Source organism: Bos grunniens, chromosome 20 (genome assembly GCF_055505025.1).
Source record: "Bos grunniens cultivar Pamir isolate PY7600 chromosome 20, Bosgru_T2T1.0, whole genome shotgun sequence".
Classification (NCBI taxonomy): domain Eukaryota; kingdom Metazoa; phylum Chordata; class Mammalia; order Artiodactyla; family Bovidae; genus Bos; species Bos grunniens.
In genome coordinates this window covers 50,700,280-50,844,458 of record NC_141184.1, presented here as the reverse complement: position 1 = coordinate 50,844,458, position 144,179 = coordinate 50,700,280, and the positions used below count along the sequence as shown (strand labels likewise).

At 40.0% G+C, this 144,179-nt stretch overlaps 1 long non-coding RNA gene across 3 annotated transcripts; it reads right to left on the bottom strand.

Moving 5' to 3' along the window:
- Positions 1 to 46,404: 46,404 nt before the first annotated feature.
- Positions 46,405 to 142,865, bottom strand: LOC147350396 (uncharacterized). Of its 3 annotated transcripts, none has more exons than XR_015149260.1 (4): positions 142,606 to 142,861; positions 139,165 to 139,319; positions 49,001 to 49,077; positions 46,405 to 47,632 (listed from the first exon to the last, which is right to left on the bottom strand). It is a non-coding gene; the product is annotated as an uncharacterized LOC147350396 (long non-coding RNA). The 3 variants fall into 3 exon arrangements; XR_015149261.1 differs by lacking the exons at positions 46,405 to 47,632; positions 49,001 to 49,077 and adding exons at positions 110,716 to 111,296; positions 111,607 to 111,787 and having other exon boundaries at positions 142,606 to 142,865; XR_015149262.1 differs by lacking the exons at positions 46,405 to 47,632; positions 49,001 to 49,077 and adding an exon at positions 119,993 to 127,050 and having other exon boundaries at positions 142,606 to 142,860.
- Positions 142,866 to 144,179: the final 1,314 nt, after the last annotated feature.

The following is a 144,179-nucleotide window of genomic DNA, read 5'->3' as shown; positions in this document are numbered from 1 at the left end:
AAACTCCTTGAGGACAGGGACTATGCATGCCTGCTCATCACTGTGTCTCTAACTGCAGAACTGCTGATGCACAGAATGTGCTCAGTAAATTTTAACTGAATGATTGAAAAACTGCATTAGCTGAATCACTGAGCAGCTGTGTTATATGACTATTTAGTAGCAAAATTGGAAAGAACTTCAAAATTCTTTCCTTTCTAGTGCTTTCCTCATTCTAACAAGCTGCTTCTCAGTGTTCTCTCATTTTGTTCTTACACCTTTAATATTTTGCTTATAAAATTATTTTTTTTCCTTCAAATATAAAGAATAATCATGCATTTACAGAGTTAATTTTATGGAGCTTCACAGATTCCTTGTTTTTTTTCTAAACACTACCCTATCTTCACAAAATCTAATGATATCATGTTTTCCTGTTAATTCCACGCCTAGTTTCATCCTCTTTCCCTAAAGGGGAAAAAAATAGTTCTGTTACTGTAAACCAGTATTCTTATTTCTGGCTTCTCTTGTGGCTCAGTGGTAAAGAATCCACCTGCAATGCAGGAGCCACAGGAGATGCGAGTTCAATCCCTGGGTGGGAACGATCCCCTGGAGGAAGACATGGCAATCCACTCCAGTATTCTTGCCTGGAGAATCCCATGGACAGAGGAGAGTGGTGGGCCATAGTCCATGGTGTCACAAAGAGTTGGACATGACTGAAGCATTTGAGCGTGCGTGTACATCCTTAATTCTTTATCAAGTCCACTGATATATCTTTGGATGGAATAGTTAAGATATTGCAAACCAGGGCTGTTTATTATTTTAGTCTTACAATCCTCTTCTGAGTTCATTTAAGTTATTGGCATCATTCAGTTCCTTGTGTTACAGGACTGGGGTCTCTGTTTTCTTGCTAGCTACTGCCTAAGAACTGCTCTCAGCTCTCAGGGACCAGTCCTTTCTACAGGCAGTTTATAACTGGTGTGGAATTCTAAGCCACCAGAAGAACAGCCCCTTGGATTATTCCTCTGTAACCAGCTAGGAAAAAGCACTCTTTTTTAAAGAGTTCAGCTGATTAGGGCAGGCCCACCTTATATATTTTCCTTCTGCCCTACAGCATAACAATCACAGAAGTCATGCCTTATTATGTTCATAGGTTCTGACCACATTCAAAAGAATTATACATAACATGTGTCCCAGGGTGGGACCCTTAAGGGCCATTTTAGAATTATACCTAAGACTTTACAATTTTCAGTAAGAGTCAGAAGTGCTTAGAGTATACAGAGAAGTAAAAATCAACAGAATAAAAATCCAAGCACTGATTACAATAAAAAACCTTTTAAGACTGGGATGTTTCCCTTTCCCTCAGCATCTCTATTAAATGTGTCTCATGAGATGCTACTTAATGTTAACAAAAACATTCCATGAACCCATTAGTTTGGAAGAGTTGTCAACTGGTGTTGGTTCTTAATTGCATGGCCCTTTAGAGCCTTTCATAATCCTCCAGAATCTTTAACAAGAAGCATTTCCAAAACTTATGTAACCAAAGGATATGTTTTTATGCTAGAGTGTTGGTTGTTTGGTTGGCTCACTACGTGACTATCTAGCTATTTACTACCAGAATGCTGCTGCTGCTGCTAAGTCACTTCAGTTGTTTCCGACTCTGTTCGACCCCATAGACGGCAGCCCACCAGGCTCCCCCATCCATGGGATTCTCCAGGCAAGAACACTGGAGTGGGTTGCCATTTTTTTTCTCCAATGCGTGAAAGTGAAGTCACTCAGTCGTGTCCGACTCTTCGCGACCCCATGGACTGCTGCCTACCAGGCTCCTCTGTCTATGGGATTTTCCAGGCAAGTGTACTGGAGTGGGTTGCCATTGCCTTCTCTACTACCAGAATTCTCCCTGATTAATCAAGTTTTCTTTCTAATTAGGGAAGAGGGGTGCCTGTAGGGCACCTAAGTATTTTTAATACCACACCTGCTCCAGAACTGTAGTTCTCAACTCTGTCTTCAAATTAGAATCAATTAAACAGCCATGAAATTAAAAGACACTTACTCCTCGGAAGGAAAGTTATGTCCAAACTAGATAGCATATTCAAGAGCAGAGACATTACTTTGCCAACAAAGGTCCATCTAGTCAAGGCTATGGTTTTTCCTATGGTCATGTATGGATGTGAGAGTTGGACTGCGAAGAAGGCTGAGTGCCAAAAAATTGATGCTTTTGAACTGTGGTGTTGGAGAAGACTCTTGAGAGTCCCTTGGACTGCAAGGAGATCCAGCCAGTCCATTCTGAAGGAGATCAGCCTCAGGATTTCTTTGGAAGGAATGATGCTAAAGCTGAAACTCGAGTACTTTGGCCACCTCACGCGAAGAGTTGACTCATTAGAAAAGACTCTGATGCTGGGAGGGATTGGGGGCAGGAGGAGAAGGGGACGACAGAGGATGAGATGGCTGGATGGCATCACTGACTCAATGGACATGAGTCTGAGTGAACTCCGGGAGTTGGTGATGGACAGGGAGGCCTGGCGTGCTGTGATTCATGGGGTCGCGAAGAGTTGGACACGACTGAGCGACTGAACTGAACTGAACTGAAAGAGCTTGTAGAAATAACCATTAACTAGGTCCTAACTTCAGCTCTCTCATATGTATGAGCTGAGGCCAATATTCTAGGAATACGTTTTAACACTACAAATATTTGGGAGTAATAGCAATACCTATGCTTGTTGAGGATATTCTATATATTAGGCAATATGTTATATGATTTGAATCAATGGCATTTTATTTCATCTTCACTTCAAAATCCTATGAGGTCAAGATCACTACATTGATTTTACAGAAGAGAAAGTTGAAAATTTGAGAAGTTGCTTGTCCAAGGTCTCACAGGGTGAAGACAGGATTTGAAACTAGCTTGTTCTGTCTCTAAAATCCATGCATCTGTTGCATCATTCTGCTACATTTCTCAGTAAACTAGACTTTCGTGAAAAGAACATAATATAAAATTTGCAACAATTTCAAAAGAGCTCCTCTCTCAAGACCTGTGATTACATGATGACAGGAAAAGAAAAGCACCCTTCCAGAATCTGACATTGTCGCTCACTGAAGCAGGAAATCCCAGTCTTGCTGAATTGAGAGCATGGAGCTACCACAGGATAAAGAGAATAGATGGAACTCAGGCCAGGAACAGAGCTTGCCCAGTATACATTTCCAACTAGTTTAAGCCTGCTTCCTTCCACCACGATGTTGAGCTAGTACAGAGTCACTTTCTAGGCAAATGTTATGTATCTCTTGCCAGGAAGAACCATTCCATTTTCTGTAAAAGGAGTATCTTTTAATTTCTGTCCAATCTGACTATCTCAACAGAGCACTTGCTGTTGGAGATTTGGAATAAAGCTGTTGGGCCTCAAGACATAATAACGTAAAAGGCATCAAGGGTAAATTTATTTTATGTTTATAGAATTTTTCATGTTCCTTTTAAGAGACTTAGTAACACATCACTGGTGAAGACATCACCAGTTTCAGCAAGGCAAGGCTAAGATATCAGATTAATATTTACACTTTAAAAGCACTCTTCTTTCAGACAGTCTTTGGTATGTCATACATATCCTTTCTCTTATACTATTTCTAGAAGATGGAGAGTTCTGAGGCCTCCTAATAGGTAATGATAATAAAACCACAAAGAGAAAAGAAGCCCTGGACTCCATTCTCAATGTTTGCAATAATTCAGCAAGTTACCTTGAGCAAATATGTAGAATAGAGTTACAGCTGTCTTCTACTTTGTAAAAATGTGGTGAACAAAATGGATTGAAGGTGATCTATAAAACAGTAGGTGTTGGCGATCCAGTTAGAATCAATAGGACATTTGGTTGAACATCAAGGACACTGTGAGGCTAGTAAAATTAAATAAGAACCCATCTCCAGTCTTACAAAACTCAAAACCTAGGTAAGCAAGGTAAATAAGTAGAGTATCTGAGAGAATTTTATAAACTCTATTGTAAAAATGCAGATACCAAGTATGTTGTGGAGGTAGCATAGTTGACATCAGAGCTTTAAATCCTAAACATGATATTTACTTGGATGAGTACATATTAAATGACCTAATTCAAGTGAGCCTCTAGTATTATCAATTGAGGGGCCATGATTATATCAATCTTCAGGAATGCAGCGAGGATAAAGTAAAAAGTGAGCTAATGAAGGTGAAGAAAGTAGTCTGAAGAGTGTAAAGCTCTTTATAAATGCTGGTTGTTGCTATAATCATTTATATTTGAACCTAGAAGTGAGAGATTCAGGAAATCTTCAGAGAAGAAGTGATATTTAAAAAATAGATGTTTTCATAACCTACTGATGATTGGTTGCTGTTCACCCAAAACTCAAATGTAATTAAGTGTTCTGTGTTGTATCCGGTAGTCCTGCCTGGAACTGGGGGCCCGGCATTGGGCGAGTAACCCAGGCTGTGTGAATAGGCACAGTGCACTGGGGATTATTTTATTCTTCCCTCCCTACCCCTTCACACTCCACACCCCAGCATCAGGCCAGCCAGTTTCTTTTTGAACAGCCCATATTGCTGACTCATGCTGGCATTGCAATTACAGGGCCAATGAGTAGGCAAGACTGTCCTTTGTCACTGATTGAAGAACAGAGCTGCAAATGCCCTTGGAGAGCAGCTTGCGCAGCTCCCTCGGTCACATTCCAAAGGAATGAACAGAGCACAGTGTGAGAGCCCTCTGAACTTGGGAAAGTCCCTCTGAGGAAATCTGACACTTTAAACACAGGGAAAACTAGTTGTTACCTAATTTGGATTCAGTTCAGTTCAGTTCACTCGCTCAGTCGCATCTGACTCTTTGCAACCCCATGAATTGCAGCACACCAGGCCTCCCTGTCCATTACCAAATCCTGGAGTTCACTTAAACTCATGTCCATTGAGTCGGTGATGCCATCCAACCATCTCATCCTGTGTCGTCCCCTTCTCCTCCTGCCCTCAATCCCTCCCAGCATCAGAGTCTTTTCCAATGAGTCAACTCTTCACATGAGGTGGCCAAAGTACTGGAGTTTCAGCTTTAGCATCATTCCTTCCAAAGAACACCCAAGACTGGCCTCCTTTAGAAAGGACTGGTTGGATCTCCTTGCAGTCCAAGGGACCCTCAAGAGTCTTCTCCAACACCACAGTTCAAAAGCTTCGATTCTTCGGTGCTCAACTTTCTTCACAGCCCAATTCTCACATCCATACATGACCACAGGAAAAACCATAGCCTTGACTAGACAGATCCTTGTTGGCAAAGTAATGTCTCTGCTTTTGAATATGCTATCTAGGTTGGTCATAACTTTCCTTTCAAGGAGTAAGCATCTTTTAATTTCATGGCTGCAATCACCATCTGCAGGGATTTTGGAGCCCCCCAAAATAAAGTCTGACACTGTTTCCACTGTTTCCCCATCTATTTCCCATGAAGTAATTGGACTGGATGCCATGATCTTCGTTTTCTGAATGTAGAGCTTTAAGCCAACTTTTTCACTCTCCACTTTCACTTTCATCAAGTGGCTCTTTAGTTCCTCTTCACTTTCTGCCATAAGGTTAGTGTCATCTGCATATCTGACATTATTGATATTTCTCCTGGCAATCTTGATTCCAGCTTGTGCTTCTTCCAGCCCAGCATTTCTCATGATGTACTCTGCATATAAGTTCAATAAGCAGGGTGACAATATACAGGCTTGACGTATTCCTTTTCCTATTTGGAACCAGTCTGTTGTTCCATGTCCAGTTCTAACTGTTGTTTCTTGACGTGCATATAGGTTTCTCAAGAGACAGGTCAGGTGGTCTGGTATTCCCATCCCTTTCAGACTTTTCCACAGTTTATTGTGATCCACACAGTCAAAGGCTTTGGCATAGTCAATAAAGCAGAAATAGATGTTTTTCTGGAACTCTCTTGCTTTTTCCATGATCCAGCGGAAGTTGGCAATTTGATCCCTGGTTTCTCTGTCTTTTCTAAAACCAGCTTGAACATCTGGAAGTTCACGGTTCATGTACTGTTGAAGCCTGGCTTGGAGAATTTTGAGCATTACTTTACTAGTGTGTGAGATGAGTGAATTGTGCGGTAGTTTGAGCATTCTTTGGCATTGCCTTTCTTTGGGATTGGAATGAAAACTGACCTTGTCCAGTGCTGTGGCCACTGCTGAGTTTTCCAAATTTGCTGGCATATTGAGTGCAGCACTTTCATAGCATCATCTTTCAGGATTTGAAATAGCTCAACTGGAATTCCATCACCTCCACTAGCTTTGTTCGTAGAGATGCTTTCTAAGGCCCACTTGACTTCACATTCCAGGATGTCTGCCTCTAGGTGAGTGATTACACCATCATGATTATCTTGATTGTGAAGATCTTTTTTGTACAGTTCTTCTGTGTATTCTTGCCACCTCTTCTTAGTATCTTCTGCTTCTGTTAGGTCCATACCATTTCTGTCCTTTATCGAGCCTGTCTTTGCATGAAATGTTCCCTTGGTATCTCTAATTTTCTTGAGGAGATCTCTAGTCTTTCCCATTCTGTTGTTTTCCTCTGTTTCTTTGCATTGATTGCTGAGGAAGGCTTTCTTATCTCTCCTTGCTATTCTTTGGAACTCTGCATTCAGATGCTTACATCTTTCCTTTTCTCCTTTGCTTTTCACTTCTCTTCTTTTCACAGCTATTTGTAAGGCCTCCTCAGACAGCCATTTTGCTTTTTTGCATTTCTTTTCCATGGGGATGGTCTTGATCACTTTCTCCTGTACAATGTCATGAACCTCAGTCCATAGTTCATCAGGCACTTTATCTATCAGATCTAGTCCCTTAAATCTATTTCTCACTTCCACTGTATAATCATAAGGGATTTGATTTAGGTCATACCTGAATGGTCTAGTGGTTTTCCCTACTTTCTTCAATTCAAATCTGAATTTGGCAATAAGGAGTTCATGATCTGAGCCAAAGTCAGCTCCCAGTCTTGTTTTTGTTGACTGTATAGAGCTTCTCCATCTTTGGCTGCAAAAAATATAATCAATCTGATTTTGGTGTTGAGCATCTGGTGATGTCCATGTGTAGAGTCTTCTTTTGTGTTGTTAGAAGAGGGTGTTTGCTATGACCAGTGCGTTCTCTTGGCAAAACTCTATGAGCCTTTGCCCTGCTTCATTTTGTATTCCAAGGCCAAATTTGCCTGTTACTCCAGGTGTTTCTTGACTTCCTACTTTTGCATTCCAGTCCCCTATAATGAAAAAGGACATCTTTTCATTATAAATAATGAAAAGATAAATAATCCAGATTAATAATCTGGATTATTTATAGGCAAATTTTGTTACTCTCTGAAGTTTGTGATTTTTTTTTTTAATTTTTATTCTCTGAAAGTATCAGACATCTCGGAAAGTGAGTGTTTCTGTGCGTGTGATTATTGTTTTAGTTGTGTTTGATTTCATTCTCCAGATGAAAGAACAGTGTCAGTAACCTCTGGCTTGAGGGGGAAGGTGACCAGACGCAGTGAGGCCACCCCTCTTTATATTGGAGTGGAGGGTTCCCGTCCAGGCAGCCATCTGTGCAAGTGATCCCAGGGGGACCAGACTTTGGAGTGGCTTGTGTTTGGCCATTGAGTTTTTAACTCAATTGTTACAGAGCAATAAAAACAACCACAAAGTTTCTAAAGATGTTTTTATGTAGGCTGTATGTAAGTATGGGAAAACGACAATTGTCCCATGAAGAGCTTTAATACATTTTTTAATTTGAGGCAGTAGTAAGTGAGGTCCCGACGGAGCACAATGATGAAAGGCCCCTACCCTTCACCCAGCTAGCCCTGGATGCACCCCACCGAGAGGAAATAAAGAACTAAAAGTAACTAAGATATGCTCAGTAGCTCTCCCTAACAAACAGCAATCCAAACAGCTCAACTATTCCTTACAACACCACTTCTCCAAATATTTGCTGCAACTACCATTAGGAAAGTTGACAATAGAGGGACATTGGAAAAAACCATCTGACACTGCCACACACACACAAAATCACTTCTTTCAAAACGCTGGGAACTTTCAGGAGATATTGTGTGCTGAGGGAGTTTTATTTGTTGAGCCTTGTAACAATGTCCTCACAATTAAGTGCTTTCTGCCAGACATCTGCCATGGCTGGAAAAACATCTTAAAAATGATCAGGGTATGTGCGTGATCTTTCAAGAACAGGAGTCTGAGTGATTTATCCTCGTTGCAACCTTGACCATGAGAACAGTTAGAGAAAACAACTTAGCCTGGAAAATGGCTCACATAAAAACCCAATGAAGTTCAAATACATTGTTAATTGCACAAGCTTTTTGCAGTGTTAGTTTTAAAGTCTCTCAACCTTAGAATTTTAGGAGTAGAGCAGAGTAGTGATCAAAACACTGGAAATACAGATTTCACTAATATGCCGAGGACTATAGGCTTACAAGCAATTATAAACAGGGGTTTACACATTTTGAGTTGTAAAGTTAATTAATCCAATGTACTAGGATTGAACTACAGAAAAGCCTTATTTTCCAGGTTCCTTTTAGATTGTTTTTGTGCATATGTGGGTATACATGCATACACACACACACACACACACACACACACACACACACTCCTACCTCTTTTCTAAAAAACAAAGTACTTGCTAATCAACAAAGGAAACTTTGAAAATGGAAACATGTCTCCAGGGTTCTCCATCACTAGTCTGTTCTAACTTTGTTCCCTTAGTACTTCATTAAAAATAGGAACATTTAGGTCTAACAATAATATTGCAGCTTTATCACTGGAAAAAAGTAGGAATCATAGTCAGTCATACCAAAGAGGGTGGCCTCCCTACCTCAGTAAATATAGCACTAAACAGATTCTCAAGAGTTCTTTCTCTGGAGACCCTAGAAGATTGTTTTCTGATACCTGCTCTCAAGGGGTTCTTGAGTTTCTGACCTAAAGCTCTTTGCCTGGGAGTTGCTGTTGTTCAATTGCTCAGTTGTGTCTGACTATTTGCAACCCCATGGACTGCAGCATGCCAGGCTTCCCTGTCCTTCACTATCTCCTGGAGCTTGCTCAAACTCATGTCCACTGAGTTAGTGATGCCATCCAACCATCTCATCCTCTGTTGTCCCCTTGTCCTCCTGCCTTCAATCTTTCCCAGCATCAGGGTCTTTTCCCATGAGTCAGTTCTTCGCATCAGGTAGCCAAAGTATTATAGCTTCAACTTCAGCCTTCCAATGAGTATTCAGGATTGATTTCCTTTAGGATTGACTGGTTTGATCTCCTTGCAGTCCAACAGACTCTCAAGAGTCCTCTCCAACTCCACAGTTCAAAAGCATCAGTTCTTCGGTGCTCAGGCTTCTTTATGGTCCAACTCTCACATCTATAAATGACTACTGGAAAAACCATAGCTTTGACTAAATACCAAAATAATTATGACATGAGTCTGAGTGGAGAGTGGGGGCCAATGGACTCCTAAGCAATGGGCGGCATGGTCCATGATACATGGTCCATGACACATTTAGGGGCACAGCAAAATGTTTAATTAAAAAAAATCAAAGCTAAAAAATGAACAGCATCCTAATAATGGGTATACAATGATGAGTCCAGCTCAGATTACATTTTTCTTTATACTAAAGCAGTTATAAAGTATAATTTTTGATATTTTCATATGGAGAAAAGAGGCTCATGAGGCAAAAGTGGTGAGAGGCCAGAGAAGGCATCCAGCCAATCTGGGAAGGCACCTCAGATTAGGAACTGGTCAAGTCCTGTAGGGGCTCAGAGGAAGGAGGCAATCTACAGCTGGGGAGTAGCAGGAAAGTCAAGAAAGGAGGTGATGTGCAAACCAGGCTGCGAAGCGTGGATAGACCCTTCCTGTGATGATATGGAAAAGACATTCCTAGCAGAAGACAGATATAAACAGAGACTTGGAAACAAGCAGCATGGACAAATAGTTTCTTAGAAAACAAAGCATGCTTTTTAAGTATAGAACATAAAGGACATTATAAAATGGTGTGTGTGAGCTGGTCGATTTTCTTAGGATGATGTTCGAATTTTTTCCATCTGTTCCAGTTCTGCCCTTAAATGATACGTCACAGCCTTAATGCAAAAGTATTAAATCCGGTCTTTGAAACAAAAAATCCAAACATATCAAACATGCACCTCCTTTGAAACGGGTGACAGAAGATGCAAAACAAATCAACCTAGGGAAAAACCTACCCTTTTCCTTGCCCCACCCCATCTTTTGTCTGCGCCTTCTGTTGGCTTTCACAGAATTCAGCCTGTTGATATGATCTTACATTTTTTAATAGAACTGAAACACAATATAAGGATACTTTTAAAAATGCTGACTGACATGGAATGAAGTATGGGACTTTCCACCTTAAATCAGAAGTTGATGCTCTTTCAGAGTTTATTTAAACACTGTATTCGATTTTACAAAGTTCTTAGGCTGGGCCTTTAGCCAAAAATGTATTTCCCTTTATCTTTTGAATGAGGTACATCTTAGTGGAAATTTAATGTGGATGTTTTAGGCTTATTAAGTATTTTTCCTCAGCTATATCTAGTGTTTATATGAGATGCCAGGTAATTTTGACAAATAGGAAACCAAGTACCTTTTTTTTTCTTGATAACTGAGATACCTTGGTGCCTCAGAAACATCTTTAATAAACTGGATTCAGGGACATTATGTCTTTGTCCACGACCCACTCAAATTATACATTCAACTGGATACCTACGGGGTGACTGCATGGCAGAGATAGAAACCCAGTGGCCAGTGTTTCTCCTACAAACAGACTCAAATTAGTGTTCCAGTTTCTCACTTATTCTTGGGAAGAAACAAAGAGCTTAGAGGGAGAGGAGTAGAGATCAAATATCTAGAGGTCAAATATCAGAACCATAGCTTGATGTGAGCCTTCTCTGAGCCAAGTACTGCACCATGAGTGTTATATACACTCCATTTAAATGCCCACAACAAACCTGCCAGATAAATATTATTGTCTCCCTTTTTGTTGGAAGGATGAAAGTATTTGAATTATTGCCAAATAAATGGTACAGAAAACACAGACTACAGAAATTCAGAAGATAAGGAAAAAATTGCTGAAATAGGGTTTCCCAGGACAGTCTCATGGTAGAGCTTGAAATCTGTGTATCATCTGGAATAGAGAGGTCAAGGAAGGGGTATTTCAAAAGATGAGTTAGAGATCAAAAGGTGCTTCTGGGCTCCAGCGATCCGGGATTTGAGTTTCTATAGGGGAACAATGGAAGAGAGAGGGCTAGTCAGTTTGGGGACACATTAAGGGGATGATTTTGATCACGTTTCCGAAGCAAAGTCTGAAGCAGGGATTAGGATCTGTGATGATGGGTGTGCTGTCAGGAGGAAGGTTGCACCTTGAAGCAAATGGCAGGAGCCTTTGTCTCCCTCTACTCTGCTGATTGTGGGCTGCTTTTAGGAGTACAGACCTCACCTCTGGGGCTCGTATTGGCCTGAAAGCCATTCTGCAGAGAAGGGGTGCCTGCCAACAATCAGCAGACAGCAAGTACTCAGTAGCTGAAAACGGCACACAGTCTTATAAAGGGGATCTGGGGGAACTCCAACACTGTTCACTCTGGAAAGACTCCAATGCCATGCTGCGGAGTTTCACGTTTTCCTCACTGAGTACTAGGGGACTATTAAAAGAGGTGAGGAGGGGATTTCCAGATCACAGAACCATTCTGGGATGAGTAATACAGAGTCTTAAGACCAATGGATTAGAAGGATGAGTGAATAAAAGGACAAAGACTTTTTCACAGATAATAATGATAATTATATATGTCAATATTTACTGATAAATAAATATGTTTGATCAGTGCACTTCCCTGGTGGCTCAGATGATAAAGAATCTGCCTGCAACATGTGAGACCCAGGTTCGATCCCTGGGTCAGGAAGATTCTCCAGAGACATGAATGGCTACCCACTCCAGTATTCTTGCCCAGAGAATTCCATGGTCATAGGAGCCTGGCAGGTCACAAAGAGTCAAACAGTTCATGGGGTCACAAAGAATTGGACACAACTGAGTGACTAATGCTTTGACTTTCTTTCACTATGATCTATCAATATTTATTGATCATCTAGTGCTTTATATGTATTATCTCAGTTCCCAGAAGATGCTCTCAAATCTTACTTTATTATAGATAGAGAAAATGAGGATTTAAAATGTTAAGTCGCTTGCTCAATTCTTAAACTTGTTAAGTGGGAGAGCCAGAGTGATCTCTGCTCTGCAGACTTGCCAGTTAGTAGAGCTCAGTAACTGTGTATGACGAGGGAGGCCATTTGCACTGGCTTCCCGTGGTTACTATAACATGTTGCCACAAATTGGGTGTCCTAAAGCAATAGCAAGGTATTCTCCGATTTTCCAGAGATCAGTATAATTTTACTGATAATCAGTAAATTATAATCAGTATAATTATATTATTTGGCTGAAACCAAGATGTCACCAGGTGGTCATTTTTCCACCACATGGTAAGCTGAAAAATGTCAGATTTTTGAAGTCCTGTGGCCAGGAAAATAGAGGCAATAATGAAAAAAAAAAAAAAAAAAGATTGAAGACAAGCAAGTGATTGGATTAGGAACAGAATGGATGAGTTTGGTTTGGGGTATACTGAGTCTGGAGTGTTGGAAGAAAATCCAGGTGGATGCAATCCAGGAGGTAATTAGCAGTCCGTGACTGGTGCTAGGGGAGCAGAGATGTGGATTCAGCATTGTGAGCAGGAAAGTCTCAATGTCCTGGTGCTAGGGGAGCAGAGATGTGGATTCAGCACTGTGAGCAGGAAAGTCACAATTTCCTGTGAGGTGAGGCTGAGAAAGTCACCATTTCATGCAGAACACTGCCTGAAGCAGGAGGGCTGGCCTCGCCTCTGCGGGCTGTGCTCTGCCTGTCTGTGTTTCCTCTGATTTGGTTCAAGACAGCACCTACTCAGGGCTGCACTCCAAGTGTTCCTCTAACTCCTGCCAATCTCTCCTTCCCTTTGATTCACAACTTCTGCTATACACAGTATGGACCCACTGCCCCTCTTTCTTTCAGATCCCAACCTAATTCAGTCTTGTCCCCTTCTCCTTTCACCGAGCATCCACTTTCATCATGTCTAATCCTTTACCTGTCTTTTCTCTTCTTTGCAAAATGACTATCTAATTATGGGTTTTATTTTCCTTACCTGGTTGCCTTGATAGGAAACACTGTCTTATTGCATGCTGTAGAGTTCTTTCCTCATTTTCTGTATCAAAGCTAGAATAATGGGTTCATCCACTTCTCACACTTCCTGTTCCCTCAGACCATTGAAATACAAGTATTACCTCACAAAGTTCTTCTTTTGAGATCTAGAAGGACTATACCCTTATCGCTCTTCATTTCTAAAACTCTCTTCTGCTGTTTTTCCTGAATCTGCTTCCAGCTTCTGTTACCTCTCTAGTTTTCCATTCATGCAAGTATAGATTCCAGCTTTTCAAGTGCTGTATCATGACAACATCTGATTGCACTTGAATCTCTACTCAGCTCTAACATCATAATATGAATTACATTTCTTCAAGGTTTCATGTTCTGTACTCAGTACTATGGGATATGAGATGAATCTGACACAGGCCTTGTGGTTAGCAGGTTCACAGTCAAGTAGACAAGTACACAGCAACTACCAATATGCTTCAGTGAAAAGAAAAGGCTAATTGGTGAGAAATTTCGGAGTATAGAGAAATCACTGTAATGAAGGAGAGATCAGGGAAGGCTCAAATGAGAAGGTGGCCTTTGAGCTAGGTAGGATATAATCATAGAAAGAGAAGAAAAGGGTATTCTGAATTTAGGAAGTATCATAGGAAAGGGAAGGAATGTGCAGGACACAAATAGTTCAGTTTTGCTGGAATCCATGTGTTCAGGCTGCCACACTCTGGGTGTCTTACAACAGAAGTTTATGTTCCCACCATTTGGAAGGACGGGAAGTTCGAGGTCAAGGTGCCAGTGGATTCAGTTCCTTGGTGGGGCCCTCCTCCTGGCTTGCTGATGGCTGCCTTTTTGTTATGTCTTCACACGGCAGAGAGACAGGATCTTTCTCTTCTGGTTTTTATAAAATCACAAATTCCATCACAAGGGCCTCACCCACATGACCTCATCTAATCCTGATTACCTCCCAAAGACCTCATCACCAAATACCATCACATTGGTAGTAAGGGCTTCAATATACAGATTTTACAGGTGACACAATTCACTTCATAGTACCATAGTACAAAAAAGGAAGTAAGCTGGAGAACTAGGAAAGATAGATTGGGGTTACAGTGTAGAAAGTATTAAAGACTTTTATCTTGCTTGACAAGCAATGTGGAATCATTAAGGCTTTTTGAGCAGGACAGTGCCATTATTCAGTCCACAATTAATTCAGTAAGCACTTACGATGTGCTTGCTGTGTTTAAGGTACTGCCCCTAGTATGAGTGGCTGCAACTCTATGATATCATTTTAACTTTAATGAGCTCAATTTTAGTGGAAAGACAAGACAACATATATGCATAGTTAATATGTGAGTATATATTATGAATGGCAGAGTTATTAATGAAAAGTAGTTTAGCCTAAAAAGTCAACAGTGGTGAAAAAGGATCTCTTTCAGAGCTGCATTTGGGGCATTCACGGGCCAGTTGTTGTTAGGAATATTTGGAAGGGTCAAATAATGGAGGCAGAGAGTAAGTCTGGCTTTTACTAAGCAGTAGTCTAGGTGGGAAGTAATTAAGACTTTAAATCGAGGGTTGGCTCTTGTAAATGAACGTGGGAGACACTGAAGGGACATGTGGTTTGAAAACTACCTAAGTTGAAGGAAGGGGAGAAAAACAATGGAATTTATTATTTTAAAGTTTCTCCTCTGGCTGCCTAGTTAAAGAATAGTGTCACTAGTTGAAGTGAGAAGGTGGGAAGCTTGTTTTCAGGCATAAATTGAATTGGGATTTGAACTTGAGTGTATAGTGACACAGGATATCTAGACATGGGTGTTGGAATATAGCAATGGAGCTTAGGATAGTAACCAAGACTAGAGGTGCAGATTCAGTAGGTATCAGCTAGCAAGGATTGCTTCAGCCATGGGAGAGGAATGTGATGATGAAGCAAGAAGAGGAGTCAAGGGAAACACCTACATTTATTGACCTGGAAGAAAAACCAGAAAGAAATTAGGTAAAAGGCAGCCAGAGAGATTAGAATAGAACCTAGAGAGTACATCACAGAGAGAGGAGTTGTTATATGGAGGGGATCAAAGGAGAAAGACTCAGATCGAAGAGGTTGAGGACAAAGCATAGGTTGCTGCCTCTGCTTACTTTGTGCTTGGGGTTACCTTCGAAACAATGTCAGCATGTTGTGATAGATTGTACTCTGAGGAGTGTCTAAGTGCCAAAAAATGCAGGAATAAGACTATCTTCAGCATTTTGATAGCAGGAAAGAATGAGGGAGTAAAGGTCAAAGCTTGATTTATATGAGAATAATAATAAACAATTGGGTACTTAGAACATATCAGACTTTCTCATAAATGTGTTATATGAATTTACATATTTAAATATTTTCATGAGGTAAATAATTTTTGTTACCTCCATATGAGTTACCATACAGCTGAGAATCAGGGAGGTCAAGTAAGTTGCCTGAGACAACACAGCTAGTGATTGACAGAGTTGGGGCTCAAGTTCATGTATAGTGAAAGTGAAGTCGCGCAGTCGTGTCCGACTCTTAGCGACCCCATGGACTGCAGCCTACCAGGCTCCTCTGCCCATGGGATTTTCCAGGCAAGAATACTGGAGTGGGTTGTCATTTCCTTCTCCAATGCATGAAAGTGAAAAGTGAAAGTGAAGTCGCTCAGTGGTGTCCGACTCTTTGCGACCTCATGGACTGCAGCCTACCAGGCTCCTCTGCCCATGAGATTTTCCAGGCAAGAGTACTGGAGTAGGGTGCCATTGCCTTCTCCGAGTTCATGTATAACTGACTCCGAAATCCTGGGTCAGGAGAAAGAATTTTACTCCTGTGCAAACTGTCTAGTGTGTCTACAGATTTAGTGAAAGAAAGAGAAAAGGATTGAGAAAGACAAAGCAGAAAGGATGGTCCCAGAGATGGTCAGCCACTTCCTTGCTGTGTTTATACCAAAACAGACCCCAGGCTCCCCTGCCCCTCTGACCTCCTCCCTGTCTGCCATGCCAACTTCCAGTCTGATATCACTGCAACTTTCTTGCTTTTCAATTCCCACTTTCCTTTTTTTTAGAAATATGCAAAACAAGCAGATTCCATCCACTGCATTTTTAGTAACGAGCTATTTCCTAGGAATATTTCTTGTCATGTCATCTCTTGTGGGCTACCTCATTGGTTCCCCACAATAGCTATTGAAAAAGTTAATTTTCTGAAAAGCAACAAATTTATATACTCTATCTTACCTAATAAATGCCACATACTATAACCAGATGAACCCTACAGAATAATATCAGCTCCCTCTTTGGAAACATGAAACATTTCCCCATTGCTTATGAGATTTCTGTTCAAATTTCTCAGCATGTAATTCAAAGCCCTCTCAAGCTTAATCTAAGTTTTCTTATTCCTTATATTTATTATTCCCCTACATAAACCATCCAGAATACTCATTATTTCTGGAAGTCTGGCTGTGTTTTTCCCTCTTGGGGTCTTTTATCTTGCCATTCCCTTAGTCTTGGGTGCCTGTTATGTCATTTTCATTCATTGAAATGCTAACTACTCTTCCACTCCAAAGTCAAATGCAACCTCTTTGAGAAGTTTGATTACCTCAAGAAGGAAACTACCCTTTTCTCTTCTGAACTCAAAATCAAATAGGCAAAACACGGATCTTATTGCCACAGAACTTCCATACCATTGCCTTTTTCACTTACTGTGAATAATAAGCCTGCTTATTAAAGGGTCACAGAGCAAGTAACATGGGGTAAGTATTTAAATGCCCATACCATTTATATAGTCCAAAGTATTTTGAGAGTATGCTGTAAGCTTAACTTATTCTTCAATGCCCAATAGAACTGACCAGAGTGATTTGTCCTAAGCCAATTCAGTAATGATTTATTGAATTAAAGAATGAATGAGTGATGCTTTTAGCTGTAGAGGAATGATGATGAAAATAACATGATTATTGTTGTTGAAGGTAATTCTATATTAGAGTGTGGAGGAATCCTCCCCTCCCCCATTGTTGTTGTTCAGTCACTCAGTCCTGTCTGACTGTGACCCCATGGAGTGCAGCATGCCAGGCTTCCCTGCCCTTCACCATCTCCTGCAGGACATCTGCAGCAAGCTCATGTCCATTGAGTTGGTGATGGCATCCAACCTTTTCATCCTCTGTCATCACCTTCTCCTCCTGCCTTCAATCTTTCCCAGCATCAGGGTCTTTTCTAAAGAGTCAACTCTTTATATCAGGTGGCAAAATATTGGAGCTTCAGCTTCAGCATCAGTCCTTCCAATGAATATTCAGGACTGATTTCCTTGAGGATTGACTGGTTTGCTCTCCTTGCAGTCCAAAGAACTCACAAGAGTTTTTTCCAGAACCACAGTTCAAAAGCATTAATTCTTTGGCACTCAGCTTTCTTTATGGTCCAATTCCCACATCCATGTATGACTACTGGAAAAACCATAGCTTTGACTAGATGGACCTTTGTCAGCAAAGTAATGTCTCTGCTTTTTAATACACTGTCTAGGTTTGTCATAGCTTTTCTTCCAAGGAGCAAGCATCTTTTAATTTCATGGCTGCAGTCACCATCTGCAGTGATTTTGGAACCCAAGAAAATAAAGTCTCTCACTGTTTCCCTTATTTTCACATCTATTTGTCATGAAGTGATGGGACTGGATGCCATGATTTTCATTCTTTGAATGCTGAGTTTTAAGCCAAATTTTTCACTCTCCTCTTTTGCTTTCATCAAGAGGCTCTTTAGTTCCTCTTCGCTTTCTGCCATAAGGGTGCTGTCATCTGCATATCTGAGGTTATTGATATTTCTCCCTGCAATCTTGATTCCAGCTTGTACTTCATTCAGCCCAGCATTTCGCATGATGTAATCTGCATGTAAGTTAAACAGGGTGACAATATACAGTCTTGACATACTCCTTTCCCAATTTGGAACCAGTCCACTGTTCCATGATTGGTTGTGTTGTTTCCTGACCTGTATACAGGTTTCCCACGAGGCAAGTAAAGTGGTCTGGTATTCCCATCTCTTTCAGAATTTTCAACAGTTTATTGTGATCCACACAGTCAAAGGCTTTAGCATAGTCAATGAAGCAGAAGTAGATGCTTTTCTGGAATTTCCTTGCTTTTCTGATGATCCAGTGGATATTGGCAACTGGATCTCTGGTTCCTCTGCCTTTTCTAAATCAAGCTTGAACATCTGGGAGTTCTCGGTTCATGTATTGTTGAAGTCTCGCTTGGAGAATTTTGAGCATTACTTTGCTAGCATGTGAAATGAATGCAATTCTGTGGTAGTTTGAACATTCCTTGGCATTGCTCTTCTTTGAGATTGGAATGAAAACTGACCTTGTCCAGTCCTGTGGCCATTGCTGAGTTTTTCACATTTGCTGGCATATTTAGTGCAACACCTTAACAATGTCATCTTTTAGGATTTGAAATAGCTCAGCTGGAATTCCATCACCTCCACTAGCTTTGTTCATAGTGATGCTTCCTAAGGCCCACTGGACTTCACACTCCGAGATGTCTGGCTCTAGGTGAGTGATCACACCCATTGTGGTTATCTGCATCATTAAGATCTTTCTTGTATATTTCTTCTGTGTATTTTTGCCAGTCTTCTTAATGGCTTCTGCTTCCGTTAGGTCCATACTGTTTCTGTCCTTTATTGTGCCCATTGTTGCATGCAATGTTCCCTTGGTATCTCTGATTCTCTTGAAAAGATCTCTAGTCTTTCCCATTCTATTGTTTTGCTCTATTTCTTTACACTGTTCACTTAGGAAGGCTTTCTTTTCTTTCCTAGCTACTCTTTGGAACTCTGCATTCAGATGGGTATATCTTTCCTATTCTCCTTTGCCTTTAGCTCTCTTCTTTTCTCAGCTATTTGCAAGGCCTCCTCAGACAATTATTTTCCCTATTTACATTTCTTTTTCTTGGGTATCATTTTGATCACCACCTCCTGTACAATGTTATGAATCTTCATCCATAGTTCTTCAGGCACTGTCTATCAGATCTAATCCCTTGCATCTATTTGTCACTTTCACTGTATAACTGTAAGGGAATTGATTTAAGTCATACATGAATAGTCTAGTGGTTTTCCCTGCTTTCTTCAATTTAAGTCTGAATTTGGCAATAAGGAGTACATGATATGAGCCACAGTCAGCTCCCGGTCTTATTTTTGCTGACTGTGTACAGCTTCTCACCCAAACTGTTGAACACTATTTATTGTAAAACATGGTAGGATTTTCTATGAATTCTGCCAGTTGCTAATAGATAAGAAGCATCAAGTTATATCAGTATTTATATGATAAAGACATAAGTTACTCGACTTATAATTCTGATAGGGAGAAAAAAACTAGAGAAAATTTAAACCCCAAACTCATAAAAGGCAATAATGTCCTTTCATGTCAAAGTTCGTAAATTTTACAAATTCAGAAAGTCATATTTGACTCATAATTTTATGAAGTCTATTGAAAATGAATCTAAATAAAATTCCAATCAGATCAGATCAGATCATATCAGTCGCTCAATTCCAATAGATCTGTTTTAATCTTTATCTCCCAGGACCTTTTTTTTTACTCCTGACAGTAAATAATGTTGGTGCCTTGTACAAATTAAGTTGGACTTTGCTAATTTCATTCTACAGAAATGTGCCAAATGATTAAAATTTGAAACAAAATTATTGCATAATTACATTCAGTGTTCAAAGTACATATGAGTGGGTTATATGAATTCCATGATGGTTAATTTATTGCCATTAAATTATTTTTTCCATGGTCTCTTTAGAGGAAATGACTCCAAATTTTTAAACTAATTATAATCAAATATCAACTAACTGGAACCTAAAATTGGATAATATTTGCTGCAATCAGCTTTTATGAGAAAGATGCAAACACCAAGAAAATAGGTCAGGAATAATTTATCCTCCCTGGACATGCAAATTCCATAGTGTGTCTTGGGTCCCATACCAGTTTATTCTTTATTGCCATAGTTATTTCATCTTCAATTTTTTTTCAATATCATATATATTGAAGTTACTCTACACTATGTACTATAATCCCATGTTGAAAAATTAGTATTTGTAATAAACATTTTCAAATACTGCAAGGATCTCAAACAAACATTAAATATATTCAGTGTACTGCACTTACAAAGGTGAAAATATGGATTGTAGCAACTGTTTGGGAGAAGGCAATGGCAAACCACTCCAGTACTCTTGACTGGAAAATCCCATGGGCGGAGGAGTCTGGTAGGCTGCAGTCCATGGGGTCACCAAGAGTCAGACATGACTGAGGGACTTCACTTTCACTTTTCACTTTCATGCATTGGAGAAGGAAATGGCAACCCACTCCAGTGTTCTTGCCTGGAGAATCCCAGGGACAGCGGAGCCTGGTGGGATGCCCGCTATGGGGTCGCACACAGTCGGACACAACTGAAGCAATTTAGCAGCAGTAGCAACTGTTTAGAATGTACCATTCAGCTTGCCTGCTGCATGGAATGTAATTAACTAACAGCCCCAGCTGCCACTCCTTTACATCCAGCATACTTCCTACAAACTGTTCCTAGTTTATGACTGAGCATGGCTGGAATGCTAGTGCAAGAAAAATCCTGTGAACACAGGACTCTGATGGGCATATCTGGCTCAGTTTTCCCTATGGGGAACTGTAAAATAATGCTCCTCCAATGTACTCTTCCTTCCTACTCTCTTTCTTAACCAAGTCAGAGTTTCACTGCAGTTTGAGGACTCTTCTGCCCTCTCTGGTTCTTCCCTTCTCTCCCCAGAGTTTTCCATAAATCTCTTGCTCATCTCTACCAGCTTGGCAGCCATGTCACTAGAGACTTGAAATAACACATTGACTGACATGTGCTGAGACTCTCAAAGCCTTGCCTCTTAAAGTACAACAGAACTTTGACTTCCCCTGAGGCCTACTGAGTTAGAATCTGCATTTTAGCAAGGTATTAGGTACTTCCTATGCACAATTAAGTTTAAGCAGCAATGGTGTAAAGCATGGGCTAGTCCAAACAAGTTGACCATGTAAATGGATTTCCTTATCTTTAAAATACCATTTCATAGGGGTATATACAATCAGAATATGTACATAATCTGCCTTAATTGATATTTGTTATAGAGAACTTGAATAATGACAGAAAGACAACACTACATTTTCTTGTTGCAGAATCCAGCTCTCAGTTCTATAAGGCCAGATATGCAGCTTCGCTCAGTTAATTTGCTCTTGGTTTCATTTTAGACTCACCAGCTAGATAATGATCACTGCTAGATCATCCTTCAGCATGTTTCTTCTGCTCCCCAGTATAATACTTCTGAGATTTCTCTATTTTCCATATATTCAGATTAAAGTGTGGTAAGGACTTGGTTGCCTACATCATCACCTACTCGCCCTTCTCCTTAAGGACAAAACTCCAATTTTTGCTTCTAACATTGCCATCAATGAAAAAAGGAAATCCACAGATAAGAACACAAGCAAAAGGTATATTTTGCAACTGTCTTGACTGCTAGTGTGGGAGGTGAGTGAATGCGTTGTATGGGGTTTACAGGAAGAGATCGTAAAAGGGAGGGCCACACCCTACTCATCTTCCTTCTTCCTGCTATCTGCAATGCAGATATGATGGCCAAATTTTCAAAGCCATCTTGGGCTATGAGGCAATGCATCAAATAGCAGGAAGATAAGAGGAACCTGGATGCCTCATGAACTTGGAAATGGCTATATCAGTCTTAGATTGCCTCTTTTGGAGTTCTTTAGTCTGAGATGAAAAGAAATTTCTATTGTTCTTAAGTCACCATTATCTTGTCTTTTTCTGTAACATGCAGCTAATTCTAACATAAATCATGCGACTACTAGTAAGTATATGCAATGACATTTTACATTTTGCATTAGACAAACATATATGGAAATTTTGGTAAGGGAAGTTAGAAAAGCAAATAGCAGGCAGTGTTATAGAATTTAATAGTAGTTTTTAAAAAAATAATATTTGTCTTTAAGGATAATAAACAGCTCATAGTAAGAGAAAAACAATGATTTCTATTCACTCATTAATTTATTTGTTCATTATCACCAACCTAGATAGCATATTCAAAAGCAGAGACATTACTTTGCCAACAAAGGTCCGTCTAGTCAAGGCTATGGTTTTTCCAGTACTCGCGTATGGATGCGAGAGTTGGACTGTGAAGAAAGCTGAGCGCCGAAGAATTGATGCTTTTGAACTGTGGTGTTGGAGAAGACTCTTGAGAGTCTCTTGGACTGCAAGGAAATCCAACTAGTCCATTCTAAAGGAGATCAATCCTGGGTGTTCTTTGGAAGGACTGATGTTGAAGCTGAAACTCCAATACTTGGGCCACTTCATGCGAAGAGTTGACTCACTGGAAAAGACTCTGATGCTGGGAGGGATTGGGGGCAGGAGGAGAAGGGGACGACAGAGGATGAGATGGCTGGATGGCATCACTGACTCGATGGACATGAGTCTGGGTGAACTCCGGGAGTTGGTGATGGACAGGGAGGCCTGGCGTGCTTTGATTCATGGGGTTGCAAAGAGTCAGACACGACTGAGTGACTGAACTGAACTGAACTGAATGCATTCATTGAAACAAACATAAAGTGCCTATTTTGTATTAGATGCTATACAAAGCATTGCAAATTAAAAAAAGGACAAAGTTCTTTGTTTAGGACATAATAAATTGGACACATATATAGATTATTAATATTTTGTGGAAAATGTAGCAACTCTAATACAAAGACTGGCTATGTTGCCTTAGAAACGAGGTAAAGACATGTAGGAATTAGCCAAACAGACAGGCGGCACTAAGGGAGCAGTATCAACAAAGGACAGAAGTCCTGAAGTACAAATGGCTTTATGTAATAGATGAGGCTGAAGGAATCAGCAGGACTAAAAGTGCTTTATATGTCATTCTACAGTAGGTGGACTTTATAGCATTGGAATCAGGAGCCACTGCAAGACTTTATATCAAGAAGAACATCGTCAGGTTTGTGTTTAATTAAAAATGCCCTGTTATAATGTTGTGCCCATGGTTTGAGGAAAACAGCACCGGAAGCAAGCAGTAAGAGGTTTTTTCAGTCGTCTAATCAAAGTGTAATGATGGTGTGATCCATGCCGTGTCTAAACGGCTGTGGAAATAAGGAACACGGATTGAAGACCCGTGTAGCTACTGAAATCACCAGGAGTCAGTAATTTATGTGCTGTGGAAGGTGAGGGATGAAGAAGAATCTAGAATCAATCAATGGTTTCTGAGTTGTGTGATGGCTAGAGGATGGTGGCACTCATTGTTATTTATGAAAAATGAACTCCCAAATCTCATCATGCAACCCAGGACTTATGCTTGACCGTAGACTTCTCAGGTTAAAATCTTGAGTCTATTTCTGTTGGCTGTGCAAGGTATTGCACCTCTTTGCCTTGTTTTTTCACCTATAAAATGTTTGTTGTAAAATAAAGTGTGTATGAATATTGGGTTAATACACGTAAAAGAGAACAGTATCTGGTACAAAGTGCTCAATAAATAGTAACAAGTATTATTATTACTACAGTAACAATCTCATGCATCCACAGTGAACTGGTTACCTAGGAATCTAAATAAAGAGAAGTTGTTTCTGTATAAAAATCCTGGAAAAATCAGTATTTATGGAGTTTCAAGGAAGAAAAGCCCATGCAAGATTTAAAGAAGAAAATTATTGGCGAAATAGAAGAAAACAAAACAAAACAGAGGGGTTGAGCGTAAAGAACCCAAATAAGTAATCTCAAAAAGAAAGATATCTACAATGACCAGTATGGTAGACCAGTAAGACAGCAATACACACATACTGATTGCATTGAACAAGATGAAGATGAATTGATGGAGTCAGAGCAAGTTTAGTGGAATGGGAGGGCTGAGACCTGGTGGCAGAGGGTTGGGAATAAAAAAATAAAGAAATAGTAAATAGAGACTAGTCTTGAGAAGCTTAAGCAGGTGGGAAGTCAACTGAATAAGTGGGATTTGTGTCAAGGGAGGGCTGTTTTACACACTAAAGAGAAATAAAGACTCATGGGAGAGAGTGAATTATAGTGTCAGGAGGGTAGGGGAAATACAATGAAGCATACATGTAAAGGGAGCTCTGTGCAAGAGATACTTTCTGTTCTTACAGTGAAGGAACAAAAGTGGAGAAAGGGAAGCATTGTAGATGTTTCTAGGTGTGAGAGGAGGGAGGCAAGATTGAAGAATGTCATTCACAGTGGCCGCAAATCTTTACGTTTCGCATTTTGGTACTTCCATTGTTCTAGCGCTCTAGATACCCTAAGGAGACTCAGTGCGTGTTAGGCTCTCTTGGAAATACCAATTGTTGTAAGGTAAATTGTTGACCTGTGAGGAAAACTTCAATCTAGCTGGCACCGAGATCTGTACATATAAAAAGTGACCCACAATGAAAGGCAGAATATGACCGCTGCCAAATAAGTCCAGCAAGCAGTAAGTACTCCTGAGATTCCGTGGAGAGGAAAATTCATGTGAACTTCCTTTCTGAAGGAAGGCTTCTGTCGGCACTTTGAAAAATTGATAGGCTTCAGTTAAACAGAAAAGAAGTGAGCTGGGGACAGATGGCAGAAATCAGCGTAAGGAGAAGATGTGGCATTTTCCAAGCAGAAAGTTCTTAGAATAACCTAAAAACCATAGTGAAGGCGTGCACATTTGGCCTGAAGATTAAAACTTCAGAATGATTCAGAGGAGATGCATGCTGGGGTGGATAATTCTATGAAGTCAATCTGAGCAGAAAAAGACACTTAGAAATGGTGTTATCTGAAGGTTTTGATCTCCTGACACTGAGTCACTTTAAAGGAAGTGACAGGTCCCTGGAGAGTGACTGATGGAACAGGATATGGTCACTTTAGGTTTGGGATCCCTTTTAGTGTGTGAGGAAGTCCAGGAAAGGATAGCTGTGTACTACATTCTTGTTGCTGCTGCTGCTGCTGCTGCTGCTGCTGCGTCACTTCAGTCATGTCCGACTCTGTGCGACCCCATAGACGGCCTCCTACCAGGCTCCTCTGTCCCTGGGATTCTCCAGGCAAAAGTTCTCATCAAACCCAGCCATTATTGTCTGAGGAAATTCCAGAGTGGAGCTGGGTTCTGTAGCACTGAACAGTCTGCCTTCAGGTCCACGGAGCTATTTATATTCACACCTACTCCTCTTATGCTACCATCACCAGTACAGCTATGGATGCCCCCAACATAGATGGATTAGTATTGTATCAGCATTAGTGACATATCAGGGATCCTTTTATCTTGTGGTCAGGTTTTTGGCCTGTGGATTTGTGTTTTTTGTTGTTTCTCTATCCAAGGAATTCAAATGACTAATTCTCAGAGCCGGGATTACACATAGTAAGTAAGAGATGAACATCCATGTGAGCACACCGTAGCACACTCTTGATTCCCAAGTCAGGCCTTAAGCTGAACATAAAGTTGTCTTAAGATCCCAGGGTATCTGAACAAACTTTAGAGTCCTGGTGAATCAGCAGAGGGGTGAGGAGAATGCTGGCTGCAGAATGCTGGCTCCTGAGACAGGTGTTTGGAATGGGAGTGAATGAGTGAGTGAGAAAAGGACTTATACTCAGCAAGAATTATTAGTATTGTATTAATGAGACATCTGAGCAGAGGAGGTGGGAAATTCCCTTGTGTTCCATTATGATGTGGGCTTAAGAATTTACTGTGTGTAAAAGAAACGGGCTGCATTAGGGAAAAGCTGCTGGTACATGAGGTCTTTTAGAAGCTGTATTGAGACATGTATTGACGTTAGCTTTATTTGCAGAATGCCTGAATTATAATTCTAGTCATAGGCAAAGAGCTTACCATCAGGGCATATGCATCTTTGTGCACATGTGGAGAGTGAAGTTACTCTGGAAAGAGATGTGATTTCCCAGCCAAGATGGCTCATTTATTTTGATAGCTGTAAGCGCACAAAAGAGAATGGGCATAGCCTTTAGCTGCAGGTGTTCCCAGGGAGTGCAGATTGGCGGGGGCTGGTTGGTGGAAAACCTGTAGACTTCCTCTCCAAAGAGAAGCTGGGAAATCATCCAACACGTCCCACTTTCCTGACAGGAAGCAAGATGTGGGGACAGGAAGGCTGTGTCAATAAAGCAGCACGGCTAAGCCTTTTGTGATTGTTTTTGCATCACAACTATTCCACAGCCAAGCTTATGAAATTTTGCTCTGAACAATTGTAACGTGCTGATCCTCAACAAAATGGAAGAGGAACTGAGTTTGCGGTCCTTTCCCGTGAAATCTTCTGTAAAACAACACAGAAAGGAAACTTCAGAATGGGAGCCACCCTTGTCACACCAAGAGTGCTAATTAGGGCATCGAAGATCGCCTGCTGCGTCACAACTGCCCGAGAGAGGAGGATGTGCGCTTCTCAGGAGGGGTTTCCTGCTGGGGCTGGTAGCTTCAGCCCTGGGACCTTCCTGACTCTGGTCTAAGAAATAATCCACTCCATGTTTCTAGAGTTGCTCCCCAATCCCTCTACCGTGCTTCCCAAAGAGTCTAAAGTAGCTCACCTTTACCCTCACCAGCCCATTCCCCCAAACACACAATCTCTTATTTCTGACAGTCAGTTCTTTGGGGGTGATGACTCAGTTAATCAGTACAGTCTTTCCCAGTTCCATCAGCCTCTCCACTGCTTCCTCTGATTGTAATGGCCTCACACATCCCCCACTCATCGTCCCTCTTAACACAGCTGCTAATGGGAGCAAGAATTATTCTGCTTCCCACGGCTCCCATGGCTGTGCCCTAGTCTAGGAGGGGAGATGTGTTAGGATGGTTTAAAGAAGGCTCTTGGGCCGGGGACTCAAACCCAATGTGAAGATGCCTGAATCACTTTGATGAAACCCCTGAATCAAATTAACTTGGTCTCTGTAGCAGTTTAGTTCCCTATTTAACCAACTGAGGATTTAGCACCATGTTGCATGAGAAGGGATGTGTCTTGAGAGAGGTATGGAAAAACAGTATGGGCAAAGCTATTGAAGGAACATATTGGGTGAAAATATAAGAGAAAAACTGGTGAAAGGGTTTTTAGACTAGGACTTACAGAACTGCCTCATCTTTTTGCTCCTGTTCCTTCATCTAGCCAACAAATTTCTATTGTACACAAAGTTATGCCAGATATGGTTCTGAGTAATGGGAATATCAGACAAGGCAATATCAGACCAAAAAAAAAAAAAAAAAGCTAGTTAGAATAGAGCTTCTATTCTCATTCAACATGTTTTCAGAGAGCAGAGATGTCCCTATTTTGCAGGGATAGTCCTGGTTTCATCCTACTGTTTCATAGAACTATTGGTACTTCAGGCTTTCACTCCAAAATTTCTCTGTTCAGTCAGTAATTTACATGGGCATGCTCACTCATCTGCCAAGAGCTCTATGCAGGATGAGCTGGTCTTCGGGAAAATGTGTGGCAGGGTAAACAAGCAGACAAAACAATTACCATTCAAAAGTGCTCAAGTACAAAGTACAAGTCGCTGAGAGCACTTAGCTAGATCTTAAAAAAAAATACCAGCATTTGACTGAAAGATAAGTGGAAAAAGGTAAAGAGGCAGGATGAATACATTAGAATTACTATTTTGCTTTCTAACTGGAATAGTCAGAAAACACAGTTCAGTTCAGTTCAGTCGCTCAGTCGTGTCCGACTCTGCGACCCCATGCATCGCAGCACGCCAGGCCTCCCTGTCCATCACCATCTCCCGGAGTTCACCCAGACTCACGTCCATCGAGCCAGTGATGCCATCCAGCCATCTCATCCTCTGTCGTCCCCTTCTCCTCCTGCCCCCAATCCCTCCCAGCATCAGACTCTTTTCCAATGAGTCAATTCTTCGCATGAGGTGGCCAAAGTATGTGCCCCTAAACAAACAGCAATGGAGGAAAATGATGTGTTTGGGGATGTGTATCTATTTCAAGGCCCAAATGATTTGAATATCACAAGAAACCAGAATTTACTGAAAGGAGAGAATATAGCTGATATAAATATATTTTTAATATATGCTTTTAAATATCTTCTGTTCTTTTTCACACTCTGGACCCCATCTCTGCTTTATGTATATACATATACACACACACAGTCACATACAGCTGAAGAATGAAACATATGCATATGTGTATACATCTTTATGCATATGTTCCATATTTACATATATACTCTATTCTTCAGCCATGTGATGATCTAAGGTAAGGGATGCTCTATGTAAGAGACCCAGAGAGCACAGACTTCTCCTGAGTGCCTTCCAAACGTCACACTTTATTTTGATTTTGCCCTTCCCTTTTTCTTCTTGATTATTTTACTTTCCTTCTGCTAGGGAATTTTTGCTTTTTCTCTTTTTTAACTAGGAGTAAATTTTAATTTTTAAAATTTTCTTTTACTTAAAAAATTTTTTAGCTTTATTGAGAATTAATTGACAAATTGTAAGATATTTAAAGTAAACATCACGGTGATTTTTATACAGCTTTATACAGCTTTTAAAGATTACTTTCTATTTGCAGTTATTACAAAATATTGGCTATATTCTCTATGTTGCACAATACATCCTCGAGCCTATCTTACACCCAATAATTTGTACCTCACACTCCCCCATGCTTAGATTAGCGCCCCCCTCCACACACACACACTGGTAGCCATTAGTCTGTTCTCCAAATCTGTGAGTCTGGTAGCCATTAATTTGTTCTCCAAATCTGTGAGTTTGCTTCATTTTTGTTATGTTCCCTAGTTTTTTGTATACTTTAGATTCCACATACAAGTGATATCATACAGTATTTCTCACTTTTATTTTTTCTTTTTAGAAATAGCTAAATTACACTAACCAGTCCTGTTGGGGATGGAGAAGTCCTTTTTACTGCTTTCTAAACAATGAATAGGCCTTCCCAGGCGGCACAAGTGGTAAAGAACATGCCTGCCAATGCAGAAGATGTAAGTGATATGGGTTTGATCCCTGGGCCAGGAAGATGCCCTGGAGAATGAAATGGCAACCCACTCCAGTATTCTTGCCTGGAGAATCCCATGGACCGAGGAACCTGGTGGCCCACAGTCCATGGGGTTACCATGAGCCAGACATGACTGAAGCGACTTAGTGCATAGACAGTGAATGAGAGGGGATTGATGTGTGATATTTCCAGGTCTGTGCTCTAAAAATTTTCCCTTTATTGGCCATGAGCTGCCAACTGGACATGGACTTCTCCCACTTCTCCTTTCTTGACGTGAGGGGAAACAGCAATGTAACTATGCTAAGCCACTGAGACTTAGGCAGTGTTTCTTCTGGCAGCCAAGTTGATTGCTTTAAATAACATGCCTTCCCTTTCCGGGTGCAGTTCTGCAGCATCTTAAAAGCTGCATGTGGGTGGTTAGAGAAGAAGTCTTCTAGCCGTTCTCCCGTACGTTCTTTTCTTACTCTGGAGCTGACCTAGGCGGATGAAGGAGTCCTGAGTCTTTGGTTTGCTGTGTTTTTCAGTTTCACTTGTGGCTTACTAGAATATGTCCTCTCATCCTGGGCCTGGGTGACTCCTCAACTGATCAGATCATTTTATCACCCAACTCTTCCTCCAAAATTTACCAGAGAAACAAAACATCTAATGAGAAGACAGCAACTTCCACTTCTTCCATATTATTTAAATTTTATGAGCACAATTAATGGAAAGTGCAATGAACTGGAATTTGCTTCTTGGCCTCTCTCACTAATTAGGTACACTCTGGGCCCCACCCTGAACCTTTCTAGTTTGGTTCAAGTTGACTGCTCTCGCACACTGCACCCTCCCCCTTCACTCCACAACACTCTCCTGTTAAAGATGACTCTGCCTTGAGGCAGAAGCCAGAATTTATTCATTGATTAAACAAAATTTGAGCCTCAGGGACCAGAAAATTCTTGGGAATCCAGAGATAAATAAAACAAAAACCATTCCCTTAAGGAGTCTGAAATCTGGTGGCAGAGAAAAACATGTCAACCATGAATTATAATAAGCATTTTGATGGCAATATGAACAGCTAGTAAGAGAGAAGCCATGCCTAACCTTACCCAGGGTTCTCTGGAAAGGCTTCACAGAGGACTTGGCATCTCAGCTGGTTTCACAGGAGGAGAAGGCTCCATCAGGTGGAGCCGGAAGATGAAGGCAAGCTAGGAAGTGACATCATAAATGTGAAGGAAACAAAAGCAAGCGTACAGAGAACTCTGAGGACTGTGTTATTGTTGGTGCCTAATATTTGTACAGATTGAAGACATGGTTGGGTCTAGACTGAAAGGCTTAGGGAAGCAGCCTAAGGAACCTCAACCTTATTTGGTGGGGGAGGGGGCAGGTCTTTACCTAGAGAAGCTGTTGCTAGAAGTCCATGCTTTTGCTTATAGTCTTGTTATGCTTGACACCAGTTTGTCATCTAAGCTGTGTGGGTCAAGGGTTTCCCGAAGTCCCTTTGAAGCTTCCTTAGCTATGATTTCATGTTTGGTGAGTCAGAGGGAACCAGTAGGATCAGGAAGTACTGAACAATGGGACTGGGACTAACCATTCTCCCAGGTTGAAGGCAGCTGATAAGGTCAGAGGGTGGGGCTCCCCTCACCATCCTGCACTGGCCTGGCAGAGGCAGGGCTGGGGCAAATCCTGCTCTTCCTTGGAAGAGCAGCAATGTGGGAGGATCTCAGACCCGGGGACACCATCTACCCACTTAATACCATCATCCATCCCGTATACACTTAAATGCCATATACACAGTGTGGGCTCCACATATGTGTGCTATTGACGACTATGCTGATCTTTCTCAAAGTCCTTATAAAAGGAATAAGACAATGAGTAACCTTTGCAACTAGGACTCCCCCAACTAAAATATATTAGCATAATATGTGTGAGTAACTTTCAGAGGTATAATGAGTACTTTCTTGTCAAATAATGCGTTTTGGTCTATAAATTTTGGAAACGTATAATAATGAATCTATTATAGGAGCTGGAAGGAAGCCGAAAGTTCATTTAACTCCTTATTTTTTATAGATAATGAAATGAAGCATGGAGATATTTTGCCTGGTACTAAAAAACCTAATAGGATTTTAATATAAATGAAATTCATTCCGGTATATTTATGCACCCTCAATCACTCAGCTGTGTCCAACTCTGCGACCCATGGACTGCAGCCTGCCAGGCTCCTCTGTCCACGGAATCTTCTCGGTAAGAATACTGGAGTGGGTTGCCACTTCTGCCTCCAGGGGATCTTCCCAACCCAGGGATCAAACCTATGTCTCCCGTGTCTCCTGCATTGCAGGTGGATTCTTTACCGCTTAGTAACTAGGGAAGCCAGTATATGTATATCTGTTTCCAATAAAATCAAAGATTCCTATAACCACACAGAATTACCTTTAAAAATATTGTCAGTAAGGATATCAGGATTCTTCTTGGCTTATTATTATTATTATGTTAACTACAGCTAGATTGGTTTTCTACAAGACTGAATCTCTATGAAAGGAAGACATTTACTCTTCTGAATAGTATATAGCACATGTTATGTATCCAGAAATTATCATCAAGTAAGGTTTAGCTGTACCTTCTCCAATTCCTGCAAAATTCTAATACTTCTATTAGCTAAACATTAGAGATATTTTTGAAGCACATTATTGTATGAAGAAACAATTCATGGCTATAATATTGCTATCAAATACTACTTCACAATAACCTTTCACGCTATCCAGAAGTTTTAACCCAGTGGATTCATACAAGAGAAACTTCTGGTCTATCTATGTTGACTCTTGTGGATTTTTTCATGCTTTTGTGATGGCTGATGATCTCTTGCATTTATAGGAAACATTAGGATGACCAGAGAAGCTGATGGGTTTCTTTCCATCCTGAGTGTTCAGATCCTTTTATGCTGATCCTAGAATAGACAACACTTCCCTTAAATGAACTTGGCTCTCAGGTGTTCTATAGAACTTTGTAAACATTCCAAAATCTCTGAGCCAGTGCATTGCGAAAGTGGTGGCACCAGATGCTAAAGGAGGCACACTATTTGGGAGTCAGGACAAATAAGGTTGAGTATACATTGAAAAATGATATTAAATAAAATGCAAAACCTATTTAATCTACCTTTTTCTGCAACACATACTACAGAAATTCAAGCTGGAAAGAATTTCAGCTGGTTGGGAGAAGCAAAAGATAGTTATGAGGTGTAAAGATAGCAACAATATGTGAGTCCACTAAAGCCCAGGGTAGGAACTGGCTTCTAGGCAGAGCCCACAAAGAGGTCAAAACTGTCAGGCCTATGCTAAGTATTGTTCATACACCCAGCTCCTGCTGACTGCTATTTAGAACAGGTTCAGCTGGAGAATGTGATCCATCTTCAAGGATAAGATCAAGATGGCTCAGGAAATCGCTGTCACATTGTTGACTTTCTCATGACCTTCCCTCCGATGTCACGCAGCAGGTGCTTTCAGAAGAGTTAGCCCAGGGAAGGGGGGGTTGGGGAGGGTGGTGGAAAGTCCTTAAACAATAACAGTCATGTATGATTTTCTCAGTTGATAACCTTGGAACAGGACCCCATGAAAGGAATCAGAATAAACACCTTCACACCCAGGAAGTAAGGCGTGTAACATGCTGATCACAACCTCTTGCTCCATCTCTGTGTGAGGAAATTATAAAGCTAAACTCTTGCAAGTTTTCCCGATTCTCAAGGTTCACCTCCAATGACTTAAGTAAACTCAAAGCTTTAGGTCAGTTACATCTGTCACAATAACCTTTGTAACTGTACACGCTGCAGAAATAATTAGGAAGTCGGGTGTGGTTCAGCCCTCATAGGAGAACAGAAAAGAAAGCTAAGTCTTGCTTTGGAGCCAAAGTTGACTGTTTTTGGGAGGAGTGGTGGTGGTTAGAGCTGGGGAAAGAATGACTTTTTGTTTATAAAACTTATTTTTATAACTTTGCTGTTTGAGTAGAATAGATTGAAAGTGTTTCCATTCTATTAGCACTCCTGAAATCTTATTGAGTCATTTCTATTAATCACATCACTTCTTTTTCAGGAAATAAAGCAGTATCTTGATAAATGACAAAGCTGATTATAAACAAACATTTGCTAAACAGCACAATGGTATTAAGTTCCACCTGTAGTTTACAGAACGTTTTGAATCTTACTTAGGGGTAGGGCCAAACTTCCTCTCTGTTGGAAACTGTTATGTAATAATATCAGCTACTGTTTGTGAAGTTCACACTTTGCACTAGGCACTATATTAAGCACTTTACATTATCTCATTAAAGTCTCACAACAAACCTGTGAGGAAGGAAATATTACTATTTCCATTTGGTCAATAAGGAAATTAGCTGAGAGAAGTTCTATAAGTTGCTCAAGATCATGAAGATATTAAGTGGCTTGGGATGGCGGTATGCAGAGAAGGTGAGGGGGAGGTGAGATTCTAACCAAAATAGATTACACTGCACTTTCTACTTTTGATTTTCAACCTTCTAGAAGGCGGTAATCCCTGAGAGATGTAGATCTTTTTACTTGTCTGAGTAGCCATAAATTTTATAGTCTAAAATAAATTCTTGATTTTAGAGTCCTTAGCTAACAGGAACGAGGCATTGTGGTGAGGGCTAATTCAGTTAGTCCATGTAGGGGGAAATTTGTTCCCAGAATTATGGCATGATAATGTAGGCACATCACTGGTGGTGGAGTTTGATATGACTTTGGGTAGTACTTGGGCATAAAAAAAAGTAGTGATGTATTTTATTGCTATTTTTAGTTTACAACTGTGGTAAATGATCTATATGTCAAGTTTTCTTTCAAAGTAAATTTATTTTGGCTAAAATTCCAAGTCAATGTTAACTAAAAATATTAAATCAATTATAGTATATGTGGTTTGCAAACTACAGGCCTACAGCAAGCTGTGTGAAGGTGGTGGGGAGTGAGTTCATAAAAAGTGCTCAGCAAATCCTGCTGGATTAAATGGGGCTTCCAAGGATCTACGCAGAAACTTATTTTCTGTATCCTTCAAAATTATCTCTAATGAAGTAGTCTGAAGTAAACTAATATTCATTTTAAATGAGCCAGATGTATAGTATCAAACATATAGTTTGAAAATGAAACAGTACATTAGCTGTTGGCCTTATTTTTCTACATGTTTATTTTGCTTTTGCATATTACATAAGCACCAACTAAAAGAAGTCAAGTAAGCATGCCATCTATGTTAAAAGGAATTAAGGAATTTTAAATGCCTATATTCATTTAATTATCCATAGTTCCACCTCCAAGTGATTTGGAACAGTGGATTATCTCAGGGGATTATTAACTTTGTTTTGTTGGTGTAAGGTAGCTTGCTTCAGAGATGGATACTTTTTGACAGCTCAGAATAAAAAAAAATCCCAAACCACAGAAGCATAGCATCTCAGACCTGTTTAACAAGCCCCCTGTACAGCCACTTGAATTTACAGAAGAAGAAACTGAGAAACACACCCAAGGTGAAAGTGAAAGTGTTCATCCCTCAGTCGTGTCTGACTCTTTGTGACTCCATGGACTGTAGCCCACCAAACTCCTTTGTCCAAGGGATTCTCCAGGCAAGAATACTGAAGTGGGTTGCCATTTCCTTCTCCAGGGCATTTTCTCCATCCAGGGATCAAACCCAGGTCTCCTGTATTGCAGGCAGATTCTTTATCATCTGAGCCACCAGGGAAGCCCAGAGGTATTCAGTTAAAATGCAGCAGCTTATTAGCCATGCAAAGAATTTTGAAAAGTAGAACTGTTACATTGTTTATTAATCTTAAAAGAAAAATAGGCCGGTGAGGAAAGGTAGCCTTCAGAATCCATCAGACTCCTCTTTTTAGCATATATGGGGTTTTCTTTCTATACTTCAGTTTCCTATTTCCTGTAGGGATTTTTTTTTTTTTTTTTTAATCATAGACCTGAAGAAAGGATTGAATGAGTTGACATAAATATAGATCAGAGCACACTGTCTCTCAAGAAGTTAATTCTCCTTCCTCTCTAGATTTAGGGTGTACATAATAAAGAAAATATTATTTAAGGTTTCAGAAAAGGATTAAGGAGAATTTGGTAAGTGGCTCTCTTATTGGCAACTAAAACATTATAAGTGAAGGCAAATTTACAAGGAAAAATGATCAAATAAATTTTAGAACTCATTTCATGAGCATAAATATATTTTACACAATTATAATTAATATGCACATATTATTTAGTTTTTACTTTTCATACATCACTTTCTATATACTTCCATGTTAACTCCTCAGTTCAGTTGCTCAGTTGCTCAGTCTGACTCTTTGTGACTCCGTGGACTACAGCATTCCAGGCTTCTCCTCCTGCCTTTAATCTTTCCCAGCGTCAGAGTCTTTTCAAATGAGTCAGTTCTTCACATCAGGTGGCCAAAGTACTGTGGTTTCAGCTTCAGCATCAGTCCTTCCATTGAATATTCAGCACTGATTTCCTTTAGGACTGACTGATTTCATCTCCTTGTAGTCCAAGGGACTCTCAAGAGTCTTCTCCAACACCATAGTTCAAAAACATCAATTCTTTGGCACTCAGCCTTCTTTATAGTCCAACTCTCACATCCATACATGACCACTGGAAAAACCATAGCTTTGACTAGATGGACCTTTGCTGGCAAAGTAATGTTTTTGCTTTTTAATATGCTGTCTAGGTTGGTCATAGCTTTTCTTCCAAGGAGCAAGCATCTTTTAATTTCATGGCTGCAGTCACCATCTGCAGTGATTTTGGAGCCCCCCAAAATAAAGTCTCCTACTGTTTCCACTGTTTCCCCGTCTATGTGCCATGAAGTGATGTGACCGGATGTGATGATCTTTTTGAATGTTGAGTTTTAAGTCAACTTTTTCACTCTCCTCTTTCACTTTCATCAAGAGGCTCTTTAGTTCCTCTTCACTTTCTGCCATAAGGGTGCTGTCATCTGCATATCTGAAGTTATTGGTATTTCTCCCTGCAATCTTGATTCCAGCTTGTACTTCATCCAGTCCAGCATTTCACATGATGTACTCTGCATAGAAGTTAAATAAGCAGGGTGATAACATACAGCCTTGACGTACTCCTTTACTGATTTGGAAACAGTTTGTTGTTTCATGTCCGGTTCTAACTGTTGCTTCTTGACCTGCATACAGATTACTCGGGAGGCAGGTAACGGTCTGCCAAGGTCTGGTATTCTCTCTCCTAAAGAGTTTTCCACAGTTTATTGTGATCCACACAGTCAAAGGCTTTGGCATAGTCAATAAAGCAGAAATAGATGTTTTTCTGGAACTGTCTTGCTTTTTCTATGATCCAACGGATGTTGTCAATTTGATCTCTGGTTCCTTGGCCTTTTCTAAATTCAGCTTGAACATCTTGAAGTCCATGGTTCACGTACTATTGAGGTCTTGCTTGGAGAATTTGGAGCATTACTTTGCTGTGTGGGAGATGAGTGCAATTGTGTGGTAGTTCGAACATTCTGTGGCATTGCCTTTCTTTGGGATTGGCATAAAAACTTACCTTTTCCAGTCCTGTGGCCACTGCTGAGTTTTCCAAATTTGCTGGCATATTAAGTCCAAAACTTTAACAGCATCATCTTTTAGGACTTGAAATAGATCAGATGGAATTCCATCACCTCCACTAGCTTTGTTCGTAGTGATGCTTCCTAAGGCCCACTTGACTTCTCATTCCAGGATGTCTGGCTCTAGGTGAGTGATCACACCATGGTGGCTATCTGGGTCATGAAGATCTGTTTTGTATAGTTCTTCTGTGTATTCTTGCCACTCTTCTTAATATCTTCTGCTTCTGTTTGGTCCATACCATTTCTGTCCCTTATTGTGTCCATCTTTGTTCCCTTGGTATCTCTAATTTTCTTGAGGAGATATTGCCTCCTAGCCACATTTTTCTTGCTTTTGACTGCCCAAGAGGAAACCTGAGGAAACCTCTTTGATCTCCTGAGTACAATGTGCTTCCCTTGAGTCACTTTTGTCCTTAGGCACCGGCATGTTGAAGGTCTACTTTCAGAAGCTCTCAGGAGGGAGGGAGAACACTTGATTTGCTTCTCTACCTCTGATGATTAGCATACTGTTAAATTTTAGCACACTGTTAAGTACCTACCCAATAAGAATTCTTTGACTGAAAGAAAATTTCCAAGGGAGCATATCACAGTATCCTAACTTCTTTTAACTTCTATCATAGTTTACATATGAAGGTCAAATTGTCTCACTAACCTCTTTTAAAAATACATACCCTCCTCAGTATTGTGCTAATTCTTGGTTGTCAGTTGGTAAATTCTTCTAATATTATTGTTGTTTCTGTTATTGCTTAGTCACTAAGTCATGTCCAACTTTTTGCGACCCCATGGACTATAGCCCACCAGGCTTCTCTGTCCATGGAATTTCCTAGGCAAGAATTTTGGAGTACAATGCCATTTCCTTCTCCAGGGAATCTTCCTGACTCAGGAATTAAACTTGTGTCTCTTGATTCTCCTGCATTTCAGGTAGGTTTGTTACTACTAAGGCACCAGGAAATACACTCAGTCTATTTCTTCCACCTTCATTTCATCAGTAAAATTTGCTCTTGGAATGAATGGGGTGCAGTTTTGACTGCCATTGCATTTAAACACATTTTACACAGAAAGGTCAGTGGCATTCGGGAGATCCTATATTACACTGTTCCCTGAAATAAAAAAATGTTTTAAGAACTTAGAAAGTTTAGGTGGAACTAAGGTGCTGCTACTGCTGCTGCTGCTGTCGCTTCAGTCGTGTCCGACTCTGTGCGACCCCAGAGACGGCAGCCCACCAGGCTCCCCGCCCCGGGATTCTCCAGGCAAGAACACTGGAGTGGGTTGCCATTTCCTTCTCCAATGCAGGAAAGTGAACAGTGAAAGTGAAGTCGCTCAGTCATGTCCGACTCATGGCGACCCCATGGACTGCCGCCTTCCAGGCTCCTCCATCCATGGGATTCTCCAGGCAAGAACACTGGAGTGGGTTGCCATTTCCTTCTCCAATGCATGAAAATGAAAAGTGAAAGTGAAGTCTCTCAGTCGTGTCTGACCCTCAGCGACCCCATGGACTGCAGCCTTTCAGGCTCCTCTGTCCATGGGATTTTCCAGGCAAGAGTACTGGAGTGGGGTGCCATTGCCTTCTCCCATATATATATATATATATATACTTAAAACAGGGATGAGGACAAGTTGCCCTGAAAAGTAGTAAAATAGTGGTAGATTTCTGTTTTCATTATTTGTGAATTTTCAGATGTATAAAGTGAAGTCAAGTCTTCCCTGAAAGGGAGAAAATACCATGTGGTCATCAGAAGATAGGGTTGTTGTCCTGGAAACCATTCCTCTTTTAAATTGTGAAACTGACAAGCCTTACATGCCAGAGACTAGGTCCTAAATCTGAAGACTGACAGTTTGCAAAACCACATAGTATATATTTAGCCACAAGGTCATCTGTTTCCCAGATGACATCAGCAAGAGGTTTGCATGTTTCAGCTGAGACTAACAAAGAAGAGTTTATGTCACAATAGCTGGGACAAGTATGAGGAAGTCTGAGGAAATAGACACCTGCAAGCAGGGTGGTTGTGACGGGATTGCTGAGAAGTCCTGGGCTTAGCCCAAGAGAGGCAGGGACACATGCAGCCCAGTTGGAAAATAATACATTTATTCCTGGTAATATAGCTGCAGATATATAGGAAATCATTTTAAAATTAGCAATAAAAATATTTTTTATTTCCGTTTATGTGAATCGAAAGCTCTTTGCTTTTCACAACTCAGGTGTTCATATTCCTTTACTAAATATTTATTAACCATGAATGCCATGAGAACATTTAGGCTGGTTTTCATGATATTACACAGGCTTGATTCAGTTCAGTTCAGTCGCTCAGTTGTGTCCGACTCTTTGCAACCCCAAGAATCACAGCACGCCAGGCCTCCCTCTCAGTCATCAACTCCCAGGGTGTACCCAAACTCATGTCCATCGAGTCGATGATGCCATTTAACCATCTCATCTTCTGTCGTCCCTTTTTCCTCCTGCCTTCAATCTTTCCCAACATCAGGGTCTTTTCAAATGAGTCAGCTCTTCGCATCAGGTGGCCAAAGTACTGGAGTTTCAGCCTTAGCATCATTCCTTCCAAAGAAATCCCAGGGCTGATCTCCTTCAGAATGGACTGGTTGGATCTCCTTGCAGTCCAAGGGACTCTCAAGAGTCTTCTCCAACACCACAGTTCAAAAGCATCAATTCTTCGGCGCTCAGCCTTCTTCACAGTCCAACTCTCACATCCATACATGACCACAGGAAAAACCATAGCCTTGACTAGACGGACCTTTGTTGGCAAAGTAATGTCTCTGCTTTTGAATATGCTATCTAGGTTGGTCATAACTTTCCTTCCAAGGAGTAAGCGTCTTTTAATTTCATGGCTACAATCACCATCTGCAGTGATTTTGGAGCCCCCCAAAATAAAGTCAGCCACTGTTTCCACTGTTTCCACTGTTTAGAGAAATAGAATTATAATATAGAATATATACTTATGACACAGAATATACAGAGTAGAAGCAAGCTTGACCATCAAGAATGTCTATTGATGGATAGACTAGCAGTATAGCCCAACTTCCTATTTAGAACTGTAACTGATGGATTGTGTAAAGGCCTGGTCTCTTACCCTGTGATGTGTGAGTGTGTGTGTGGTGGGGGAAGGGTGAGTGCTGCCACTGCCTCTGCAAGGAGACACTGTGAGAAATTCACATTGAGTTTGCCTCAAGTCACACTTTCTTGTGCATGATTCTCTTTACTCTTGTTGGATGCCATTTTGAAATGTCAATTGTGGATATAAAGTCACATTCAAATATCTCTCTTATAATAGTAGGAGCTGTTCTGCCTTGTAGTTAATACAGTAATAATCTCAGCTATAGGACCAGGCATGTCCCTACTCTGTACCCCACCTCAAACATACTCACACTTGAGATTGAACTTATGAAAAAGATTGAATTCTTGGCAGGGTAGAGTGGTTTAAGAGACAGGATATGACTGCAGTATAAAGTACAGTATTGTAAGCCAAGGTAATTCTGGCTATGTTATGTTCCCTTCAAAGATCTTTTTAAGACAAACATTGACTTATTTTTCTACAAATTTATGATTTTGTAAGTTGTTCTAGTTGAATACTGGCATTTTCATATTTCAGCCTCACATACCAGTCATAGGGTTTGTGGTCAGGGTGGAGAATGACAAGTAAGCATTATTTAATCTTAAGCTATATAATGCTATAAAAATATTTACTATACTTATGAACATTAAGTTTCATATCTTTGAGGGCAAAAATAGCTGCCAAGTTAGTATTTTTAAAACAGACTTATTTTTCATGAGCTTTACTTTCAGAAAAATCCCAAAACCTGAGATAGATATTTCAAGGTTGAATTCAACCCTTATAAAATGATGCCTCTGCAAATGCCTTAAAAGTCCATACATTTCTTTTTTAGGAATATTACTAATATTAGGAATATTACTAATTTTCTGACTTAAAATTTTCCACAAGTGTTTCTGAAGCAATGTTAGAATACAATACATCAGGGAAAGTTAAATACCTAAAATTTTACACATTTTAGCCCAATGTTTGACTAAGTGGCTTTGAAATAAGCACTAACCTGTCTTGACGCATGCAGAAGACTTTTACACAAGAAAGTACTAGTCTGTTTTATTATCCCATATCTAACAGACACAGAGAAAGCATCATTACCAGTTCCCTTCCCTTTGGTGTTATATATGATTGACAGCTGAAGTTCCATGTGAGTGTGCTTGTACATTATATACAAGCATAGTGTGTGCATAGTGCACAGTAGGACACGCCTGGGGACCATGAAGTCTCATGTGAGGAAGCTTTTCCTTAAGGATCTCTCAGGAACCGATGGGATGAAAAAACACAGGTCTTGGAGGGCCTGATGGCTCCCTGGTGCCCAGCCTTCCTTGGAAGACCTCTGCAGTGACCTTCATTCACCCAAGAATCTCTCCACCCCTATACCACCCTAGATGCACTAACTACTTCTGGTTCTAAGCAACAGCTTTCAGAATATGAATTGAATCATCCAAGCCACTAAAGAAAGGGCCATTAATGAATCCAAATTTTCCCCAACTCCATATCCTATCACTGGGCCTTTTGGCTTGTGGCCTGACCATTCCCAAGGCTTTTGAGAGCCATCTTATTGCAGAAATAGTATAACCTGTTACTCTATTTGCATCTTAGCTGCTGAGAAGGGGACTATTCTCATTGTGAGTCAAAGGTCTGAAAATGAGAAAAAAACCAAGTAATTTTTCTTTGAAACAGAAAGAGCTACTATTTTCCTTATCACAGAACATAAACATTTTCATGACAAAAAAAAAAAAAACCAAATGCATAATCCCAATGATAAACATATTTTGCTATATATAACATTTTATTTTGCAATCACATTATGATTATATAACTAAAAATCTTTAATGGCAACAGACTCATTTCTATTTAATAGTCTTTTAAATCTGATGGTGTATTATGAGTATCCTTGTTCCTTAGTCACTAAGTTGTATCAGACTCTTTGTGACCCCATGGACTGTAGCCTGCCAAGCTCCTCTGTTCATGGGATTTCCAAGGCAAGAATGCTGGAGTAGGTTGCCATTTCCTTCTCAAGGGGATCTTCCCAATCCAAGGATTGAACCTGCATCTCCTACATTGGCAGGTGGGTTATTTACCGCTAATCACCAAGGAAGCCCTTGTGAGCATCTTTACATGTCAAGAAAAGTTCTCTGGCTACAGAATGTCCTTTATGGGATTACACCATCATTCATATAAGAAATTTCTTATTGTTGAGCATTTAGTTGACAGTTTGTATTTTATGCTACTATAAATAACATTGAAATGAAAGTCCTAAAAGATCCATCTTTTCAATCGTCTATTTCCTTACTATATATTCTTAGAAGAGGGACCCTCTGGTTAAAATATGATATATTAAGAGTTTTTGAGGTATGTTACAAAACTGCCCTCAAGAAAGGATATATGTGTTTATCCTCCCACCAAAAGAGAGTGTGGGAGGTTTCCTTTTTGAGTCAGCCTTTATCATGTCACGAATTTATTTCTGTGGGGTCATGACAGAATATAAATTCAATGGAGTTAGGGGGGATTTGAAAAAAAAATTCTCAAGAGAAGTTGGGACCATTCTGTGACCCACTATGAGTCACAAATGTGGTCCTTCCTTCCTGCCTATGCTCTTGTGGGGAGCAGGCAGTGTTAGGGCCTTGTGTGGCATGCTACTGCATTCTGGCATATGTTACATCTTCACTGGAGTTTGATGTGGATCCAGAAGGAAGTGAATGAGGCCCATAGTCTTTATCAGATACACCATGAGAAAGTAATCCCCATCCTGCAAAGTGGGCTCCAGTGGTCAAAGCTGTGTGAGAGGGTCAAGGGGATTGAGAATCCTTCCTCTAGCTCATGCTTTAAGGATATAATAAACATAAAATAAACACTCTGAGATAGTCTACAAAATAAGGAATAAATAAGCAGGAACTGGATTCTTAATCTAATACTCCTTGTCAAACCTCTAGGTAAAATATGAATTCAAAAGGCTAAATTAAAAAAAGAACGGAAAACGTATCACACCATTGGCAGGAATATATTTCTGTTAAAATGACAAAATCTGGGAGCTGTTAGAAGCATTTTGTTGATAAATTTTCATCCTTCTCTGAGACTCCTGATGAGTAAATATTATAAAAATAAAATTCCTCTAATAGTCTAATCATTTTGATATTTCAGTTTTGATCCATCATTTGCATTATCTTGTAACACCACAATTACCAAGTTGAAAATCAATTAGAAGGAGACTTGTTGAAGGTAATTGTTTCTACATTCTGTATTGCATCTTTTTAGAAACGCCTTGGTACAATAGGCTGTTTTTCATTTCTGACCATGACTAACTTGACAGGCTTGTTGTGTCTGGGTCTTACCCTCACTGTGATGAGAGGCTGTTGGAGCATTGCAGGCAAAGGAGTGATGTTAACGCTTACTTTCTCAGGTGCGTCTTTATTGTCCTTTTCTTCAGGGCTGGTGGAAAGAGTGAAACTCTCCCAACGTACATGAGACAACTGGACCCCTTAGAACTTCCATTGGAAGCTTGTTGTTTAGTTGCTAAGTCGTGTCCAACTCTTTTGCAACCCCATGGTCTGTAGCCCACCAGGCTCCTCTGCCCATGGGATTTCCCAGGCAAGAATACTAGAATGGGTTGCTATTTCCTTCTCTAGGGGATCTTCCCAACCCAGGGATCAAATCCTTACCTCCTTATTGGCAGGCAGATTCTTTACCACCAAGCCGCCAGGGAAGTTCCTTTGGTAGTTTAGGGAATGAAACTAAGCCAAAAATATAGTTGACTCAGGTTGATCAAATGGCTAATACTCATTCTGTTGTTTCTCTACCTATAGAAGTTAGGGGGTAGAATCCCACCACTAATATCCACCTAGTGGAACACCCAGTTCCATAGCCCATTCTGAAGCATCTTTCAATGGCCTTGCCAATTTTTCCTCCAGCTGCCACTGTCTGTCCTCCAGCCTTTTCCTATGCATTTCTGTGACGCTTGTTCCTTTTATCTCTTCCTGCCCCCATGGTTTACTATCACATCCTGTGGTTCAAATTCCTATCATTGCTTGGGTCGTTCTGTATTATTTCAGATGAGCTGCTTGGCTGCATATCTTTTTGTATCCAGTGAGAGCCCAGCTCTGTGTCATTGTGGTAGAAATGCACAACTGTAAAATTTCTCCCTCTGGGATAGAATGACAGATTTATTCTTGTTAATGACTTCACTCTTTGTACTCCTCTCTATTATTTTTGGTATGTTAAGCAAGGTGAGAACAGTTGTGTTTGACTCATTAAATAATGATAAGATGTAAGTATCAACCAAAAATTGGGGGAGAGGATTTCAATATCTAATATGAATGATACCTTTTCTATGATACAATGCTTTCTCTTTAGATATCAAACATCCTGCTTCACTCTAATATTCAGTAGTAATAATGGGCTGATAGAAATTGATAAAATCCAAAATGGAATCTTCTTGAGTTTATCCAAATGATAATTCTGCCCGGCTTGGAACAAGTTTTACTTACATGAACCTCTCGCAATGGTATATGTCATTCCCTCACAGAACAATATGACACTAATAGCACAGTATTCATCCTTCCCTAAGACCAGGCAATTTAGGATCTAACCTATGTCAGTAGCAGGAAGCTGGTAGACTGTCTCTTTTTAGATTCAGACACTGTACTCAAATAGTTAACCACAAACTATTAAAATGTTTGAGCCCTAGTAATGCACCTTCAGGAAAAGGAGGAATACAGGTAGGACTAAAAGAGAAAAAACTTGATCTTATATCTATACTGCCTTTGCAAGGGATTAGAGATATAAAACCAAGTGATTTCAATAGAGACTCTTTGTTGGTAAGGTTTTCCCAGTAGAATTTATAAGTAGTATAGTCTCATGACTGAGGGCACAGAGTCTATATAGCCAGACTGTCTCAATTTGGACACAAAGTCAGCCATATACTAGCTGAGTTATCTTGAGCAAATTGTTCAACATATCCATGCTTCAGTTTTCTTCATTATACAATGGAGATCATGAGACCTACTTCCTTGGGGCTTTACAAATATTCAATGAGGTAAATCATTTGAAGTGCTTAGAGTAATACCTAGCCTAGATTGAATAGTTGATAATGGTATCATCATGATATTTATCACCAGACTTTACCTAAAGATAGATAAGCCAATTTTAGCACGGGAAGGCCCAAAATACTGTAGAAAAAAAGTTTTTCATCAACGGTCAGAGTATTCTTCCTATGGGATTCCAGAGGAAGGGAGGGTAGTAAAATAATCTTTTAAAGTATTTATCATTATTTTTATAATAAATTCTATTTTTAATTATAATAGAGTAGAATAGGAGTTTTCTTTTGTTATATAGTTTTGTGAATGTTAATCCATGGATAGATTTGTGTAACCTTCTCTCTGCTGATTATGTTACCACAGAAAATTCCAACCCCCACCCCCACCATGCTTCTCCTTTACAACCAAACACTGCTCCATCCCTAACTCCTGACAACCACTGATCTGTTCCCTATCATAATAGTTTGATGTTTTGACAGCATCAGATAAGTGAAATCATATGTCGTCTTTTGAGATCAACTAATTTTCACTCTGTATAATGACTTTGAGATTCATCCATGGTGTTGTATGTAACAACTATTTTTTCCTTTTCATTAGTAAGTATTCCACATACCTCAACTTGTTCATCCGTTCACCTGTTCAAGGACATTTGTAGATAGAGCTGCTAGAAATATCTGTGTACAAGTTTGATTTTGTTTTTGTTTCTGTTCAATCCCATAATGCTGATCTCTTCTTTAGCTGGAGGAGAAACTTTAGAAATCAGAGAAATGACCTATGTCTATAAGTGGATTTCAATCATATCAGTGATACCCTAATTGATACTCTAATAATATAAGAAAGTGAAAGTGTTAGTTGCTCAGTTGTGTCTGACTCTTTGCAACTCCATGGACTGTAGCCCTCCAGGCTCCTATGTCTATGGAATTCTTCAGGCAAGAATACCGGAGTGGGTAGCCATTCCCTTCTCCAGGGGATCTTCCTGATCTAGGGATCGGACCTGTGTCTCCTGAAGTACAGGTAGATTCTTTACCATTTAAGCCACCAGGGTTGCCCAATAATAAGATTTGTTAAATGTGTGGACACTATAAATAGAAAATAAAAAATAAAATGAAAAAGTGTTTAGCTGATATTTTTCTTCCTTAATGTCATAAAGAGTGTATGTTCATTGTCCATTTTGAGTTCGTTTTTGTTTTGTTTGTCTTTTCAAAAGCAAGGTTTTTATCTAGAATTTCCAAAGGTAGAACAGTGTATTGAAATTCTGGTTCAGTAATGCAACTGTTTTCTAACTTTGATAATACCCTTTTCCTTTTCCAGTTCTGAAAGCAAGACTATTTTTAATGTTTTCACCAGGATTATCAAAACAACCTTTCACAAAAACAACTCTGGACTAAGGTTATTGCTTGTCTCTTTGCTGAGAGTTGAGAAATAAAGTAAAATTGTTCACGTGTTAGGAAACTAAAATTGAATACAACAAGAAGTCCAAATATTGGTGTTTTTTCCTGTTGGGCTAAATAAAGCTTCTGCTGATTCTTCAGTGTTTCCTATAACATGTTAGAACCCGAGTTAAACAGTTAAAAACTCTTTCCTCTGGTAGTGGGGCAGTTTAGTTTCCAACATCACTGACTCCGCTATAAAAGAAAATTCATCACAAATTGTTTTCATCTCTTGGAATATTTTTATTGGCAAATGAAGTTAACAGTTAATGGATTCTCATTCAAAACAGAACAACAGCAATATCAACCAGTGTGTATCTAAAAACAATAGGAAACCGTTTAGATTTTAAAAATAAAAACTAGCTAGGAGAAGGAAGGTGTGGGGAGTTCGGGGGATTGGTCTGCTTAAGAAAATCTTCAGTGTCCCCATGGATCTGAGCAGAGTTTATGAGACAATTTCTACCTGGGGAAGACTTGACAGAAGGTTCAGCTTCTGTTGTAACTACTATCCTATCATGGGAATTTTATTTTGTGTGGCTGAATCCCCTGGTGGGGGCCATGTCTTTGATTTTTTTTCATATAAATAATTCTTTATGGAAAATTATAAACAGAAAAAAATTAAAAAGATCAAGAGAAAAGAGGTTTTCTTCTAATCCTTTAGGATATCCTTTTCTAAAATAGCCCTATTTGTAGAAAACCTATTTGATGAGGGCAGGTTGTTTGTGAGCCATAACTTTCATAGCAAAAGATTTGATTGTCTTTTAGGATATTTTCATCAAGCTGTGATAAACCAAGATTCTCTTCTCCATGTTAGGAAACTGTCTCAATGGTTATTACGTGAAATTGCACAATTATATCACCTGAGGACTTTACTGTTTTTCTCTTCCATATTTTGAGTTCTGTAAACACTACATGCTTTTGATGCTTTTGAACTATGGTGTTGGAGGAGACTCTTGAGAGTTCCTTGTACTGCAAGGAGAGCCAACCAGTCCATCCTAAAGGAAGTCAGTCCTGAATATTTATTGGAAGGACTGATGCTGAAGCTGAAACTCCAATACTTCGGCCACCTGATGCGAAGAACTGACTCATTTGAAAAGACCCTGATGCTGGGAAAGATTGAGGGCAGAAGAAGGGGACGACAGAAGATGAGATGGTTGGATGGCATCACCGACTCAATGGACATAAGTTTGAGCAAGTCTCGGGAGTTGGTGATGGACAGGGAAGCCTGGCATGCTGCAGTCCATGGGGTCGCAAAGAGTCAGACACGACTGAGCGACTGAACTGAACTGAAACATTACATTGATAACTAGTTTCTCATCTGTGGAAACTCAAAACCTTCCATGTTGCCAAATTTAAATATACAGAAAGAAGTCTGCTGTGTAGTACAAATAATCCTTGAGGACTGAAAATCCTGGTTTCTTGACTGGGCTTTTCTGTCAGTTCTGGAAACTTGACCTGCAGTTTTCTATAAAGTGAATTCTAAAGTTAGTTAAATGTTGGTTTGAATCCTAGTATTGGCATCTAATAACCATGATTTTGGGGTAAGTTATTTAATTAATATAATCTTTATCTTTGAAACAGTGAAATTTCCCATTGTATACCTACCTAATACAATAGAGGCAACTCATGCAGGAGCACTTAGAGAACAACTCAAGTTCTGTATGATGAACGGTTTCATTAATAACTGGAGCTATGCTGAAAGGGAAGACTGACTTGGGCCATAGCCACACTTCAGGGCAGGAATCTGGTGGTGCTGTTGAAATGGGTGTTATTTCTAGACTGTTGTTGTTTGGATACTTCTGCAAATAAACCCTGCTTTTCTGAATGCTATGGTCAAGTTCTAGAATCTTTTTTTTTTTTTTTTTTTTTGCTGTCAAGTGATTAGAGACAGCTTGGGACATAAACTCAGCCTTTGGCAGATGGACTCACTTTTCCACTCACAAGTCAATCTTACACAAATATTTCTTACTGAAGTGAAGATTGTTCACAGAGAAGGATCTGGCCTAATATTTCTTACATGGAAAATACTTACATTCTCTCTGGCCTGACCAACTCAAGGATCAGCATCTATGACCCGTACAACTGAATGATGCCCTTGACATGGGAAGTTGGAGCCTTCTTTATCCTAGTAAGTTGATTGATTCTTTGTGATTTGGAGCATGATTCCTTTTTGTGTAAAGCCTTGAAATCCTCTCCAGACCATGGAAGAACTTCCTAAGCCGTTACATAATAAGGCAATGGTAGGCAGACACCAAGCGAGCCTGAAGAGAAGTGGCATGGTTTGCCCTATTTGGGATTTATCACAGAGACAGGGCTATAGGTCAGGAATCCAAAATCAGCAATTTGGAATTCAGACTGGAATTCAGGATGGGCTTTAAGCAGGGCCAGGCAGGACACAAGGAGTACTCTAAAGGAGTCCTGGCCTTTTTGTCTGGATAAGTTTAGACATGATCTCTTGGTCATTTTCCTGGGCACTGCTGCTGGTCTTAAATGATTAAGATCAGCTGAGGCAGACCAAAGTTTTATAAGGAGGATGGAATATTCTCATTCCCATAAGTTTCCTTGCTCTCTACCCAGGGGAGAGAGTGAGTTCTCTAGAAAGATTTTGAGCTTTGGATCTTAGGGTTGTAAACGCCCAGGGTGAAAGGTATGGGTGGTAGAAGAGACCTCACCTTGGCTGTGGTCTTCACCTCCAGGACCACACCTCAACTCCATGGCTCTGGCTAGAGTCAGGACCATGAGAACTCTAACGATTTCTACAGCAGGTATAACCATCCTGCTGATAAGGATGCAAGACTGACTCTGTCATCAGGGTCCTTCGCTTTATACTCACCTTTGCATCACTCACTTCTGCTCATATTTCAGGTTGTTCTGAAGAAAACAGCCAGCCTTCACCTCCATCGCTAAAACCTGAAATTAAAATACATAGTTCTCTTTCAAAATATGTTCTTCATTTTTTTCTGCCAAATTTGCACTTATGGCAGGCACTGACTTCTATATGATTAAATAATTGGAGTTGGAGGTGAGGTGAAAAGATTACTTCTAGAGAACTCTTCAAAATTCATCCCTCAATTATACACACTAATTTTTGCCTTTCTCTACCTCAGTCTAAAGTAGAAAGACTTTTAAAGGATTTCTTTTCCAGAGTGTAGATTATTCAAGTGACTTTCTTCACTCCTCTTTTTAGATTTATTTTCTCATTTCTTTTTTCTTGAACCCTCACTCAGTAAGAAAGTAAAGGTAATCAAGTAGCAGCAGAAAGAAGCCATCCATCTTTCTGTCAACAGCACTGGAGAAAGTTTTGATAAAGAACAACAAAACTAATAACTAAATTTAGATATTTGTGTTACTTGGGAATTTTCTTCTTTTTATTTATTAATGTGTGAAATCCACCTAGAGATTAGCAGAATGCAAAAAATAACAGTATAAAATTCACATATGTGGAACAAATATCTTGATGTTGCTAACTGGAATAAAGTGGAAAAAAGACAACACAATGGCTTGTGCCTGTGTATATATTTGAGAAAAACCAACATGATAAAGTGACAAGGTAATTATATTTGTGGCCAGAAAATTGGCATGAGTCCTATCTCTTCTAGTTACTAATGATTTTACCATGGACACATGAAAAAATTTAACTTCTCTAGACTTGAATTTACCCACAGCAAACTGGAGCCCCAACCTTTAGCTCTTTAACCAGGTTACTGTGAAAAAATGAAATAAAAGAAATGAAAGCATTATTAAAACTCAAAGGCATGAGTACATTCCTTTGAGTATTCTTGTGCCTCTCTAGAAAGTGATGTATCCTATTCAGAGGAGACATACAGGACTTATACATGAAAAACATTTCAGGTCTATTTTAAATGCTCATCAGCCCCTCTTCACAAAATTAGAAAGTAACTAACGGCCTTGGACTGCAAGGAGATCCAACCAGTCCATTCTGAAGGAGATCAGCCCTGGGATTTCTTTGGAAGGAATGATGCTAAAGCTGAAACTCCAGTACTTTGGCCACCTCATGCGAAGAGTTGACTCATTGGAAAAGACTCTGATGCTGGGAGGGACTGGGGGCAGGAGGAGAAGGGGACGACAGAAGATGAGATGGCTGGATGGCATCACTGACTCAATGGACGTGAGTCTGAGTGAACTCTGGGAGTTGGTGATGGACAGGGAGGCCTGACGTGCTGCGATTTATGGGGTTGCAAAGAGTTGGACATGACTGAGTGACTGAACTGAACTGAATGGCTTAAAGCTCAACATTCAGAAAACTAAGATCATGGCATCTGGTCCCATCATTTCATGGGAAATAGATGGGGAAACAGTGGAAACAGTGTCAGACTTTATTTTCTGGGGGCTCCAAAATCACTTCAGATGGTCACTGCAGCCATGAAATTAAAAGATGCTTACTCCTTGGAAGGAAAGTTATGACCAACCTAGATAGCATATTGAAAAGCAGAGACATTACTTTGCCAAAAAAGGTTCGTCTAGTCAAGGCTATGGTTTTTCCTGTGGTCTTGTATGGATGTGAGTGTTGGACTGTGAAGAAAGCTGAGCGCCAAAGAATTGATGCTTTTGAACTGTGGTGTTGGAGAAGACTCCTGAGAGTCCTTTGGACTGCAAGGAGATCCAACCAGTCCATTTTGAAGGAGATCAGCCCTGGGTGTTCTTTGCAAGATATGATGCTAAAGCTGAAACTCCAGTACTTTGGCCACCTCATGCGAAGAGGTGACTCATTGGAAAAGATTCTGATGCTGGGAGGGATTGTGGGCAGGAAGAAAAGGGGACGACAGAAGATGAGATGGCTGGATGGCATCACTGACTCAATTGACGTGAGTTTGAGTGAACTCCAGGAGTTGGTGATGGACAGGGAGGCCTGGCATGCTGCGATTCATGGGGTCACAAAGAGTCAGACACAACTGAGTGACTGAATTGAACTGAACTGAACCCCAAATCAATCAATACACTTGGATTTTACTTCTGACATTTCCACTAATTCATTTTGTAAACTTTGCCAAGTTATTTGACCCTCCCCTCACCCCCAGGATTGTTAGGACTGATTATCCAACATGCCCCAGGTTTCCTGAGTTCCAGTCTCACCTTTAGTCAGTCGATAGAGTGCTGTAAAGCACACACAGAGCCAGATCCTATCTTAGACTTTGGTCCCTGAGAAAACAGATGCTGAGACAAGGACTTGAGTCCAAGCAGTTTATTTGGAGGGTGCTTCCAAATAGGGGGATGGAGAAATAAGAGAGTGAAGAGTAAGAAGTCAATACAGAATGCATTAATGAGCAGGTTAACGCTGCAGACAGCAGAGGCTCAATTCTTCTGGGGACTTCTGGAATGTTGTGTAAAACATATGGGCAGAGTTGTCCCACTGAAGAAGAGAGGAAAGTGGATTACATTCTTCTCCAATTCTTTTTCTTCATCAGCTAAGGGTTGTTCTGGAGCCAGCCCCTCTTGACTGCTATGCACACTAGTCAAACATGTTGGAGAAATACTGCAGCGACTTCTCACAGGCATTTCCACAAGGAAGTCATCAGCGTGCATGGGGAAGGGAGGCCCAGGAGATGAGGATGGGGCCATGGCAGGGAGATGCAGATCCCCCTCAAGGCAGGACAGCTGCTTAGCGCAGGAATGGTTAGCTGACAGCTTCCCACTGTCAGTGCCTTCTGGGTCCTCCTCAGGTTTAGAGATGAGATTCTGCTCTGCTTGGGGTGACCCTCCAGCTAATGACTAAGCTCGCTGATGGTACAAGGGCTTGTCTATCCTGCCCTGAGTACGACTCTGCTATTGGGTGATCTTTGTTCCCCTGCGCCCACTCCCCACCCCCACCATGGTAGAGGCTTTCTTAGGTTCATTGCAGCCTGACAGCTGCATCTGCCCATCATGCTTCATCCCCTTTTCCTTTCTCAGATGTTACTACCTAGTAAACCTTTTGCTGTCTTATGTTTACTCCGTCTCAGTGTCTGCTTCCTGTGAACCCAACTCATGACAAATACCTATCTCAAAGGGAGGTTTGGAAAATGTCAACCTCTGCTCTGAAACCAAAGAAGAATCTACCTTACATGGGGACACAGGAAAGCTGGACTGAAAAGACTTTTTCTACAATAAGTTTAGACAAAGTTTCCTCCAAGCATATCAGAAATCAGGCAAAAATACAATCAATGAAAACAAGCAAAAAAAAAAAAAATGGACATGAAATAAATGGTAGGCAGACACTGGAGGGCTGTTGACTTTGAATAAATACTTGAAGGGGATGATGGAATTTTCCTGTCTAAGCATTTTTAAAAAGAATAGACTATGTATTCCATTGAGGTGATTGTCATTTCCAAATTCTTATAAATAATATTATTTTTTTATTTTTTTTGAAGTCTTACAGATGACTGTATCTCTTAAAGAAAACAGCAGAAATACTCAGAACAGAACTGCATTAGTCACTGGATTTATGCACATGACATTATAATAGTGAGAAAGCCTTGAGCAAGAATCTGTATTTAGATTTAACTGCTTGAAAGGAAGGGAAGGAAAGGAAAGTAACATGTTTGAGAGAGCCTATTATATACCAGAAACTCAAGTAGGTGTTTTCCTTATTGTTCACCAAATATTTTTTGAGTACTCTCTTTTTGCCAGGCACATTTCTAGGTATTGAGATACAACAGGAATGAAACTACAATTTCCTGCCACTGAGATTATATTCTGGAAGGAGAGAAATAGATGATAAATATTAAAGTGAAATAAATACATAATAAAGTATCTTGGCTTCCTTGGTGGCTCAGGTGGTAAAGAATCTGTCTGTTATGCAGGAAATCTGGGTTTGATCCCTGGGTCGGGAAGATCCCCTGGAGAAGGAAATGGCAACCCACTCCAGGATCCTTACCTGGGAAATCCCATGGACAGAGGAGCCTGGTGGGCTACAGTCCATGGGATATCAAAGAGTTGGACACGACTGAGTGACTAACACATACAAGTGTCTTAGATGGTGGTATACAATAAGTAAAAATTGAAAAAAAAAAAAACAGGGAAATCCAGAGTTCCCCATAGGATGTGAGTTGCATGTAAATAATGTGGACAGGGCAGGCCCTATTGAAAAGATTTGAGCAACGACTTGAATGAAATGAGGGAATAAGCCATGTGGATACTTGCAGAAAGAGAGTTCTATACTCAGGCAGGAGGCAGAGCAAACTCCTAAAGCTTGTCGGAGGAACAATAGAGAGGTCAGGCTTAACAAATCAAATTACTCTCCTTAATCTCCTAGCCAGCGATCTCAGATTCTAACTCAAATCTGTCTGCCTCCCGTAATCATCCTCCTATTGATCCTGGCTATGACATTCCATGAAGGGGAGGAAAACCACTCTACTTTCATCTCTCTGAAGACTAGTCCTTTCCCTTTTAACCCCCAACCAGATACACTTTGATGAGATGAGTGTTTGGCTGCAACATGTGCTCACAACTGACAGAGGTAAATATAGATTTTCTTTGCTAAACAAGAATATACATAAATACTATGAAGCTGATTGGAAAGCAGAGTTTTGACAGGAATCATCTGCAATCACATTGCATTTGTTGAATTATTTGTTTTCCTAGAACATTCATTAAATGGTAAATGGGTGTGTCTTAAGCAGGTTTCTAGAAAACCAAGCTTCATACTTGAGATTCTTTTTCACTGAACCAACTGGAAGGACTGACTGCTCATTTTGATATATGGAGACCAGCCTAACTCTCAGGACAATCCTCTTGGAGCATCCCAGCTCAGGCTGAATATTTGAAGTGACATATTTCATAATTGTTCCCAGTAGACAAGTGTTTACTCCTTCTGTGGAGACCAGTTACAGTGCCTTTTACTGAAACTAGCAATATCTCAGCTTACTTGCTGAGAATCATTCAAAAAGTATACACCTTATTCAGTTTAATTGGAAATACACTAGTTGATCATCTTTATCTGAGGGGAATTTTATACCAAACTTGACAGCTCCACATTCCCACGGAAAATCCACTATTTGACTATCTTAGACCTCTTTTAGGGCTTCCCTGTGGAGAAGGCAATGGCACCCCACTCCAGTACTCTTGCCTGGAAAATCCCATGGACGGAGGAGCCTGGTGGGCTGCAGTCCATGGGGTCGCTAAGAGTCGGACACGACTGAGCGACTTCACTTTCACTTTCATGCATTGGAGAAGGAAATGGCAACCCACTCCATTATTCTTGCCTGGAGAATCCCAGGGACGGTGGAGCCTGGTGGGCTGCCGTCTATGGGGTTGCACAGAGGTGGACACGACTGAAGCGACTTAGAAGCAGCAGCAGCAGGGCTTCCCTGATAGCTCAGTTGGTAAAGAATCCACCTGCAATGCAGGAGATACTGGTTCGAATCCTGGGTTGGGAAGATCTGCTGGAGAAGGGATAGGCTATGTACTCCAGTATTCTTGAGCTTCCCTTGTGCCTCAGCTGGTAAAGAATCTGCCTGCAATGCAGGAGACCTGGGTTCAATCCCTGGGTTGGGACTATCCCCTGGAGAAGGGAAAGGCAACCCACTCCAGTATTCTGGCCTAGAGAATTCCATCAACTTTATGGGTCATAGAGAGTTGGACACGGCTGAGTGTCTTTAACTTCAGACCTCTTTTAAGCCATCTCTTATCTTTTTCTTCCTCAAGAACTCTAGAATGCAGTATCTCCTAAAGAATATCAGTAGAATTAGAAACAAATTAGAGGGAGGATGTCAGCAGTTCCTTGCGATGAGAATGAAGCTGAAAAACTTCTAGTTATGATATGTGTCTTATATAATAGGTGCAATGGATTTTTTAAATGAGATTCTTTTTATGCACAAAGTACAATTTTTGGAGCTCCTTAGAAAATAGGTACTGCATACTTTGAAATTGCATTATGTAATCTATGGCACAAAGATAAAAACATCTAGTGTTTCTAAAGTGTCGCTTCCCAGGGATGTTCAAATGTGCTAAAGATATGAACTCATTGATCATCCTACTTTCCTTTTAGCAGTGAGAGTCAGGTATTACTGTCCTGATTTCATAGACAGGGACCCAGTGCCAACCTCTGGCTGTTCAGTGAGAGAGGTATCTAGGGATTTAAGCTTTATCACTGCACGTTTTGCTTTACTGAGGTTTAAGTAGCTGCTTGTCAATGTTATACGTCAGTACCGTAATTTCTTTCGTCTTTTGGAAAGTAAACAAATACTCACACATATACACATACAATTTTTTCCTGATTGTAAAACAAAATTTGATGTGGAGGTCACTCTTGTGCTGAAACTTAAAATAGTTTCATAAAAATGAATGAAGTTCATTTTTATCCTCAGCTTTGCAAAAAATCAAAACTTGATAGTATCCAGTGCTGACAGTGGTGTAGGGAAATGGACACTGATCCTTGGTTGATGTGAAAATGAATTGCCACAAAACTTCTGGAAGGTTAACTGGAAGTTTCTATTAAATGAATATATTAGTATACTTGTGCCTTGGGGAATCTATTCTATAGAAATAAATGCACCAAAATACATGCACAAACACGTTAATTTTAGCATTACTTATAGTGGCCAAAAGCAAAGAAAGAATCCAAAAAAGCATAGGAAAAATGCAGTTTCTCATCAATGGCTGAATGATTCAAAAATTTCTAACTCCAATGAATCTAATGATTTGTAATTTCTATTGCATTAGAAATTTAGTATAACCATTAAAAGAACTAGTTCTGTAAACATTCACCTGGAGAAATAACCATGGAAATAAATGAAAAAAATCAAATTGAAGATAACACAAATAACGGTCTACTTTTTAAGTAGAAAAAAATATTCATAAGGAAATATGTGTTTATCTATTTATACATACTTACATGCATGGAGAAAACTACAGAGGATAAACCCTAAATTGTTCATAGTGACAAACTTTGTGTATCCTTAGGCTGGTGGAGCTTAGAAGGAGAGGAAGAGTGAAGGAGGGGAGCCAGAGAGACTTGGGACTTTATTTGATCAACTCTCTATGTAAGCATGGATTACTTGTAAAGTTTAGAATAGCTCACAAAAAATTTTTAAGAAAGTCATGACACAGAATTACGAGGTAGAAGGATAGAGATTCAGTCAGATGGTGTTGCCCCTGTTTTGCTTCTTGTTGCTCTGTAACCTCCAGTATATCACTAACTCCTCTGATTCTGCATTTCCTCATATGAAATAGAGATATGGAATTTAGAAAGATGGTAACAATAACCCTGTGTACGAGACAGCAAAAGAGACACTGATGTATAGATCAGTCTTATGGACTCTGTGGGAGAGGGAGAGGGTGGGGAGATTTGGGAGAATGGCATTGAAACATGTATAATATCATGTATGAAACGAGTCACCAGTCCAGGTTTGATGCATGATACTGGATGCTTGGGGCTGGTGCACTGGGACGACCCAGAGGGAGGGTATGGGGAGGGAGGAGGGAGGAGGGTTCAGGATGGGGAGCACGGGTATACCTGTGGCAGATTCATTTCGATGTTTGGCAAACCTAATACAATATTGTAAAGTTTAAAAATAAAATTAAAAAAAAATAAAGTCAGGAATTTACAAAACAGGAAAAAAAAGAAATAGAGATAATATGTAAAGCATAAGGCTTTAATTGTGGGCAAGTAGGTGGCACAGAACAAATGCTACCTTTTACTATAGAGAAAGAAAGCTTTTTGGGTGGGAATAGAAAGAAGCAGGAGAGAGAGGTTGGGAAGGATGGAAAGTAGATTCTCCTGGGATTGCTAGGTCAGTTCATAGAATTAGGAATTTAGTTCTACTGTCTCAAGACAGAGCCCACTGGGGCAGACATTTAGGCTCATCATTTTTGAATGACTGTGATTTTCTCAGCAGCCTTAGAATCTCAGGCTGGAAGCTGAGAAGAACTGATGGATTCTACTTCTAAAGTGTCCACTTTTTATCAACCATGAGAATCAAATAGCAAACTGTTAGTCTCTCTTGAAAATCAAGACCCACAGTGAAAGATTTTGGCTCTAACTTGGAAAGGAAGGACAGTCGTGTTGCTTCTAAGATTATAACACAAGTCAGAAAACATGATAGGGGATGGGGGTGGGGGATGGGGGACAGAAATCTTGTGTGTTGGTCAACAGAAATGATTAAATTGGGCAAATATTCCTGTCAATCTGCTGTGAGTAAATCACTGCTAGAAAGAATTTATTCCAGCCCTGATAGCCCTGACTTAATACCTTATAGTTTTATTCTCAAAAGATACCAGTCTCAAGATAAAACCCAAGGCAGAGGTAAAACCAAAGTTTTGAATAAAGAAGATGCTGTGGCCTCACTGCAGAAGCAAAAGAAACCAGTCTCATAGAGTAAGCCAGTTGAGTCAAGGTAAGTAGAAGGCAGCGTGTCCAAGATTGCAGCAGAAGCTGAAAGCAATGGGGGAGTTTCCTTTTCTCAGACCTTCAGAGAGAGCATGGCCAGGCCAACACTTGGTTTTGGACACCTAACCTCCAGAAATGTGAGAGTGTAAATTTCCATCGTTATAAGCCATCCAGTCTGTGGTACTTTGTTAAGAAAGCACTAGAGGAGCCTGGTAGGCTACAGTCCACAGGTTCACACAGAGTCGGACACAGTGCAGCGACAGAGCTCACAGGAAACTCATATAGATTTTCTTGGACTCCAGGGATCCAAAGACCCTAGATATGGTGTCCTAATCCATTTGGACTGCTATAACAGAATACCATAAGGTAGGTGGCTTATGAACAATAAATTTATGTCTCATAGTTCTGGAAGCTGCAAGTCCCAAATGCCAGCATTCCCAGCAGTTTCAGTGTCTGGTTCATAGACAGCTGTCCCCTTGCTGTGTCCTCATGATGGGGGTGGGGGTCAGAAAGCTCTCTAGGGTCTCTTTTAGAAGGGCACAAATCCCAGCCATGAGGGCTGCTGCATCTTCATGACATCCAAAGATCCTCTCCTAGGCTCCACCTCTAATGTCATCACACTGGGCATTAAGATTTAGCATGTTAATTTTAGAGGAACAAAAATGTTCAATTTAGAGCATATGGCCTCCCCTTTTAGGGTTACATTTTAAAATTTGTGTTTGGAGAGGCTGGTTATTGATTTAAGGAAAACATCAAGATTCCACTGCTTATTCTAGACAGAACAGGCACATCATGATTCTAAACTCCCCCGCCCAGGGCAGGTAGGAGAGCAGACAATATCATAGCTTTGAATTCCTATTTTGTTGAGGCTAAGCTGTGAATCCCCAGCATGAAATCATTTTCAATGCATTAACTTATACATTTAAATATTGGAGATCACAAGATAAACTTTGAGAATCTGCTAATTCTCCCTGATTGAGCTTGGTGTCCTATCCAGTTCTGTTAATCTGGTTCTGGGTGAGTCCTGCAGGTTTCCTGTCTGATGTGGTTCTATGATGGAAGGTATCTGACTGATGTCAAGGCCTCTATTACTATTTGAAGATAGCATTTAGTCTTCAGCACACACTCAAAATACTTTTTATAGTTTTTATAGAGACTGTGCTTACCTTCAACATGTTCTGCATAATATGGCATCTTTCCCTACTTGCTTGAGAATGGCATTTTTATCTTTTCTTGAACTTCACAGTAGCATAAATACTGTGTTTTCTTTGCCTGCTGTGTTCTTTTTCACTAGTTACCTTCAGATTCTGTTCCTTGACAGAGTATATCATACAGCACCATGACACTTCCTGTGTGACGTCATTAAACACCTGAGAGCATCTTTGACTCAATTCACATCTACTGTAACTACAACAAAAGACAGTCTGGCTTTATTAACCCATCTTGCCATTCTACACTGTAACAAATAAACAAAATAATGCTTTGTTCTTATTAAATTGTCAGATATTTTAAATGACCCTATCCTACACATAGAGACTATTATTTATCACTGTATTATTTGTCCGTAAGATTAACACTTTGAAATCCTTTAATTTACCATGAACTAATGTTTCAGGTAAGCTGCAAACTCTTATTTACTCAAAGACAAATACCCAGTCATAAGCCTAACATGTGATCCACTGATAGGACAATAAAATATAACAAAAATCTTAGTGTCAACAGTGTTATCAGTCTCCCTACATCACAGAGAAAAAATATGCCTAAAGGTTTATATCCTGTACCTGGAAATATTTTTCAATAGCAAATTTCCATTTTCCCATTTACTATATAGAATCCTGTTAGAATATCTTTTTTTGCCAAGTAAAATAGAGTTATTATTACAAAGTATTTGTAGCAAAAATGATTTGATGTTTGCAAGAAACGACATTCATGCTTTTGATATTCTCTGGAGATGGACTGAAAGACGAAAGTGGCAAAAATGATTTTCTGGAACAGGAGTTATTACTACTCATTTTAACCTTTCTCTTGAAAATAGAGGGGAAGATATATATTTTTACTGAACATTTAATGGTATTACAGTTGTTTTATTTTGAGAATTTAAATAAGCTATCATTACATTTCCCATAATTTTCTCCCCTGATGGTTCTGGTTGTTTTTGAGTGTTTTCCTCACCAAAAAGAGAGAAACTTTAAATTTTTCCCTAGCTCTGGAAAACATGACTATAAAATAATGAAGAGTAGTACTGGATCACCATTTCTAGTTTTGGGGGCATTTTTTATATGCTTAATTCCAGTGACCTCCCTTACTGACAACAAAAGCACATTCACACAGGCAGCTGTGTCTTCTCCCCCTTCATTCTTCTATGCAGCCCATGTGAGCTAACACTGCCTTTGGAGGGATAAGTGGAAACGCAGCCAACCCAATGGAGAAGAGTAAGAGAATGAGACTGTGAAGCAAGGTAGGTTGCTTCCATAAACAACTAAACCTGAATATCACTTGCATTTTCAATTGTCTTGGTTTAATGAACTCTTTTTTTCTTGGGGGTGGTCTTGATTCCTATCTCCTGTACAATGTCACGAACCTCCATCCATAGTTCATCAGGCACTCTGTCTATCAGATCTAGTACCTTAAATCTATTTCTCACTTCCACTGTATAGTCATAAGGGATTTGATTTAGGTCACACACTAGTAAAGTAACACTCAAAATTCTCCAAGCCAGGCTTCAGCAATACATGAACTGTGAAATTCCAGATGTTCAAGCTGGTTTTAAAAAAGGCAGAGGAACCAGAGATCAAATTGCCAACATGTGCTGGATCATGGAAAAAGCAAGTGAGTTTCAGAAAAACATCTCTTTCTGCTTTATTGACTATGCCAAAGCCTTTGACTGTGTGGATCACAATAAACTGTGGAAAATTCTGAAGGAGATGGGAATACCAGACCACCTGACCTGCCTCTTGAGAAACCTATATGCAGGTCAGGAAGCAACAGTTAGAACTGGACATGGAACAACAGACTGGTTCCAAATAGGAAAAGGAGTACATCAAGGCTGTATATTGTCACCCTGCTTATTGAACTTATATGCAGAGTACATCATGAGAAATGCTGGGCTAGGGGAACCACAAGCTGGAATCAAGATTGCTGGGAGAAATATCAATAACCTCAGATATGCAGATGACACCACCCTTATGGCAGAAAGTGAAGAAGAACTAAAGAGCCACTTGATGAAAATGAAACAGGAGAGTGAAAAAGTTGGCTTAAAGCTCAACATTCAGAAAACTAAGATCATGGCATCCGGTCCCATCACTTCATGGCAAATAGATGGGGAAACAGTGGAAACAGTGGCTGACTTTATTTTTCTGGGCTCCAAAATCACTGCAGATGGTGATTGCAGCCATGAAATTAAAAGATGCTTACTCCTTGGAAGGAAAGTTATGACCAATCTAGACAGCATATTAAAAAGCAGAGATATTACATTGTCAACAAAGGACCTTCTAGTCAAGACTATGGTTTTTCCATAGACATGTATGGATGTAAGGCTTGGACTATAAAGAAAGCTGAGTGCTGAAGAATTGATGCTTTTGAACTGTGGTGTTGGAGAAGACTCTTGAGAGTCCCTTGGACTGCAAGGAAATCCAACCAGTCCATCCTAAAGGAGATCAGTCCTGGGTGTTCATTGGAAGGACTGATGTTGAAGCCGAAACATCAATATTTTGGCCACCTGATGCAAAGAGCTGACTCATTTGAAAAGATCCTGATGCTGGGAAAGATTGAGGGCAGGAGGAGAAAGGGACGATGGAGGATGAGATGGTTGGATGGCACCACAAACTCAATGGACATGGGTTTGGGTAGACTCCAGCAGTTGGTGATAGATAGGGAGGCCTGGCATGCTGCAGTTCATGGGGTCACAAAGAATCGGACACAACTGAGTGACTGAACTCAATTGAATGAACTCTTAAGTAGATAATATACTGGAGGAGCCCCAGAATTAGGTTGACCCTTTTCTTATTCTCTTCTTTTCTTTTTTACTATTTTCCATAGTTGAAAGAAATGGTGGCTATAACTCCAAAATTCAAAATTGTGATAATCATGAATCTTTAACACTGATTTTCATTTTTATGTCTTTATCTAATGAGCATGACAATATATCTAATCTTTTAAAGAAAAATCACTGAAATGACTCCTGTGTAGAAAAAGAATTTTGGAATAGGAAATCATGGTTCCTAGACTATGTCTGCCACGTTTTCATGTGGGTATGTCATTTAAATTCTTCGAGTTTCAATTTCTTCATCTATGCATGGCTGGCAATAATCCATACTGCATGGGGTTGATGTGGGTGATAACATGATGCCATATGTCATAGAAGAGACAGACATTACAAATTCAAAGTAGATGCTCATCCATCACAGCTGAATCTCCATCCCAGAGGTCACATGCAGTCACATTCTAGTACATGCAGTTGCAGTGGAAGGTACATGAATTTGAGTAAGAAGTGCCAAGTCATTGATATATTTCCCACATTTAAATAGAAACAGTAAGTGCTGCCTTTAGCAGAGATTTAACAGAAATTGTTTTGTGAATTTTGTTGAGGAATAAGGATCTGTTCCTATGACTTTATGATGAAGTCTCCACTTCTGCTTTCCCTAAACAAGTATTTGAGATATATTTGTTCTCCAAGGCCTCAAATGTACAAGTACACCCCAATCAAGTCATTGCTTAAAAACCTTGGCATTTTAACTAGCCAATTCTCTTTTTAGCCTCCTGTGATACCAAAGGCCCTGAAAGACTGGATGACTGGATGACTGGAAAGCACAGATCTTTCTCCAGAAATACAGCATGATGGCACCATCTGACAAGGACTGTCCACATGACAGTTTTCAGGTCCCTAAGTTCTCATCCCTCTGAAGTTCTCATGTAGCTCCACAGAAGGCCTAGTGTCCCCATTTAGGGACCCCTCTGGGAGTCCTCTTCATTACCTGCTGTCCTGACTGACTCTTCTGGCTTTTCATTCCACCCCTGTGTTCCTGTCCCCAGATACCAGTGCACTGGTCCATCAGACACCACAATGACTGCTGATGGAAGGGGTCCACATTTATCATCTGTGTGCTAGGAACCATGTCAGATATTCACATTTGTCATTTAATTGAAAGAGCTTAGATATTCACGGACTTCCTGGAAAAATGTCTTTATGGCTCTCTAACAGTGACTGTAAAATATAATTTTGGGCTCAGTGGGGCTGGTTGTGGTTAGGAGAACTTGTATGGCACTTGGAATCTCATCTTAGCGTGGAAAGATGCTGACCCTCCCTAGGGGTGGGCTGCTGCTGCTAAGTCGCTTCAGTCGTGTCCAACTCTGTGTGACCCCATAGACAGCAGCCCACCAGGCTCCCCCATCCCTGGGATTCTCCAGGCAAGAACACTGGAGTGGGTTGCCATTTCCTTCTCCAATGCATGAAAGTCAAAAGTGAAAGGGAAGTTGCTCAATTGTGTCCGACTCTTAGAGACCCCCATGGACTGCAGCCTACCAGGATCCTCCATCCATGGGATTTTCTAGGCAAGAGCACTGGAATGGGGTGCCATTGCCTTCTCCAATTATTTTATGCAGAAGGCATATTTCATACCTCCATTTTTTAAAACATCATATTAAGAACTTGACAAATGTTTTCTGTAAAGGGCCAAATAGTAAACACCTGAGCCTTTGTGGGTCATATAGTCTCTATAACAGATTGGCCATTGTAACACCAAAGCTGCTGCTGCTGCGAAGTCGCTTCAGTCATGTCCGACTCTGTGTGACCCCATAGACAGCAGCCCACCAGGCTCCCCCGTCCCTGGGATTCTCCAGGCAAGAACATTGGAGTGGGTTGCCATTTCCTTCTCCAATGCATGAAAGTGAAAACTGAAAGTGAAGTTGCTCAGTCGTGTCCGACTCCTAGTGACCCCATGGACTGCAGTCTACCAGGCTCCTCCATCCATGGGATTTTCTAGGCAAGAGTACTAGAGTGGGGTACCATTGCCTTCTCCAAGGGGTGGGCTAGTGCTGGCTAATGTGGTGCTCACTGCAAATGTGGGTGTATCCTCAAATGATTGAGCACTTCCTGCCTCTGAATCTACCCACAGCTCCCCATTGCTGCCCCTTAACATGAAAGGTGAAATGGAAGGAAGACTCCTGGTACAAGCAGGTTAGGGGAAGAGAATGTTAAACATGGCTTTAACATTGCCTTATAAGAACTACTCATAGTTTTTTTAATATCGTCTCTCAGAAAGAGATCCTCCCATTTCTGATTTCTACATACTGAACTGATCTCTCTAATCCTGTTGCTTGTTTTCTTGTCTAAACTTCAATACCATCTTAACATCAATGCTGAATGAATCCATCAGAACACGACCATGACAGTTTTTTTATATATGAGGACAAAATAATGCCATTTGCAGCAAGGTAAATGGACCTAAAGATTGTCAAACTGAGTGAAGTAAGTCAGATGCAGAAAGACAAATATCATATGATACGACTTATATGTGGAATCTTAAAAAAAAAAAAGGGTACAAAACAGAATCATGGATGTAGAAAATAAAATTATAGTTACTAGGGAGGATGATAAATTGGGAGATTGGGACTAACATACATACAGTACTATATATAGAATAGATAGCCAACAAGGACCTACTGTATAGCACAGGAAACTCTACTCAGTACTCTATAGTGGCCTACATGGGGAAAAAGTCTTAAAAAGGAGAGTGGCTCTATGTATTGAATCCATGTATAACTAATTCACTTTGTGGTACTCCTGAAACGCACAACATTGTAAGTCAACCATACTCCAATAAAAATTAAAGATAAAAAAACCATGACAGCTAATGAAGAAGGGCGCAGGAGAGGATGACAATGACACCAACACCAAGTCACTTCCAGTTGATACAGCCTCTTTCAAGGACTTCAGCACTGCATGCTGCTGCTGCTAAGTCGCTTCAGTTGTGTTCAACTCTGTGCGACCCCACAGACGGCAGCCCACCAGGCTCCCCCGTCCCTGGGATTCTCCAGGCAAGAACACTGGAGTGGGGTGCCATCGCCTTCTCCGTCAGCACTGCATAGATCACCTCATTTATCTTGACTGCATCCCTAGTGACAGAGGAGAACTGCAATTACACAATTCTACCTTAAAAGGAATGCAGTCGCAGTGCAGAGACTGTGACTTGTCCAAAGTCAATCAGTTTTGGGAGTAGAATCTACAGTTTCTGTTTATTGTTGGTGTGTATTAAAGGTATCTTCTGAATACACTTAATGAAGACTGCAAGCACTCATTTCAGGAGCAGGAAAACTGAACTAACTTTGATTCCACCCCAATTTGTGTCCTGCCTTGAGTCACTTACTTCTTATGTCCTTCCATAACAAAATACAACTGGACCCTAATGATAAAGAACCTAATTATGCCAGGCTGGAAAGTATCCGTGGCTATAATCACATTAGAATAACCCAGTTGGGTAAAGGAGGGAATAGCATGTAATAGAAGATACTATATCAAACAAACAAGTAACTGTTTTTAATATGGTGAACTGGGGTCAAAGATTTTCAAAGAACACTGAACATGAAATGCTCAATATAGTGATTTCATTGAGACAAAAAAAAATGTACAGAAAATTCTAAATGTTGTTTTATCTATGTATATCATTAGTGATACTGAACCCTTAGGCTCACCCAGCTTCTGAATTCAGGCATCCCTGTTGTCCCAAGGGTTAGATTAAAAATAAAATGTGTTATTAAAAGTATGTAAACATTCTAAATATCAGAATTTAACCTTTAAAACATCAAAATGATTGTTATTATTTTGGGTTGAAAACTTACCAAAACCTATAATACAGAGAGGACATACAGCAGAAGCTCGTGTTTTCTGGATGAAATTCTGTCATGGTTATAAACACATATCACCCCAGCAATGGCAGACAGTGATGCCTTGAGGGGATATTGAGGTGTGTACGGCAACCTTCTATTCTCTGAAATGTCCCATATGGAGTGTTTCTAAGTGTTTATTAGATGTGCTTTTAAAATTTCTCCGGCTTCCTTCTGTGCTGTCACATTATATTCACAACTATCTTGCTACTGTTATTCCCTGAATCTAGTAATCCCAATCCTTGCCTCATCCCCATGCTACCCACCACTACTCTTGAAAAGCACATGAGCTTTAAGGCATATGTAATGGATAGCACAGACACATGAGAGGAAACTTTATAAAGGCAGCATCCTAAGAACGTGGTTCTTAACATTTGCAAACCAAGGGAGCATTGGAAAATCTAAAAAAAAGATTGTGAATACTCTCCTCATATTTACATCTGCATGTAATTTGTCAGCAGGATTTGTTAAATACATCCATAGGAATTTAGATAAATGCATAAACTCAATCTGGAAACATGAGAATTTTCCTAAGTATCCTCTGGGGTTTTTTTCTACCAAAAGGTGCTTCTTTGGTGACCTGTACTTCTTTGAGCATCAAAATACTTCCTACCTCTAACAATCAGTTTAGAGGTTCTAATTCAGTTGCTGGTATTAGGAAGCAATCAACAAATATTTGTCAAATATTAATCTATAATTTTAAGATTAAAATTACTTGGTATTAAAAGTTAACATGAGATGCTATAAATGCAATAAAAGAACTGGGGAAGTCTGAGCCCACGCCAAGAATAGAATGAGAAAAATACACAGCTGACCCAATCATAAAAATCTACATAACTGACAGACATTATGTATAGTTCTGAATTTAATTTTAACTCTATTTGAGGCTGATGGCTATGGTGATTTGCTCTAGAGTCCTCTCTTCATTCCTCACTCAGATGTGGCTTCCTTCTTCTATCTGTGCCCTTCTAGTTTTGAAGTGACCCTTTCCTCCTACAGAGCTCTTACTGCTCCTCCCAGGGACTCATGGATTCAGATTTGTGAGGTCAGAGTTGAGTTCTTATCTTTGTGACCTGCATTTCTAAGATCTAGCAAATGGCACAGATTCCCCAGATGCTGAAATTTAAGTTTCGCCACATTATACTGTTGTTTTCCTTGTATTTACTCTGCAATTACTTTGAGAAGAGTATCATTTGACTTGTGTTACTCTGGGTTCTCTGTTTCTCTGAGCACTCTGAAAGCTTTTGAATTTTGATGGGAGAATAGTTTAAGCAAAGTCAAACTAGAAGACTTCTCTTTGATTTGAAGAGATTGCATTTCACATCTTCTCTTTGACTGTGACCATATTCTGGGTACTTTTGTGAATACTATTATATCAGTGTAAGATAGGTTATGTTGCAATGACGAACAACCCCCAAATCTCAGTGACTTAAGACAAAACTCTGTTTCTAGCTCATGCACAGAAACAGAAGTGCTACTTCCTGGTAGTTATTTGTGTCTCAAGACTCATGGAAGCTTTATCTTTACATGTGTTCACGCATGGTTCACAAATGATTCATACATGGAAATCACGCAATTCATTGCCTAAAGCAAATCACAAGAAGGTGCCCAAATTCAAAAAGGATGAGTAGAGCAGTCCTATCATATTCTAGGAAGTAAGAAAGCTGGATGACTTGTGAATGACCCAGAAGACCTCCACACAGCTTTATGCATGGATGTTCTAATTCCCATTGTTGTTACTCATAGACTTTTCATATTTTACACTATCTTTTAGATAGAAGAAAGGACTGAATAACTGATTTTTGAATAATTAGGTGTTTGTGTGCTTACTTGAAGGTATCCTAGAGATACCATCTTTATCATAAGGTGTGCTTTTGAAATCCTTCAGCTTGACACTAACTGTTTAGGGTCTGACTCTCTCAGTTGACAGTTTGTTAAGGCCTGTGAATAAATTTTCCTCTATAACTTTTCCACATGACAGAAGAGATCGGAAGTGGCTCCCTTTCTTTTTCCACTCTGCCTGAGAATGTGGTGTCAGAGAGTTTATTGACCACGTTAGGATGGATTTTTCATCCCGTAGTTACACTTTTCTTAAGGATCTTAGTGATTTGGGGAAATTACTGGAGCCTCAGGAGCCATTTCTAACTGGTGAGGTCCGTGGACACCTTACTCCTTGGTAAGGCTTGAGACATTTAACTTAGCTGACTTTGAGTCAAGATTATTCTTCAGTGTTGGTAGACCTCATCCAAACAGCTGAAGATCTTAAGTGAAGAGACTGAGGTCCAGAGAAAAGAATGGAATTTAGCCCCCAGACTGCCTTCGGACTCTGAACCGTAACAGCACTCCAGCCCCCCTCACTGTGCTCTGCTAATTTTGAACTTGCAAGCCCCTATAATTGTGTGAGTCAATTTCTTAAAATAAATACCTCTTTCTCTCTTGTTAAGTTCTATTTGTCTGGAGAACCCTAACTAATACCAGTGGGTTTGAATAGGCTGAAAGTAAGATGAGTGGTTCAAAGTCACTGCAATAATTCAGGAAATCATGAGGGCTGAATTACAACCATGGTAGTGAGGCTTTGAGAACAACAAATAAGTTGCAAAGATACATTGAGATGGAACTGATAACTCTTTGACATTTTGGATATGAGAGCTTGATGGAGATAAAATACTTGAATAATTCTAGTATTACTTGTTTGGGCACTGGTAGTATCTTTAAATGAAATATTGATAAATGGAGAAGGATAGCTTGGAAGGAAGGAAAAAAAACCTGAATGCATTTCAATTATTTCAAGTTTGAACTCTCTGTATAATGTCTAGGAAGATATCCTAGAGGAAGATGGGAAGTTTTAGGTTATTTTTAGAAGTGTCAGTGGCTGATGATGGTTGGGATTGTAGATGAGAATGAAATGACTCAAAAAACAGGCTAAGTGAGAATAGGATGGAGAATCCATTTTACTTGGCAGAAGCAGAGGAATAATTTCTTTACTTAAGTTTCTGGGCCATGCATTCTATTACATTGAGGTATTTCTCTCAGTATGTTGAGCTTCACCATCCTCGCTCTGTATTTCTACAAGGACCATAAAGCAAGTGAGCAAGTGTTGGAGAAGCCCCTACTTTAGTCTTCAGGAGGATGTCTGTCCCATGACCGTTGTTTGTGAACAGCTATAAACAAAAATCAACCTTTGTGCCTACCTTGAAAAACCACTGAGGAAACAAAATCATAAAGTAAATCTTATCTGTTTTTATTTATTTATTACTAAGAAAGCTTTAATTTACAGGCTCTATCAATGCACTGTGACTGCACTACAATTTTTGCTTGGCTCAATTCTAGTGAGATAGAATGGCCATCTTTGATGTTATGGTTGTTCATGGAAAGCATCTGCCACTAATAAAGTATTTTAATTGGAGGATACTGAGGTACATGGCTCCAAGGACACACACCGTGTGTGACTGAAGACAAATGAGGAGGGAAAAGTTCAAGTAGAGAATACAGTTGATAAAATTTGGCTTCTGGGTAGATAACGCTCATCCTATACTTATTCTTGTTGGCAAGCACAAGATGAAAGACTCTCAGAACAACTTTTATTTCACAGATGCTAGTCACATAAAATTTCAAACTGACCCAATGTGCTCACTTAACAAAGTCTTTTATTCCCTAAAATGTACTTGTATTGCCTGAAACATAATACATAAAGCCTAAACATGCCCTAGAAAAATCAGAGTAGTTTAGATCAGGACTAAGTAGCTCCAAGGTCTTCTTAATATACTCAATAAAAAGACTTCCACAACCAGCTGTATATGCAGAGAAAGAGACAGGAGAGGGAAAGTGACACAGAGGAGAGTTTTTTTTTTCACTTAAAAATTATTGTGAATACTTTTATGAAAACTATGAATTAAAAACATTGTAAAAACTTAAAGAACATTACAATATTTATATACCCATAACCAATATTAACTGTCATAAACACTTTGCTGTATGTGTTAGTAGCTCAGTTGTGTCCGATTCTTTGTGACCCCATGGATTGTAGCCTGCCAGGCTCCTCTGTCCATGGAATTCTCCAGGCAAGAATACCAGAGTGGGTTGCCATTCTCTTCTCCAAGGGATCCTCCCAACCCAAGGATCGAACCCCAGTCTTCTGCATTGTAGGCAAATTGCTGTATGTCATTTAATTTTTTAAGTATTTTAACACAAATTCTAGATAGCATAAGGCTTCCCTGGTGGCTCAGACTGTAAAGAATCCGCCTGCAATGCAGGAGACTTGGGTTCAACCCCTGGGTTGGGAAGATGCCCCTGGAGGAGGAAATGGCTACCCACTCCAGTATTTTTGCCTGGAGAATTCCATGGACAGAGGAGCCTAGTGGGCTACAGTCCATAGGGTCGCAAAGTGTTGGACATGACTAAGCAACTTTCACTTCATTTTCATATAGATAGAATAATATTTTAATTATAAATATGTCAGTTTGCATCCCCAAATGAGTATTTCCTAACATATCTATTATACCATTGTCACACCTAACAAAGTCATAATTTATTTCTACCATCTTAGTTCTATTTCATGCTTGATTTCAGATTTCTGAAATCTCCCATTTTCCCCCCATTTTTAAAAAATAGCTCTTTTCTTTAGACCAGAATCCAGTTAAATACCATAAGGTACATTTAGTGGTCATCTTTTAACCCTAACCTTTAAAAAATTTCCAATAATATTAAGAAGCTACTCCTAAATAATATCAAGAAATGGTCTCCAAAAAGGAAAGACTGAACTCCTACAAAAGTTTAAGTGACTTGATGGGAAGATTCTTTGTAATCATTAATGCATGGATGTACGCAATGGTTTCCATATGTGCTTTGTCATCACCAGCACCTGAAAAGTTTTGGAAAACTATAGATTCAGGGATCCAGCACAGATTAACTGAATCAGAAGCTCAAGAGCTAAGCAGGGGAAAATGTTCCTCTAACTCATTTGAAAGAATCGATTACAACATGGGCTCTTTTTATCTATGGTTGTAATTCCATTAACAATTATAGCCTCCTACTGTTTGGTGAACTTATATTTATGACATTTTCACTGCCACAAAATATTTGAGAAGGAAACAAAGATTTAAATTCAGAGTCTTGTCCAATTAGGACTACTAAGCTGTTAACTAGAGGAATTTCATATGTTTTATGGGGCATTTAAATTAGTATTGTCACTGTGAAATTTTATTACACTGAGTTTATTTCTAAAGGTCATAGTGATTAAGTGTTAGAAATTGGGAATCAATAAAATAATTCGTGGACTTCCCCGGTGGCTCAGTAGTAAAGAATCTGCCTTCAATTCAGGAGCCACAGAAGACTTGGGTTTGATCCCTGGGTGGGGAATATCCTCTCAAGACTCACTCCAGGTGTCTTGCCTGTGAAATCCCATGCACAGAGGAGTCTGGCAGGCTACAATTTATAGGGTTGCAAAGAGGTGGACATGACTGAAATGACTTAACACACACAACATAATTTGTGATGAAAACATTTGTATAATTCTTTAGAATAAATGTAGCTAAAATATAAGCTTTCCTGTTTCTCTGCAATACCAAGCAAAATTAATTCAGTCCTTTTGTTTTCTAAATTCTTGAAACGTTTAGTATGTTTTGATGAATATCTTAGGAATTGTGTCTCTTGTTATAGGAATAACTCTTGCTATTCTTTTTGGTTTATGCTGAGAGTTTTCTCAATAGCATCCTAGGGGATTCCCCTACAAAACCCGTGTTGCTGTTATTCAGTTGCTAAGTTGTGTCCTATTCTTTGTGACTCCATGGACTGCCACACACCAGGCTTCTCTGTCCTTCACAGTTCAAAAGCATCAATTCTTTGGCGTTCAGGCTTATAATCCAACTGTCACATCCGTACATGACTACTGGAACAACTAAAGCTTTGACTATATGGACTTTTGTTGGCAAAGTGATATCTCTACTTTTTAATATGCTGTCTATATTTGCCATAGGTTTTCTTCCAAGGAGCAAGCATTGTAGAGCTCCAAAATCAGACAAAACCAAAAGTTATACTCCCAAGCTAGAACAACATAGAACAACTGTTTTGGGCTACATGGCTTAAAAGTCAACTCCTACTTCCTTTTTCCTTTATCTGATAATTATGTTTGGTGCTACACCTAAACTGATGTTAGCTCTTGTCCTCTGAGGCAGCCAAGCCATGCCTAATTTTTTGGATATTGACACTCTAGGAAAGGAGAGGCACCATAGGGTGGCCACAGAGGTTGCAGAATTATTTTTTTGTAAAGTTAAGAATATTGGCTTGGGGGAAGGAATAGTCCTGTTGAGAGTGCAATAGAGGAGAATCACTGATGCCATGTTGGAGGCAGTTCTCTGAAATCCCTGTTGAAAGCCTTTGTGATAGTGAAAGTCATAGCAATAAAGTTTGCTGCTGCTGCTGCTAAGTTGCTTCAGTCGTGTCCGACTCTGTGACCCCATAGACGGCAGCCCACCAAGCTCTCCCATCCCTGGGATTCTCCAGGCAAGAACACTGGAGTGGGTTGACATTTCCTTCTCCAATGCATGAAAGTGAAAAGCAAAAGTGAAGTCCCTCAGTCGTGTCCGACTCTTAGCGACCCCATGGACTGCAGCCCACCAGGCTCCTCCATCCATGGGATTTTCCAGGCAAGAGTACTGGAGTGGGGTGCCATTGCCTTCTCCAAGCAATAAAGTTTACTAAGCCGCAAAAAAGAAAAAGAAAATGTGAGCATCACGTTTCCATATAATAATTCCATACAATTACTATCAGGTGACTTATTTTAACCTTAGATTAGGGAAAATAAAATTTGTTTGTAATTTTATTAAATAAATATTAAAAGCAACTTAAATGGTAAATGAAAATCCTTAAGGAATAACTATAGTGGCCATTTTAGTAAACTTAGAGTGCTATAAAAAAGTGCTGTAAACTGGATGCTTGTTAAGAGAATGTGAGATTCTGAGATCGTGGTATCAGCACGTTGGAGTTCTGATGAGAGCCCTCGTACAGGCTAAGGCTGCCAACAGACTTCTCACCATGTCCTCACACAGCAGAAAAGGAGCATGCCAGTTCTTATCCAGTTCTTAAAAGGGCTCTAACCCCATGAGTGAGGCTCTACCATTATGACCTGATCACCTTTCAAAGGCCCCACCTCCAAATACCATCTCATTGGCAATTAGATTTTAACATATGGATTTGGGGAGGGGACACAGTTATTCAGTCATTGACAGCAGAGAAGAAAGCTTTTTGTAAGAGTATGAGTATTTTAATGAATCTGTTAACATTTTTTCTTCACTTTCAGTTTTCAGCTTTTTAGAATGCACACTGACAGTGAGGATAAGCTTTGAGCATCAGATCAAGTGACATGATTAACTGCATTCCCCCTTCATTCCACAGATGCCAGGACTAGGGCAGATGTGAAACTCTTTTGATACACATTGCTGTCCTCTGATTAAACTTCACCTCTTGGTGCTTCTGTTTTCGCATTTGTAAAGTGGGGATAAATAGATCTGGTATGAGGCTTGGATAGAAAAATACCTGTAAAGCACTTGGTATGGAGGTTGGCCCTTGATGAGGGCCTGCTGAATAAATTGTTTACATCAACATTATTATGGCTTGGAATGAATGTATTATGGCTCAGGAAACTGTAGCAGTTACAGCATAAGAACATGCTTCTTTTCCCTCCAGTCGGATACTCCATCAACCACCACATGAAGTGATAAGATAAAGAAACTGGAATTGTACTGTAATAAAGGAATCCTAGACATGAAACTCCAGAAATCTGGGTCCACTTTTGACATGCACACATGGCACGTACTGTTCAAAGAACCTAACACACATTAACTCAACTTGTCATGAGGACCTGCTAAGGTAGATGCTATCTTTACCCCACTTCACTGATGGGTATACTGATACAAAAGAAGTTAAACAACTTGTCACAAATCACACACATTTGATGAGCTGTGGAGTCAGGATTTGAACCCCCAAAGACAACTCTAAGTCTGTGCTTCATGGCCTTTTAGGCCTCTTAGCTTCAGATTTCTTAGTGGTAAAACTAAGAGGAATAACCCTGAACTAGAACTGGTCATACAAGTGTAAAGGATGATAGCTACTGAGCTACTTAACCAAAGAGCATGCCTCTCTATATAATGAAACAGTATGAAGTAGTAAGAACGTCACTAAAGCTGTGTGAAGATTATTCCAGATGTCAAATGCCAACAAAAATATTTTTTTCAGTGAACCTCAATATTATGCCTTGAAAGAGACAATGAAAATATTTTACCATCTTTTGAAAGGATTATTTGAACATTTACAATCCTTTACCCTGTCAGTTAGGGGTAATATTTTTCCATGATGTACAAGGAAGTCCTTCTCAGAAGTTCAGAAAGGGCTATAGCAGCACATGTCTAAATGGGCATGTAAAAATGTGCTGTTATGAGTGGTAAACTTATGTATTAGGGTGAGTTTATTTTGCCTCATGGGTCAATGCCTATTAATTCTTAGGAAGGCCAAAAGAAAAAAAAAGTGACATTAATCACCTTTGCTCTTTAATTCTGAGGAGAATTATAGCTTAAATGGAAATATGATTTTATTTTTCAGTTGGCACCTTTTAGAGACAGAGCCAAGACTTTTCCTATAATTGGTACTCAGTAAATGTTCCTGTATTAAAAGCTTAACCCTGTGTAAGTAAGTTTGTGCTTCATTAGACAGATTCATATTGCATTCCTGATCAAGCATCTGATAGGTAATAGGCAAAACTTTATCTTTCAAAATTAAAAATCATGTTCTAAGACCAATGGGCATTTGCATGCTTCTGTGTTCAAAACTATATAAGGAATCTCAATGCTCTGAAGTACATACAGAAACTTATAGTCCATACGGTCACAGAGTCAGACACGATTGAAGTGACTTAGCATGCAAGCATATACAGAAACTAAAAAGCTGTATCTCTATATAGAGTTTGAAATTGCTTGAGCTAAATAATAAACATTAAGCTAAACAGTGGTCCTCTTGCCTTCTTAGACTTTAAAAAGGCAATGGACTTTGTTTTGAATAAGATCAGTTTTCTGAATGAGAAAGAGTGATAAGGAGAGGGGGAGAGAATGAGAGACTGGAGAAAGAAGGAAAGAAAAAGAAAACATCTGGGGATATTCGAAATAAAGCTTCCCCTGTGCACTACTGGTAAATGTCCTTGTATCAAGCAAAGACTTTGACAAAAGCACCGTTGACCTCAAAATTGTGTTATACCTGGGAATCATGCTTTTCAAGATAGTTTTGTAACATCCCGTGACAGCTTTATTAAAGATGTCAGTTGTGAAGGATTGAGTGATTGTTCATTTGAATCTCCACCTCTTTTCTATTATTTTATTTTGATTTGTACATACTTCTACAGAATTTCTGGAAAGCACCTTATTCACACCTTTAAAGGTTATATGAAAAAAAGCTAACATGATCTAAATATACCGTGTGCTCAAATCATTGAATAATGTAGTCATCATGAGTCCTATATGTATAGTATCTAAAATCAAAGTATAATTATAGAACTCTATCTACTCCAGAACTATAAACAAAATGTAAATTTCATTTTGGAATAGAACATTTGATGAAAAAGATTTTTTAAGATGTATATATCTCATTCAGAGTTTTCAAATATCTCCATGAAAACATTTTTATTCCTTTGTAAAACATTTGTTAACTATGATGCATTTATTAACTCATGAGATGTTTTTTACAGCTTCCTTGAGAACTTCTCATCAGATGAATCTCACAGTCCTACAGTGATCTCGGGCCTTGCTAGTCAAACATGTTCCACAAACCAATTCCTCTTGTCTATGACTCTGCACTGGACTGAAACAAGACAGTGAGAAGTTTGACCAAAATGTAAGGTAATGATACCAGTAGACTTTCTTTGTATAACTTTCCCAATAAAAGAAGGAGAATGTAAACTTACTTACATTCTCTGTTGTCCCTGTAGAGAGGGACCATTGCTTATGGCCCGGCTACATTGTGTGATCCAGGTCAAGTACATTTTTAAGTACAAGCCACTCTATTGTGATGCTTAAAATCTTGGATTCTGTAGGTAGGCAAATCTGAGTTTGAACCCTGGCCTGGCAACTCATTAGTCAAATGACCTTGAATGAACTTCCTAACATCTTCAATCCAATTTCCTTATCTATAAAATTGGGATAGATCTGTCTCAGAGATATTGAGGATAATTAAGATTAAACTAAATAATGTAAAATTATTAGCACAAAATCTAGCATATATTAAGAGCTCTGCTCAAAGTGTGCTATGTTATTAGTTGTTGGGTGGTGGTGGTGGTGGTTTAGTCACTATGCCATGTTTGACTCTTGAGACTCCATGGACTGCAACCCATCAGGCTCTTCTGGCCATGGGACTTCCCTGGCAAGGAGTGAGTTGCCATTTCCTTCTCCAGGCGATGGTCCTAACTCAGGGATTGAACCTGAGTCTCCTGCTTTGCAGGTGGATTCTTTGCCATGAGCTACCAGGGAAGCCCCTATTAGTAGTTATTCCGCATAATTGAGGGAATAACTGTGCTCTCTTTCATGTATGTGACTAACAATCAAAACCACTTGACATATTCAAACCAGTTAGGATGAAAATTCCCTTGAGTAATAATGCATAATATTGACTAAATGCCTGAAAGGTGACACCTGGGCATAGAACTATTCCCTTCTTTTGACAGAAGGAAATGGATGCCTGTCCCAGAGAAAGTAGGCATGGTAGCATGACCAGGACTGAGGAAAGGGTTGGTGTTTGACATCAGACTATCCAGGGATGAACGCTGATCCTAACTTTTGGAGGCTGCTTTAACTCAAGGTACAAGAAGCCTTAAGTGAGAAAAGATGTGTTTACTAATATAAACATACGTTGCACATTGCTTGAGGCAGAGAAGGTGCTCAGAGTATTTCGTTTATTCAGTCATCACAAACTGTAACACAGTAGACTGGACTACATGCAGAAATATATTTCTTATTCTGGAATCAAGTGATCTAAATGTTTAAGTCAATATTTGCATTTATATCTTCCTACTTTCCACCACTGATTTTACTAGCTTAACCAAACAGTTAATAAATAAGGGAATCCCCCAAACTCTTGCCACATCTAAAGTACCTTGAATTGTATCAATATTCTGTAAATCATTGACAAGTCCAGTTAATCCCAATGTAACTCATGATGTGTACGGATAGCCACTGCCATTTTTTTTTAGTACTTGTTTGGTTTAGTTTCAAGCAAACACAGTAAAAATCAAATCTGAATGGGAGAGCAAGCATTAGTTTGGGGTTTCGTCATCTCTGTTTATCTACTCAGCTCATAGACCATGTTCCAAGTAGACAAGTAGAAGGCCCTGAAGAAGACCTTCATTCATCTCTTTGTCCCAAATCCAGTTTTATGGAAATTTCCGAAAAAGTAGTTAATCAAATCCTGTGTGGAACTATACATCAACACCTGTGCTCAGGAGGATGTTTAAAAGATGCACAGAAATAAACAAATCATGTCTATTAGTATAGACACATCTCCTCAAGAAGGACACGGATGTAGTTCGTGTAAGCTCTTGTGTGTGCTCTGTGTGTGGCTGCTGTTCACATTCCACGACTACTCGCACCATTATGTGTGTGCTGATGCTACTCATTTATTCAGTTCTTTTTCACATTTCTTCCTCTAATCATAATTACTTCCCAACTATCTTGTCCCGCCTCCTAGGTAATCTCCCTCTAATTTATCCTCCCTAAGGCTGTTGGAAAAAAATTTCCAAACTGCCAATTTGATTATGTCACTTCCAATTAGAATCCTTCCATGGCTGCCCATCTACCCGCAGGATAAAATCCAAACTCCTTTTCATGATCTGCTGCCTATTTCTCTGCTCTCATATTATTCTCTTGCTTACTCTTAACGAAAGTACAATATTTGCAACTCCTGGTCCACATTCTCCTAGTGCCTCTGCCATGCTCCTCCCTCATCAGAATTACTCTCCTCTCTCTTCACATATTATCTGGTGAATTCTTCATCATTATCTCACACCAGAGATCTTCCATACTGGCCTCCTCAAACTCTCTAAGGGAGCCTAAAGTACCAGCTCTTACCTCTCAGGTCACTTGCAAATTCCATAATGAAATGATCACTGTTCAACTCTGAACCTCCCATTAAATTGTCAGATGTCCTAGTTAAGGTCGGGTTTTCTAATTCCAATATCTATTACAGACCTGGCACATAGCAAATGTTTAATAGATTATAAGTTAACAAAAAACATTCGAAGTGCTGAGCCAAAACTGCACTAACTGCATAGCTGAGAAGTACCCAAGCAAAATGTAAAATATTCTCTCTGGAATCCTTAATGTTCGAAGTCTAAAATAGCCGATACTTAATCATCTCCAGTTCCAGGTGGTTTCTATGGTAAGGGGGCAGGGTGGACACAGTACTTATCACCAGTTTATTTGCTAGATCCTTAATCTGCACCTTAAATAGTGTAGATCAACTTGGTTTCCCACCTGTATTGTTTTATACAAGGAAGTACACACACATCAAGTGTGGGCACAACCCATAAATAGTCTGTGTTACTAAACACCCTTTTACATGAAAGAAAAGATCACATTCTTTTCCAAAGGTCATAATTATAAAAATAGTGTTCTAGTTTTCAGGCACTTAACATTATCCACTGAGTTGCATTAGGGTTTGTTTTTTTTTTTGGCGACTCAAATTGGGAATCTTAATTTTAACTGTTTGCTTAACAGCGTCAGTGTTTGAAGGATCTCAGCCGGACTCGGAGGTTAATACCTGGCCTAAGTAGGTAAATGAGTAATGCGGTTTGCTGCCCCCACTTCCTGACTCCGGAGGCATCACTAGGGGCACAAAGGTTAGCATTTATGGAAGCTGCCTTCTGACTTGTCTTCACAGCTGCAGGCAGATCCAAAACAAATACACAGAAACGACAACTCGGCTGGAGTCTGCACACCAAAGGGGAAGAGGGCAAGGGCCAGTGCTTTGTGCTAGTGGCAGTCACGCGCCGGAACTTCTGAACAACACAGGGCTACGTGATGGCGGAAGTCAGTGGCTGAATAGACATGAGGGCTTCTTAGCCATTACGTGTGCTCCCTAGAGAAGGCTGGATCTGTGCTACTTCTTTAAGAGTCTGTGGCCTTAGAGACCAGATATTTAGATTAGAGACAATTTTATCCCTAAAGAGATACATGAACATTTTCTAGATGCAGAATGAAGCAAATGATGTGATTGGCTCCTTCTGACTTTGTTAATTACAGAGCATGCACATTTCCCCCCATCTTGGGCAAAGCAAGGATAATCTTGAGTTGTATTTCCTGTTCTGTGTCTCAAAAGATTAGGAAGCACATAGTGTGCATTAGATATCAAGCTAATTATTTTCTAGACAGTACTAAGAGAGATCTAAAGTTTTATATCCAAGAATATCCTGCAGGTCTCTGCTACTCAAAATAAATGCTTCTCCTCCTGGGGCAAATCCTGTTTCTAATTTACTTGTCTGTCCTTCTTTTCTAACCACCACAAGGAAAACCTTTCTCTTTGGTAGACACTAAATAAGAGCTGTAGCTCTCAAGGAAGTTTGCTTAGAGATGAAAGATAAAGAAATGCAAACAATCACATTTCTCCAAAATGGAGACTTAGGCCTCCCTGCAGAAAGGTTTCAGCATTTTGCAGGTGAGCTGCGTGCTGACTGCTCATTACCATTGAGTCAAAAACAACATCTGTCATAGTAAAGCCAGGAGGAAATCTCCCTGGCTGCTTATTAGTTTTCCTTTCTCTGCCTCATGTTTAATGATGAGTGATGTCTTTAGACAGTCCGTATTTGTGGGCTGGAAGATATTTGTCCTTTAGGAAGAAATTTAAGTGTTAAGGACTTTTTTGGTCAAGTTCTGGAAAAGCCTTGTACCCGTGGATTGGCCCCTCCTTAAAGGGGATGTTCCCTACCAGATGCTGTCATCCTGGCGCACTGGACACTGGCTTCTGGAGGAAGAACAGGGGGAAAATGACCCCTACACTACAGTTCAGAAAGGGTAGGAAGGGCCTCAAGGGTATCAGGTATAAAACTAAACATTGATATTAGCTCCAAATCCAGCTTATTCTTTCTCTGGACTCAGCAAAGTGGAAGAGGAAGGCCGGGCATTCACCGGTCAGTACTTGGAATATCGGAACTCCGACACTGAGAGCCTAAAGCAAATCCAGGGCAATATGTAAGAACGATTGCATTGCTTTTACTAGTTACTTATAACAATGCTGTCAAAGAGGTGTCCTTGGCTGCCTCCATCAGAACCACTCAACAAGGTTTGCAAAAATACCTGCTGCTGAATCAGTCTTTGGGGACAGGGCCAGGAAGCAGCATTTTCTGTAATTCTTATGAACAATCTTTTTTCTAAAACACCTTTTTATATAGCATACACTGTTACATTTTTAGTTATGTAAAATAAACGGCTATAATTTCTGTGTGAGGAAGACATTTTGCAGGATTAGGGTGTGAAATATTTGCAGGATTAGGGTGTGAGAGTACATTTACCTAATTCTTCTCAAAATATTAATTTGTAGTGTTTGAGGCATTTGGGCAGTTTTGTCTCGAGACATGTTTTGTTTTTGTTAGACTTCTTGGGAAAAAACAAACTACAAAAAGAAGCTATTTGATTGTTTGTCTAAGAAGTTGGTAGTACTAAATTGATCTAAAACTAAACTCTAGAAAGCTCAAACAATAAACTTACTAGGCTACCAATTAAATCCTTGAAATGATCCCCATGAATAGATGAAGCTATTGGTTATTAGACCACCTTGAATCAATAGGATTTATCCATTCTGATACTAAATAGACATACTTCAGATAGTAAACATTATAGTAGCTTCCCTGGTGGCTCAGAAGGCAAAGCATCCGCCTGCAACACAGGAGATGCAGGTTCAATCCCTCGATTGGGAGGATCTGCTGGAGAAGGAAATGGCAACTCACTCTAGTATTCTTGCCTGGAGAATCCCAGGGACAGAGAAACTTGGTGGGCTACAGTCCATAGGGCCACAAAAAATCAGACATGACTGAAATGACTTAGAATGCATGTATGCAAACATTTAAGCAAAAGAGAAAATTCAGATATATAATGATGAATTAGCACTTCACTTAAATATGGGCTTTCTGATATTTAAATTTACAGGAGTTTGCAGGAGAAGCTTAAGAATGTTAGGTAAGCAAAGAATTTCTAGTGAATTTTGAAAACTATCTTGTCCTCAATTCAATTTGAAAGTTATTATCCATAAAATCATATGTGGCTTGGAGACCACTAACTACATCTTTTATGAGTCAAGGAAATGAAATCATTTGGGAGACCCAATCTACAAAAATTTTATTGACTAATGTCATCACTGTACTTTGTATAACATCAGGGCACTTTCTGAGGCAGGCAGATTGCCCAATCCCTTTGCTTAGTATTCTGTAAAAATAAACTTCTTCACCAAATTTTTTTTTTAATAGGCAAACATCATAAACTAAAGACAGTTGAATAAAAACATATGACATAATCAGAGCCAGCTGACAAGAGCTATAGCCTCCAGCAACCTACTGCTTGTTCTATAAGCTACCAATGATAGGATTGATTACTTGTACTGATTTCTTTCCCAACCTATAGACACAACTGAAGTTTAACAGAACAGTGCCAATCAGATCTTAGGAAGAAGTAGGAAATTATAGGCGAGGTCACGTTTTGGATTTTAAGTTAATATAATATATAGATTGAAAAACTGTCCTGTGACTATTAATTATACCATATTTAAGGATACTATGTACAATAAATATATACCTTATGCATATTGTACTTAGAGAAATTCACTTAATAAATATGTATCACCTATACTGTAGTTTTATCAGCACAAATTGAAGTTGATATGATGTAGAAGAATATCCTCATAAGAGACTTACATAATTATCCAAATTCAATAACCAGAAGAATTGATAGTGAGATGAGGAAAAGGAACCCAGCTTAGCCCATTCTGAAGTCTTTCCAGAGTGGCCTGTTCTAGAACGCACTTATTTGTTTATTGTACATACAGTGGGCAGCTTTTAAAATTTAGGGAAAAGAATTGGCAAACCCATTTGACCACAGACCCATACCTTGTTCTTATTCAATAAACACTATTATTAGTATTGTAAAAATTATGTATGTATATTAAAAATAGTATATGTATGTATCTGTCTGACCCTGTCTCCTCTTATGTTGGTTCAGAATTTGGAAGAGAAAGATGGAGGTGTATTATTCCCCATCCCATCCTATTCTCCATCCTCATGCTAAAATCTGTTGTAATTGAGTTCTGGAAATTTTAGATGTCTGTTCAACTGCTCTAGTATAGACTTTCCCTGACTTAAACATCCTTGCCTCTGGATTCCTGAGATTCTGACAATCTCTACTTCTTCTCTTTGTTCATTTGCTCCTCAGAGCTCCTATAGCGAGATTACCCTTGGACTCTTCCTCTTTTAGACTCCTGAAACACCTGTCCATACAGGCTGCATCTATATTTCCTATTTGAATAACAAATGTCTGGCCTAATAAGCCAAATCTTTTTCACCTTTCTTTCCTAGGTCGGGGTTCCTTCTTGTCAACTTAGAATCATTTTGTCACTCTTTGGTGATAAAACTTTACCTCTCTGTGTTAACAAAAATCCTTTAACAAAATGTTAAAATTAGGTCCTTACAGTGAGCACTAATCCAATATGACCCATGTCCTTATTATAAAGGGAGACATTTAAAGGCAGACATGCACACAGGAGGGCACCATATGAATACTGAGACAGAGGCCATGGCAATGCTTCTGCAAGCCAAAGAACACTGAAGATTGCCAGGAAATCACCAGAGGCCAGGGGAGAGTCCTGAACAGTCTTCTCACAGCTCACAGAGCTTTTCTCACAGCACTGTCAGCATCTTGATCTCAGACTTTTAGCTTCTAAAACTGTGGGACAATATATTTTTTGATTAAGCCATCTAACTTGTGACCCTTTGTTATTAACCTTAGCAAACTTATACATGTGGACTTTAAGCCTCTTAATTGGATAATTGGTGAATAAAAGCTGTGGTCTCATGTCATTTAGTGAAAGAATTTTTTATATTACTTAATATTTGATGAATCATGGTATCCTAGAGTCAGAAAAGATGTGGAAGAATTTCTCTTTTACCCTATGTGTACCCACCAATTCACTCAAATCCATCCAGTGGAAAAAATGTTTATCTTTAATATTTTATAGAAAGGATAACAAAGCCACTGGTTATAACTCAATCGTGTGCTTGCTATGGTTATGAATGTCCAGTCATTTATTTAGCAAGTATGTATTGAGTGCTCAGTATATTCCAGGCACTGGGCACTGGGGATAGAGCAGGAAACAAGACAGACGCTATCTCTGGTTTCATGGAATATATAGTCAGTCTAGTGAAGGAATCAAACAATGAGTACACATATATAAAGATATTATCACAGCTGTGAAAAATGTTAAGAAAATATTTAGTGTGCTATATGGTTTTTCCACTGGTCATGTATGGATGTGAGAGTTGGACTGTGAAGAAGGCTGAGTGCCAAAGAACTGATTCTTTTGAACTGTGGTGTTGGAGAAGACTCTTGAGAGTCCCTTGGACTGCAAGGAGATCCAACCAGTCCATTCTAAAGGAGATCAGCCCAGGGTGTTCTTTGGAAGGAATGATGCTAAAGCTGAAACTCCAGTACTTTGGCCACCTCATGCGAAGAGCTGACTCATTGGAAAAGACTCTGATGCTGGGAGCGATTGGGGGCAGGAGGAGAAGGGGACGACAGAGGATGAGGTGGCTGGATGGCATCACCTACTTGATGGACATGAGTTGGAGTGAACTCCGGGAGACAGTGATGGTCAGGGAGGCCTGGCGTGCTGCGATTCATGGGGTCAAAAAGAGCTGGACACGACTGAGCAACTGAACTGAACTGATGCAATATAGCAAGAACCTAATTAGGACTTGGGTGTCAGGCAAGAGGTCCCCAAGTTTCTGGCATTAAACTTGAGAAAGTTCAGTAGGCGTAGCCAGGTGAAGAGAGTCATTCCAGAAAGTAGAAAGTCTTCACAATGTTGAAAGTAGTGAGAAGTATGATTTTATTTTTAATAGATATTCTGACTGTTAAATAAAAAAGGACCCTTTTTAAAAGGGTCAAGGATATAAGTAGGAATAGCAAAAGTTAGGATGCTGTCAAGGTGTCCAAACACAGATGATGTCCTGCACAAGGATGGTGGGAATGATAACAGAAATAGGATTCTATGAATATTTTGAGGTAGAATCAGCATGATTCAGTGTGAGAGTGAGCAAGAGATAGAAGGGATGCTATCAAAATTCTAGTAGAGGAAGGGTTGATGGAGGGCTCACCTACTGAAATGGGACAGGTTTTTAAGATGAAAGTTGTATTCCATGTTCTATTTTACTTTAATCTTCACAGAAGCTCTGAAATTTAGGAATTAGTGTCACCTGGTTTATTGATGAAATAGGAAGTTCATAATCTCCTTGAATAATATATCCCCAAATCTTATATTCTTCTAGCCTCATGATTTGTTAAAGACCAAATTCATTTCTCCAACATTGAGTGAGCATTTATCTTGTACCAGGTATTCTATAAGAACGTCTCAGCTGCAGCCCTCTAATCAGGGAGACAGTATATACAGAGACAGAAGTTATAACTCAATGTAGTGACTACAATATTAGAGATATTCAAGGAATATTTTGGAAACTCAGAGGAGAACACTTACATTAACCTAGAAGAAGAAGTAGGAATGAAAGAAAGTTTCCTTGATTATATCTGAGTTTGGCTTAGATTAGATGATATAGAGACAAGGGATTGAACAACTAGCAAAATTAATAAAATACACAAAGTTCTGTAGCTTGGCAAAAAAAGACAAGTGCTATCCCATGAAGATTTAAAGAATGCAAGAGATTGGAGTTTATTATTTAATGGATGACAAAGGCACATTCCTGGGTTCTCAGTAGAGAAAGAACATTGCCAAATATCCAATTTTAGACATACCATTCTGTTGTGTTGAAGATGGACTTGAAAATACTAAGACCGGAGAGACAAGGTAGACTACATGACTACAAGAGGTGGAAAGATAAGAGTCTCAGTTAGGTTGATAATTGTTCATATGTAGAGATGCAAATGTAATGGAGTCTAATTAAAAGGCAAAATTGGCAGGAAATGTTAATGCACAGATGTGTTAAATTTGAAGATCAAGGAAGAAGAACACAGATGTCCAGCTCAGATAGCTAGGTGGCAGTTAAAGAAGAGCCAAATAGGGAAGAAAACAGTTTTTAAGATCAGGCTTTTGAGACTAAGGTTCTAGATGAGATAGAACTAAAAACAGATCTGAAGACTTCTCAGATTACTGTCTTTTTCCTTAAAGAATAGCCTATAAAATAGCCACTTGTCCATTTTTAAGGCACAGTCAAGACTTGTAGTGAATAAGAAAGAATGTCTTTATCGCTCTCTCTTTTTTTTTTTTGTTTTCCTATGAGAACAGGCAGATCAATAAAATTCTGTAGGTGGTTAAAATTTTGACCCTTCTGTATAAGACTGAGGAATTTCATTGTACATGATTCATTAACAAAGTTACAAAGTTGATACGTAACAAGAACAGTCTTTATCAGTGAAAGAAAAGATTCTAGAGGAAAACAGATGTTTTCTTAGTTCTTTTCCCAACCAGAAAATTCTTTGGGTGTCCAACCACTTAATCCTGCCAGGAAACAAAGATCTTTTTTTCTTTACAATAACGGATCACATGCCGAGCTAATTCCTTGGTGCAGAAGAGCTCTGTTTTCATAAGATTCTTGAGAACAGACCACAACGCAAAGGCAGAGGGTCTGAAGAGAAGATACATTTGTAGAATTTTGTCAGAGAAGAAAGAGTTGCTATAAATCTTATGATGGGTAAACATAAGTGAAAAAATTTTAAATGGTGTATTCCAAGGATAATTCTTTCTGTGCAATTACTGTCCAATACAACCAAAATGTTAATAGAAAAATATAAAATACAACTTTAAAAAACAGCAAGTCTCTAGAAAGTATTGAAGGCAACTTAGAATACTTTGTGAGTTTTATATACAAGGCATATAAATGCTTTCATAAAGCAGAGTGCTTTGAAAAAACTCCACCCTATGTAAAATTGATTTACATAAAAATATTAAAATTGGAATATGATTCTAGAATCTAGAAAATAAAATATTTTCTAAATATATTAATAGCAAGAACCTACTGTTTTAAATCCCTGCAACATTAATTAAATAGGTTTAGGTAATATAAAAGATGCCCTGGGTTTGCCAAAAGGGAAGTGATTGAAATTTCTTTCTGTTCCACCAAGATCCAAGGATGTACACTGAGACTCACTCTAAGTCACTATTGACTGATGCTGTATGTGTTAGTCACTCGGTCGTCATCGACTATTTGTGACTATAGCCTGCCAGTCTCTTCTGTTCATGGAATTCTCCAAGCAAGAATACTGGAATGGGTTGGCATTCCCTTTTCCAGGGGATCTTCCCGAACCAGGAATCAAACCCTGGTCTCCAGCGTTGCAGGCAGATTCTTTACCATCTGAGCCACCAGGGAAGCCCAATTGACAAGTTCTAGTCATTATTTCCACATAAATGGAAAACTGCTTGTTAAGAAAAAAGTCCAGTGTCTAAATATTTCCCAAGAGTAATATTCCACTAACAGACATGAATAATGGCGCTGACCACTTGTATTTATAGCTTCGGTGATCAAGCCACAGTGTACAGCTACATTACTTCCCTTCAGTCCTTGAAAGGTCACTACCAAGAAGAAATTTACACTGCATCAAAGACATGCTATACAAAGGACCTAGCAACAAGGCCATGCGCTGTTGCTATACAGAAACGATTTGTTAGCTTCTAGTTGTATTTCTGGAAAGAACTAAATTCATTGTCACAGTTTTGTTGTTTGCTATTTTTTAATTTTTTTGTCATTGTTTTATTTTGCATATGTGTGCTTTTATTTTAAGAAAGGTTAGGACATCTTGAGAGTCCCTTGGACTGCAAGGAGATCCAACCAGTCCATTCTGAAGGAGATCAGCCCTGGGATTTCTTTGGAGGGAATGATGCTAAAGCTGAAACTCCAGTATTTTGGCCACCTCATGCGAAGAGTTGACTCACTGGAAAAGACTCTGATGCTGGAAGGGACTGGGGGCAGGAGGAAAAGGGGACGACAGAGGATGAGATGGCTGGATGGCATCACTGACTTGATGGATGTGAGTTTGAGTGAACTCCAGGAGTTGGTGATAGACAGGGAGGTCTGGCGTGCTGTGATTCATGGGGTTGCAAAGAGTCGGACACGACTGAGCAACTGAACTGAACTGAACTGAGGACATCTTCCCCTCAAAGGACAGATTATCTGCTCATATTGCCATTTCTTTTGCTACCCCAAATACAGTAACAGTCATCTTCCAATACCTAATGAATAGTGATTAAGCCTCTTGTTTTTACCTGCACATTAAGATCAGCTACTGAACTGGCAATTTTCCTAAGATCTATAATAGTAATGCTAGTTTATATGGGCAGCACCTTTCATCAGTTTATTTCAAATTGTATTAGGTTTGGTGAGCTTTGATATTAAAAAATTACTTAACTAAGTTTTAGCCCTAGAATTTCATTTTTCTCTATAGTTTTTAGTATCTTGTCAGAACTTTTGTATAAACAAAGATGTATCCTATGTTTTGGTCAGTCCAATAACAGTATAGGATTCCCTAGTAGCTCAGGTGGTAAAAGTTCCACTTGCAATGCAGAAGACCTGGGTTTGATCCCTAGGTTGGGAAGATCCCCTAGAGAAGGAAATGGCACCCCACTCCAGGATTCTTGCCTGGAGATTTCCACAGACAGAGGAGCCTGGTGGGCTACAGTCCATGGGGTCGCAGAGTCGGTTAACACACGATAACAGTATAGTAGTATGCTGTTAAATGCTATAAATTTCTCTTTTGTAAAGTACTGACTTACTGATAATATTTGGTGATGATAAAAATCAATTCACTGTGGATGTGTGGTATTTATTTGTTAAATCTAAATAAATTGAAAATTTTAAAAAGGGGAAAACTACAGGTTAGTTTATGAAATAGTTGACACTATTATGAAACTTTCCTTTTAAAACAAATTATGTTTATGACCAAAATCTAATCTTAATTATTTCTAATAAATAATAATATTTATATAGTATGAATGAAGGGGCCATATGAAAATTGATATATTGACAACATTGGCTTGAGGGGACCCTACTTTTGAGTTTTTACATGTCTTTTCTGAATTTTCCTTGATCTTTAGCTTAAAGTTTCTGTTACCTTCCTCTCCTATACAATTGTTTCTATTTCTAAAGTGTCTAATAAAGGCTAATAATAAGTCTTATGCTTTGAGCAAAAATTCAAACTATTTTACAAGCTCAAATAATTAATGTGAAACTGAGTTAAGAAAGGCAAATATATTTTGCATAAATCTGTAAGTTGATACTACTCTGAGAAACAAGCAGCGCCCCTTCACTCTTTAAGCCCCACTCACATGCGTGCATACACTACATCATTGCAACCCTGAGACCTTAGGGTTGAGAAAAACATCAACACCAGGGAACACTGGCAATATTGCAATTTGCAAAGTTTGTCTGTTGAACTTGTGCATTGAAGGTATGATTAGAAATTCATGGTGCTACCTAAAGGTACTGAGCAATTTGAGTCTAAGGAAAAAGGTGTGAAGGAAATCCCATCTTTCAGTTTGGGGTCTAGGAACAGTGGTCAAGAGGATGCCAAGAGTCCAGTTTGCTCAAGCCAAGAAAATCAGTGCTGCTGAGATGAAAACTGAATTACATTTAGAGTCATGTGTATTTTACACTTCACTTTCTATCTAAAAAGAGGGAAAGGAACAAAGGATATGTTTTCTTTTTTTTTTCCTGTCCAATCTCTCATCACTTATTTTTTATTTTATTATTATTATTTTTTTTTACTTTACAATATTGTATTGGTTTTGCCATACATCAACATGAATCTGCCATGGGTGTACACGTGTTCCTCATACTGAACCCCCCTCCCCCCTCCCTCCCCTTACCATCCCTCTGGGTCATCCCAGTGAGGATATGTTTTCTTTAAACTAAAAAACTTAAAAAAAAAAAAAAAAAAAAGCTTTGGTGTCTCCAGGAAAAGATCTTTTTTCCTTGGGATGACAGTGATCTGCAACAAGACGCCACTGCAACGAGAAGCACGGGCTCCCCAACGAAGAGAAAAGTCTGCTCCCTGAAACTAGAGAAAGCCTGTGCAGAAAGCAATGAAGACCCAGCACAGTCAAAAAAATAAATAAATATTCAAAAAAAAATCTTGTCATATGCTAATAAGTATCCCTCATATAGAGACCATAAAACTCCCTTTCCTCCGGCAAGTACAGAGGTTTACTTTGACGAGGAATACTGCACCTTACCAGACTCCAAAGGCATAGCAACTTATCTCAGAAAGACAAAGAGCTTGTTAGGAAAGGAATGCTTGAGATAGCCTAGGGTGGAATTCCAGTACCACCGTTTGTCTCAACAGATAAAAGGAAAGGAGTTTCAACTCCTCCTTGTAGAAACTTTGGGAAACTCCAGGTTTGCTTAGGGATTTCCAAAGTCCTCCCAACAAAACGTTGGGTTTCTGTATCTACCCCTTTTTATCTTGAGTGCAATCCCCTCCCTCTTAAGGTACAGTTTTTCCTTATAGCCTGTGAACTTAAATTTAATAAAAAAAAAAAAAAAGACCCTAGCAAGAGGGAAACAAAAACAATGGTTTGGGCCTTGAATTTTCTAGCCTATTCAACACAGGTTTTACCCAGCTTTGGAGCAGCAAGAAGTCACCTTTTGACAGAGTGTAGATGGACAGGGAAGCCTGGCGTGCTGCGATTCATGGGGTCACAAAGAGTCGGACACGACTGAGCGACTGAACTGAACTGAACTGAGATGTACTATTTGTCCCTAAAACAAGTCCACCTAATAAGTTCTTGGTGTGTCACTTGGTTTTCTGTGGTAAAAAGTGAGGTTAAAATTACTGTAATCAAGAGTTCAACCCATTTACTCAAATTCTTTCTGTCTGGGAAATGTTAGGGTGAAGAATAGTCTCATAGGAAGATTCTGATTCCAGAAATCTTTCTGCTGCTTTTGATAAAGAAGGACGAGGTTGCTCTTCTTTGATGTAATTTGTACTAGTGGCTCTTTTCTCTGCAGCTGGGGAGGATGAGGAAATAGAGGCTATATACATGCGAATAATGGAGAAAACAAATGAAAACCCTACATATCCTAGAGTTTGATTGTAATGCATTTCTGTCCTTTGATTTCAGTAGCTCTATAGTTTGCTGGGGCTGCTATACAAATTACTACAAGTTAGGTAGCTTGAACAACAGAAATGTACACAGTTCTGAAGGCTAGACATCTGAGCTCAAAGTGTGCTCACTGTTGGTTCCCCTTGAGGGCTCTGAGGGACAGTCTACTCCGTGTCTCTCTCTGGGCCTCTGGTGTTGCTTGGTTTCCAGGTGGTACTTTCCTGTGACTTCACATTCTCTTCTCCATGTCAGATCACATTCAGGTACTGGGGGTTAGGACTGCAACATCTTTTGCGGGGATACAAGTCAACCAGTAACAGGAGTACAGAGATTTTTATTTTACTTTATGCTAATACAAGTGTTAAAAATATAAACAAAATAAGATTCACAAAAGAGAAAATGAACCGAGAAAACACAGTGAAAGTGAAAGTCACGCAGTTCGGTTCAGTCGCTCAGTCGTGTCCAACTTTTTGCGACCCCATGAATCACAGCACGCCAGGCCTCCCTATACATCACCAACTCCCGGAGTTTACTCAAACTCATGTCCATTGAGTCAGTGATGCCATCCAGCCATCTCATCCTCTGTCGACTCAGTCATGTCCAGCTCTTTGCAACCCCATGGACCATCCAGTCCATGGAATTCTCTAGGCCAGAATACTGGAATGGGTGGCCATTCCCTTCTGCAGGGGACCTTCCCATCCCAGGGATCGAACCCAGGTCTCTTGCATTGCAGGCAGATTCTTTACCAGCTGAGCCACAGGGAAGCCCAAATGAACCGAGTCCACCATTGAAATGCCCCATACTGTGTTTTAACAGTCCTAGGTAGTTAAAGGGTATGGGCCTTTTTACAAGAAGTTCCAAGCGAGAACAAAAAAGCTAAACTAAGACTTCCTGGAAATCAAACTCATTCAAAGTAGGGATTGCTGCTTTCTGACTCAAAAGAGAATATAGCATCTATTTCCATCACAGAAGATTGTTCAACCTATTTGCTTTGGCCTTGAGGAAGAGAGCCAGATATTGAGAAAGAATAACATTAGGGAGGGAATTACTGTTATCTCTCTATCTTAAGGAAACTAAAGACAAACTAAAGTTGAATTGACTTCATGGCCTTCATGACTCAGACGCTTTTGACTTGGAGAGGCTGTGTAATTTGGAGGGCCCAATGTAATATGAAAGTTTTATTAAAAATCTGGGAAGAGTTTCAAGATGGTGACAGCATGAGCACTCTGTGATTGCGTATTGTCCACGCCCATGAAGCCCATCCTGTTTCCTGCTCTGGGGCATAGGTGTATCTGGTGGGTGTAACCTGGGATGGTCTTGTCTGGAATAGCAAAGTTTCCAAGACTGGGCCAACTCTATTGGTTCATGGTGGCTACCTGGAGCATTGAGTTTGAATGCCTAGAAAGCTGAAACACACCCCATAATTGACTAGCAATATCCGCCATGAGCATAGGATATGCTGTGTCATCCCTAGAAATGATATCTGATTTTTGGAAGGATATACTTTTAAATCTGCTTTATTGAGGTATAAATTACATACAATACATAATGCGTTTTAAAGGTATAAGTGAAAGTCGCTCAGTCATGTTTGACTCTGTGACCCCATGGACTATACCGTTCATGGAATTCTCCAGGCCAGAATACTGGAGTGGGTAGTCTATCCTTTCTCCAGGGGATCTTCTCGACCTAGGAATCAAACAGAGGTCTCCTGCATTGCAGGTGGATTCTTTACCAACTGAGCTATAGGGGAAGCCTCTAAAGGTATAGTTCTCTTATATTTCACAAGTGTACTTTTCTATAATTACCAACCCATTCAAAATAGAATATTTTTATCTTCCTAGAAAAGTTCCTCACCCCCTTTGTAATCAGTCTTTCTCTTCCTCCAAATGACCTCTCATCCACTCTCTAATGACCACTGCCCTGTTTTTCATCATTTTTCAATGATTTTGCCTGGTATAGAATATCATAAAAGTGATCATACAATCTGTACTGTTTAGTGTATAGTTCCTTTCACTGAGCATAGTAACTGTGAGATTTATCCATGTTGTGGCCTGAATTAGTAGTTCATTTTACTTTATTGCTTAATAGAATTTATTGTTAGAATATACCAGAATTTATCCATTCACGAGTTGTTATACATTTGGTTTATTTCTAGTTTGAGGTTATTATGGATACAGCTGGTATAAACATAAGTACACACATCTTTTTATTAATGTATATCTCCTGTTCTCATGGATTAATATCAAATAGGAGAACTGCTGGGTAAGTGCATGTTTTAACTTTATGAGAAATAGTGGTTGCACCATTTTATACTCCCGCCAGTAGTGTGTAAATGTTCTAGGTGCTTTGACAACAATGAATACTGATGGTATTTTCAATATTACCTGTTCTGTTGGGTGTGTAGTGTGGTATCTTATCGTAGTTTGAATTCCCTGGTGACTAATTATATGGAGAATTTTTTTTCATGTTCTCATTGAACATTTATTGTAAAATATCTGTCAGTTCAAGTCTTTTACCTAATTTTTTAATGTACTATTTTAGTTTTCAGTTCACCGCAAAACAGCATCAGTTCAGTTCAGTCACTCAGTCATGTCCAGCTCTTTCCAACCCCATGAACAGCAGCATGCCAGGCCTCCCTGTCCATCACCAACTCCCGGAGTCCACCCAAACTCAAGTCCATTGAGTCGGTGATGCCTTCCCACCATCTCATCCTCTGTCGTCCCCTTCTCCTCCTGCCTTCAATCTTTCCCAGAGTCTTTTCAAATGAGTCAGCTCTTCGCATCAGGTGGCCAAAGTATTGGAGTTTCAGCTTCAACATCAGTCCTTCCAATGAACACCCAGGACTGATCTCCTTTAGGATGTACTGGTTGGATCTTCTTGCAGTCCAAGGGAGCAAAACAGCATAATGTTGCCTTATACCATCTCCCACAATGCACACTGTCTCCCTTCCCATCAATATTCCACAACAGGGTGGTACATTTGTTACAATCAATGAACCAATGCTATCATTATCAACCAAAATCTATAGTTTAAATTTCACTTTTGATATTCTGTGGATTCTGCCTTGCTCTATGTTTGACAAATGTATAATGAGAAATCCACCATTAAAGTATCATAGATAATAGTTACACTGCCCTAAAAATCCCTAGTGCTCCATCTTTTCATCCTTTCCTCCTCCCTCCTCCAAACTCCTGGCAACCACTGTTCATTTTAATGTCTCCATAGTTCTGTCCATTTCCAGAATGTCATATAGTAGGAACCATACAGTAAGTAGCCATTTCAGATTGGCTTCTTTCACTTAGTAATATGCATTTGTTTCCTCCATGTCATTTCATGGCTTGACAGCTTATTTCTTCTTAGGACTGAATTATATTTCATTATATAGATGTACCATGCTTTGGTACAATTTGAAGGATACTTTGGCCACCTCATGTGAAGAGTTGAAAAGACTCTGATGGTGGGAGGGATTGGGGGCAGGAGGAGAAGGGGATGACAAAGGATGAGATGGCTGGATGGCATCACCGACTCGATGGACATGAGTTTGAGTGAACTCCGGGAGTTGGTGATGGACAGGGAGGCCTGGTGTGCTGTGATTCAAGGGGTCTCAAAGAGTGGGACATGACTGAGCGACTGAACTGAACTGAAGAATATCTTGAAGATGTTCTATAGAAGAACATCTTGGCTGCTTCCACCTTTTGGAAATTATGAATAATCCTGTTATAAACATCCATGTGCATAAGTTTTCAGTTCATTTGGTTTTTATTCACTTAAAAAATTGCATTGTTTTTTTTTCCTCAGTTTTACCTAGAAAGAAATGTTTAACTTGAAAGCTTTTCTTTCTTATTAACCTTGGTAAGGAAAATCAGATCAGATCAGATCAGTCGCTCAGTAAGGAAAATAGTGATTACTAAAAATAAAATTTAATGAATAATTTATGCTTTAAAAATTTCTCTAAAGTATCAAAAAATTCTAATTGGAACTAACAAAGTAATGATGGCAGCTAGGTATACAATATTCTACTAATAGGATCCTTTCAGACTCCTGGTGAAATGTGACAAATCTCCTTTCCATACTGTATAGCTTAAAGTACAATTTCTACTTACTAACCTTTGTAGACTCCATATAGAATTTTTAAAATGGAAAGCTCATGTACTCTGAGTAAAATTATTGCTGCACTATGGATGGAGGAGCTTGATAGGCTGCAGACCATGGGGTTGCTAAGAGTTGGACATGACTGAGCGACTTCCCTTTCACTTTTCACTTTCATGCATTGGAGAAGGAAATGGCAACCCACTCCAGTGTTCTTGCCTGGAGAATCCCAGGGACAGGGGAGCCTGGTGGGCTGCAGTCTATGGGGTCGCACAGAGTCAGACACAACTGAAGTGACTTAGCAGCAGTAGCAGCATGGGGATCAGTCAGTCAAAGCAGAGACTGGCCTTGGCATGAGAGCAGATTGCTGGAGGACTCCTACTTTTCTAGTTGTTACCCCTCTAGATCCTAGATTAGATTGGTGTATTATTTAATTATTTCTGTGTAGCTATTATGAATTATATAGACTCGTAAATGGAGAAGGAAATGGCAACCCACTCCAATATTCTTCCCTGAGAAATCCCATGGTCAGAGGAACCTGGTGGACAACAGTCCATGGGGTTGCAAAGAGTCAGACACAACTGAGCATGCACACACATACTCATAAGTGTGCAATAAGTCTTCCCGTGTAAGAAACTATCTCAAAATCAATTGGTTTAAAATAGTAACTGTCTATTTAGCTCACGAATCTTAGGGTCAGTTGTTTGGGTTAGGCTTAGCTGGAGGGTCTTCTGCACTTAGCTGGGCTGCCTCCTGTCTTTGGTCAACTGCCAATCAGCTTAATCTGAGATGCCCTGAACTGAGACAGTTCTTCTCTATTTCGGGCTTCCCAGGTGGCGCTAGTGGTAAAGAACATGCATGCCAATGCAGGTAGACTTAGGAGACATGAGTTCGATCCCTGGGTTGGGATGATTCCCTGGAGGAGGGCACAGGAACCCACTCCAGTATTCTTGCCTGGAGAATCCCATGGGCAGAGGAGCCTGGCAGGTTACGGTCCCTAGGATCACAAATAGTTGGACACAACTGAAGCGATGGCGCACACACGTCTCTTACACTTGGTTTCTCATCCTTCTCCAGCGTATGTTGGACCTATCCTTATGACTACAGAGCTTGTTTCTGGAAGACAGAGTAGATGTGCATAAGACTTGTTTAGGCCTAGGTTTATCATTTGTCTAGCATCATTTATATTGTATTCTATTGGTGAAATGAGGTGTTAAGGTCAGCCCAGATTCAGGAAGTGAAAAAAAAGAAAGAAATAGACTTTACCTCTTGTTGGGAAGAACCACGAGTCAGATTACAAAAGAATGTGGATGAACAGAAAAAAGTTAACATGACCATTTTTGCAAACAATCTACTATAATGTTGAATTCAGTGGGGAAAGGGCCCAAGAGAGGTTCTGTGTCACCTCAGCTTCTAGGAGGGTGAGGGGAGCTTGAAGCAGTAACTCTTTACCAACTTTTGTGCAAATATTTCAGTATTTTAACAAGCAGTGTAGCCACATGGTAAGCATAGGCCAGATAATAGCTTTAAAAAGAACATTACAAGTTGTGTTTTTAAAAATGAAAATACAGTCAGGGAACCATCTGCATTATGTCTACTTTCTGGACTACTTACATCTAGAGAAATCTTAACAATTGGAGTAGTGAAACCTAAATTATTTAACTTCAGTCATGGGTCCTAAGAGAAAACCACCAACCTTTTCAAGGTTAATATTGCTAAAGGAAAATGGTGAACATAGCTAATATTATGTTATTCCAGAAAATGAAATATTTCATCTAGTTTATATAATCTACCTGCCACTGGAAATATGGAGCATGAGTGGAAACCATACGATTTGATCAACATAGTTTACTTACTACTTTTTTTTAGGTTTAGAATAAGTTTTAACATTTTTTTTTTAATTGGAGGATAATTGCTTTATAATATTGTGTTGCTTTCTGCCATAAAACAATATGAATCAGCCATAAGTATATATATATATATATATCCTCTCCCTCTTATCCAACTCATAGTTCTGTTTCTTTTAGACAACACAAAACCATCTGCTCTCAAATAAAAAAAAAAAAAAACAACTTTAATCCTGTAACTATATTGGGGTTTTGACTCCAAAATATCATTCTTCCAGCAAGTAACATAGTAATAGAATTCTTCCAGACTCCTGCTGAAATGTGCCATCTTCTTTCCACGCTGTAGAGCCTCAAGCATAATTTCTACTTACTAGACTTATAGTTTCAATGTATAAGTCCTAATGAAAGTATCACTGAAGTCACTTCCTTCCTCCACAGCTCACCTGCACAGGACTCCCCAGCCATCACAATGCTAGACCTGTGTGTGGACTGAGGGAGACCTAGGACTGAGCAGACCAACAGTGTCATAACAATAGAGGCCAAAGGCTTCCCTGGTGGCTCAGCAGTAAAGAATCCACCTGCAAACACAGGAGACGCCGGTTCGACCTCTGGGTTGGGACGATTCCCTGGAGAGGGGAAAGGCAACCCACTCCGGTATTCTTGCCTGGGAAGTTCCCTGGCCAGAAAAGCCTGGCAGGCTACTTGGGGTCACAAAAGAATGGGACATGACTTAGCAACTAAACAACAATAACAGTAATAGAGGCCAGTAATTTTCTCCTCCAGTCACTAAAACATAATTTGTTCATAGGACTAGAACCCTGAAAGTAAAGAAATCGTAAGTCTAGCTTTTGGGTTTGAATTTCTGACGCACACTCATAGCTTTGCATAATGCTCTACATACAGCAGTGATTAAGCAAGTAGTGATTGAGCCAGACCAGGGCTTCTCAGGTGGTGCTAGTGGTAAAGAATCCGCCTGCCAGTGGAGGAAACATAAGACATGAGGGCTTGATCCCTGGGTGGGGAAGATCCCCTGGAGGAGGGCATGGCAACCCACTTCAGTATTCTTGCCTGGAGAATCCCATGGACAGAGGAGCCTGGTGGGCTACAGTCCATAGGGTCACAAAGAGTCAGACACGACTGAAGTGACTTAGCATGCACACACCTAAGCACATATCAGACTGGTCATATCTACAGTCATGTCCACAGCAGGAACCTGGCCCACCTGCATAATACGACACCACAATTAGATTCAGTGTCCCTTAACTCTTACGTTGGAAATCAGCAGATGAAGATAGTCTCATGGCACAAGCGGCTAAGTGCCAAAGGATGTCTTATATTTTGAATTAATTCAACAGATAAACCCTATTAGCTTACAGCCAGATAAGCAGGATTTAAACTATACTTTAAATAGTTTATAAGATATTAGGCTGCCAGCAGCATGCATACACACACACATTCTTGCTCATGTATACACAGCAAAGGCAAAGGAAATTATGAGCCACCACACGGACATTTCATGATGGTCTCACTAGTCAGTAATATTTCCTGTGGCCAGTCCAGAAAGATGAGTGAACAGATCTCAGGGAAACTGCAATGTTTGACCTCATCAAAATTGAGGAATAAGCCATGTACGCATGCCACTGCTCATCATTTTTCTCAGATGAAAGGCCCGTGCTCAAAGTTCCTATGAGAGGGAATCAAAGGGCACCCCCTCCTTGGCCCTGCTCCTGTGGGGACCTCACTTGCAGAGATGTGGCTGAGGTGAGGTGAATCCTCAGGAGTGTGAAGCCCTATGTTCCAGAGTCAGAGGTCTCACTGTGTCAAGGACTCAGTGAAATTTCTAGTCCCTCAGTATTTATTCCAAGTGAAAACAGGAACTGGGACATTCCACTCCCATCAAAATTCCTGAGCGTATTTTCTTGTATAAGAAAATTTTACATTAATACAAAATTTTACATTTAGGATTTTTACTTGAAGACAAAATACTGTCTCCAACCAGAGCTAACGTCTCAGCAAAAAAATAAATAAATAAATAAAATTATCATAAAGGAACTTGAAGTAGAGGGTGTGGATTTGGATATCATCATGTTTACAAAAATGCTAGTGAAATGAATTTACTCGTTACAGCTGGAAAACAATCTTATTGAGTTCCTGTTATGTACACAGGATTATGCTAGAGTCTTTACATGCATTATCTTGTTTAATATATTTACTAGCATCTAAGGAAATCGGTAAGGTCTTCCCTGTAGCTCAGACTTCCCTGGTGGCTCAGACAGTGTCTGCTTACAACATGGGAGACCTGGGTTTGATCCCTGGGTCAGGAAGATCCTCTGGAGAAGGAAATGGCAACTCAGTCCAATACTCTTGCCTGGAAAATCCTATAGACAGAGGACCCTGGTAGGCTACGGTCCATAAGATCTTAAAGATTCAGACATGACTGGGCAACTTCACTTTCACTTTTCACTGTAGCTCAAACGGTAAAGAATCTGCCTGCAACACAGGAGACCTTGGTTCGATCCCTGGGTCAGGAAGATCCTCTGGGAAAGGGAACTGGCAGTCCACTCCAGTATTCTTGCCTGGAGAATACCATGGATAGAGGAGCCTGGCAGGCTACAGTCCGTGGGAACACAAAGAGTCAGACATGACTGAGCGACTAACATTACTACTACTACGGAAATGGGTACTATTGTCCCAATTGTTAAATAAAAGGACAGAAACCTCAGGTTAAATATTGATAGACTGTTTTGACTATATAGCTAATAAGTAGCAGGCTGAAGCTATTACCCACATCTTCATGCTCCTGCATGCATTCACTCTCTGTTGTCCCTTGGTGTTCACTGCAGGGCAGTCCAAGGTAGAGATAAGTGATTCTGAATTCATTCCATTCCACAAAATGTCTCTTTACATTTTCCACCTACCAAAAGCCAGTCTCAAAAGATCATCTGAGCAACAAGAATTTTCATTTGTTCCTGATAGGAAGACAAATGATACAGTGACTTTGAAGACATTTTGACAGTTTCTGATGGAATGGAACACACTCATACCATGTGATCCAACATTTTTACTTCTTGACATTCACCCAAATAAATTGATACCTGAGGTCCACACAAAAACCTGTGTATGCATGCCTATACCAGCTTTATTCATAGTTGCCCAAATGTGGAAGCAATGAAGATGCCCATCATTAGGTGAATAGATAAACTGTGGTATGTCCAGGTCATGGAATGTTATTCAGTAATAAAAAAGAAATGAATTCTCAAGCAATGAAAAGACACAAAGGAAACTTAAATGTATATTGTTAAGTGAAAGACAGTCTGAAAAGGCTACATTCCAACTATGCATTCTTGGGAAAGTAAAACTATAGAGACAAGACAAAGTCCAATGGCTGTCTGGCTTTGGCATGTCGGGGGATGGGTGGAGGGATGAGGCAGGTGAAGCAATAGAGATTGTTAAGGCAATGAAGCTAGTCTGCATGACTCCAAAATGGTACATATGTGACATTATATACATATGATGTACATATGTTTCAAAACATACGAAATGCTCAAACAGAAGAGTGAATCAATGTGAACTATGGACCCTAATCACTAATAATTTAAGTATAAATATTGGCTCAATTACAACAAATGTACCATGCTGATATAAGATATCAACAGTAGGAGAAACTGAGGAGAGGGTGGGTTGTGACTGGGGGGATGATAAATGGGGACTCTATATGTTCCAGTTTTTTCTTACAAACCTGAAACTGCTCAAAAAATTTTTATTAATTCTGAAAATAAGCATTTTCAAACTACAGGTATTTTTTTTAAAGGCCTCTTATGTGTTAGAATCTGTTGTTCATGCCAGAGGCTCCTGATTATGTCACTGTTCCCAAGTACACAAAATATAATGGGGAAGATTATGTACACCCATCAGACTATCAAGTGATAAACCCAGGATTCACACAGTTAAGTGCAAAGGTGAATGGAATAGATGCAAAATGCCATGACCTTTCAGAAAAGAAAACATTCAGCATGTGGTTAAGAAGGTAAATTTAACTCTCTTCTTAATACTAACTCCAGAAGGAAAGGGAGGGGGACACCCTGTCTGGCTGTAGATAAAGATATAGGAGGTGAAGAAAGATCACTGTCAGTAGAAGGAGAAACCCCAGAAGTGGAGGTTCACAGAATCTGAAGCAGAGAAAGAAAATTCTGATTGTGGAGTTTCCAGTGGGAAGTGGTATATTTTGGGGGATGTGGGGATCTTCCTAATCACTACATTTCTGAACTCCTTTTTTCCCCCTGACTCTGAAGCTGCTCCTGTTATTCTAGTTTATTCCTGGGAAGAGTCACCAATTCACAAAAATGAAAACCAAGGCTTTCATAGGCATTGCTTCTGGGAACACCAGCCTTGCTCCCTGATACAGGCATTGCCTGCTGAAGCTGAGGGCAAGTGACGTGAAGGGAGCACTATATACTTGTATCTTGGTGTGTTTCTTTGGTCCTCAAAATCCACCTCACCCTCACCCTCCCAAGAAGCCATGGAGAGAGAGGGAAAGAGCAAGAGATGGAGTAAACACTTGAGTGAGACTCAAACAACAACAAAAAAATCACAAACAGGTTCTTTTTAATACTAGTCTAGACGAGGTTTTGCAATGTTGCAGGTTGCTAATTGCAGTAATAACTGCCTGAGAACAATTAGGTAGACACCAAACATTTCTATCAGGTGAATGCATTGTCCTATTAATAAACAGCCATGAAGGTAACCTGGTAAAACCTCTTTGACTGGTTCCATCCTACGGCCCAAGCCTGGTTTGTTCCCATACATTCTGGCTGTATGAAGCAACCGGAGCCAAAGTGGTCACTTGGGTCTCTGAAGGTCTGCAGAGGTGGGTTTTGCAGCTGCTTGCTGCAGTTACTGTGTCTGGTCACTGATTAAAGACAATAGCTGTGAATCAGCGTGTAAGGCATGGTACCCATTACTCATCAACAGATGACCTGAATTTGCCTTCTGGAAATCCTCTTTTCCCCCAGCTTTGTTACTTGCAAACTGACTCTCTAAATAGCTTTTCTCAGGGGAAGCAATTTCTTTTTAATCTTAAGATCAAAGCCCTGATTTGATTTCTTATTTTTAAAATAATCAATTTCATATCCTAAACCATCTCTTTATCTACAATAATCCACAATAGCTGTCCAGCTGCTCAGCATCTTTCCTTTTGACTCTTCCATGGTGGATACATTATTTCAGGAAGGCTTCCTTCAAGCTGGGTCTTCTTGCCCCTCAATCCTTGCATTCCCATCATCACCCCTTAGAATGGTAAGGCTTCCTGTCAGTCAACGCACTCCTTGCTCCCAGTGGGACTGAGTCAGTGCAGCCCTGAGAGGAAGCTTGAAGGAGGCTGTTAGAATCTATTCATAGATGAAAGCGACGTTCCTGCCACAGCGAGAGGTTGCTAATGACGCATGTATACACCAGGAGTGGCACAGAGGAGGAGGAAACGGGAGGAGGAGGAGGGTGTGCAGAAAGGGGGTGGACATAGGATCCAAGAACTATGACAAAGCTTGATATAGGTTCTGTCACCTTTTGGTGAGGACAGAATTCCAAGGATATAACTTGCTAGCACTAGCTGCCCTGACACTGATTCCGTGTCCTTTGTCAGAATTCCCATGTGGAGTAGCCATTCCTGCACACATACACACACCCCATGAGGCTGCTCAGCTCCATGACACCTGCAAGATTTCTGCCAAACTGCTGAGGACCCCTGGAATGAGGGCTGAGGAAAAGAGGAGGGTGGGGAAGGTGTAGAGGGGAAGACAGTCCTTCATGTCTCAACCATTCAATGGTGATACACTATGTACCAGGCTCTGTTCTAGGTCTGAAGAGATATAACATAGTCTGTGTCCTGAAAGAAATTGTAGCATATTAGACTTTGGAGAGTTGTCCAAGATGAATGACAAAAGCAGAATCCCTCAAAATGTTACTAGGGTTACATGGAAGAAAGATCAAAGACTTTAGGGCTGTTTGCCACACAGGACTAACTTATCCTGAATAATGCAATATGCAAGAAAATAGTCCATGGAGTTCATGAAAAGGCAGATTCTCTTTTATGCCATCCATGAACCATTTATTCAGAATCTTCCAGTCCCTGGAACTATGTTAGCTGTTGGTATATGACAGGAGCCAACCATCTCTTGTCCCCTTTTCAGAAACTCAAAGAGCAATGAAGAAGCATCTGAGGATGTAGAGAATGCTATGGACTGAGTAGATGATTTTGCTCCACAGAAAGTCCTGCTTTCTGTGAAAAGATTAGGAGTTTCCTTTACTGGGATCTTATAAGACAGGCCAGGAAAGCATGTCAAGGACTCAGGAAGTCAAAGTAGCAGACAGCCCACTGACCTTGATCAAGTTGGGTTTTAGTTATAATTCCACAATGATTAGGTTGCATTCAGGGGACTCATTGTCTTCCTCTGGAAATTAGATTTGATAACCTCATAATATGTCTCCCAAATTCAAAAGCTAATTATACTAAGATTCTCAATGCCCTCCACCCCCAAATAACTCTTTAATATGCTATTGAAAGGTAATATAATCCCTACTTGTACTTTTCCGTCACATTGGTGGCCTCTTCTTCAACTCCCACCCCAGTCCTGATTCCCCATCCTTCTTATCGCTCATTTTCCTAACATGTCAGGTTCTGTTGAGGAAGTCGTCCTCTCTTAACTCATGTTAAAACTTGAAGAGGGAATATAATGTGGAATAGAATGGGGAAGTGCCAAGTGTAGAAAGAAGACTCTATCCTTCCAACTTGTGATTTTGAGAAAGTCGGTTTACTCCTGTGGGCTTCAGTTTCCCCTACCTGTGGCTCCCCCGCACCCATCCTATGTGCCCACACATACCACTATGTGTTAGAAACACACGTGCTATGAGCAAGAAATAAACCTGCCAGGTTCGGGAATTATTTGCTGAAAATGCCTCATCTATCTTGACAAATGCAAGTCTCGGAAAGAAAGCTTAGAGGGTTAATTAAAATGCAGATTCTCATCCCCATGCTGACTGAATTAGAATTTCAGGTGGTAAGGATTTGGCATCACAACCTTGAAAAGCTTAGTCAATTTGATGCACACCAAAAATTAAGAACTTTGCTGCAGACAGGTATTTGCATCCATTGATTATGCTGGCAGCAATTAACAGAGCCTCTGAATCTTCTCACACAGGTCACTCACAGAAAATAACACCAGTTAGGTGACCAGCCAAGAGAGCTTCTTGTTCCTAGAAGCTATGTGGGGCAAGGATGAGGGAGGGGTGGTCCCCATGGTGGCCCCCGATGTCCCCTATGACAGACCTTGCCTGTCCCCCAAATGGAGGCCATGACTGTTTCAGACCACCCTTCACTCCTTTGCACAGTGTGTGTTGGGGGATATGGGGTGGGGAGCCTTGATATAGACTGGTGGTCTAGGGCACAGTGCGAAGGGGATGGCACACAGCAGAATGCACTAAATCTCACCCTGGAAGCCTGGGAGACAGAAGCCTGGAAGCCAGAGTGCAAGATTCTGCCACACATGAAAACTGCCTTCAGAGCCACAGAGCTGGACTGAAAGAGTAAAAGAGCAAAGTAGGCTGGGCGGACTTGGCTTTAATAAGAACAGTTCTAAAAACATGGCCAGCTTTATAGTTCTGTGTATTTCTAGCCCCAGTTAGATGCCTGTTTTATGGGAGGACCCTGAGCCAGTGGGCTGAGAAGCAGCTTCATCCAACCCACAACCCCCTACACCTTGTGCCAAACACTGTCTCCAGAAACAAAGCAGGATGCAAACCCAGGACCAGAAAGTATTCCCACAGGACTCCCCACATCGCCTGGGGTCTTCTACATAAGCCCTATCTTGGCCCACGGGCCTGCTTTACAGCAACGGCAGCTTCCCTCTTTGCTTCACACTACTTGCTTGTCCAAGTCTGAGCTTGGCAGACTACCTCACCTACGGCAGGGGTATCTGAGGGACAGCCCACGGATGAGCTCATCTGTGCACTTTCCACAGATTTCAAGAATGCTTTTGTCTGGTCTTCTGCAACCACATGAGCACAAAGTACATGAATGTCTGAAAAATATGGGTGCATCTGTGCCCCTCTGGGCAGGCACAGATTTGGGACACTTTATACTGGAAAATGCTCTGATCTAAGAAAGGATATGTTACTGCATGGCTAATAAAATGCATCATCTGTGTGCATTAAAGAGCCCTTTCAATCCTTAATTATTATCATTATACCCAAACAGTTAGTGCTCTGGAATTTCATACTGGGATGGGCTTTGCAAACTAGCACTTCAATTTCCCCAATGGCTGGCTGAGGGCAGCAGGGAGCAGGCCCACTGAGATTTGGACATACCACAGACAATTCCTTTGAGAGGAACTGTTTGGAATTATTTTAGCAACAACTGGTTGGATGCTGAAACTATGTAAATTCTGTGCTTATAGGCATTGGTATTCTTCTGGTTCAATTGTTTCAGCTAGATGACTTGTTGACTGAAGTTACCATAGTCATCTTTCCAAAACCACTAAAGGGAATTCCCCAAATTTCCCTAACATAATGGGCATCTCTTAAAGGCACAAAATAAAAGCTGTCAAAAGAGATTCTTCGACTTGTATAATCAGTTCACTCATGCAGTAAACCAAAGCTAGGGCTATTTGCATTGCTTGTGGCACTATTCTGCTTCAAGTTCATGTCTATGCCAAACCTACAATTCCATGAGTGCACTGGATTCTTGCTTCATGCTTAAGTCTGTGTTAGGTGCTGTGGGAGTTTCAGAAAAATAGAAGCCCAACCACGGAGGAGCTTAGAGTCTAAGAACAAAACAAACATTATCTGGAGAAGTATAGAAAAGGGGTCAGAAACACCAGATTCATGTCAGGCAGGTTGGGTTCAAATTCCCATCCCCCTACTTTCAGTTTGTCTGAACCTGGGTGCCAAATGTTTTCTCCCCTGTTGTTGTCATTTAGTTACTAAGTCGTATCCGACCCTTTGCAGTCCCATGGAATGTAACACACCAGGCTTCCCTGTCCTTCACTATCTTCAGGAGTTTGCCCAAACTCACGTTCATTGAGTCAATGATGTTATCCAACCATCTCATCCTCTGTCATCCCCTTCTCCTCCTGCTTTCAATGTTTCCCAGCATCAGGGTTTTTGCCAATGAGCTGGCTCTTCGCATCAGGTGGCCAAAGTATTGGAGCTTCACCTTCAGCATCAGTCCTTCCAATGAATATTCAGAGTTGATTTCCTTTAGGATTGACTGGTTTGATCATCTTGCTGTCCAAGGGACTCAGAAGAGTCTTCTCCAGCATCATAATTCAAAAGTATCAATTCTTAGGTACTCAGCCTTCTTTATTGTCCAACTTTCACATCCATACATGACTACTGGAAAAACCACAGCTTTGACTATACAGACCTTTGCTGGCAAAGTGAAGTCTCTGCATTTTAATATGCTATCTAAGTTTGTTTTCCCCTGAGTCTCTATTAATATTTTTATCTAGTGCAAACTGAGGATAACAGTACTACATTGAGAGTGATTATGAGAATTGATAATGCTCAAAATGCATTGAGCACGAACCTGACTCTCACTACACGGGAGCAAAGATGATGACAATGATGAAACAACAGTAAACAATAGAGTATCTAGTTAGAAGGAAAATTATAAAATATCGATGATAGTTTGATAGGAATTTGGAAAAGTGAGAGCCCCTTGGGGTTGAAGCAATCAACAGTTTAGGGGTAAAGGTGGATCAAGTTGAGCCTGAAAGGCTATGTAGCATTCAGATGGCGGAAGTTAAGATTTGAGATTACAATTGAACAAAACAGCTACGGCTAGTAGAGACTTGCGAAGTATCAGCATGACATGTTGTGGCATTCCAGCCACTTTCAATATATGACCCTGTCATGTGATTAATGCCATCCATGTAGCTCCCACTGAAGAGATATTCAAACTTAATTTCCTAGTGGCCTCTCCTAATTCTTTGATTCTATTCTTTCCAGAGGTAACACCCTGATATTGCAAACAGCACACTTTAAAATTGAAGGTTACAGATGAGATTAAATTTGCTTAATCAACTGACTTTAAAATAGGGAAATTATCATGGATTATCTGGTTATATGGGTGGGCCCAATGTAATTATAAGAGCCCTTAAATATGAAAGAGGGAGGCAGAAGAGGAGGTCACAGTGTTGTAATGTGAGAAAGACTCAACTCAACATGGCTGACTTTAAAAATACAGAAAGGGATCCATGAACCAAGTAACAGGAATGAATTCTAGAAGGGCTCTAGAAGCTAGAAAGGGAAAATAACTTGCTCCTCTCCCAGACTGTCCAGAAAGAAGGCTGACAACATTGTGATTTTAGCCTAGTGAACATCTGGCCTCCAGAATTGTAAAATAATAAATTTGTATGTGTTTTAAGCCACCAAGTTTTGATAATTTGTTACAGAAGTGACAGAAAATTAACACATCAGGAAAAGCTTATTGATGCAGCTAGTCCAAATCTTTTATTACATGTTTAATTTTAGCTACCATATTTAAATTTCTGAGAGCTTTCTTACACCAAGAAGTTTTTTGTTTCCTACTATCTTATTCTTGCTTTATTTGTACAATAAAAGCCAGAGAAAAGGAATACTATCTTTGTTATAGATTCATTGGAAAAGACTCTGATGCTGGGAGGGATTGGGGGCAGGAGGAGAAGGGGACGACAGAGGATGAGATGGCTGGATGGCATCACTGACTCGATGGATGTGAGTCTGAGTGAACTCCGGGAGTTGGTGATGGACAGGGAGGCCTGGCGTGCGACAATTCATGGGGTCGCAAAGAGTCGGACACGACTGAGAGACTGATCCGATCTGATCTTTGTTATAAATAACTCTTAATCTAGAATTCTGTATGCAGCTCAAATATCTTCAGCATTCAGTTCAGTTCAGTTGCTCAGTCATGTCTGACTCTTTGCGACCCCATGAATCGCAGCACGTGAGGCCTCCCTATCCATCACCAACTCCCGGAGTTCACTCAGACTCACGTCCATCGAGTCAGTGATGCCATCCAGCCATCTCATCCTCTGTCGTCCCCTTCTCTTGCCCCCAATCCCTCCCAGCATCAGAGTCTTTTCCAATGAGCCAACTCTTCGCATGAGGTGGCCAAAGTACTGGAGTTTCAGCTTTAGCATCATTTCTTCCAAAGAACACCCAGGACTGATCTCCTTCAGAATGGACTGGTTGGATCTTCTTGCAGTCCAAGGGACTCTCAAGAGTCTTCTCCAACACCACAGTTCAAAAGCATCAATTCTTTGGTGCTCAGCTTTCTTCACAGTCCAACTCTCACATCCATACATGACCACTGGAAAAACCATAGCCATGACTAGACGAACCTTTGTTGGCAAAGTAATGTTTCTGCTTTTTAATATGCTATCTAGATTGGTCATAACTTTCCTTCCAAGGAGTAAGCGTCTTTTAATTTCATGGCTGCAGTCACCATCTGCAGTGATTTTGGAGCCCAAAAAAATAAAGTCTGACACTGTTTCCACTGTTTCCCCATCTACTTCAGCATTCAGGGTGAAGCAAATACTTTGGCAAATACTAGTGGTGCTTACCATTCAGAGACCCTGTAAAACTTGATGAAAATTACTAATAGATATACATTTGAACAAAGAAATTGGAAATAGAAGCAAATAATGAAGTGCAACTAATAAATTGCAGTTAAAAATGATAAATACATGTAAAAATCTAAATAATCATTAACTCTTTAAAACCCCCAAATAGTAACAACTTGGGAGATATAACTAGAAAGTGACATGGAAATAGTAGAAAACAATATCAAGTAATTCAGAAGATAAGTGGTTAGATTTAAAGCTTTCTATCTTCTGAGAGTTGGACTGTGAAGAAGGCTGAGTGCCGAAGAATTGATGCTTTTGAACTGTGGTGTTGGAGAAGACTCTTGAGAGTCCCTTGGACTGCAAGAAGATCCAACCAGTCCATTCTAAAGGAGATCAATCCTGGGTGTTCTTTGGAAGAAATGATGCTAAAGCTGAAACTCCAATACTTTGGCCACCTCATGCAAAGAGTTGATTCATTGGAAAAGACTGATGCTGGGAGGGATTGGGGGCAGGAGGAGAAGGGGATGACAGAGGATGAGATGGCTGGATGGCATCACTGACTCGATGGACGTGAGTCTGAGTGAACTCCGGGAGTTGGTGATGGACAGGGAGGCCTGGCGTGCTGTGATTCATGGGGTCGCAAAGAGTTGGACACGACTGAGCGACTGAACTGAACTGAGCTGAAAAGGCCTTTACATTCTTTGGGAGGAAAGTAGAAATGTTGATGAATTTGGTACTTTAAGTCAAGTATTCATATCAAAGTGTACAGATAATACAGATCTTCAAAAACATTTTTTGCATTCACCCCCATAAAGGAAATCAATCCTCAATATTCATTAGAAGGACTGATACTGAAGCTCCAATATTTTGGCCACCTGATGTGAAAAGCTGACTCATTAGAAAAGACCCTGATGCTGGGAAAGATTGAAGGCAGGTGGAGAAGGGGATGACAGAGGACAAGATGGTTGGATGGCATCACTGACTCAATGTAGATGAGTTTGAGCAAGCTCCAGGAGATGGTGAAGGACAGGGAGGCCTGGAGTGCTGCAGTCCATGGGGTTGCAAAGAGTTAGACACGACTGAGTGACTGAACAACCACTTCAAACGTGTGGTAGTTATTAGACCTGTTACTAGGTCGTTACTTAATGTGTGATAAACAAGTTCATATATTACTGTACTATATTTAAAATTATTGATAACTAAATTTCTATATGACTGGTTCCTTTGTAATCCTATGTATATTATTTTGTACATTTAAAAACATCCTTCTGAGAAGAGGTCCCTAGGCTTCCTCAGAATATACAGTGCAATTTATGGCACAAAAAATCACAGCACACTTAGTACATTAGGACCTCTCATTAGCTTCTTTAATTCAAATTACTACAAAAAAACTAGAGATTTCTTTTTTCCCTTATATCCTCACAAATTTGTCAAAGCTTCAGTGGCTTAAATACATATTCATAGAAACTGCCTACTGTGAAATAATAAAAGATTTCAGGGAATTCCCTGGTGGTCAGTGGTTAGGACTTTTTGCTCTCACTTCTGAGGGCCCAGTTTCAATCCTTGGTTGGGGAACTAAAATCCACAAGCCATATGGACGTGGTGTGGCCAAAAAAGAAAAACACAAGTCCACATATAGAAGCAATATTACGCCTATGTAAAACTGACTCACTTTGTTGTACAATACAAAGTAATACAACACTGTAAATCAACTATACTCCAATTAAAAAATAAGAACTCTCTGGTCAGATTAAGATGTTCTCCATGAGTTGCTCATATTGTAGATTTTAAATCAAGATATGGTCATTATTTGAGCCCTAAGCACAATTAGTCTAATGCTTCATTTGTCAAATGGAGAAAATCATAACCATATTGTGTCAGAAAATTCAGAGCACATAGTCTTAAAACCTATTTGTCTTCTTGTTTTAACCAAGATTATATTATCACATGGAGAGCTTTAAAAAGGTAATGATTGTAAATGAATTAGAATATGGGCTTTGGATTACATAGATGAGGACTTGAATCCTGGACTCACTACTTTCCTGTTCTAGATGGTTGGGAAATTATTTTTTCAACTCTGTCAGTGCTCAGTTTTCTCATCTTTAAAACACTGATGATAAAAATTGCATCATTTGGTCAAACTAAAGGAGATTGTGGTGCTTACCAGTTAGCACTAGTGGTAAAGAACCCACCTGCCAATGCAGGAGACATAAGAGGTATGGGTTCGATCCCTGGATCAGGAAGATCCCCTAGAGGAGGGCATGGCAACCCAATCCAGTATTTTTGCCTGGAGAATCCCATGGACAGAGGAAGTTGGCAGGCTACAGTCCATAGGGTCGCAAAAACTCAGACACGACTGAAGTGACTTATCACGCACAAAGGAGATAGTATATGTAAAGTGTGCAGCAAGTTACTTGGCTCATATATACTATTTTCTGTATTCATGGAAAATTTGCATTCAAACTAAATAGATATGCCACAAACTCGATATGAGTATCTGAGAGTAAGTGACTTAACTAGAGAGCAAATGTTGACTAAATTGAGACAATATCCTCCCATTTTGATTTCCTTCTATTCCTCTGATGGAGTTTAAGTCCTACTAATGAACTGATACATGAACATTTTACTTCTGTTTCTGGTTGTTTTTATCACAGTGAGTGATGGAGATTTTATCTAATCAGTGGAAATAAAGTTGTAAATGTGTTTCTACTTTGCCACCCCACCCCCCATCACCTTGGTCGAGTGCTGAAAGCTTCTGAAATGGTTAACTTAGTTTTAGGCAGATTGATAGACACCGGAAACACACTCATTTCCATTTCAAGTTCAGAGGAAATTGTCTCTGCTTTGATCCTTTTTTGACTTCATAGATTTGGACAGCTGCTAGACTAGCCCTTTTACAGTGCAGATGAAGAGGCTAGGACCATGCTCAAGCACAGTTTAATTAGCTTTACATCTGTTGTCAGAAACAATACATTCAGTCCAGTAAGACATGAAACTTGGTGGTCTGCCTCAAAAACAAAGCATAAAAGCCTTTAGATCTACCTTTCATGAAGTAGGCATTAAGAAATAATTTCAAGAAGGGTCCCCAAGTAGACAATGCCTCGTAGTTTAATAGGAATAAGTACCATCTGCCAGTGATGGGTGTTAATAATCTTAAAATTGGAATGATCCTGACAGAAGGTAAAACAACTGCTCCTATTTTTTTTTAAATGAGGAACAGAATTTATGTGATTAATAAATAACAAACCACATATTCCCCTACTTCATATTTTCCTCACAGTTATTTCTGCTAGGTGTCAATTGTAGATACTAATTAAATTTCTACTCAAAGAACTAGATGCTATCATTTTTTGATGAGCTCTTACAGAAGAACTGGACACTTGAGACTCTGGTCCCTCATCAATTGGAACTGTGAGTAAAAGGGAAGTTCAGTATTTACTATTTATTTATATTTAAAACAGTACCTCATATTTCCTCATGAAAAATGACAATAAACCCTGTAACACATACTGACAGAAAAATGAGACAGGTTGCAGAACTATTTTAAGAAAGATCAGTGCTGAAGACAAAAAGTCAAATGAAATACCTCAAGGTCCTTTCTCTTTATCCCATCTAAGATTTAGTAAACAAATGCCAGAGAAAAAGTGTTGCAGCTTAGTACATACAGCAGAGGTGTTAGCATCTTACATAGGCTTCCTCCTGCCACTTGATACACGATGAAAAGCTGGATAAATATTATCCTGTAGTTGTAGAAACAAGAATGAACAGCTTGCGTGGGGTATCGCTTCACAGTCCTCATGGGGATATTGTGTTACCTCTGCACCATCTCTCAATCTTTTTTCTTTCTGAATCATTTTAATTCAATTTATGAAAGTCACATACACATGTGGTCTGAAGCAATAGGTAGCTTTTCACTGTTGAAGCCTTTCCTTGGCAGGGGAGAGACAGCCTCTGATAATGGCTTCCCAGATAGCTATTCAGGAGCCTTCAACCAGCCAGAGGAAATAAAGTTGAAGAATTAAGTGAGACCGATGACTTCAAGTGGAGAAACTGAAAGAAACGGAACAGAGTGATAAACAGCTCACTCTGGGTAGCAATGAATCCATGGGCTGCACTTGATTCTAAGCAGGAGTGACTGGTGATGCTAAAGAACACTGAAGGGAGAGCTATTGCAACCAACCCCAGTAAATCCACTCTAGTTTATTTAATTCTGCATGTCTCTCAAAGCTGAGTTTTGACTATTGAAAAATAAGCAAACTCCTCATTCAAAGACAGGCCACAGAAAAGGAGGCACACTGCAGTTAGAGGTACTGTTGTGGTGAGTGGTAGGAGGAATAAATAGAAGGCAAATATAGATTACCATGGAGAAATCAGTTCTCCTTTCTTGAGGTTCTTTATGCACCATGATGACTTTATGCTAATAAAGGGATACTTGATCTTATTGCTCAGTGAGGAGCCCCAGGTATAGAAGCAGACTGGCTCCATTCCAGTTCTTCCACTGAGTAAACTTGAGTAAATTTTCAAAGCCTTAGTTTTCTTATCTGCAAAAACAGGATAATGAGGTTATATCTATTCCATTAACTAATTCTCTGGAAGGTGCTTAGCACAGTATTGTGTCATTTATAAACATTCGATATATGTTTACTATTATTATAAGTGCTTCCTTAATAGTGATTATGCCATGCAAATGAACAGTAAGAATCAATAATATTTTAGCATCTATTATGTTTCAAGTAGTGAGCTAAGAATTTTACATGCATTGCTGTTAGCCCTCTTCAGAGCTCAAGGCAGAACACAGAAAAAATTGTGTTGAGAGTCTGAGATCTGGGAAAGTCAATCTCTTGCAGCTGGTTAGATGCTGTCAGTAGCTAATAAAATGGAGAAAACTTGCCCATTTTAGAATGAATTCGGGAGCCTATGAAAGGAAAGCTTTAGGGATGCTACTCTTCCTACCATGGACCAAGAATGGAACAGGATCACTCAAAAAGGCACAGTTTTATCTTAGAGCTTCAAAAAACAATGACGATTTTTAAATGTAAAGTTATCAGATTAAAGCATTTTAAATTAGGGAAAAGCCAACTCCCCAAACTGTAGGTTTGTCAATGATCTTGGATTTCTAAAGAATTGTTAGACCAGGAAATGAAACTCACTAAGAATCAGTTTCTCAAACACCTGAGAGTTCATACAGCACCAAAAATGTAAGTACACACAGCTCAGTTCAATCTCATTCTTCCCCTACTCAATTCATTGTAGCAGTATGTAAGCACACAATCGTTTCCTCTGCCCACAGCAGGCTCAGTCTAAGCAAGAGTTAAAAGTCTTTCCGGAGCACATTAGAAAGGTGTGACTTTTTTTTTTTTATGTTGTTTAAATATTGTTTTGAGAAAAAGGAGGGAAAATTAAAGAAATAGCACTTAGACAAGATTCATCCACATAGTCCATTCATTATAGGTTTTGTTAGGGGTAACAGATTACATTTTTTAATGTAAATATCAGTGAGAGATGTATGCCTGTTTTTGCACCTTAATGGTCATTACTCCTGTCAGAAAATTTAATATAATCATGAAAACAGAAAAAGGTTAGAAAATGGGAAAGTTGAAACAATAAGAGTGGCAAAATTGGGTTGAGTTCATCTGTGAGGAGTGAAAATGTTACATGGGGCATTGAGAGTCTAGAAATTATAAAATGATAGCTTTATAGGAGGAAGGGAAAGTTTTCCAAAAAACAATCAAAGGAGCTGTTTTTGTTCAGCCGCCCAGTCCTGTCTGACTGCTGTGACCCCATGGACTGCAGCATGCCAGACCTCTCTGTCCACTGTCTCCCTAAGTTTGCCCAAGTTCATGTCCATAGCATCAGTGATGCCATTCAGCCATTTCATCCTCTGATGCCCTCTTCTCCTTCTGCTCTCAATCTGTCCCAGGATCAGGGACTTTTCCAATGAGTTAGCTGTTTGCATCAGATGACCAAAATACTGGAGTTTCAGCTTCAGTATTAGTCATTCCAGCAAGTGTTCAGGGTTGATTTTCCTTAAGATTGACTGGTTTGATCTTGTTGTCCAAGGGATTCTCAGGAGTCTTCTCCAGCACCATAGTTCAAAGGCATCAATTCTTTAACAAAGGAGTTAAAAAGAGTCAAAAAGAAATTTATCTATTTACAAATTCTATGTAACAATAATGCTAGTAACCAGGTAAGTTCCTTGCAAAACTATCATCTTACTTTGGGTAAACAAATCCCTAATGATGTGCTCTATTGTATGAGTAATAAATTCAAGATGAAACTAAACATAAGCAGCTTCTGATCACTCCTTCACCTGCATGCACCTGTTCCAAAGGAGTTCTTGTTGCTCACTGTTGAATGCCAGCTGCTTGGAGCACTGACTCTGATGATTTTGGCTTGCACAGCATGTCTTACTGGGAATTCTGAGTGTCCTTCCTCTGGGTGTGGTGGCTTCATTTATTTCTTCCTAGGATCACTGGCCACCTACAGCACCACTCTCCTCTGTGTCCTCTGCTCATTCTCACTGTTTTAGCCTAGAGGAAAATCCTACTGCTCCAATGAACACAAATAATGATCCTTTTCATCACCCCTGGTAACTTCCCTTTTCTCTTTATTGATTGGATTTTGAATTTTGAGTATCCCCAAAGCAACTGGCCAATCAAGCCTTGAAGTGTTTTGGGCTTTGATGCCTGCTAGTCTTGCGTCTCTGCCATTCCATCCTGTTCAATTTTAGAAACTTAAGACTATCTAGTTTACTAGGAAGATTATTTTCTAATAGTTCAGTTAGTGAGTTTTCCTTTTAAATATATATATATATATATATATATACAGACACATATTTTTTCCCTCATTCCAAAGTATTTGAGGATACATATACATTTATATACATTTAGTTGGAGAAGGCAATGGGGACCCACTCCAGTACTCTTGCCTGGAAAATCCCAGAGGAGCAGGCAGAGGAGCCTGGTGGGCTGCAGTCCATGGGGTCGCTAAGAGTTGGACAAGACTGAGCGACATCACTTTCACTCTTCGCTTTCATGCATTGGAGAAGGACATGGCAACCCACTCCAGTATTCTTGCCTGGAGAATCCCAGGGACGGGGGAGCCTGGTGGGCTGCGTCTATGGGGTCGTACAGAGTCCGACACGACTGAAGCGACTTAGCAGCAGTAGCAGCAGCAGCATACATTTAGTTATCTTAATCTAATCCTAAATAAAATTTAAAGATTTTTATGAGTGTAATTGTTTTACAATGTTGTTTTCTGCTATACAGCAAACTGAATTAGCTATATGTGCATATGTATATACACATATGTATATACACATATACAAACACATACACGTATGTGTGTATATATATACATACACATACATATATGTCCTCTCTCTTTTGGATTTCCTTCCTATTTAGATCACTACAGAGCACTGAGTAGAGTTCCCTGTTTTATACAGTAGGTTCTCATTAGTTATCTATTTTATATACATTAATGTGTATATGTCAATTCCAATCTCCCAGTTCATCCCACTCCCTCTTTCCCCCCTTGGTACTCTATCTCTTTCTGTTTTGCAAACAGGTTAATCTGCACTGTTTTTCCAAATTCCACATTAATTCCACATTAATATACAGTATTTGGTAGGAACCTAAATGTCCAGAGGACTGAGTAAAGAAGATGTGGTACATATATACAATGGAATATTATCCAGCCATAAAAAGGAAGGGAATTATGCCATTTGCAGAGATGTGGATAGATCTAGAGATTGTCATACAGAGTGAAGTCAGAAGGAGAAATTATCATATATTAAATAATATTTTAATATTGTTACCTTTAAAACATGACAGCAAGAGAATTTTCAGGAACCTTCTGAACAGGGATAAGATATCAGGAGAGCTCTGATGTGTACAACCAGGACCTAGCTAAACACCTCTACTTCCATTTCCAATGGTACAGCTTTCATTGCCCTTTCTTCATTGACACTAACTGTTTACAGTTGAGACTTTTAACTGACCATTGCTGAAAGACAAACAGCATAAGAACTTTGATCTTGGAATACAAAAGGATGTAAAATACCAATTCTACACATTTGTATCAGTGATCTTTGTCTTATCTGTAAGTTATATCTATATAATAAACCTTTTGTAGAATATGAAGATGGCTTTATGACTTCAAAAAGACATGTTTAAAGCAAAATATATAATTGTCATACACAATTTAGAAACAAAGATTGATCGAGAAAAAAGACGAGCCACATCAAGATGGGCTATATGCAAAGAAATGCTTGCATAGCAGTTTAAAACCTCTCTCATGGGATATTTCAAATACAAAGCATAAACATAAGTTTTGCTGACAAAGCTCTGTCTAGCAAAAAGCTATGGTTTTTTCCAATAGTCATGTATAGATGTGAGAGTTGGACTATAAAGAAAGCTGAGTCCCAAAGAAATGATGCTTTTGAACTGTGGTGTTGGAGAAGACTCTTGAGAGTCTCTTGGACGGCAAGGAGATCCAACCAGTCCATCCTAAAGGAAATCAGTCCTGAATATTCACTGGAAGGATTGTTGCTGGAGCTGAAGCTCCAATATTTTGGCCACTTGATGCGAAGAACTGACTTATTGGAAAAGACCCTGATGCTGGGAAAGATTGAAGGCAAGAGGAGAAGGGGACAACAGAGGATGAGATGGTTGGATGGCATCACTGACTCAATAGACATGAGTTTGAGCAAGTTCTGGGAGTCAGTGATGGATATGGAAGCAAGGCATGCTGCAGTTCTTGGAGTTGCAAAGAATCGGACATGACTGAGTGACTGAACTGAACCAACAAATTTCCAAAATTAAAAAAAAATTCAGTTTATTTCTTAAGTTATGAAAGCAAATTTAGTCTTTTTTATTGCTAAAACTTGTTAAATTTCTACCTACATTTTCATACATATCGTCAACCAACATAATCTGTCATTTGACAGTTTGTCCGAAAGTCTACAGCATAATTTGACTTATGAACAATCATGAAATGATTATCAAAATGTTTAGTGAGTATTCATCATCTCAAATAAATACTAAATTAAAGGAACAGAAAAAAATCTGTGCATGATGAGAACTCTTGGGATTTACTCTCCTAGTAATTTTCATTTATAACATAGAGCAGTTAATTATGTTTATTATGTTGTATATTATCTCTAATATGTATTTATAACTAGAAGTTTATAGTACCTTTTGATTGCCTTCATCCAGTCTTCCATCCAGTCCCCTCATGCCCTCCTCTAGTAACCACATACCTGATCTCTTTTCCCATGAGTTTATTTGTTTGTCTTTGTTTTGGGGAGCATGATTGAGCTATAACACTGTTATTTCCTATTATACAACATAGTGATATTTTTTCCCCTACAGATTTCAAAATGATCACAAGTCTAGTTACTAATTTTATCATACTACTTAGCTGAATATAGTCAACTACTTCATTGCTGACTATATTCCTCACACTGCATATCTCATATCCGTGGTTAATCTATTTTGCAAATGAAAAATAATCTTCCCTCACGTATTACTTTCCTTGCCCCAAACCCCTCTCTCCTGCAACCACCTATTTGTTCTCTGTATTCATAATTTTGTTTATGTTTCTGCATTTGTTTTGTTTTGTAGACTTTTCACATAAAAGGGAAATCCTGCAGTGTTTGTCTTCTCTGACATTTCATTTAGCACAATAACCTCTAGGTCCTTCCTTAATGCTGCAAATGGCAAGATTTCATCCTTTTCATGGATGAATAGTATGCTATCGTACCCATATATCACATCTTCTTTATCCATTTGTCTATTGATGTGCCGTTTGGTTGCTTCTGTACCTTGGCTATTGTAAATAATGCTACAGTGACCATGGAGGTACATATATCCTTTCCAATTAGTTTGTTTTCTCCAGATAAATACCCAGGAGTGAAAATGTTGGATCATACGATAATTCTATTTGTCATATTTTGAGGAATTTCCATACTGTCTTTCATAGAGGCTACATCAATTTACATTTCCACCAACAGTACATGAGGGTTCAGTTCCCTTTTCTTCACATCATCAGCACTTGTTATCTGTTGTCTTTTTGATGACAGCGTTATGACAGGTATGAGGTACTGTGGCTTTGGTTTGCACTTCCTTGGTTATCAGTGACACTGAGCATCTTTTCACATGTTGTTGGCCATCTGTGTGTCTTCTTTGGAAAAATATCTATCCAGATTCTCTGCCCGTTTTTCAATCAAGTTGTTTCATTTTTGTTTTTTGATGTTGAACTGTGTGGGTCTTCTGTATATTTTAGATATTAACCACTTATCAGATACATTGTTTGCAAATATCTCCTATTCAGTAGATGATTTTTGTTTTGTTGATAGCAGTTTGCTTTTTATAAAATATGGATATTACTAAAAATTACAATAAATAAAATTTTCAGTTACACTTCTAACATCTTTTTAATCTTAGATATACTAAATAAAAGATTTTTATTAAAATGCTATTTTTTTATTCAGTAACCTGCAAAAATGATGAAAAGACTAAAATTTCTAAGAGGGTTTGGAACATTAGGTTAGTTTGAGAAATCACTATTTAAAGTAAGCCTTGGGAGTGTCTTACACACTAGAGGAGAATAATGAAGTTCTGTTAGAGATTGTTATTTGGAGGTAGAGCTTCATTGCAATGATTTTAATTTTTTGGCATTTAAATTAATCCCACTGGTAAGTACTTAAAAAAAATCATATAAGCTCCTATCTAGTTATGATCAATCTAAACTGACTGGGGAACTAATATAAAATAATAATTATCAGCGATTCAGCATAGACCCATAAAATTAATTATATTAAGTTAATGTGATGAAAATTTTTTAGTTTATAGATATAGTCAATTATCAGCCATCATTGCCATGTTTTTTCTTCTGAACAAGTTTGTTAATAAAATGTGTTCAATATAGTTATGTGGTATTCATTAGTGTAAATTTCTCCCTTTTTGATTACCATAGCCTAGTACCATCATGTAGACACAGCTTGTGTAGACACAAATTCCACAATGATAATGTTGAAGAGAGAATTGATGTCCTGAATACACCAGACATTTAAGAAATAGAATCTTGGGTGAGGCAATTTCTTTCAAGATGGGTATGTTATGACTGTAAGTTAAAGTTTGAAAGTGTCTTGGGCTTCCTGGGGGCTCAGAGGTTAAAGCGTCTACCTGCAGTGTGGGAGACCTGGGTTCAATTCCTGGGTCGGGAAGATATTCTGGAGAAGGAAATGGCAACCCACTCCAGTATTCTTGCCTGAAGAATCCCATGGACAAAAGAGCCTGGTGGGCTGCAGTTCACGGGATCACAAAGAGTCGGACACGACTGAGCGACTTCACTTTCACTTTATGGAGAGCAATGGTGACTTTTTTTCTCTATGCCACAGGTCAGATGACAGTTACATGTGCTAAACACGTCACTAAGAATACCCAAGGTGGTTGCAATGGCAAGCACATTAATTCTATTCCCATCTATTTCTATTCCATCTACTTCATTCATTCTATTCATCTACTTCATTAGGCTTCCCTGGTGGCTCAGACAGTAAAGCGTCTGCCTACAATGCGGGAGACCCAGGTTTGATCCCTGAGTTGGGAAGATCCTTTGGTAGAAGGAAATGGCAACCCACTCCAGTACTCTTGCCTGGAAAATCCCGTGGACAGAGGAGCCTGGTAGGCTGCAGTCTATGGGGTCGCAAAGAGTTGGACACGACTGAGCGACTTCACTTCACTACTTCATTCAAAAAAGCATATCAGAATTTAAATGTGTGAGAGTCCTCCTGGATTTTATTATAGCGAGAATTTTAACCAATTCTTATGTCAGAAAAGAAAAAATAATATTTTATCACTTTGAGTATTAATTAGAATAATGATATATGCTAGACCTCACAAACCAGCACACAATAGTACGTTGAAATGCCAGAATTGAGAACCAGCCACTAAGATACCACAAAGTATGCCCTTTAAGATTTGAGATACTTGAGATTTGGTGTGTCAGGGCTACAGTTCAAAGTGCCAAAACTGGGTGGCTTATATAAACATGACTGTATTCTCTCACACTTCTGGAGGCTAAAGGGTTCCTAAATCAAGGTGCTGACAGGGTTGTTTCTTTCTGGAGGGCTGTAAGGAACGGATCTGTTTGAGGCCTCTCTTAGGTTTGTAGATGGTCTTCTCCCTGTATCTTTTCACATCACTGTCTCTCTATGCATGTGTGTGTCCTGTATCCAAGTTTCTTTTTATTATAGAGACACCAGTCCTTGGGCCCATCCTAATGACCGTTTTTAACTTGATCACCTATGTAAAGACCCTGTCTTCAAATAAGGCCACACTCTGATGTACTGGGCACTAGGGCACCAACATATTTTTTAGGAGGGTAGCTGCTAAGTCACTTCAGTCTTGTCCGACTCTCTGCAACCCCGTAGATGGCAGCCCACCAGGCTCCCCTGTCCCTGGGATTCTCCAAGCAAGAACACAGGAGTGGGTTGCCATTTCCTTCTCCAATGCATGAAAGTGAAAAGTGAAGTCGCTCAGTCGTGTCCGACTCTTTGCGACCCCATGGACTGCAGGCTACCAGGCTCCTCCATCCATGGGATTTTCCAGGCAAGAGTACTGGAGTGGGGTGCCATTGCCTTCTACGGGGAGAGACACAATTCAACCCACAACACGATGTAGAGCCAAAAACTGCTCAGAGTAATAAAATCAGTCACTGAGAAAATGGCAACACCTTGACTACACAGCCACCTGCATCCAGACTCCCAGCTAACACCAACCGAACTAGGGGATGAAGACACTGCCACAGTGAGCAGCCCTCACTGTTGAGTGGCTGCCATTATACCCACAATCTCAAAGTATGAAAGCTCTAGGAATAAATATAGGGGTTGGGAGTAAGAAAGTTGGTTTGGGGAAAGCTGCTGAGGTCAAACTTTTAATTGGTTTGACAAACGTAGGGGATGTCTTTATGCTGTTTTTCCAAGCCAGTCTCCCTTCAGGTCTGGACCTCTCAGTACCCATTCCTCCCCAGACTGCCCCCCAAACTGCAAATGCTAGATGCACTTGGGTTTGCGTACTTATGACTGCCGTCCTTATTATCCTCAAAGTTATGCATAATGAAAAATTAGATTCTCATCTACATGACTTTTCATGCATTTTCTCTTCACCCTCTAAAAATGGGCAAAGAGAAAATATTTTGATTAAGAATAATGTAAAATATATCAGGGGTTTCCCTGGGGGCTCAGTGGTTAAGAATCCACCTGCCAGTGTAGGAAGTATGAGTTCAATCGCTGATCTGGGAAGATCCCATCTGCCACAGAGCAACTAAGCCCGTGTGCCTCAACTACTGAACCTGTGCTGTAGAGCACAGGGAGCTGAAAATACTGAGTCCATACACCTCAACTACTGAGCCTTCTAGACCTAGGGCTTGAGCTCACAACCAGAAAGCCACCATAATGAGAAGCCCGTGCGTGGCAACTAGAGCATAGCTCCTACTCGCTGCAACTACAGAAAAGCCCTCGCAGAAATGAAAACCCAGCACAGCCAAAAATAAATAAATAAAAATTTAAGGACATAAAATATATGAAACCTAGAAGAAGGTAAATTGAGAAGGTTATAGGTTCTAAATATAAGGATATGTTTATTCTTACATTTGTATTTATTCTTTTGGAAAACAACACTTCCTTTGCAAGGATTGGACATATGCACATAATATTTTTTTTTTTTTTAATGGAGGTAGCAAGGCTGTAGACTGAAGCTTGATATGATGTCTGGGAATAGCTATATAGTTGTGAGGCTCAGTGTGAAATGAAAGTACAGGGTCCTTTGTCCACAAATTCTTTAGAATGGAAATGTCAAGACAGTAGAGCATTAAACCAAGTGCAGGCTTTTCTAAGCATGGGATCCTTCCTAAGCTCTTACACCCAGGGAATAATTTTCACTTCATTAGACCCTTATTATATAATACAGACAAGTATCTTCATTTTGGGACAGACTAGCTAATTATTAGGTAACAATTAGAAATTTGCAGCTGACATGAAGAGCAGGATGTGACCTCACGTTTGTACTCTTATCAAAGCCTTTACTCTTGCTTATTGTTTCCTTGTTGTTCTCCCTTATCTCCCTTCCCCCATCAAACCACAGTAAGGAGTGGAAGCATGACCTCATGTGTTTGAGTACTTATGAGAGCATTGGTTTGTATTTTATTTTGAAAGAAGTTGAGTCAGTAAAAAAATAAACTTTGTAGAGCACTTCACAGAAATGGGCTTGACACATGGGCTTTGCATTATTCACATCAAAGAATTAAGACCAAAATATTCATAATGTTATGAATAATTATGCCTTATAAAGGTTAAGTGGGACTTTTATAGTGGGATAGAGATAGGTCAAATGACTTGGATGATTTTTTTGCTGTTGTTTAAGTTTATATATATTTTTTGTTAACTTCATGCTGTTGGATCACACCGAGTTGTAGAGACTTGACCTATAGAGTTCCTAAGAATGTGTTAAGCTAAAAGCAAACCTCTTGGGTCACAAAAAGTCTGTCACTGTATCTATTTGCCCTGGGATCTTCTCTAAGCAGCAGCTCTTACTGGCAGCTGTTCCAAGGGTTTGGGAAAAGACTGCCCTTTCCATGGTATATTAATATCCTGTGGGACTGTACCTATTTAGCAGATATGGGATGACCCTGGGAGGAAGATGAAGAGGTATAGGGAAAAAAGGCTGATGCGCATAAAGTAACTGAATGTTAATGACTATTGAATATAAAAGATTTGTACTGGTATGATATGAGAGTACTCGCATATACGGGTTCAGGAAAGTAGCCTAATCTTTTTGTTTGTTTTGTTTTTTAATATTTCAGGTGAAATGAGAAATGAGAATGTCTTTTAAGTGTTAACTCTCATGCATTGGAGAAGGAAATGGCAACCCACTCCAGTGTTCTTGCCTGGAGAATCCCAGGGACGGGGGAGCCTGGCGGGCTGCCGTCTATGGGGCCGCACAGAGTCGGACACGACTGAAGCGACTTAGCAGCAGCAGCAGCTCTGGGTATAGTTTGTATCTTGGGGAGGGGAGCAGAGAAGAGACTTCTCACAAAGAGGGGGTGTGTAGGTTTCTCTGTTCTCTCTCAGGCTCCAGATGGCTTCAAGGTGACAGGCACGATCTTGAGGAGTGGGAATTTTTGACTTCTGTGTCTCTGCTGCAGCGTCACATTCTAGCACAGAATGCGCTGGGCTTTAACTTTCTCATCCAACAAGTGAAAGAAGTGTTACTTGTCCTGCTGCTGCTGCTAAGTCGCTTCAGTCGTGTCCGATTCTGTGCGACCCCAGAGATGGCAGCCCATCAGGCTCACCCATCCCTGGGATTCTCCAGGCAAGAACACTGGAGTGAGTTACCATTTCCTTCTCCAATGCATGAAACTGAAAAGTGAAAGTGAAGTCGCTCAGTCATGCCCGACTCTTAGCGACCCCATGGACTGCAGCCCACCAGGCTCCTCTGTCCATGGGATTTTCCAGGCAAGAGTACTGGAGTGGGGTGCCATCGCCTTCTCCAGTTACTTGTCCTACATGGATCAAATATGGAACATATATGAAACCACCATCTGTGTCATAAATAGAGATGATGGAATGTTGCTGCATGTAGCTAAATATAATAATGATAACAACATATAGTATAGACCCTAGTGGGAAGATAAGTACTGAAATATTTTCTGATTCTCTACTAATTTTTGCCTAAGACCTCCAGTACCTTTGCAACCATCAGGCTGCCTGAAGAGCTAAAAATGCTAGATTCATCACTGTTCACACATTTATAACTGTCATTCCCATTGTCTTCAGGATGTGAAACAGAATTATACCATGTGAGGTTCACAGTCCTAATTCCATCAGCCCCAGATCACTGCAAAACATTATTTTATCCTTTCAAAAATGTATTTTATCTTAGTGTATAGCTGTTGATTTACAACGTTGGGTAGCTACTGAGAAGAGTGTCTGGAATTATGGACTTACGCCTGGGTGCTGAGGCGGCAGGGAAGAGGAGAATGGTGCTATTGATAGACTCTGAAAGGGCCGTTTTCACCAAACCCTCTGGAAGGGCATTTACAGCAACATTTTGCACCCATATTCTGAAGTTTAACACTAAAGCTGGAGGAAAGACCATTTTGTTTCTACTTGGAACACAGATTGATTTAGCCCCTGGAGACTGCCAGTCTTCTCAGCCTGTCTGCCACCAGGATCACTTCCCGATATTGGTAGTAGCCAAAACATGTGGCACGAACCGCCAGAGGCTGATGTCTGGTGGGAGCACGTGGTGGACCTGATGTCCAGCAGCAACAGCACCAAAAGGGCCTAAAGCAGGAGAGACTGCGCAAGTGCCCAGGCCACACGGCCACTCGTGGGCCTCATCCTTGGCCATGTGAAGATTCAGGGGCTCTTATAGAAATGCTCCAAGGATACCTCAATGCAGGTGGAAGTCAAGTGGGAGTGGATGGGAACATTCATAGAGGTAGACTTTCTCTCTTTTAGGGTCATAGCATTTACGACCTCCAGGCTGTGAAACTCAAGGAATCACAGATTATACTCATGTTGTTATGCAGTAATTCTCTTCAGAACTGAAGGGACTCTTTAGTAAATGTGTCTACTTATGTGAGTTGGTTTTGCACTTTTAGACTATTAAGGAGAGATACTTGCCATGAGGAAGGGCATTGTCCTGTATGTTTCTTTCAAACATCATTTAGCCTGTTTTCTCCCATTAATTTCTGTTCTGTGCATGTGTCAAAAGCACAATAGAAAACGGTCATTTATACTTTTACCCACTATTTGAAACTAATGTTTCTAATAATCATCCTGTCTTTCTCACACAAGGTTCATATTAAAATTTTCTCAAAACATGGTTCTGAGACTTTTCTTTTGAAATACTCAACTCACAGATATGAGCTTTGAGTCTTTTGTGATAAAAATAGACGTTTTTAATCTATATTTAGAAGACACCTACCACCAAGAACTTGGGAATAGAAGAAATAAGACTGCCTTTGAGACATTAAATTAGCAAAACTCACCCAACCCTTTTTGGGAACCAATCAAAGAATTTGTCTGCAATTATGTATCTCTATAACTTAGACTCCAGTCAGAATGATTAGGAAATTTCTCAGGGACCAGGGCCTACAACAAGAATGTAGTTTAATAAGAAACAACTTAACCAACTGTGTCAAACCCTATTTGGGAGGTGACAGAACAGCTCTCTAGTTTCCTGAGTATCTATCCAGCCTTGGGATTAAAATTCTCATTTAATTCTTCCAACATCTTTGATAGGTAGGCATTATCATACCCATTTTACAGATGAAGAAACAGAGGCTCCAAGAGATTATTTTACTCTCCCAAGTTGATTTTTCTAAGTGACAGGTCCAGAATTTTGATTCAAGTCTGCCTGAATCAGAGATCTTGGGTTATCAAATGCTAAGGCTATCTGTGTTATCAAATGCCAAGGCTATCTGCAGGCTTCCCTAGTGGCTCAGATGGTAAAGAAGCCACCTGCAATGTGGGAGACCTAGGTTCAATCCCTGGGTTGGGAAGCTCCCCTGGAGGAGGGCATGACAACCCACTCCAGTATTCTTGTCTGGAGAACCCCCATGGGCAGAGGAGCCTGGTGGGCTACAGTCTATGGGGTCACAAAGAGTTAGCCATGACTAGGCAACTAACCACAGCACAAGCCTATCTGTATTGGAATCCCCTAAACAAGATTCCTGTGTCACCCCCATTATACTTCAGTTGATCTTAGGGTAGAAAGGGCATGGGAGATTAAAGGATTTGACATTTCAAAGCTTAGTAAGACATTTTGCTGCTCATTCAAGCTTGGGAACCACTAACCCACAGTTTGCAAAATAAACCATACTGATTTGGTGAGTAGTGCCTGTCCAGCCTAACAGATATAGCTGACATCTCTAAATGCTCATGATACACTGACACTACTAAACACTCCTGCTCGATAATGAATTCCCTTTGCTCTGGTTCTAGTTCAAACCTTATGAAAACTTATTAACTTCCCAAGTAGTTTGTCTTCTAGGAAGGGGTAGTGATATACCAATTCAAACATTCTAGCACTTCAGCCCTTTTTATTGAGTTAATTCAGCAGTCTCTGTGAGTGTGCTTATTGTGCATTCTCAACGTCCACACAATTTGTGTGACAAAAAGATCAGCCTGTAACTTTGAGGGCCAGACCTTGGATCTCCATGTATTCAAAAAAGCAAATGCCACCTTGAGTGTATATTTAGGGGCAGCCCTCTCCTGGTGTTGCACAGCCCTGCTCTCAGGGGCAGAGGCAAGCTTTCCACTTATCCTTGCCACTGTTGGTGTTAGAATATGGTGAGGATAAAGGTCATCCATCCTTTTGTCAACAAATGAAAAAGAATTTTTCCAGTTTGCTTGTTTAGTCGCTAAGTCACATCTGACTCTTTTGTGACCCTAAGGACTGTAGCCGGCCAGACTCCTCTGTCCATGGGATTTTCCAGGCAAGAATACTGGAGTGGGTTGCCATTTCCTTCTCCAGGGGATCTTCCTGACCCAGGGATCAAAACTTCACCTCCTGCATTACCAGGCAGATTCTTTACCACTGAGCCAAATATTTGCAAATAGGAGAGTTGGACCATAAAGAAGGCTGAGCACTAAAGAATTGATGCTTAAGAATTGTGGTGCTTGAGAAGACTCTTGAAAGTCCCCTGGACAGCAAGGAGATCAAACCAGTCAATCCCAAAGGAAATAAAACCTGAATATTCACTGGAAGGACTGATGCTAAAGCTCTAATACTTTGGCCACCTGATTCAAAGAGCTGATTCATTGGAAAAGATTCATGGGAAAGATTGAGGGCAGGAGGAGAAGAGGGTGACAGAAGATGAGATGGTTGGATGGCATCAACTGACTCAATGGACATGAGTGAGTTTGAGCAAACTCCAGGAGATAGTGAAGGACAGAGAAGCCTGGTGTGCTGTAGGCCATGGGGTCGCAAAGAGTGGGACATGACTTAGTGACTGAACAACAATAATAAACTAGATAACAGTTTACACAGACTTCCCTCAAATAAGTACAGTGCAGTTAAGTTGCTGCTTACTTATATGTAGTCTTATCTGACTTAGCCTGGCTTCCTGAGATTTCCCCATTTTGACAAGAGTCCTGGATGGGGAGATGTGGGTTTACAGAAAAGTTCTTAGTTAACTGTCACAGATGGTCAGTAACACAGAGAATGTTGTGTCTTGCCAATTTAACTCTGAAATGACAGTATTTTCTCTAAGTTATGGGACATGGGGTACTCCACTATTGCTTGATTTTTCTTTGCTGCTGCTGCTAAGTCGCTTCAGTCGTGTCCGACTCTGTGACTTAGACAGCAGCCCACCAGGCTCCCCCGCCCCTGGGATTCTCCAGGCAAGAACACTGGAGTGGGTTGCCATTTCCTTCTCCAATGCATGAAAGTGAAAAGTGAAAGTTAAGTTGCTCAGTCGTGTCCGACCCTCAGCGACCCCATGGACTGCAGCCCTCCAGGCTCCTCCGTCCATTGGATTTTCCAGGCAAGAGTTCTGGAGTGGGATGCCATTGCCTTCTCCATGATTTTTCTTTAGTGTATATTAAAGACTTGAAATATTTATCCTAAAACTTTTGCATTCCAATCACCTATGACAAAAAAAGGACTTTTATTCTTTTTTGGTGTTAATTCTAGAAGTCTAGTAGGTCTTCATAAAACCAGTGAACTTCAGCTTCTTTGGCATCAGTGGTTGGGGCGTAGACTTAGATTATTGTGATGTAGAATAGTTTGCCCTGGAAATGAACAGAGAACATTCTGTCATTTTTGAGATTGTATCAAGTACTGCATTTCCGACTCTTGTTGACTATGAGGGCTACTCTATTTCTTCTAAGGGATTCTTGCCCTCAGTAGTAGATACAATGGTCATCTGAATTAAATCCACTATCCATTTTAGTTCACTAAATCTTAAGATGTCGATGTTCATTCTTGCCATCTCCTGCTTGACCATATCCAACTTACCTTGATTCATCAACCTAACATTCCAGGTTCCTGTGCAATATTGTTCTTTACAACATCCTACTTTACTTTTACCACCAGACACACCCACAACTGAGTCATTTCCACTTTGGTCCAGCTGCTTCGTTCTTTCTGGAGCTGTAAGTAATTGCCCTCCACTGTTCCCCTGTAGCATACTGAACACCTTCTGACCTGGCGGTGGCTGGGGGGGTGGGGGCGGGCACGCTTATCTTCCGGTGTCATATCTTTTGCATTTTCATACTGCTCATAGGGTTCTTGCCCCAGGAATACTGGAGTATCCCCATTCCCTCCTCCAGTGGTGCACATTTTGTTAGAACTTTTCACTCTGGCCTGTCTTGGATGGCTCTGCATGGCATGGCTCATAGCTTCACTGAGTTAACCAAGCACCCTCACAACAAAGCTGTGATCCATGAAGCGGATGTAAATTTGAGCAAATTCTGGGAGATAGTGGAGAACAGGGGAGCCTAGCCTGCTACAGTCCCTGGGTTGCAAAGAGTCAGACATGACTTAGTGACTGAACAACAACAACAATCCTGACACTAAGAGGTAAAGTCATATCAAAATTTTGTAGAAATTTTAACAATATTAAATTGTAGCTGATAATGGGTTAGAAGGGTAATTGTTAGAAAGTGTAGTTATAAGTAGCACTTATTAGGGGTATCAATTAAAATTTTATTCTTGTCTTTGGTGGAATCACTTAGGTTTGTTTTGGTGTTAGCATCAACAATAACCAAAATCTCAAAACAATGTTAAGTTGTTCTCAAGTGTGGAAAATGATCAGATCCTTCAGGCAAAGCAAATGTTTGATGAGCAAAGAAGAAACCAATGACATGATATTTTCAAGAGGTGGATTCAACTCCATACAGAAAGTCAGAATGAGCAGAAGATGAACAGGCAGCTTTTTCTTTCCTTGATGCCCTGGTTCCTCAGCAGCCCCTATTCGGGAGGCCACTTTGGCTCATGATCCTTCCTTGCATTCTTCCCTTTGAGCCAGGACTGAGCCAAGGTTGTGGAGTTGCTGGGGATGAAGAAACAGGGCTGGAAGAAGAGGGAAGTTGAGCACTGACAACTGTCTTCAGCAACTAGGGTAACTTCCAAGCACCAAATCACCTGAGATTTTTCTATTTGAAGAGGATTTGGGGGTTATTAAAAGGGTTTTTACTCTATGCCTACTTTTAGCCTTTTTAAAAGAAATACATGTGTTTTAAAATATATTTCCAGAAGAGAGGAAAGGATATGATGAACATTACTTTAGAGCAATAGGATATAACCTCTAGACTCACATTGTATGGCCGGACGTTCTCAATACTGGACTTCTGCATTTTATTAGACTAAATCGTAGTTCAGTTTTCTTGATGAATTATATTTTAGTATCACCAAGATCAAGAAGCATAGGACTGGCAAACTACTGCCGTAAGGTCCAGATATAATCTGTGGCCTACTTTTGTAAATAAAGTTTTATTAGAACACTGCTGCTGCTAAGTCACTTCAGTCATGTCCGACTCTGTGCGACCCCATGGATGGCAGCCCACCAGGCTCCCCCATCCTTGGGATTCTCCAGGCAAGAACACTGGAGTGGGTAGAACACAGCCATGCCCATTTGATCAGATTGTCTGTGGCTGCTTTGGTGTTGGGAGAAGGCAATGGCACCCCACTTCAGTACTCTTGCCTGGAAAATCCCATGGACGGAGGAGCCTGGTAGGCTGCAGTCCACAGGGTCGCAAAGAGTTGGACACGACTGAGCGACTTCATTTTCACTTTTCACTTTCATGCATTAGAGAAGGAAATGGCAACCCACTCCAGTGTTCTTGCCTGGAGAATCCCAGGGACGGAGGAGCCTGGTGGGCTGCTGTCTATGGGGTCACACAGAGTCGGACACGACTGAAGTGACTTAGCAGCAGCAGCAGCTTTGGTGTTACAATGGCCAATCTGTTATAGAGACTATATGACCCACAAAGGCTCAGGTGTTTACTATTTGGCCCTTTACAGAAAACATTTGTCAAGTCCTTAATATGATGTTTTTAAAAATGGAGTTAAGAAATATGCCTTCTGCACAAAATAATTGGAGAAGGCAATGGCACACCATTCCAGTACTCTTGCCTGGAAAATCCCATGGATGGAGGATCCTGGTAGGCTGCAGTCCATGGGGTCTCTAAGAGTCAGACATGACTGAGCGACTTCACTTTCACTTTTCACTTTCATGCATCGGAGAAGGAAATGGCAACCCACTCCAGTGTTCTTGCCTGGAGAATCCCAGTGGGGGGAGCCTGGTGGGCTGCCGTCTCTGGGGTCACACAGAGTCGGACATGATTGAAGCGACTTAGCAGCAGCAGCAGTACAAAATAATTATCCTTTTTACCATAAAGCTGAAAACAGTACAGCAAGAAATTATCACTAGGACTGAAACCTAGGGCACTTAGAAGTGCCATACGAATACAAGGAACAAAAGACTGTAATGACCAGCTTGGTTCTTTTATTTCTTTCATGGTAAATTGCAAGTTTGAAGGATTCAAAAGCACTTTACAGTAGTTTCACAGGATACATTTTGAACTCTCAGCTTTACATCCAGTGTCTATTTCTAAGAATGTGCTGAGGAAATTGTAATGAGGGAATATTCAAAGAATAATGGAGACACTGGTTAGAAACTGTTTCGCTAAGATATCTATATCCCCATGTTTACAGCAGCATTATTCACAGTAGCCAGGACATGGACACAACCTAAGCGCCTGTCAATGGATGAATGGATAAAGAAGAGGTAGTGTGTGTGTGTATAATTATTCATCTTTATAAAAGAAAGAACTCCTATCATTTGCACCAGTTTGGATGGAGAACCTGGAGGGCTTTATAAGCCAGAGAAATAATATTGTATGGTATCATGTGTAGATTTTTTTTTAAAAAGTCAGCGTACATAAATAGAGTGGGAAAGTGGTTGCCAGAGGCTAGGGTTGGGAGAGATCATAGAGGTCTGTGAAAGGTACAAACTTTCAGTTACAAAATGAATAAGGGCTGAGGATCCAGTGTGTACCATGGAGAGTACAGTTGATAATCCTGTATTGTATAATTAAATTTGCTAAGACAGTAGAACTTAAATGCTCTCTCACTCACTCACACACACATGTATACACAGAAAGGTAAATATGTAAGGTGATGGATGTGTTAATTAACTACATGAGAGAAAGCTTTCACAATATGTATATATATCAAATCATACTGCAACCTTTCTTATAATTTTATTTGCCAGTTATGTCTCATTAAAACTGAGGAAATTCTTCAACCTATTTTAAAGAAATAAGACTCAAATTGATATTCCACAAATGTAAGTACTTCATCTGAAGAATGTAAATAGATTTTTCCTAATTAATTTGGACCTTTCTGTTCTTGATTTAGACTTTAGTGACACCAAAGTAAGAGAAAAGATTGTTTTAATAACATGCAGAGTTTCATTTATTCCACAAAAGTGCACTAGTGAGAAGTGATGATGCAACAGGCACTGACCCAGGCACTTGAACTGTAACTTCACAGAAGAAAGAGTTCCCTGTGAAAAGTGGAAATGCACCTGGCCCCGTATGACTGGGAGATGGCCAGGAATTAGCCGTGATTTGCAGAGGGATGACCTGTCAACACATTCTCCCACTTGTGAGTCCAGACATCTACCACCCAGAAAGATTTAAGAGGATCTGTGAGTTAATGTTTGCCAATTGCTTTAACATCCCAGGATTAAAAAGGGCACATCAGAAAGAAGTGGCCATGCTGGAATTTGGAGGCCGTTCAAAAATTCAGCCTGGCAAGTCTAACGGTTTGTTTTCAACATTTATTTAACCTCCTTCTGCTATCAAGAAACCCGAGAGTGCCCTGAGGAAGTTTATAGCGAAGGAAATGGAGAAAATGTACATTGTTTTTGAGTGTTTTGTTAAGGCTCCTGGATGGCAAAGAGAGTGTGTTTTATAATTGTGAACATTTGCCCATTCTGAGGAGATGCCGTAAGCATACGTCTTTGAGCCAACCAAATTGGAGTACCACACAGTGCCTCCTTAGGAAAGTAAATATCATTAGAGCACTTGAAATAATCTTAAGTCTGTCCATGAAATAGCTATAAATGATCTTGGCTTCTGTTCAACATAGGCCAGCAAAGAGAACATGCCAGGGGGAAATGTTTTTGTCCACTCTGGAATGGCCAGCTGTCACTGAGTGCACAGAATTGCCGGATCTGTGGGAATAAGCAAACAGTTCTGTTTTCCTCGCAGAAACTCATTTCCCTGGGCTTCATATAGACAGTGGCGAGCTATGTTTACAAAGGGGTTTGCATGCAAAAGAAACACCCGCTAGGGTAGGGGCAAGTATTCACCCCAGCAAGTCTTAGGGGCCACTTCACCCAGGTTGTTTTAGAATAGAACCAGGTGAAACCACATTTCAGAGTGCCAGTTTGAAAGGCAAATATTTACTGGCACAAAAGTGTGCTTTAATTAGTATTTATGTCAGAGCCAGGGTGACGTAAGTTGCTAATTATGCTGATAGCAGAACAGGTTGAGATATTCTTGTATGTAAAAGAGAGAGGGGTAATAGGCATGCCTTGTGGATTTAGAGTATATGTGGTTTAATTTGACCCCAAATTAGTTTGGATTATGTCTGGCCTGCATTTAAAATAGCCTTTCTAGTAGTTAAGGAGACTGCACTTCTGTCTTGAATGGTAGGAATTTCAAACTGTATGCATGTATGCATAGTCATTGCAGTTGTGTCTGACTCTTTGCGACCCTGTGGACTGTAGCCTGCCAGGCTTCTCTGTCCATGAGATTTTGCATGCAATAATACTGGAGTGGGTTGACATTTCCTCCTCCAGGGGATCTTCCTGACCCAGGAATTGAACCTGCATCTCCTGCGTTTCCTGCATTGCAGGCACATTTTTTACCGCTGAGCCACCAAGGAAGCCCTCAAACTGTATATTGCATCGTTAATCTCTGAGTTTCATAAAAGTTATTTTTATCCCAACTTTGATTATTGGAACTTTTGGACATCTCTCAGGAGCTGATTATCCCTAAGTGCTAAAATAAGTTTTTAAATAAAAATTGTGAAGGGAGGTATTTTTGTTTTCACCTAAGTTCAAATAATATTTCATTAAAATCTCAATTGTATGGTAAATGACTCAAAATACATGCACTACTTATAGCAGAGTCTGTTAATTAGTAAGAACTCAACTAGCCATATATACATTTTTCAAATATTTAAAGGAGGATTATTTATAATATGGTTTTTTAAAAAAGAGAGTCTAGACCACATTGTCAGTTTTTCTCATTGCCAATAATGACACTTAATCCTTGCATGACATGTTATGTGCTCCTTCTTATTCTAAACACTTATCATGTAGTACTGATGATCTATTTAATTCTCAGACAGCCCTCTGAGATGGGTATCAGTAGTCCCACCACGTGCTCTGATGAGGACGCTGAGGACTGAACTTCTAGAAACTTGCCTGGGCTCACTGACTAGTAAGCAGCACGACTGAGATGGGAACCCAGAGAATCTATGCACTTTATACTTCGCTGTTCTTCCTGTTCAAGAACTCTAACGTTTTCAGGTACTACAATAAAGCCATGCCCTATAAATTCTCCCTTCTCCATTCTGCTAAACACTTATTGTTACTATGATACAATTATGGTAGGTGTTTATTACAGGAATCCACAGATTCTGAGTTCCTTTTGAATAAGTAAGAGGCTGCATCGTATTTACTGTGATATTCACATTTGAGAGGGTAGTCAATAAAGAGCATCAGAGAATTGATTTATTAAATATTTTATGAACTAGGACTCCCTGCCCTTTCAGCAGGCCAGATCATGCTGATAGGTTATGAGAATAGGATAATTGTGGAACTCACTTTCAGACCAAGTTTTAACCTCACAAGAAGCACAGAGTTGATAACTACTGACGAAGGATCTTGCTGGCCTCAGTAGTACTGCATGTTGATTTTCAAAGCTGTTTGATCATCGGTGTATTTCTGGAATCTTCTCCTAAGTGAACTTGTTCTCATTTATCTGTTAACTTTCTGTTTAACTTCTAGCAACTTGGGTGACTGAGACTTGTAACATGTCCATTGATGACTTTGAAGTACTTACAGACTTTTGTCTGTATATATTTGCATTATCTATGTGTTTTATATTCTCTGCCGATTTCAGAACAGAGTGCATGCCCCCAAATGGTACTAATTCAGCCAATTTTTATGATACAGAGTTCAGCAGTAGCAGAGATTAAACTGTTGTTTAACAGCAAAGGAGAAAGCTTTCACATTATTCAGTTATTTCTATTTGTAGTTTTATTTCAACTGTAAGATTTACTTCCAAAACACCTGATTCTCTTTGGACACAAGACGAGGGTATGTGCTAGCCATACAAGACCAGACTAAGCTGATCCGGTTTCTCATCTTTTATAATATGATGGTGGTAGAGTAAGATTGTCTAAGAAGGGCAGTGAAATATTCTATAGGCTGTGGGAAAGGATTAGGTTTTTAATTACCACTGATTTGAATAGTGTTGTCCTTTTCTGAGTTTAGGATAGACATTCAATCTACACTGTAGATTCATGTGCCTAAATCTTGGGCCACAAGCTTTTATTTATAAAGGACATTTAACATCTCATCTTCTACTTTTAGCCATAATCCCATGGGACTGGCAGGACTTTCAGACCAAAAGTTCTTTTCATGTATTTTCTCACCTTCATTCCTGCTCTAAAATCAATCTAGGCACCTTAGACAGCTTGTTTATTATATTAGGGGTCTTCTGTTTCCAGTGGTGCCCACGCAACCCTCTTCTTACTTCTTCCCTGACCCCAAGGAGAAGAACCACCTTTTAATGTAACAAGGAAACTATCCTCATTTCTTTAGATCAAGAGATTTTACAATTGTTTTTCTGTGTTTTTAAGAAAATAATTTTCTTTGCATAACTTTATACATATCTGTAAAAGCTTGGCCCTTTGGAAAATAAAAGTCATTTCTAATTTGAACTGCAGGTGGTGAGGGTGAGGGAAAGTTTACAAATGGAAAGCAGAAAGTCCAAGGGAAAAAACAAGATGTTTCACATGTTATCCTGTTCCGTGTGCTGATGGCCAGTGGAGTGTGGGGGTTCAGACAATAGACTCTGAAGTCTGACTGGCTGGTTTAAGTCTCAATTCTTCCACTTATTAATTGAATTGCCTTGAGTAAGTTACTAGATCTAATTAGATCTACCTGTGCTTCGGTTTTCTCATATTCGGTTGTAATATGGGGATGCTGCCAATAGTAGCTGGCTCATGATTATTGTGATCATTAATATGTGAGTTAAAAGGCATAAAGTGCTGAGAACAGTGCCTAGCAATATAAGTGGCATGTAGTAGTGTTAGTCACTCAGTCGTGTCTGACCCTTTGCGACCCCATGGACTGTAGCCTGCCAGGCTCCTTTGTCCATGAAATTCTCCAGGCAAGAATGCTGGAGTGGGTAGCCATTCTCTTCTCCAGGGTATCTTCCCCACCAGGGATCAAACCTGGGTCACCTGCATTACAGGCAGATTCTTAACCATCTATTGCCTATACAAACAAAAAATTCAACTTGTAAAATTTGAAATGAAGTGAAGTGAAAGTTACTCAGTCGTGTCTGACTCTTTGCGACCCCATGGACTATACAGACCATGGAATTCTCCAGGCCAGAATACTGCAGAGGGTAGCCCTTCCCATGTCCAGGGGATCTTCCCAACCCAGGATTGAACCCAGGTCTCCTGCATTGCAGGTGGATTCTTTGCCAGCTGAGCCACAAGGGAAGCCCATGGAATGAATGTTACATGTATGTTTTAAAACCATGTGTATATGGAATATATACTTAGACTCCAGAAAGATTTAAGGTTCAGGAAAAGCAGGAGCTTTCGGTTGAAGGCTCAAGGCTGTCACATTTAACAAATAGTTAATTCTTCTTAAGGAACAGTGAACAGTCTTATTATCTCTCATGAGGAAATGTATTTTATGGGAAGCAAAGCTTTAGAAACAAAAAAGTCCTCAATAATAAGTTCAGTCATGTGCACACCATGAGACTTATGAAAGGAAATGGCACAAGTGCATTGTATCTTATAAAAGCATTAGCTAAAGTGATACATTTTGTGTTATAGTAATAACAATTTCAGATATTACTTATTTCATGGTTTTTAGGCACAAGGCATGGTAGGAAAGAATCCTTCAACAGGAAAATTATTTTGTTTTATGGTTTTCTATCAAATATTTATATAGTTTTTATTAAAATAAATGTTTTTGTTTTATAAATATTCCATTGAGCATTTTTAAACAATTCTATTCTAAAAGTTTTGTTTTATTTTAAAAACTTTACCTGCTATTCTCCCATCCAGTTTTATTGAAATGTAATTGACATATAACATTGTATTGGTTTAAGGTGTACAACATAATGATTTGAATTGTATATATTGCAAAATTATCCCAATAAATATCCACTATGTAGGAGGTAATATCTATCATCTCATATGGCTATGAATTGTTTTCTTGTGAGAAATTAAGAACTACACTCATGACAACTTATAAATATATCAGTTCAGTTTAGTCGATCAGTTGTGTCTGACTCTTTGTGACCCCATAAACTGCAGCATGCCAGGCTTCCCTGTCGATCACCAACTCCTGGAGTTCACTCAAACTCACGTCCATCGAATCAGTGATGCCATCCAACCATCTCATCCTCTGTCATCCCCTTCTCCTCCTGCCCCCAATCCCTCCCAGCCTCAGGGTCTTTTCCAATGAGTCAACTCTTCGCGTGAGGTGGCCAAAGTATTGGAGTTTCAGCTTCAGCATCAGTCCTTCCAATGAACGCCTAGGACTGATCTCCTTTAGGATGGACTGCTTGGATTTCCTTGCAGTCCGAGGGACTCTCAAGAGTTTTCTCCAACACCACGTTCAAAAGCATCAGTTCTTCAGTGCTCAGCTTTCTTCACAGTCCAACTCTCACATCCATACATGACCACAGGAAAAACCATAGCCTTGACTAGATGGACCTTTGTTGGCAAGGTAATATCTCTGCTTTTCAATATGCTATCTAGGTTGGTCATAACTTTCCTTCCAAGGGGTAAGTGTCTTTTAATTTCATGGCTGCAATCACCATCTCCAGTGATTTTGGAGCCCCCCAAAAATAAAGTCTGACACTGTTTCCACTGTTTCCCCATCTATTTTCCATGAAGTGATGGGACCAGATGCCATGATCTTCATTTTCTGAATATTGAGCTTTAAGCCAGCTTTTTCACTCTCCTCTTTCACTTTCATCAAGAGGCTTTTTAGTTCCTCTTCACTTTCTGCAATAAGGGTGGTGTCATCTGCATATCTTAGATTATTGATATTTCTCCAGGCAATCTTGATTCCAGCTTGTGCTTCTTCCAGCCCAGCGCTTCTCATGATGTACTCTGCATATAAGTTCAATAAGCAGGGTGACAATATACAGCCTTGATGTACTCCTTTTCCTATTTGGAACCAGTCTGTTGTTCCATGTCCAGTTCTAACTGTTGCTTCCTGACCTGCATATAGGTTTCTCAAGAGGCAGGTCAGGTGGTCTGGTATTCCCACCTCTTTCAGAATTTTCCACAGTTGATTGTGATCCACACAGTCAAAGGCTTTGGCATAGTTGATAAAGCAGAAATAGATGTTTTTCTGGAACTCTCTTGCTTTTTCCATGATCCAGTGGATGTTGGCAATTTGATCTCTGGTTCCTCTGCCTTTTCTAAAACCAGCTTGAACATTTGGAAGTTCACGGTTCACGTATTGCTGAAGCCTGGCTTGGAGAATTTTGAGCCTTACTTTACTAGCGTGTGAGATGAATGCAATGTGTGGTATTTTGAGCATTCTTTGGCATTGCCTTTCTTTGGGATTGGAATGAATACTGACCTTTTCTAGTCCTGTGGCCACTGCTGAGTTGTCCAAATTTGCTGGCCTATTGAGTGAAGCACTTTCACAGCATCATCTTTCAGGATTTGAAATAGCTCAACTGGAATTCCATCACCTCCACTATCTTTGTTCGTAGTGATGAAGGCCCACTTGATTTCACATTCCAGGATGTCTGGCTCTAGGTGAGTGATCACACCATCATGATTATCTGGCTCATGAAGATCTTTTTTTGTACAGTTCTTCTGTGTATTCTTGCCACCTTTTCTTAATATCTTCTGCTTCTGTTAGGTCCATACCATTTCTGTCCTTTATCGAGCCCATCTTTGCATGAAATGTTCCCTTGGTATCTCTAATTTTCTTGAAGAGATCTCTATTCTTTCCCATTCTATTGTTTTCCTCTATTTCTTTGCACTGATCACTGAGGAAGGCTTTCTTATCTCTCCTTGCTATTCTTTGGAACTCTGCATTCAGATGGGTATATCTTTCCTTTTCTCCTTTGCATTTTGCTTCTCTTCTTTTCACAGCTATTTGTAAGGCCTCCCCAGACAGCCATTTTGCTTTTTGCATTTCTTTTCCATGGGGATGGTCTTGATCCCTGTCTTCTGTACCATGTCACGAACCTCCATCCATAGTTCATCAGGCACTCTATCAGATCTAGTCCCTTAAATCTATTTCTCACTTCCACTGTATAATCATAAGGGATTTGATTTAGGTCATACCTGAATGGTCTAGTGGTTTTCCCCACTTTCTTCAATTTAAGTCTGAATTTGGCAATAAGGAGTTCATGTTCTGAGCCACAGTCAGCTCCCGGTCTTGTTTTTGGGACTGTATAGAGCTTCTCTATCTTTGGATGCAAAGAATATAATCAATCTGATTTCAGTGTTGACCATCTGGTGATGTCCATGTGTAGAGTCTTCTGTTGTGTTGTTGGAAGAGGGTGTTTGCTATCTATGACCAGTGCGTTCTCTTGGAAAAACTCTATTAGCCTTTGCCCTACTTCATTCCATACTCCAAGGCCAATTGCCTGTTACTCCAGGTGTTTCTTGAGTTCCTACTTTTGCATTCCAGTCCCCCATAATGAAAAGGACATCTTTTGGGGGTGTTATTTCTAAAAGGTCTTTTAGGTCTTCACAGAACCATTCAACTTCAGCTTCTTCAGCGTTACTGGTTGGGGCACAGGCTTGGATTACTGTGATATTGAATGGTTTGCCTTGGAAACGAACAGAGATCATTCTGTTGTTTTTGAGACTGTATCTAAGTACTGCATTTCAGACTCTTATGTTGACCATGATGGCTACTCCATTTCTTCTAAGAGATTCCTGCTCACAGTAGTAGATATAATGGTCATCTGAGTTAAATTCACACTTTCCATTTCATTTTAGTTTGCTGATTCCTAGAATGTCGACGTTCACTCTTGTCATCTCCTGTTTGACCACTTCCAATTTGCCTTCATTCATGGACCTGACATTCCAGGTTCCTATGCAATATTGGTCTTTATAGCATCGGACCTTGCTTCTATCACCAGTCACATCCACAGCTGGGTATTCTTTTTGCTTTGGCTCCATCCCTTCATTCTTTCTGGAGTTAATTCTCCACTGATCTCCAGTAGCATATTGGGCACCTACCGACCTGGGGAGTTCATCTTTCAGTATCCTATCATTTTGCCTTTTCATACTGTTCATGGGGTTCTCAAGGCAAGAATACTGAAGTGGTTTGCCATTCCCTACTCCAGTGGACCACATTCTGTCAGACCTCTCCACCATGACCCTCCCATCTTGGGTGGCCCCATATGGCATGACTTAGTTAGACAAGGCTGTGGTCCGTGTGATCAGATTGGCTAGTTTTCTGTGATTATGGTTTCAGTGTGTCTGCCCTCTGAAGCCCTCTCGCAACACCTATCTTGTTACTTGGGTTTCTCTCACCTTGGACGTGGGATATTTCTTCACGGCTGCTCCAGCAAAGCGCAGCTGCTGCTCCTTACCTTGGATGAGGGGTATGTCCTCACTGCCGCCCCTCCTAACTTTGAACGTGGAGTAGTTCCTCTCGGCCCTCCAGCCGCCGCTCCTTGGACATGGGGTTGCTCCTCTAGGCTGCCTCCCCTGACCTCGGGCGTGTGGCATCTCCTCTCGACTGCAGCTATATAGTACAGTATTAAATAGTCACTATGCTACATCATCGGAGAAGACAATGGCACCACACTCCAGTACTCTTGCCTGGAAAATCCCATGGACAGAGGAGCCCAGTAGGCTACAGTCCATGGGGTCACACAGAGTCGGACACGACTGAAGCGACTTAGCAGCAGCAGCAGCAGCAGCATGCTACATCGTGACCTTGTACATTACATCCCCAGAACTTATCTTATAATTAGAAATTTGTACATTTTGACTGTCTTCAATTTCCCCCATCCTCACCTCCTGTGGCAACCACCATATAGCTTTCATTATTATTTAATATGTTACAGCTGCTGCTGCTAAGTTGCTTCCGTCATGTCCGACTCTGTGCAACCCCAGAGACGGCAGCCCACCAGGCTCCCCGGTCCCTGGGATTCTCCAGGCAAGAACACTGGAGTGGATTGCCATTTCCTCCTCCAATGCATGAAAGTGAAAAGTGAAAGTGAAGTCGCTCAGTCGTGTCCGACTCTTTGAGACCCCATGCACTGCAGCCTACCAGGCTCCACCCATGGGATTTTCCAGGCAAGAGTACTGGAGTGGGGTGCCATTGCCTTCTCCAAATATGTTACAGTGTGGGTAAATAGAAGCAAAATGTTGAAAGAAAAACATAATGACTAGGAAGTCATTTATTGGAAGTCAGAATACTGTAAATTAGATTACCATACCACTAGGCTTGATTGGTTAGCATGAGTTGACTGGTCATAAACAGGGAACAAACCGCTGGTTTGTATAACAGATTACACCAGGTGACAAAGCTGGGAAGCTGTCGTAATCACTCAGGGCAAAAGGGCTGGTGGACTGGAGCAGGGTGGCTGCCGTGCAGGTGGTGAGAAATGGTCTGCTGCTGCTGCTAAGTTTCGTCAGTCGTGTCTGACTCTTAGCGACCCCATGGACTGTAGCCTACAGACTCCTCCATCCATGGGATTCTCCAGGCAGGAGTACTGGAGTGGGTTGCTTTTGCCTTCTCCGGAGAAACAGATCTCACTAGAAATCCTTAGTATACTAGGACTCTGAACTAGAGAAGTTAGCTTGTTCGACGTTACCTAGTTACTGAGTGACAGGTGCTGTGTTTGCATAAGAGAAGCTAGCTCTTAAATTACAGACTCTGGAAGACAAAGGTTCAGGCTGAATCTCACCTGTGGCAAACAGTTCAATTTAACATGGTTCTGAGCAAAATGTGGGTACTATATATACATTTTTCAGACTAAATACCATATATGAAGCAACTGTTACATAAGCAGATAGCAGGTGCCTGATGGGGTTTCCCTGGTGGCTCAGTAGGTAAGGGATCCGCCTGCAATGCAGGAGACACAAGAGATGTGGGTTTGATCCCTCATCATGAAGATCCCCTGGAGGAGGAAAATGGCAACCCATTCCAGTATTCTTTCTCGAAAAATCCCATGGACAGAGGAGCCTGGCAGGCTCTCATACACGGGGGTCACAAAAGACACAACTGAGCAACTGAAGCACATGCTGCACAGGTCCCTGATAAAATATAGCTACCCAGGCAAATATTTTGTGTAGATGTAACCTAGGTTGTTTGTGTTTTGCTTATACTGAAAGAACTTGTTGGATGATGTTTCTCATGGCGGGGGTGGCGGGGGAGGGGCGGGCGGTGTGTGTGCACTTTGGCTGGAAACATAAACGAGAATACTAAGACATATATCCCAATATCAGCTTAAGGAATATTTTACAGAAATTGAGGGATGGGGAATTACAGAGACAACAGATACTATCCTGAAAGCTGCATGAATCTCTATAAATAGTTTCTTTAGAATTTTATGGATCTTAAAGAATCTGACTTTTTGGATTCAGTTTGTTATTCATTTGATAATGTGAGCCAATCCTGTGTGTTGCCCTGACAACGAATTTTAGTAACATAAAGAAGTGCTAGCTGTTAATTGGTATTCAGATTAGTAGCTGGTGTCTTTGCTCTGTCTCCATGGTAACCTAGCTGTCACGTTCTCATCTCTAGCACGGTATTGAGATTTCCTATGTGTGTCTTAATCCACATTGTCCACAGCCTCTGGCACAGTGTTTTACTTTTTTAATACCTCCAACATGATCGCTTTTGAGCTATTAGCACCATTGCTAAAAAACAGTTGCTCCCCTGAAGTCAATTTCATCCTCTATACATTGCAGACTTCCATTTTGTGGCTTGTGTGCCTTGAGGTGTTTGTTTGGTTGTCTGTACAGAGAAAGTTTTGCATAACTCCATACCGTGTATGGAATATGGATATTTTAAATATGTAAAATAGGGCAACACTGAATAAATAAGGAATACTTTTTCAAGGATGTTTAGCTGCGGTTAGAGGTAATAAGGGAGAAGGAAATGGCAACCCACTCCAGTGTTCTTGCCTGGAGAATCCCAGGGACGGAGGATCCTGGTGGGCTGCCGTCTATGGGGTTGCACAGAGTCGGACACGACTGAAGCGACTTAGCAGCAGCAGCAGAGGTAATAAATATCGATTGGAGGGATAATTGCCAAATGAAAGAAATGAGGTCTAATGCAGGGGTCTTCAACCTCCAGGATCTAATGCTGGTGGAGCTGAGGTAATAATGATAGAAATAACAAGCACAATAAAAGCAATGCACTTGAATCATCCCCAAACCAACCTGCCACTCCCTGGTCTACAGAAAAATTGTCTTCCACCAAACCAGTCCCTGGTGTCAAGAGTTGGGGAGTGCTGTTATTTTCTGTACTGAGAATATATTCTCAAACTTTGGTTGGATAATGCAGAGATGTGTCATATATCCATTTTCTAGCAATTTCCTGTTAAATGGAAAGTAGGGCTTTTCTCCATTTCTCTCCTCATTTTTTCCTATTTAAACTGCAGCCACCTCTTTTCATTTGACTCTCACTAGTTTTGTTTTTCCAACCCTCAAAGTTAAGGTAGAATTATTTCCCAATCATAAGTAGTTAGCTTATTAGTCATAGTTAGTCTTCCTCATCATTACTAATATACTGAACCCATGATGGAGGTAAGGAAAATGGTCTAGGAAATATATAGTTATTAATCTTTTCATGGAGATATACATACTAGAAATAAAACTAATTTTATATTCATTCAACACTGGTTTTAAATTCTGGATTTTTCATTTACTAGCCTTGTGGCCTATTAAGCTTAGGTTTTAATTATAAACTGTAATGAATATGTAGGCGAACACCTTAATATTCCAAAGTATTGACAAAGAGCTTACAATGCCATCAGGAGGGGAGTTGCTATTTAGATTCACTATTAATGACTTACTAGGTATTAATGGTTCGTCGTTGTTAAGAAGCTCTTGTGATGTGTTGGTATCTCACGTGGTTTTCTGTTAATGAGTCATTTGATCAGCTTCAATCCGGGAAGTTCATCGGAAAATATGCTTATACATATGTAACCCAAAGGCCGGCTTCTTTAGATTCCTGGAAACACATGAGGTTAATTGATGAAATCAATTTGAAATTCCTGGAGACTCAGCAAATTTCAAGACTACTACTGAGACCATTACAGGGGTTACTGGTGCAAGGATGACGATGTATTTCTTTTGATACAGTATCTTCCTTTATGCTTTTCAATCAGTAGTTAAGTGGAAATGTCCTTGATGTGCTTTGTTTCACAAAGCTTTTCAGTAGATTTTTGTTCTGTTTTTTTTTTTTTTTTAATATAAAAATGTAGCCAAAAAAAGGGGGGGAGAATGTATTTTTTAAAAATATCTGGCCCATGTTTTGAGTTTCACACTCTAGACAGCAGATTATATGATTCATATGTATTTTACTGATGAACAGTGCAAGATTGATGGCAAGTCCTCACATAATTATGAAGTCCAAATACTACCTCTTCAGACTTCTGTGTTTTATACCACTAAGCAGCATAGCAGTGGCCCTAGTGATCCACAAGATATTTTGGAGGAAAATTTTCCAATGAATCCTAAGTCAGTGGATCACTAAGTATAGTATGCTAAAGAAATGCTAATTGCACTTGCAAACATATGCCCTGTGAACAGACGTGCACAGATGTACTTGCTAGAGATTTATCCATACTTGGGGAAGAAATAAGAAGACAAAGATATTTTACATTTTTTCATGATGTCCTCTTCAGTGTGTTTAGTTCAAAGCTGTCACACAATTTCCAAATAAAGATAAGATGAACTGAGATGGGATAAAACTAAAAAGACTCCCTAACAAATTAGGCTATTTCTCAACTCTTTGCAGTGAACTAAATACAACTGCAAGTGGACTATCTGGTCATATGACAACCCATAAAAAAGGGTGACCTTTTTGAAATCTGAAGCCACTCTTCTCTGCATTTTCGGCTTTGTTGCAATCTGTTTTTTAAATTGCTGCTTAAAAGCAATAGTTGGTTCTGTAGTCAGATGCTTTTTAAAAATTGAAACACAGGGACCTATTATTTTGATTCAAGCATTTGTTTTATTGAGGGCTAGGTAGTAGCCTGCTGAATAATTATGTTTTTTAAATAAATTAGTGAGGAATTAGGCGACAGAGGTGAAGAAAAAACCTTCTGGGGATAAACAGGATGCTGACTTCCACAGGGAAAATTACTTGACAGCACTGTAAGACAAGAGTTGCAAACCTCACTCTCCGACTGTCTCACTTGCCTTCAATGGCACCCCACTCCAGTACTCTTGCCAGGAAAATCCCATGGATGGAGGAGCCTGGTGGGCTGCAGTCCAGGGGTCACTAAGAGTCGGACACGACTGAGCGACTTCACTTTCCCTTTTCACTTTCATGCATTGGAGAAGGAAATGGCAACCCACTCCAGTGTTCTTGCCTGGAGAATCCCAGGGACGGGGGAGCCTGGTGGGCTGCCGTCTATGGGGT